Here is a 144,179-nt window from a genome sequence, read left to right as displayed (position 1 = left end):
CACAAGGGTATCTAATGAGTACATTACAGGCTCATACAAGACTACCAGTACCTGCAATGTAACTACATAGTCCGTAGAGTACCAATAGGATTCATAAAGGCTCCTAAGGGAACACCTCACGGGTTCCTGCATCGTATCTACAGGGTACTTACAGGGTACTTTCAGAATACCTGTAGGGTTCCCCCAAGGGTGCCTAATGTGCTACAGGTTCATACAGGGGTCATACAGGGTAATCCTATCGTTTCTACAGGATAAATCATGTAAAATACACCTACAGTACTGTGCAAAGGTTCTAGGAAGGTGTGAAAAAATGCTGTAAACAAAGAATGCTTTCAGAAATGGAAGAGTTAATCATTTCTTTTCATCAATCAGCAAAATGCAGTGAATGAAGAAAAGAGAAATCTAAATCCTATCAATATTTGGTGTGACCACCCTTTGCCTTCAAAGCAGTATCAGTTATTCTAGGTATCCTTGCACACAGTTTTTGAAGGAACTCAGCTGGTAGGTTGTTCCAAACATCTTGGAGAACTAACCACAGATCTTCTGTGGATGGAGGCTTCCTCACATCCTTCTGTCTCTTCATGTCATCCCAGACACACTCCATCATGTTGAGATCAAGGCTCCGTGGGGGCCATACATCACTTCCAGTAATTCTTGTTCTTCTTTACGCTGAAGATTGTTCTTAATGACTTTGGTTGTATGTTTGGGTTTGTTCACTAAGCATTTTGTAAATTGATAAAAATAAACAATCATCATTTATATTTCTGAAAGCATTCTTTGTTTACACCTGCCTAAAACTTTTGCACAGTACATATCAAAAGTGTTAGATGCACAGTTAAACTGTTGTTTTTAAACCAAGTCCAAACAGAAAACGTTCAGCTGAAAGACGTTTTGTGATTATTTCTGAGTCTGATCATCTCAGTTTGATCTATCATCCATCAATGTTTCCGTCTGTCATCTGTCTGCTCTGCTCTGATTCCTTTAACTTAATGAACCCAATTCTCAGTCTGTAACTGAAATAATCTCTTGTCCTAATCACTCTTCAATCCATCTCCTCCTCCTCCTCCTCGCTTCCTCTGTCCTACTTATTAAACACATCTTTGTCCATCATTTTCTTCAGTGTTTAAACTCTCACCCTCCTGTCCATCCATCCCTCAGCATCGTTTTGTCCCGTGATCTTTTCTCTCCACCAGATTTATTTCCACGCTCCATCGCTCTCCTTCCATCCTCATTCTGATCTGCCAATTTCTGTTGCCGGTTTCTTTCCCCGCTTCTCTTTCTTTGCTTCGGCAGACAACTTTTAACCCTCCTCTTCCTCCTCCTCTTCCTCCTCACTCTTGTTTCCTTTCTCCGGATCTGTTACTGAAGTGCTAATGAAAAATGAAATCATATTTGAAAAGAATGTGCAGCTTATTATATGTCAATGATTTGAAAGAACGAGAAACAGCGTCTTTGAAAGAAAAGAAGCCAAAATTATGTTGATTGATTGATTGACTGATTGATTGACTGATTGATTGACTGACTGATTGATTGATTGATTGATTGATTGACTGATTGGTTGACTGACTGATTGATTGATTGATTGATTCATTGATTGATTGACTGATTGACTGATTGATTGATTGATTGATTGATTGACTGATTGATTGATTGATTGACTGATTGGTTGACTGACTGATTGATTGATTGATTGATTGACTGATTGATTCATTGATTGATTGACTGATTGGTTGACTGACTGATTGATTGATTGATTGATTGACTGATTGGTTGATTGACTGATTGATTGATTGATTGACTGATTGGTTGACTGACTGATTGATTGATTGATTGATTGATTGATTGACTGATTGATTGATTGATTGATTGATTGATTGACTGATTGGTTGATTGATTGACTGATTGGTTGATTGACTGATTGATTGATTGATTAATTGATTGACTGATTGATTGATTGATTGATTGATTGATTGACTGATTGATTGATTGATTGATTGATTGACTGATTGGTTGACTGACTGATTGATTGATTGATTGACTGATTGGTTGACTGACTGATTGATTGATTCATTGATTGATTGACTGATTGATTGATTGATTGATTGACTGATTGACTGATTGATTGATTGATTGATTGATTGACTGATTGATTGATTGATTGACTGATTGGTTGACTGACTGATTGATTGATTGATTGATTGACTGATTGATTCATTGATTGATTGACTGATTGGTTGACTGACTGATTGATTGATTGATTGATTGACTGATTGGTTGATTGACTGATTGATTGATTGATTGACTGATTGGTTGACTGACTGATTGATTGATTGATTCATTGATTGATTGACTGATTGATTGATTGATTGATTGATTGACTGATTGGTTGATTGATTGACTGATTGGTTGATTGACTGATTGATTGATTGATTAATTGATTGACTGATTGATTGATTGATTGATTGACTGATTGATTGATTGATTGATTGATTGATTGACTGATTGTGAAAAGAGCATCTTTGTTCCTCCTGATGGAGAGCAGAGATGTTTTTGGCTTTTTGCTTTCTGCAGCCAGTTGTCAGGTTTTACTGCAACCTGCTGAGATATTGCAATTAATTAAGCCTTTGCTGATTGTGTTGATCCGCCTTCCTTCAAGCGCAGAAAAATCTGCTTGTTAAAATGCTTATCTTTTTAACTTTGCTAAAAAATAATTTCCTACAGAATCAAGTTTATTGATCTGAAAGGAAAATAAACACATTTCAAAGGCTTAAAAAGTGTGGATTTTAGTTGCAGATTTACACTGAAAATAATGAGGAAGAAATGTGTTAATTAAAAAAAATGTTTAGGAAAAAGCAAAATGCGTAAACCATGAACAAATCTACATTAATCTTTGCAGAAATGAGCAGGATGAGGAACATCCGACGCTACAGAAGAACATTCCTTCCTGGCAGCATACCAATGTTGGGTCTCTGTGTCTCTGCCAGCGGTGTCAGAAAATGACTAATATGAATAATGTAAGGATTAAACAAACCGATCCAGTCTAACAGAAACTAAGAATGCCTTCATCCAATATCTGTATAGCATGCTTGTAAAAACAGCAGGAAATCTGGTGCAAAAACACAAATAAAAGGCTGAGAGATGATTTTCCTCAGCTTTATGGAATTATGTGAAAACCGGCTAACGTAAAAATATCCAAATGCTTTGCTGCTCTGAACACCAGAGAGATAATCAAAATAGCCTTAAAGGACATGTCAGTAAATCCGATTAAAACTGAATTTATCAGTATGAATAAAAGGCACTGGAGCATATTTCTTCATTTAATTGATTTTCACTAGACTGACTAATTTACAGAGTTTTAACAGCTCCACTAATGCGTTCCTAAAGACTCACCATCACGTTTTACCCCACTGTAACTTCCTCTGTGCTGCTGATCTTCTTCAGTCCAACCCTCTGGAGTCTCTAATTGGGATTCATCATTATCCAGGACTTTTTTCCATTATCCAGTGTGAAATGATGTATGATGGTACATCACAAGACGGAGAAACTCTGGAAGTTAAGTTTTCATAGCGGGAATCAGGATTTAAATTAAGCTCCTGTCAGATTATCTTACTGGGAATCTCGGCAGAAGCTGAATCAGCCCAAAATGCTGGAATTCTAAACCGATTTTCCTATAGTTTCCTAAATTTAAGCCCTGATTCTATTTAAAAGCACAAGATGACTGGCCGTGCTTGGATCTCCTCAACGCTTACTGCTCTTCCTGCGGATCTAAACCTCCTAAATGTTCCAGATGTTTACACCCAAGTGGAGATGCTCCTCAGAGGTTCAGCCTCTGCTGATTTCAACTTGTTTGGGCTTCTCTCATTTGAACCTGGGGTCTTCTTAGAGCCATTTCACTTCCACCAGTCCATCATTCCACTTTGATGTGAGACGCTGAACTTTGATTAGGTCATTCTAACTGATTAAAATGCTTTCATCTAAATTATTATATTTTGCAAAACAGCTCAAGCTCAGACAGATTGGATCGAGATCCTCTCTGAACATCAGTTTTCAAGTCTTGCCACAAATTCTTAGATTTATCTAGGTCTGGACTTTGACTGGGCCATTTTATCAGATGAATAGACTTTGATCTGAACCACCAGTGTCCAAACTTTGTGCTCCTCGGGAATAATTATCGCATGTTTAATAGCATAATGAAAATAAAATTCATGCTGTTTTTGCTCATAACTACAGACAAATTAGCAGCGCCTGTTAACCAAACATGTATGCTTTTGGACTTCTGGAGGCATCACAGTACACAGAGAAAATCAATGCATATTTTTATAATGAACACTTCACTAAAGGAGCTTCTCAGCAGGCTGAAGAAAGTCTGTGTGTTTGGACGTGATGATCAGAATACTAACAGCATGGTTAGTAAACATGATATCACATATCAGCAGGAGGTCCGCCTGGGGCGAAGATACATTCTCCATACTGACTTTCCCGCTTCTCCCTCCGTTTTCCCTCCATCCTATCACTCGCTTTCCTCCTGTCTGCTCGGCCGTCTGACAGCTGGTTGTGCAACGCGAGCCGACAGGAAGGGCAGAGATGACGGAGGCTGGGAGGAGGAAGAGGAGCAGCAGCTGTAACTGCAGGACAGACAGGAAAGAAAGGAGAGGGATTAGCAAACAGACTGAAGCACATGCATGAGACAGAGAGACAGAGAAGTACAAAGAGTCCATGAGATCAAGTGTGAAACAAGCCGACTGAGACACAGACATTTTTCATGTTTGTATGTAACCCAGAGGGGCCGTTAATCCATAGAAGAGAGACAGGAGACATGGGCCGATGCTGGGACAACATTTACTTCAAGGCTGTTTGTGTGTCTATTTGTGTTTAAAGGCTGATCCATTACAAGTGAACATCACAGTTAAAATGTATCTCTGCAGGAGAAACTAGCAGCTAAACCCAGAACCAAGAAATACATCCAGAAGAGATGTGATCTTTTCACCTACAACCTTTCTCCAACTATAACCAGCTCAGTCTGGCCTGATTGATGGGTTTGGAAATCCTGCAATCAATCTCTCATCCAGTCAGAAACAGGTCCAGGAGGGAACCTAGACAAACCTCTCAACAACATCACTTTCCAACTCCTTGTGGGGTATCTAAAGGTTTTCCCAAAGCAGAAGAAACATCTTGTGCTTCCAGAGATTTCTGGATCTGCCATGGGCCAGTGACCTGCTTGGAACATGTCCTAGAAGAAGACGTCATGATCAGATGTTTGTACCATCTCGATGGATGGATGGATGGATGGATGATAGACAGATGGACGGACTGAGGGATGCCAAGGTCAAACAGTTTTTGGTGGAGGTAGTGTGATGGTGTGGGCCGGCATCTCCCTCACTGGCACAGACAAGTCTGCCATCTTTGGAGGCAACACAATGCAGAGAGATATCGAGATGATATCCTGCGACCAGTGGATAAACCATATCTTCACTCTCAGGGACTGAACTCTGTCCTCCAAGAAGTCACTGCTTGCCACTACAGAGCAGGATTTAAAGAGCCCACCTCCAGAAGTTGAGGTTGGAGAAGATTGAAAAGCTTTCTTGCTGTCCTGAACTCAACCCAATAAAACCAGTGGGACCAGCCAAGGTGTACTGTTTCTGCCAGAGTGACCAACATAACCGCAACGGCTGACTTACAACGAAAGCTGGTTGAGGAATGGTTTGCATCCCATGACAGTGTGTGGCCAAGCTGTTGACCAGCATGTGGAGGAGGTACCAGGACTGATGTGGTTCTGTATGGCGCTCTCATATCTGCTCCTCAACCCACAAACGTTTCCTGACAAACGGTGCATCATTTAAAGGAAATAAAAAGGCTTTCCAGCAATAAAGTTCATCAACGCACTTCAGCCAACGCTTGAGTTTACAGGACATTGTATTTGTACTTGAAAGACACACATATATGTAGCTTCCTGTATGTGGGAGACCAGTTATGGTAGACTGGTACAAGTAGTACAAGTAGTTCAGTAGACCATAGCAGCCTGCAGGGTGAAGCACGTCGGACAAAAGAGAAGTAAAGAAGATATTTTTCCAATGCACGCGTTGACATCCACTGTTGGAGTTTGCAACATGTACATCTGTTTGTGAACATCATGCTTTAAAGTTTGAATACTTCAAATTCAGAGAAATTAGTTAGCCTTGTCTCTAAACACAACATTATCAGATCCATCCGTCGTTCTGACTGTCAACTGGAATAAGATTTGTTTTGTCTGTTATTAACTGAGGTCAAGGACACATGGACTGAAGGTCTCACTTCACAGATAAATGACTTCCTGCAAAGCACTACAGATTTGGTCTTCCCATTTCACATATTTCTTTTTTTAAAAAGTATCTTATTTAGGTTCCTACTTTTCCTTGGGTTTAACTCTACATGAGAAACCTTCACACAGCGTTAAGATGGTGCTATAATAGCAAAAATCCACCAGGACATAGATGGCCCATGCAGTGTTCAAGGGGAGGTCTTAAAGGAGCATGTTAAGATCTACACAACCCACAGTTGGAGCAGGTTGGAGTAGGTTGTGTAGATTGTTGCTGGTGTTAATCCTTAAGCCAAACCCTGAACGTGGCCCAGCAGCAGATCCAAGAACAGCACATGAGTAAATGACTGGAGAACAGATTGTTTTTTGCATGTGAAAGGTAGAGTTTCACTTCATTTCTCGTACCCCTACCCCAAAACTTCCCTCTGTTTTGTAAATCCTCCAGAAGTCTTTCTGCTTCTATAGTTTTCCATACATGAGGGCGATAATCCATTGTGCAGCTGGAGGGAAAGGGCAGCTCCCTATCAATTTAAATTAGGCTGTGCAGGACATTGCAACAACAACCCTGCATGCAGATACGCACACCTCATTATTACGGCACATTTAGATAAGGATTGCAGAGCAACGTAGCAACACAATGGGGTAGACATCAGCACGCACTTTTATACGTGTGCAGAGGTAGATAAACAAGGAACACGAGTGATTGGGTTGAAAGTTCATATTAAATGTGGAAACAACACTCATTAGAAACCAGATCATCTGCATGAAAAAGCCTCAGGTTATAATTTAATACGTTAATGGACAGACTTCTGACAGAGTTCAAAAACAATCATTTACACCATAAAACCACGATAAAACGTTCTGTTAAATGTTGCTTTTCTGTCAAAATGTCCCGTTTTACCATTCTGACAACAGCAGAGTTTTGTAAATGAGAACATTTACTTTGTAAAGGTCAACCTGCACAGAAATGTGTTTCATAAACTCATCAGTTATGTACTTCATAGTATTTATGAGAAAAACAGTGCTTACCCATTATAGGCTTACTGCTGACGAAAGTTAAGGGATGTTTCCCTGAAACATAAAAGTTACTTTCCTGGAACTTACAAGATACTTTCTAGGTACTTAGAGGGTACTTTCCCCAAAGGTAGAGGTTGTTTTCCTGACTTACCGGAAACTTTCCTTAGAATGTTATTTTAAAGGATATTAAAGGTTACTTTTTGGGAACTTACTGGGTACTTTCTGAAACATTTGCAGAACTTATAGGAACTTTTTCTGAAATGTACAAGTTTCCAGGAAATGAAACATTACTTTCCTAGAATTTGCTCAGTTTTCTCTTCGAACGTAGAGGTACTTTATCCAATTTGTTTCCAAGAACTTACTATTTACTTTATATAACATGGGTACTTTTTCAGAACCTAAACTCTGCTTTTATATAATCTAAAGGATAAATTGCTGGAACATGCAGCTTTCTTTTTCGGAATAGACAGAAAACATTTTAAAATTTGGTTAGCATTTCTTGATCTAGCAGCATACTTTCTAAAACTTACAGATAACATCAAGCTAACAGGATACTTTCCCTGGAACCGTCCAGATCACTTTCCTAGAATTTACAGGATACCTTCCTAGAGTTCACAGGAACATACTGAGAAACGGTTCCAGGACACATTCTTGTAATTTTATAGAACTTACATGTTTCTTTTTCAGAACCTACAGGTTTTTGTTTGCTTGAATTTATGGGAAAAGTTCTCAGATTCCAGAATTACTTTCTGGAACTATTGTACTTTTCTAGAACATATACTTTAACTTACAGGCTCTTTTAAAGAAGTAGCAGGTTTTTTTTCAATTGACGGGATATTCCTGGAACCTATAGAGTATTTTTATGTATTCTGTTGGAACTTACAGGGTACTTCCAAGGACCAAACAATATGGTCTTAAAAGTAGAATCAAATATCCAGGAATGTAAACCTGTAGGTTTTAGTAAACCAATAGGTCTTTTCCCCAGAGGTACTGTGTAAGATCCCTGAAAGTACCCTGCAACATGCAGCAGTCATGCTGGAGGTATGTTGGTGAATAACATGTTAGGCAGAGTAATTAACCAGCAGCTGTGTGTGGTGCGTGAATGAAGCGCCTGACGAGCAGCGTGATCAGAACTGTGCGTCACAGCTTTAACCTCTGCGGCTCTGTGGCGTTATAAACCCTTCCTCATCACTGATCTCAGACATGGACGCTCACTCAGGGCCCCCAGACAAACAGACTCAGCTCCATTCATGTCCGGCTGACAACCTTCTGACATTTCCAGTCGCTAAGCAGATAACAGACACATCCGTCGTTTCAGAGCCTAATTTAACTGGGCCTTTCACAGCTGAGGAAGATGAGGTTCAGTATTCTGGGCCATGTTTCATATGCAGGAGTGCGTTGTAGACAGCTTTTACCGAAGTATCATCTTTGCATATAGGTGCATCTAAGGAAAGCCTCTAAATTAAAATCCTGCTGCTGCAACATTTTCACTTTCAGAAAAAATGTCAGTTAGTCAATGAGGTCGTTCTGCTGAAGTGAGAATTTAAGTCGGCACATCCTCAGCTTCTTTGTTCGATTGTTTTTGGGGAAATTACTGTCTGTCTGTGTGGGCACTGAGTTGTTTTTCAGACCCTCAAGGAGACAACGCTGTTTGAAACTGAAGGACTTTGGTTCTTTTGATGTCATGATTTGCAATTTCTTTGTTTCTTCTTTCAAAACTTAGGAAAAATATAAAAAGTGATGAAAAGGCAGTGGAAATGTGAAATGTCAGTAAGATATGCAAACTCTCTGTCGTTTATTAAAGAGGCACACAAAGGACAGAAGCAAAAAGAAACAAAAGGCAGTTTAAGGTTTCTCTAAAAGTGGGAGATTATTTTGAAAGGATGAACCTTGGTGTGAAAGTTTTGTAATAATAGACCAAAACAGAGAAAGGTTGTGAACATTTCTGAATAATGGAAGCAGTTTTGTAACATTAGCACATAATTTATTTTTGGATATTTTATGAAAGTAGCTGTTGAGACAGGAACGTTTTCTAAGACTGGAAGTATAGTTTATCCCATCATGCAATACTGTATCAGTTGTAACATTTTTAGAAAAAAAAAATGAAAAAGATGAGAAAATGTTGAAAAAACATCTAAATTGTTTTTTAGTTTGGTAGGTAGAGTGATTAATAGACATAATTCCAGTGATGGGTCTTCACTTAGATCTCATTTAAACACAAATACTTTGAGATTCAGATTCAGATTCATTCCTTATTTTGCCAAGGAGTTCAACTTTTATAACATCATTCATATATTTCAAATAAAAAAAGTACAAATCTGTAAGAAACACAACTAAAGTTTGTAAACTGAATAAGTGTTTCTAAGTGACAGTTAACCAAATATCAGTATGCGTGTATGTGTATATTTGAGCCAGTATGCGTAACCTTGACCCTGCTAATACAATAAAACTTCTGCATCTTGCTTTTTGAAATTATTGAAGATGTATAAGCATTTTATATTGGCTTAAAAAACTAAAAGGCTGAAAACCTTTAAATGAAAACAAGGAGAACACAGCATGTGTTGATGTCAGGTCTGGAGCACATCGGCCATCCAACAAGCTAGTGGAGGTGGCTTCATTGCAATTTTTAATTCATCAGGTGAAGATTTTTATAGCGATTTGTCCAGAGAAGAGACACTAACTTGGAGGCCTGACAGACCGGCACCCTAACCCGAGGTATAAAAGCACTCTGTGAACCCAGCCTGCCTGTAATCCACCACAGTGAAGAATGGCTCCTTTGATAAACACTGTAATTCAACTCATAACCTGGATTTTTACTCTGATGTTTTGCCCATACCATTTCTGCCTTGTCACCAGAATACTTGATATTAGCAAGATGTGCCTTGGTTTGCAGATATAACAATTCTGTGTTGTATATGTTGGGGTTGAACTGCACTACAGTCATGTAGCTTTCAAACGTTTATCCTGCAGGCGCCGTTCTACTGTTGTTTAGCTCTAAAAGGTCACTTCAAGCTATGCTACACATGTGGTGGTTGGAAGACAAGTGAAAAAACTGAAATACAATCAGACGGCGGCTGCAGCTAATTGCTCTCTTCTTCATTTGGCTCAGACACTGAGAAAAGAAAGGTAGCTTATTATCACAGGTTTGTGACTTATTTTAAAAAGTTATCAACAGACATCAGCAGGTCTGTTATGTCAGAGGAGTGAGAAAAGTTTTCCTATGTGAGAAACTTTATGCTCACAAACAATGCCTCTGTCTGTCATCGTCATGGCATGACTTTGTTTTCTTGTTTTTTAGCGTTGGGTTTTTCTTTACCATTAAAACAAGAATCCAACAGGTGGATAAGTAGAAATCTGTCCTCCTCAACTCCTCAGATCTTACCCGCTTTTCCTGCATACAGGATCTCTGGGGAAAGTAAGAGTGCTCACTCCATGTATTTCCCCTTAGAAACAGTTTGTTTTCTGTTTACAACAGAGAGGCGGGACCAATGGTTCAGTTTGGGTCGCGGTTAAAAAACAATCAATGCCGTTTGTGTGGCTCACTCGGGTATCTGCCCAGCTGAAACTCCCACGGACTGTAGTAGCAATAAATAAAGAGAGACACACCCCTCCTTTCTTTATCTGAGGCTGTCTGGCAGCAGGTCAGACACACAAAGGAGGGTAGTTCCACTTTGAGCAGCCAAGGGGGTCAAAACTGACTTAATAAAACATTTTAAGGTACTGCAACGAAAGGGATCTGAAAAAAAAAATTTGTTTAATGCTAAAATGTCTAGAAATTCAGTTTTAGTGTTCCCTTCATAAACTCCACTAATAAATTATATTAATATTGAAATGTTTTATTTTATTTAACCTTTGTTTATCCAGGTAACATCGAGTTAAAATTAAGAAAATATTTTTTAGTTATATGAATATAAAAATGCATAAAAATAGTCAATTAGTGAATCTGAATAAATGGTAAATTATGGGTGGATTTTGGATTGTCTTTACTAAGGTGATGAAGAAATCAGTGTCAGTGAGCAGCACTAGAGCTGCAAGAGCTCCTGCTGTCCTGGAGGTGGTGGACCGCAGCAGTAAGGAGGCAGAGCAGGAACCTTCAGGTACAGTTTGAGCAGAAAACACACCTGCAGGCTATGATCTTACTTTGTTCCTCACTGTTTGTTCATTTAATTTTGCAGAGCTGCCAGCAGTGCTGAGTGAGAGAGAAAGAGGGACAGCAAAAATCAAAAGAAGCCATTTGATTATTTTTCCCGCCCTCATTCCAAGGATGTGGGTTAATTTTCCATCCCCACCTAAATCAGAAGTCAAAGAATCTTTCCAAATCATTTGTTGTATGATACCATGATTGATTGTCATATTAGTGAGTTTAAAAGGTTTATGCGTAGCATGATGTAGGTGAACATAATTTCAGTTCATGTGATGTGAGTACATCGTACTGCACCATAGCAGAAACATTTATTTTGCAGGTATTCAGCCGATGACTTGTGCAGACGTCGTGCATTCAAGGTTTGCTCAATTTAACTCCGTCTCGGGGGTTTGTCTTAATTGGCTGGTGGTGACCTGCTGGGATGGTATCAAATTCCCAGCCTGGATGATTGTCCCAGTCCACTCTTGGTCCAAAGACTCTTTTAGTGGGAAAAATATAGATTATCTGCTTTGATTCACAGTCTGAAGGCCTGTTGTGATTTATTTATCTGTTCGAGAGTTTTTTTATAAGATGATATTTCCTCGTTAAAGGGTCGTGCTCTTCTAAATTAGACATACAGCTTCCTGCATGATGCGGACTTAAGCCTCACTGTAAATGTGTCGGTTGCTGATGTGTTTAAACCTCAGTGTGTGTTTAACCGTCATTATTTTTGTCCCTCTCTGAACCCTGTCTTCCTTAAACCAGCGAGACATCGAAGAGGTTTCCTGTCTCTGCCTGGACCCGGCCCGAACGAACACATCTCTGGGTGTGTGGGTTGTTGTGGGAGGCGGTCGCTGTGCTCTTAGCTGCATGTGTTTGCCTGGCTTATCTGTCCATTTCAGCCGCTAACAGCATTAAACCCTGATAACAGGCAGATGGACGAGAGCTAGACTGAAGGAAAGGAGGAAGAGGAGCCCCAGGTCAGGATGGAAAACAGGAGATAATAGAAGGAGGGAAACTAGTTTCCATTCAAGGATGCTTTTCTCTGTCTATTCATGCATCTGAACACAGCAAAGAAATAATGGAAACAGCTAAAATATTCATTATAAAAACAATCATGGAGCTTTCAAAGTGATTTTCATACTTAGCCTGGAGATAAGGTCGTTATGAACTGAGGGGAACTGCAGAAGACACTTGGGTGTTTAAAAGTTTTGTTCATAATGACATTTGCCTCCTTATGCTGCAGATTTGTTCCTGATAAACTTCCTACAGGCCTGTGGACCCAATTTCACAGGCTGTTTATCTCAATAAAAGCTTGACAAAAACGACCAAAGATAAACTCTGTGAAAAATAAAAAAAATCAAATAACCTTATTGTGATGTAAGTAGCTCCAGTGACAACAGAAAAACATGCATGTATTCCTAAACCAGCATCCAGCTCATAGATTTACTCCTGATTTCTGGTTCTGGGATGAAGGATGAAGCATCGTTACCCACCATCTGAACAGAACATCATTTTAGTATTTCCCAAAATGCATCAGCACTTTTTGTGTACAGTAGCTGAAAAAAATAATTATAAAAAGAAGAGCCTCTAACATTTTGTGAAAGTAGCACAACTAAATAATTTATTTTAGCAGCATGACTTTCTTTCTGTCTTCATATTCAGATAAAAAACTGCTTGTGCGTTTTTATTTTGTCAATTTCACTTTTTTTTTTTATGATTCTATGAAGGTGGCAAAAGCTGGTTTCCATCTTCCTGAATATAAGTTGAAGGACCTCCTGCTGCCAAGCCAGTGTGGTTTATTATTATTGCACACTGAGCTTCATGCTTCACCTGTTCTCAGAACCTGGGAGAGGTCCAGCAGCTGAGCTGTTTGCTGCAGATACGTAAATGTGGGTCAGGAGGCTCCAGAGACCGTGGATATAAGGCCTCTTTCTGAGGACGAATGGCCTATTTAAACTACATCTGTTTGTCTCCAGCAGCCTCCGATCTCTGGACCTCACACACGGTCCGGTGATAAAAACATTTGTCTAATCTCAACATTCTGCTTCTAACTGCTCCAAACGTCTCACTGTTTGGCCTGCATGCTCCAGCTGGTTCTGATACCCACCATGAGCTCAAAACATTTGCACTCCTAATCAGAGCCTTTTCTCTTCGGGCCCTCAGGGGACGCCTGGAGCCGGACCGGGAACCTTCGGTGAACCTAGATGTAGGAAAGAAATCTAGAATAACTTCATGGATGTTTTAGGAAGATCAAACCAACAATAAAACAGCCGATCTGACAATAATTCACCTTTAATTAATGAAGCAGCAGATAATCGACTCTGGTACTACAGAGGCTGCTTTATTCCTTTAAAGTTTGATTCAATAAGCCTTATACTTCTCTGTGCTGCAGTTTATATAAGAAAATACATCAATTCATTGATTTAGTATCTGAGTCCTGTTTTTTCTTTGTGAGGACCAAGGTGCAGAGAGGTGGACTGGGGTCAACAGGATACTTTATTAATGAAAATAAGGAAAACTTACAGGGAAATCACAGGAAGAACGGGTTTCTGATGCCATACACTCTAACTAGATCCTCAGGATAAACCTGCCCATAGCATCACAGATCCTCCACCGTACTTCACAGTGCATATTCGATGTTTTTCCACATATTTATCCTTTGTTTCAGGCCAGACGGACCTGCAGTGTGGCTGTGAAGCTCAGTCCTTAAAGCGCACGGTTTTAGTTAAAGTCCCACTTGTGTTTCACAAACTCTACATGTTTATGTGTGTGTTGGTAGAAGAGGCTAATGCAACCATGTAGCCTGTGGGTAGCATCAGGTGGTTGCTATGGAGATTAGCTCCTGCTCTCTGGCCCTAGTGGCAGAAGTTTAAAACATCTGGGTTCTGATGAGGCTCATTTGTCAGTTTAATGGCACTTTTCTGGAAATAGCAACATTTAATCAGGTATTAAACATACTTTACATTTAGTCCACATTTCTGTATTAAAATGTTTTTTGTGTTGGTCTGATATGATATTCCAATTTTAAATATTGTGTTTTTATTGGCTGGAAAGAGAAAACCCTTATAATTAACCAACATAAAAGCTTAAAACATCCGCCTGTTTGTAGTTAATGTGTTTCACTTGATGAACTGATAATATTCAAATTTATTGAATATGACTGTAAATATTAAACAGAAAATGAGATTAAGTTACTAGAAATGAAAATATGCAGGCTGCACTGAAAGGTCATGGGGTTGTTTGACCTCTGTTTTGACTGACTGTCAGATGCTTCAGCAGCTGCCTGATCACGTGGTCAGCTGACTTGTTATTCCACCAGTTGCGCCCTCTGGTGGCCATTCTAGATGTGCCAGCTCATCACTGGTCTGCATGTGGACTAGATTGCATCCATGTCAGAAATCATTACTTCTGTTTGTAATTAGATTTAGTTTCGATCCAACATCAAGCAGCAGGAATAAGGATAAGTTGTGGTCATTTGTCTCAGGAGCAGGTTAAATGATTTCAGGAATATATTACAGCTACGGTTTAACAAACAGTGACAAAAACACATTTTCTATTAGTTCAGAGGACTGATGGGAGGGCATTTATTTATTGAATTATTCAGCTTTGGATGATGCTGCAGAGAGGCCAGCAGCATTTGGAAGCTGATTCTGTTTATCAGCAGCCTCAGAGGAAATGATAACCTCCGTCAGCTGCTGTCTGGTCTCCGCTACAAACACGCTTTCCTCCGTAAACGTCCACAACCTGATGGATGTTAGCCAGCATATCATTCGCTGTGAAAATCCTTCTCTCCATGCTGAAGACATCAGCATTATCATATTATCATATGTTATTGATAAACAGTGTCCACCTGGGATAACACATATGAGCATGCAGAGGATATAAAAAGTATACACACCCTTCCCTACCTGAGCTATGGATCCATACAGCTCCTCCAGAGTTACCATGGGACACTTGGCTGCTTTTCTGATTAATGTTCTTCTCACCGGCCCGTCCGCCTGTACAGGTCCTTCTCAAACTATTAGCATATTGTGATAAAGTTCATTATTTTCCATAATGTCATGATGAAAATTTAACATTCATATATTTTAGATTCATTGCACACTAACTGAAATATTTCAGGTCTTTTATTGTCTTAATACGGATGATTTTGGCATACAGCTCATGAAAACCCAAAATTCCTATCTCACAAAATCAGCATATCATTAAAAGGGTCTCTAAACGAGCTATGAACCTAATCATCTGAATCAACGAGTTAACTCTAAACACCTGCAAAAGATTCCTGAGGCCTTTAAAACTCCCAGCCTGGTTCATCACTCAAAACCCCAATCATGGGTAAGACTGCCGACCTGACTGCTGTCCAGAAGGCCACTATTGACACCCTCAAGCAAGAGGGTAAGACACAGAAAGACATTTCTGAACGAATAGGCTGTTCCCAGAGTGCTGTATCAAGGCACCTCAGTGGGAAGTCTGTGGGAAGGAAAAAGTGTGGCAGAAAACGCTGCACAACGAGAAGAGGTGACCGGACCCTGAGGAAGATTGTGGAGAAGGGCCGATTCCAGACCTTGGGGGACCTGCGGAAGCAGTGGAGTGAGTCTGGAGTAGAAACATCCAGAGCCACCGTGCACAGGTGTGTGCAGGAAATGGGCTACAGGTGCCGCATTCCCCAGGTCAAGCCACTTTTGAACCAGAAACAGCGGCAGAAGCGCCTGACCTGGGCTACAGAGAAGCAGCACTGGACTGTTGCTCAGTGGTCCAAAGTACTTTTTTCGGATGAAAGCAAATTCTGCATGTCATTCGGAAATCAAGGTGCCAGAGTCTGGAGGAAGACTGGGGAGAAGGAAATGCCAAAATGCCAGAAGTCCAGTGTCAAGTACCCACAGTCAGTGATGGTCTGGGGTGCCGTGTCAGCTGCTGGTGTTGGTCCACTGTGTTTTATCAAGGGCAGGGTCAATGCAGCTAGCTATCAGGAGATTTTGGAGCACTTCATGCTTCCATCTGCTGAAAAGCTTTATGGAGATGAAGATTTCATTTTTCAGCACGACCTGGCACCTGCTCACAGTGCTAAAACCACTGGTAAATGGTTTACTGACCATGGTATCACTGTGCTCAATTGGCCTGCCAACTCTCCTGACCTGAACCCCATAGAGAATCTGTGGGATATTGTGAAGAGAACGTTGAGAAACTCAAGACCCAACACTCTGGATGAGCTAAAGGCTGCTATCGAAGCATCCTGGGCCTCCATAAGACCTCAGCAGTGCCACAGGCTGATTGCCTCCATGCCACGCCGCATTGAAGCAGTCATTTCTGCCAAAGGATTCCCGACCAAGTATTGAGTGCATAACTGTACATGATTATTTGAAGGTTGACGTTTTTTGTATTGAAAACACTTTCCTTTTATTGGTCGGATGAAATATGCTAATTTTGTGAGATAGGAGTTTTGGGTTTTCATGAGCTGTATGCCAAAATCATCCGTATTAAGACATTAAAAGACCTGAAATATTTCAGTTAGTGTGCAATGAATCTAAAATATATGAATGTTAAATTTTCATCATGACATTATGGAAAATAATGAACTTATCACAATATGCTAATATTTTGAGAAGGACCTGTATTTGTTTATTGACAAGGGCACTTCTGAGGCCAACGGGTTGTATTTATTGTATTTGTATTTATTTTAGGGATATTGTATTAAAGAGGGCTTCAGGTGAGAATTTAAGTGCGCGCCACATTTTACATGTTTTTATTTTTTTATTTTTTAAGCAGACACCATGGATCCTTTTCCCTCAGCTCCACTTTTAATCACCACTTTGTGTTGGTCTGTCTGATAAAACCCAATAAAATACGTTTCCACTTTACAGTTTCTGGTTGCAAAGTGGAAATTTATGCTGAGTTGCATTTTTCTCAAGGTTGTCTTTGAGAAATATGTCTTTATTTCACACCACTTCTTTTATTCCTGCTTTTCCTTCCAGTTATTCAGCGCACGCTCTCCCAAGTCACCCTCCAGCTCACTGTCTTATTGCAACATATAAGAAAAACAAGCGACTCATTTAGCATCTTTATTTCTGAAGCTCTCAGCAGCTCTCGTAGTTTTTTTTGGCCAAGCAAATCCTCAACACGTTTTAGAGATGTGCCGCTAATTAAACATTGTTGTTAAACCACTAGTTTTGTTTTCTCCAAACTCTGAAAGGCTTAATTGGAGGTTTTATTTGTTTTTTCTTCTCTCTCTTCTTCTAAAGCCGGTTGTGTAACAGTCGCTGCTGCCAGCAGTTCCAAGTAGGACACACAGCAACACTTTGAAATGTGAACCAAAGCTGTCCAAATACACACATACATACAATGTATAAACCAACAGGAAATATCCAGCTTTAATAATGAGCCGTTGGCTTTACTTAAGCCTGTGATAATCAGGAAGACCTGACTGATGAGGCACTGATTGCAGCAGCTTCTATTGCCAGGAGATGCTGGTGCCTAAAGGTAAAGCAAATGAACATATCACATCATATAGATCTAAGCTCCAGTGTGGTGCAGAACATCTCTGGGGCGCCTCGCTGGTTTATTACTTGTATATTAAGAGCAAACATACAATCACACTGTAAAAGTCATCCAAGGCGAGGGTTTGCCTCACTTCAAGAGTGAAGATGTGGCTTTGCATTATTCTCCTTCCTCTTGTGAGTTATTGTGCTGACATGTTGCTTTCGCATCGACTTCTGTTCTCATTCGTCTTCTAGAACAAGAACAGAATTCATCATGTCCTGCTCCTCTGCAATGTCACTAAATCATCATGACCCCTTGATGACCTGCACACAGCAGGAAAAACAAAGATGGTTTCTTACACAGAAACATTAACAGGGAAACAATAAACATTTCAGAAGAAAGGGTGTCCATCAACAGATGTTAATGTAACGCAACAACCAGAAACTCCAAGATTTCTGCACCATTCTCGAGTTTCTATGGTGATTCCCGCCGTTTTGTTGAGATCAGGTGGAAGGAGAAGCCCACAGCATCACTGTTTTCATCGGACAGGCCAACAGAGACACAGGTATAATTATAGGCTTCAAACAGTCGCTGCATGAAAACTTGTCTATATAAGAAAATCTGTGGGTTGCAGAACCTTCTGGTGGCCACATGTAGACATTTACCTGCCCACAGAGTTTCATGTAGGAGATATGGCCGCTTTAAGAGACCCGTCACCTCCGGGGTTGCAGCAGAGTTTGGACGCATTCGATTTGAGAGGATTGAACAGAAATCTTTAAATCCTGTAGCATAAACCTGGACATGCCGTCATACAGGACTGTGAAAACGTTTTTGCCTTTTTTAGGTTCATGCTAAAGCATCTGATTTGGATTTAAGCCCAGACTTTGACTAGGCCACATCACTTGCTGGTGTGCTTTGGATCATTGGCATAGTCATGAACTGATGGTTCCATCAGTTACAACAAGTCGCCCAGGTGCTGAAGCAACGACGCAGCCCCAGACCATCATACCACCACCACCATGTTTGGCTCCCAGTACACAGTAAAACATCATATAAGCAGTGTATCCGAACTCTATCAGAATCAATCCAACAGTGTAACATGTTAAGTGTTATAACACCATAACCTAGTGTTGGTAAACTGAGTAACAAACTGAGTGACAATAACTACTCGGGGAAGCAGGTAAATGTTGAAATATTTTACCTGTGCTTCAGTCAAAGTAACATACAGAAATAACATTGTGTTTTAAACTGAACGTTTGGGTCAAAAACATGCATTTCAAATAAAATCGTGAGGAGTTGTTAGCTAGCATCAACCATTGTTTTGCATCCAAAACAGTATTTTAGGCAAGATATTGCATTAAATTGGTGAATATGTTTCTAAACATGGATTGGATGCTGTAAAATTGGCCTATGGTGACTCAAGGAACTGGCTTTGTAAGCATGATATGAAAACAATATGTTTTTTTTTTTACATATTTTTCTCATCTGTCTCATGGTATAACAATAATAGTTTTTTTTTATGACTGTTTAACAATCAATCATTTACATATTTTAAAATTCCTGGTTGCAGATGCCATAATGCTTCTTCAAATCTGATGCGATCATCCTGGAACCTGCATCATGCAGCTCAGATAGCCAGAGAACATCCTTGCTGCAGATGTGGGTGAAATTCACTGGGTAACTAAAATGTATGTTTTATAAGCTACTGTAAGACATTAAAATAAAAATATTTTCTTGCTCCTCTCAGGACTTCAGCAGCACATGTGGGCGAGATTTACAGTTTGCTCAAGTCATAACTGAACTGTGTCCCAACATGTTGGATCCAGATTACTAGGATCACGGCTACATAATCTTAACAGGAAGAAGAACTCAGCACTCCAACAGGTCAAAGTTGACCGTTTTAAGTCATATCTGACAGCCTTTTGTCTCATTCTTGGCCAAGTTTGGGATTTGACCCTTGACGTAAACTGATTGATCAGAAAGTTGATGAGGGACTTTATTTTTAGTTGAAATTGGCAGGAATAATCAAATGTTCTTAGATTATTTTCAGGGTTTAAAAAATAGTTGAAAATGTTACTGTAAATATTGGAAATCTCTTATGTTTTTGGTTTCTTTTGTCTATTAACAAACTGAAAATGCTCACTGGGGGAGTTTAACTTGTATTTTATGCATGTGCTAAACTTAATAAAGTAATAAGACATGAAAAAAATGTTTTCTGTACTCTATCGTCTTACTTGTTCAGTTTGTGGATGTCCAAATGAGTCTAAGTAGAAACGATCCTGGCAGCAACGCTAAAAGAGTCAGTTTAAACACTGAGCCAGTCGACGTGTGGCCCTGTTTGACCCATTTATCCTATATATTCTCAGTGAGAATCACGTTTTACTCTGTCACTAAAATCAAGTCTAACAGGAGTAAAACTAACCCTGTACAGCTTTTACCCTGTAAGGAGCAGGACTGTGTGTTCATTGGCTCAGTGTTGAAATTGACTATTTTACTGTTGCATCAACATTTTTCATTTTACTCCGCATGCTGTTTGTTTCTGAAAAGCTGTGATGTAACGGGATTTCACCTTCTGACATGTTGCACTTTTATCTTGTCCTGAAATCTGAATGTCGGTGTTGTTTTTTGGTTCAGCTGCGGTTCTGGCCTTGAATTCTCCCATGGAGGCAGCATTGCCTCCCAGTCTCTTTTTTTAATGTTGAATTATGAACCTTAACTGAGGTGTGAGTCTGGCACAGCTTTAGTTCTTGCTCTGGGTTCTTCTTTAACTTCATGGATGAGATGCTGATCCACTCTTGGAGTAATTTCAGTAGGGCGGAAAAATTCGGAAAGCTCTCCACTGTTCCACGTGTTTTCCATTTATAGATAACGGTTCTCACTGTGGTTCTCTGGAGTCCCAAATACTCAGAAACGGATTTAAAATCTGAGACAGCAGAAAGAAATTGATTCATCCAGGTTTTAACAGTTGAAATTTTTCAAAGAAAATCATAAAACTCAAACTGTGATTTTGTAAAAAGAGAAATAGTTGCAGTTTCTTGGAGTTAAATTTAACATGGTCCATAACACACTATTCCCCATCAATGATACAAGGGTATTTAGATTCTAGGGTAGAGGCAATTTATTCCATATTGTTCAGCAAGCACTCAATCTTCTCAGAAAGTGGCCAGATTTGGAGAGGTGCTCTTGTTTTCTAGCTTCATTGCCAAGAAAAAATGTTGGACGGATGTGAGTGGCATAAACAAAGGAAACGAATCGCCTTGAAGAATCCAGAGGTAGTTTTTCTGTGACTGGGAGGAATCTCTGCGGTGAAACTGCTTTAACCTTTGCTTTGAAAAATTTATTCACATTAACCGGAAACCTTCGTTTTATTCTTAAAATAAATGAAGATGCTGGGAAATAAAAATGCATGAACTCAAGCTACTGCACAAAGCCTCACCACTGTATGTGCTTCTCATGCAATGTCCAAAAATAAGTGCTGAAGGTGAAAAATACATAAAAACATTGCATTTATTCCACTTTAAAAATAAAGTTTAAATTGGTTCTCCTTGAAAGACACATTCAATTAATATCTATTTCAGCATTTCACTAAAGCAATGTAATCAAATTTATTGGAGAAAGAAACAAAGACCTCAAAGAGCGATGAACAAGGATACCATCGCAACCCATGGACCCGGTCTCACACAACCAGAGATCTGACCGAGTACAAAGCTGAACTTAGAAAATAACAAGCCAACATGTGGCAAACAAACCTCTGAGCTTACAAAAAATAAACTAAAATAAATTTACCTGATGCAGTTGATATTTTTCTACTGAGAACAGTACATGGCCTGCAGTATAGCGCTTCATTAAGTCCCCAGAGACCCCAAAGCGCTTAACCCGACAATCAGTCATCCACCCATCCACACGCTGACAGTGGTAGACTACCATGTAGCCACAGCTGCCCTGGGGCAGACTGACAGAAGTGAGGCTGCCATACAATCTGCTCCAACAGAACCTCTGATCACCATCAACAACTAGAAACACTAGTGGGCCGAGAACAGAGCCCTGAGGAACAATGCGGTGCTGGTGGAAATGACCGAAATGCGAAGACTTGTCAAGAGGCAGGGAGATGTAAAAATGTTTAGTTTAATAAAGGTAAAGCTCTTTTAGGCTGCGAGTCCCACATCACATCAAGATTTTAGATTAGAATAGTCGCAAGTAAGCCGACAAATCCCAGCAAAGAAACCTGAAGATCTGAGCCTAATGCCCCTTCTCCATATATAACTGGACTGGCATCGCCTATTAGCCGCTGGAAATGTCGACACGTGCTCCATTGCTATGCATTGGTTCATGTCGACAAAACCACGCTGTTTTGGTGCAGGATGAGCATACATCTGTCACACAAACATAGCACCTTATTTGTTATCTGTTTTTTTTTAAATAAAATATGGCTCAAATTAAGGCTGAGAAAACTGCATGATGTTATGATACATAGAAATATTTCCTTGCCCTAAACAAATCTATAAGCAGGGTGGCAACTGTGCATTATAGTGCTGACAGGTACAGGTCCTTCTCAAAATATTAGCATATTGTGATAAAGTTCATTATTTTCTATAATGTAATGATGAAAATTTAACATTCATATATTTTAGATTCATTGCACACTAACCGAAATATTTCAGGTCTTTTATTGTCTTAATACGGATGATTTTGGCATACAGCTCATGAAAACCCAAAATTCCTATCTCACAAAATTAGCATATTTCATCCGACCAATAAAAGAAAAGTGTTTTTAATACAAAAAACGTCAACCTTCAAATAATCATGTACAGTTATGCACTCAATACTTGGTCAGGAATCCTTTGGCAGAAATGACTGCTTCAATGCGGCGTGGCATGGAGGCAATCAGCCTGTGGCACTGCTGAGGTCTTATGGAGGCCCAGGATGCTTCGATAGCGGCCTTTAGCTCATCCAGAGTGTTGGGTCTTGAGTCTCTCAACGTTCTCTTCACAATATCCCACAGATTCTCTATGGGGTTCAGGTCAGGAGAGTTGGCAGGCCAATTGAGCACAGTGATACCATGGTCAGTAAACCATTTACCAGTGGTTTTGGCACTGTGAGCAGGTGCCAGGTCGTGCTGAAAAATGAAATTTTCATCTCCATAAAGCTTTTCAGCAGATGGAAGCATGAAGTGCTCCAAAATCTCCTGATAGCTAGCTGCATTGACCCTGCCCTTGATAAAACATAGTGGACCAACACCAGCAGCTGACACGGCACCCCAGACCATCACTGACTGTGGGTACTTGACACTGGACTTCTGGCATTTCCTTCTCCCCAGTCTTCCTCCAGACTCTGGCACCTTGATTTCCGAATGACATGCAGAATTTGCTTTCATCCGAAAAAAAGTACTTTGGACCACTGAGCAACAGTCCAGTGCTGCTTCTCTGTAGCCCAGGTCAGGCGCTTCTGCCGCTGTTTCTGGTTCAAAAGTGGCTTGACCTGGGGAATGCGGCACCTGTAGCCCATTTCCTGCACACGCCTGTGCACGGTGGCTCTGGATGTTTCTACTCCAGACTCAGTCCACTGCTTCCGCAGGTCCCCCAAGGTCTGGAATCGGCCCTTCTCCACAATCTTCCTCAGGGTCCGGTCTCCTCTTCTCGTTGTGCAGCGTTTTCTGCCACACTTTTTCCTTCCCACAGACTTCCCACTGAGGTGCCTTGATACAGCACTCTGGGAACAGCCTATTCATTCAGAAATTTCTTTCTGTGTCTTACCCTCTTGCTTGAGGGTGTCAATAGTGGCCTTCTGGACAGCAGTCAGGTCGGCAGTCTTACCCATGATTGGGGTTTTGAGTGATGAACCAGGCTGGGAGTTTTAAAGGCCTCAGGAATCTTTTGCAGGTGTTTAGAGTTAACTGGTTGATTCAGATGATTAGGTTCATAGCTCGTTTAGAGACTCTTTTAGTGATATGCTAATTTTGTGAGATAGGAATTTTGGGTTTTCATGAGCTGTATGCCAAAATCATCCGTATTAAGACAATAAAAGACCTGAAATATTTCAGTTAGTGTGCAATGAATCTAAAATATATGAATGTTAAATTTTCATCATGACATTATGGAAAATAATGAACTTTATCACAATATGCTAATATTTTGAGAAGGACCTGTATATCTACTGTGCTACAAAGATCTCCACGCTGTCAATTGATTTTCAACAGCTCAAGCTGCATAGTTGTGATTATTGTATCACAGTTTGACGGTTTCTGGCCATGATGCTGGAATTTCTAAACTGATCTATTAAAAGCTTCTTCATGCGACTCTTGTCATCTAGTTCAAGGGTCACCAGGACATTTTCTGGTGGCCGAAGGGCAGGACCAAAGCCTCGGTTCAGGTCGCGCCTGATTTTTAAAAATAAACTATCAATGCCGTTCATGCGACTCACTCGGGTATCTGCCTCCCTGAAGCTCCAGATGCCTCCTCCTTTCTTCAACTGAGGCTGTTTCTCACAGCAGCGCAGAGGCAGAGAAGGAAAGAGGAAAGGAGGAGCAGAGAGGCAGATAAAAACTAAGATGGCACCGGCCGCCAATGCAGCAAAGTGCTGTAAATTAATATTTGTTCATAAGGGAGCAGGTAAGACAGAAACATTTTATGATTATTGAAAATCATTGCATTATAATATTTTATTTAGTCATCATTTAATCAGGTAAAATGTTGTGTTTTAGTATTTTACACACTGTGCTACTTTTCATGGCATACCTTTGTACATTGCTTAGTTTTTCTATAATCTTTTGCAATTTACATTTCATGTAAAGTCTATATCACTTATCCTTACAAGTCAAACTATCAAAGCAACATTTCATTCTACTCCCAGAACTTTATTGGCCTTTAAAAAGAACCGGTTTTGTGAACTTCTGATGCTGCAGCAACCCCAACTCAATGCATAACAATGGCAGATGTGTGTCATGCAGTAGCCACGTGATGTCCAGTCCACTGCATCACTGGGTTCTACTTTGGCTGGTTCTGCTCCACTCAGCCACAATGGCCGGTAACCAAAAGCTGTGCAGTGGTTTAAAATCACAGCTGGAGGACACGGTGTGCGGCAGTCAGTGTTTATTTTACTTTGCTCGTTTGAATTTGAAACGTATGACGTGTTTGGTAGGCTCAGGAGGCGGGGCTTCAAGCCAGAACTCCAGGAATCACTGAGTCAATGAAAACACAACAGTTTTCATGCGGAGCAGAGTGGGACCAAGCGGAGAGGAGCTGTGCGGTGCTGGAACCGTAAATAGAGGCATAATTAACCTTTTGTGGGTTTGACCAGAGACCACCACCATGTTTCAGGAACTAAAACCCCTTTGGGAAGATGCTAGGATCACAGGAAGTTACCTTTCTTTGGCTGAAATAATTGGGAACCATCTCTGTGACCGATTTTCTTTTCTATGTACGGCTAAATTTAACAGATCTTTAGCCACTTTCCTCTGACGTTTGACCCACCTACTATCAAAGAGAAAAAATACCTTGTTATGCTAAGCTGCAAACTTATGCGGAAAAACCCAAACAGGAAGAGGCAATCTTCCACAATAAAATTACATTATAGGTGTTCTGTGATTATTTTTCATTTGTATTTCCCAGGTGAATCTAGGAACAACGCTGTAATCCATCATCCAGAGCCATATGCTAACTAAACTGCTTTCCTTCAGCTCATCTGAACTTAAAGCCATCCATGCATTCCGCCTTTCATTCACATTTAATCCATATTTCTGAGCCTTGACACTCACTCCTGCAGACAAATGAGCTAGATCTCTTTCTGCAGGAGCAAATACCATTACAGTGGAACTGAAAAGTCCATCAGGTTTAATAGATTTTTGTGAAGAAGGGTGACCTCGCTGGGGTGACTGTGGCACGCTGCAGAGAAATGAGGCAGGCTGCACAAGCTAAACGATGGCAGGTCTTCATTTTTAGCTTTGCTTTGGCAGCTCAGAGATTCATCACTTGTTCCCATAAGTTTGTTGGCAGATTGATGGACACACGCACAGTAATCTACAGTCTACAGACGCTAACCTACACAGTTATCCATCCACACGATCGTTCTTCTACAGGCACTGGAAGTTTAACTTCCTGTCACACAATATTATAGGTTCAGATCAGGAAAAAGCTTGTTTATGTTGCAAGGAACGCAATCCTTACTCCTGCAGGGAGGGAAGTACATGGGGGTATTGATAAACACTGATCTGCTGCTTGCAGATTTCTACATGTTCCTGGAACTTTAATTCTTCTGATTCATTTAGCTGAAAACCACAAAGATCTTTTGGCAAGCCAACAAGAGAACTTACAAAGTTTTTGGCCTCTGCTAAAAAACAGTTGTTTCAACAGCCATTAAATTAGTTATTATTATAAATGAGGCATTATATTTTTCTGTATCGTCATAAAGTTTTCTGAAGAAGCACAAACAAGCTAAGCCTCTTTCCTCTGGAACACACCCGATGCTGTGAGTTCATGTAAATCCGTGACAATGGAAGGAAATGTTAATACAGGATGAACTTTCCCAGAATTCACTAGTTTCTTCTCCAGAACTTGCTGGTTACTTCTTGTTACTTACTAGAATTTAAAGGTTACTTTCCTGCACTTATAGGACGTGTTTCTCAATTTTAGAAGTTTATTTCCAGGAACACACAGATCATTTTCCCAGCTCTCACTAGTTCCAGATCATACAGCTTTTTTCTGGATATTTTAGGTTACTTTTCCAGAACTTACAGGTTGATTTCTGGAACCTAGGGGTTACTTTTCCAGAACTCATCTTCATCGCTGCCATCATTCAGTCTATCCTGTCTTCATCCATCTCAGTGTGCTTTGGCTCATCTACAAAACTGGACAGGTCCGGACTGCAACGAACAATCAGGTCTGCAGAGAAGAACATCAGGGCTGACCTTCCCTCCATCCAGGACTTGTTCAGGTCTAGGATCAGGAGAAGGGCAGCTAACACCTCTACAGACCACACACACCGAGCACCAAGCTGATTGTGATCCTGACCTTACAGGTTACTTTTCAGAACTTGTTGGCTACATTCTGGAACGGACATATCACTTTTTGTAGCTCACAGGCTACTTTCCTGGATCTCAGAAGTCAGTTTTTGGCAACCTAAAAGTCTCCTTTCCAGATGTTACAGATTACTCCGTGTAACTTACAGGTTACTTTCCCAGGACTATTGGGTTAATTTCTGGAATTTATAGGAAAGCTTTCCAAAACTCACAGGCTACATTTTTAAAACGTTGAAGTTCCTACTGAAACTGAAAGGTTACCATCCTGGTCTTTACAGTTTACTTTCCCAAAACTTTGAGGTTACTTTTTAGAACTTACAGGTTACCATCTGGGGTAAAAGGTTGCTTTTCTGGAACCCAGAGTTTTTTTTTCCAGACTGTACTTTTACTTACTTTCCCAAATCTTACAGGTTACATTTCCAGAACCTATACATTACCTTTATAGAGCTTAGACCTGTGGGCTCTATTATGGAATAACTGGTAAGCTGGTAAATTTTGGACCTTTGGACACTTTCCTAGAGCCAGCAAATTAATTTCCAGAACTTGATCAGTACTTTGAAGGTTAGCAGTTACAGCTTTTGCATAAAGTTTTCAGTGTTGAAATAAACAAAAAGAAAAGTACCTAAAAAGTATGAGGAAAATAACAAGTTAGAAGTGAGATTGTTGTCTAGTCCCGTAAAGTATAAGTTTTTGAAGTTCTAGAGAGTAAACAGGCTGTATCAGGTGTTGGTGGCACGTACCTTAACCTGATTTCAGTTTAAGTTATTGCATCACAGAATGACTCGATTAATGCTGAACTTTATTTAGTTTTTAGATGCTTGTGATGTATACAGATAGCTACAGTACTAGTGTTTCCTGTAGTACTAGTGTTTCCTGTAGTACTAGTGTTTCCTGTAGTACCAGTGTTTCCTGTAGTACTAGTGATTCCTGTAGTACTAGTGATTCCTGTAGTACCAGCGTTTACTGTAGTACTAGTGATTCCTGTAGTACCAGCGTTTACTGTAGTACTAGTGTTTCCTAAAGTACTAGTCTTTCCTTTAGTACTAGTGTTTCCTGTAGTACCAGTGTTTACTGTAGTACTACTGGTTCCTGTAGTACTAGTGTTTACTGTAGTACTACTGGTTCCTGTAGTACCAGCGTTTACTGTAGTACTAGTGTTCCCTAAAATACTAGTGTTTCATGTAGTACTAGTGTTTCTTACAGTACTAGTCTTTCCTTTAGTACTAGTGTTTCCTAAAATACTAGTGTTTCATGTAGTACTAGTGTTTCTTACAGTACTAGTCTTTCCTTTAGTACTAGTGTTTCCTAAAATACTAGTGTTTCATGTAGTACTAGTGTTTCTTACAGTACTAGTCTTTCCTTTAGTACTAGTGTTTCCTAAAATACTAGTGTTTCATGTAGTACTAGTGTTTCTTACAGTACTAGTCTTTCCTTTAGTACTAGTGTTTCCTAAAATACTAGTGTTTTATGTAGTACTAGTGTTTCTTACAGTACTAGTCTTTCCTTTAGTACTAGTGTTTCCTAAAATACTAGTGTTTCATGTAGTACTAGTGTTTCTTAAAGTACTAGTCTTTCCTTTAGTACTAGTGTTTCCTGTAGTACCAGTGTTTACTGTAGTACTACTGGTTCCTGTAGTACTAGTGTTTACTGTAGTACTACTGGTTCCTGTAGTACTAGTGTTTACTGTAGTACTACTGGTTCCTGTAGTACTAGTGTTTACTGTAGTACTACTGGTTCCTGTAGTACCAGCGTTTACTGTAGTACTACTGGTTCCTGTAGTACCAGTGTTTACTGTAGTACTACTGGTTCCTGTAGTACTAGTGTTTACTGTAGTACTACTGGTTCCTGTAGTACCAGCGTTTACTGTAGTACTACTGGTTCCTGTAGTACTAGTGTTTACTGTAGTACTACTGGTTCCTGTAGTACCAGCGTTTACTGTAGTACTACTGGTTCCTGTAGTACCAGCGTTTACTGTAGTACTAGTGTTTCCTAAAATACTAGTGTTTACTGAAGTTTGATAAGCTTTTAATCTAAATAAGCAGCAAAATGAAGACTATTAGTAAGAACTGTTCTCCTATTGGCTGCAAGAGGTTATTTGAAATCAGGCCAAAATAAAAAACAAAGTTTAATGCGAAGATGAATATGCTTGATTATCAGAGAAATATTTATTCTGTATCTCTTTCTTTATACAGGGCTCTGATCTGAATACGTTCTTTGTTTTAGGTTCTTCCATGTTCTTCATCAAGTTTCAGATTATCAGTTCATGTAAAATGTGTCTTCAGTATTTCTTAAACTTTATATACCCGTTCACTTGTTTCTTAGTATTGATTTGTGGAACTTCAAGGGGATTTAATTTTATTCTAAAACATGCTGGAACTCAGGAATAATTGGACTTTTTAAAAGTTTATTATGATTTTGTCTCATTTCATGCAGAGTTCACCTTTTCCCCCTGATTGCATTTCTTGTCACCCCACTACTCACCCCTCCAGGGGTAACACCTCATTATTCTAGCAATTTCAAGGGTGTTGGCTCCATCTGAACATTTGCATTCATCGATAATATAGAGCCTTTTCCCAACTTATTATGCACAACTTAAATACAGTATTCATCACTTCAGGCTCTGCCATTCTTTATTACATGTCTTCTGCAATTATAAAATACAACTGGGAGTCAAGCTGCTCTGACATCATGTTGGAAATTATGCATAGAAAAGATATTACGTTAAGAAGAGTTCATATGTATTCTAATCTGTGCAAACAGAATAATGGAAAAGTTAATGTATTGTGTTTAGCTTAGTAGTAAATGTCTTCCTTCAGGTGTAATGCTTTTCGTATTTCAGGGCATATCCTGTCAAATCTTGTCATATGCCATAGTGTCTAGAGAGATAACCAATGAAATTCCAGGATTGAGGAAAACCCCATCTGCAGCAGATGAAGTTCATAAGAACTACAGCTTTAATGAATTGTGTCTTTGTGACAAACTGCCGGTGTCTGAAGATGGCCTTTTAAATGTGTTTTTGTTAAGTTGTGTGTTATGTGTCGAAGTCGTTGGTTGTGCTTGTGTGCTTTATGGTTTTTATTGATTCAGTGTCGTAAAAAAAACCCCACAAACATTTGGAACTTGGGCTGAAACTTGGAGAACTTTGAAACTTTCAAAAACTCTGAAAGACCTTCAGAAAGACTGAAGAGCTATAGATCAAGAGCACTTTCAAAGATTACCAGAAACTATGGCTGTCTGCATGGAAAGTATATAGACGAGACTTGGTTCAAGACTTTTGCACAATATTGTACATATTAAATAAAACAAGAGAGACAAATAAATTCCAGACAGACATGATTTTCTATTAATACATGTTTACACAGATACTGACAGCGAAGGGAGAGGTCTTACTTCTACATTCTCTACATCTGTAGGCAAACAAGCCTTAAGGGAGCAACAGGCTGACAGTTAACGTAATAACAGAAGAGTAATGGGGGTACAACAAGGATGGATGAGGGGCGGATATGTGGAGAATGACACGACGGATATGTGGAGACAAATCTGCAGCGCTGTCAGATATTGACAGGGATCAAAACAGTGCTGATGGTTCAAAGCGATGAAGAAGAGGAGGAGGAATGATGCCCTGAGGGCCGAAGAGGTGAGTGGCAGGGGGTTGATGGAGCAGCTGTGGATGAGGAAAATTATTGTTACCAGAAGGTATGAAGAGCAGGGATAGAAGGAGGGTGGAGAGCAGAGAAAACATGGAGGTTAAAGAGATTTCTCTGCAATAGAAACTCATCATTCTCCACTTTAATTCAGCACACAGCGGGAGTTCAAAAGGTTTATTGGTCCCAGTGGGAAATTAGTTTCATGGATCTGTCATGTCAAATTTTATGACTCCATACTCAACCAAAACACCTAATTAAAACATGATGTATGTAGTACCCTGACGTCTTGCCTCTTGTCTTCTTTAATTGTCTATTTATATTCCTATTAGTGCAAACAGGAGGGTTCTGTTTTATTGCTGTTGTTGCCATTTAAGCACTAATTAGTCTCTAAAGTTTGTGTTTTAACTGCTTTCTGACTCAAGCTGCCAGCTTGATTAAGCACCCTGACCTTGACCAGTCATAAAGGATATTTAACTTGATGATAGGTAATAAACCACTAAACTGGCAGGAATAATACGTTTGCATAATTGGAGGGTAATGTAGCCACTAGAGGGCGCTTCTCATCTGGCTTTGGTACTCAGAGGAAAATATCAAACAATGCGTCTGGAGGAGGAAATGTTGATATTGTACAGAGAGAGATGGTCTATGTGGCTATTAATTACATGGACGGAAAAATCCCAAATTATTGTCTTCTTCTTTGTTCCTTTTACTGCTGACATGTGAGCTGCACTGTGCCACACTGCCCCCTAGGAATACTGGTGGTTTAGCTCTGTTACATTTAGGTAAATAACTGCAAGTTATCTGAAGACTCACCAAAATACACACCAAGTTAAATCAGAAGATAAACAGAAGACTCCTCTCATCTGTGTTTCTAACCTTTAAACTTAATTAAACTGACACTATTTTTACATACACTGTATGGAAAACACTTTAATTTCCCCTCATCGCATGAAATGAAATCAGTTATAAATCAATATTTTTCACTTGCTGAAGCAAGAATCATGACAGAGAGATTTGTTTCATAATATTTCTTTAGTTTCTTAAAAATCAAAAGTTCATAACCCTTAAGATTGCTATGCATTTAATTACCCAGCAAAAGTCAAGACGACGATGTCATGGCTTTGTAAGCATCTGTCAGTGACATCATGAAAAACTCTAAAAAAAATCAGCCAGTAATATGGCTTCAGGAATAAAAATGCGGAGCTCGAAAAGTCTATTTCATCCTTGGTCACTATTTCGAGATACGAGATGAAGGTGCCACATTCAACCGTTCAAACCATAATATGCAAGAATAGAAATGTCCATTCATCATACTGTCCAAGAAGAAGATGGGTTCTGTGTCCCTGAACAAGAGCCTGGAACAAGAGGAGTCCAGTACCAAAATGGACTGAGAGGCCACTCAGAGAGGAAGAAGCCATCAAACCAAAAACAAAATAAAAATACAGATCGCGCTTTTTGAATTTATCCGAAAATTCATACATTTTTGCATTTTAGTCTGATTTGATGAAAGTGAAAAAAGGTTTAGCATCTTTTTGTTCAGTGAATGTAAACAGCTGGTTTCAACTGTATTTATCTAATTAGCGTTTCAGGATTATAAAACATTACAACCCAAAGCTGATATACTAAATACTGAATCTATCCACCTCCATGGAAAACTACATGCAGATACAAGCGAGAGTCTAATGAAGGCAAATTGCAAAAATGAGTATCCTGACGATAAAGGGTTAAAAGAGAAGATACAAAACCGGAGTGGTTATAAACAAATTACGATGTGTTGTGTAGAGGAAAGAGATGAAGGAATCAGAACAGAGGAGAAGACATGCCCCTAATTAGTTGAAGAAAATCAGTAGAAATCCCAAGAACATTAAAAACCAACGGGTGTTTTAATTCATTTTAAAATATCTCATTTCCTGTAGAAACCATTGCTCTGGTGGCCACTTCCCATTTAAGGCATCAGACAGAGAGTAGCATCCCTGCCCCTCAATCAGTGTTTCCTTGTTAGTCTCTTGTGCTCCATCAGGACCAGCGCTGAGATGCTCAGCAGAGATTTACTCATTGGTGTAAATCCATTTTAAAGCAGACAGAGGCTGAACTGGTCTGAGGTGATTGGTTTCACCACCAATGGTCCAGGGGAACAAGGACAACCCAGTTCCATTACCACTGTCAGTGAACCTGCTTTAACTTTTGATTAAAGATCTGCACTAGCTGAATGAGTCATACCATCAGCAGTTACTGAAACCTTTGTTCCTTCACTAATTAGACACAAAATGTCCCTAGTTTCTTCCTCATATTCAAACTACACGTTCTCAGCAGCTGCTGTGCCGTCTGTCCTTGTCTTTTTTTTTTTCTCCTGATAAGCTGTTTTTGGACATTTTGTTTTTTCAACCCAGCAGTTGGAGTTTGTCATCTTCATTTACTGTCTCATCAAGTGGCGGCTGTGCAGCTGTTTGATGCTGTCATTCTGATGAATGGCTGCATAAATAAAGTTTGACACGTGCAGAGCTGACAAGGACAGAATTCCAAGAACCGGGTTAAAAGGTCTCCCTTTGTTTGTCATCCGAGCAGACCTACAGAGGAATAAGAAGACATTAAAGGCGCATTCACACTGCTGGTCCCGGGATCGGTCCAGGGGTCGATAAAAGTGAGAAAATTCACACCTTCAGTTGGCCCGGGTTGCTCTCACACAGAGATTAGATCGGACCAAACAACGTTGTGCAGTTCTGACGGATTGATTCGGGGGCAGTCCTGCACAGATCAAGAAGACAAAAAACACAAACAAGAAAGTCTGTCTAATGGGGGTTTCTGTTGCTCCTCTGGTGTTCAAATGTAGCTGCACGTCTTCACTACTCCGTGAATCGACACAGGACATTTTCAGACTCTTACATCTCATTGAATGGTACGCTGGCCCGGCTTGCATTCACGCTGCAAGCGACCTGCTCCAGGGACAAACCGTGCCGAGACCAGGTGCTGTAACCAAGCAAGGGTTCGGTTCTCTTGTTCATTTCAGGGTCCGGGATGGGTTCACACCAGCGTTCTGCTCCAGAAACCGGACTCTGGCGCGATAACAAGCGTTTCAAACAGCACTGTTAATCTGGGGCACTGAAAATGATCGAATTAATTGAAGGTTTTGTGTTTAATTATTTGCATCTATTCTAATAAAATATGGTTATTGACTGAAACAATAAATAGACGTTGGTGATGATGATGTACAGCAATTTCCACCTCAGTTTAGTGGAAACTGGGATGTTGTTTCTTTGCTTTCATGCTTTGGTTTATCCAACCACACCGATCCAGATCCAGTGACATTAAAGTGTCAAATAATCTTCTACATCCTACAAGTATATTGAGAAAAAAGGTTCTTCTATATTTTACAGGACATGGTTCCTGTCATTTAGTTCTATATTCAGAAGTGTTCAACCTCCCTCTGTGTCACTTTTTACAGTCACTGCCTTATAGCGGAAATGTGATTTTTAAATCCTCTACATGTCGACCCCAGTCTGAACCAAAAGGCAATAACGTAAAAACAGAAAAACATTCAGGATTAAAAGCATGTTGCCATAGCAACAATGATGCATCTTAAGCTATTTTTTTTCCTCACCTCGTCAGAAATCTCATTCCACCCCAGATTTTCTCTGGCTTTAGATTTTAAATCTTGGGCCTTTGTATAATCAACCACCAGTAAGGTTTCCTGTTATCCAGCACAGTTTGATCACCGGCCTTTAAATGGTGGCTCTCCACCACTGCTGTCTCTCCCTCCACCAGTTTCACCAGTGATGGCTCTCCACCACTGCTGTCTCTCCCTCCACCAGTTTCACCAGTGATGGCTCTCCACCACTGCTGTCTCTCCCTCCACCAGTTTCACCAGTGATGGCTCTCCACCACTGGTAAAACTGGTGGAGGGAGGGACAGCTGGGAGTGTGGCTGGGAGCAACATCCTGATTAGTGCTGCTGAAGCCCTGATCCATATATCCATCTCCTGCTCCATGTTGCCATCACTTGTAAACAAGGCACAAACATACCAACGATATGCTGTTATCCTCCACACTTGGAAAGAACATTGGACTTTCTCATGGCTGAGAAACATGGCTCAGGATTTGGATGAGTGGATTCTTATCAGGTTGGGAATTACTCTACTGACTACCTAAGGAGTGCTTTGTATCCCAAAAACATCAGTTTATCATAAATCTAAGACATAAATGTTAAAATGTCTTTTTGCATTTCTAGAGTCCAAGAGTTGCCTCCGATGAAAAGGGAGAAGCCAAATAAACTATTTTTAGGATGAAAGCAGCAGAAATGTCATTAATTCTGTAAAGCAGGGCTCATTGGACTTCTCCAAAGAAACTAAGAAGAAATGAGAAGAAACCCCAATGAGTCAGGCCAGCAAGGCAGGAGATTATATGGTTTGGGGTAAATGCTGTCAGCTATTCTTCAAAATATATAAATCCCAAATACATCTTACTCTACTTCTTGAGGAGATCAAATCTCCTTGGATCATTTAGGTTTGTGGTCCTCAAGGCTACACTGTTGGATGATGTATCTAAGTGCTTGAATCTCCTGGAGCAAACAGGCTTGAGAATTATCTCCACACCATTAAAATCCATTAAATACCCACAGATTTCATTTTAGTTGGAATACATTTTGTATTTTTAGCTTGTAACTATTCCAAACTTTATCTCCAGGCTTCATAAGAGCAGTTTAGCCAAGAATCAGAGTCATAAAGTGGTGCATCGTGAGACATGGCCTCTCCAAACACCCACCAATGAAGCTACTTTGGATGATCTGGAGTGAAGGAAAAGCAGCCAAGAAGAGGTCAGTGTTGGTTGGTCAGGACTTTCAGAAAAGCAGCTGAAGCTAAAATGTAGAAGATTTGATTTTCTCTTCCTACGTTTTCAGTTTGCAGCAGATTATAACAAAGTAAAGTGTTAGGCTGCATGGAAATGATCTAGTTTTGTTTTTTGTTGGTAAGCCACTTTTATAAATCCTAAAGACATTTTCAGCTGCTGTTGCATCCTGCTGGGAGCTCAATCCGAAAGTGGGAACATCAGACACGTTGTTGCCTGCAAACACACAAAATAACACAATAACCTTGAGAGTCGGCAGAAATCCCTTCTCTGTTTCAGAGCTGTTAGAAGCAGATTCAGTCCTGTTCCTCTGTTTCTCAGCAGGTCAGAGTTGACTTTCACGGTCCAACTCGACTCCCTGCTGCTGGTGGTGGTAATGATGATGACTCTCCTGCTGGGATCTGAAGTAAACTCACCAATGACACCATGCAGCTCCAGAAAACATTATCACTCATAAACCTGAATAAAAGGTGAGTTTTCACAAGCTTTTTCTGGTCTTTTCTCTGTGCTGCTCTGGGTTTGTGAAGAGTGAAGGTCAACAGAAGGCTGTAACATCTCCCAAACACTCAGCAGATACAGCTGATGTGATGCAGTCATGTTAACAATGTAGGACACCTAAAGTCTGTCTGTTAATGTCAGTCTAACATGGTTGAACATTCAGAAAATTCAAATAATAGGTTAGGCCTCAAGAATTTAGTTTAGTTTTGCTCCTGACTATTGAAGTGAGAGGAAACATCATGGTGAAATCTAAAGAGCTCTCTGAGACCTTGAAAAAAAAGATGTAGCATGAGTCTGGTGGGGTTTAAAGAGGTGTCAAACGAACCAGAAATCAACCACTGGAGAATAGTCTATGAGTGGAGAACTTTCCAGCAACATGTCCAGGTCTGGCTCTCCAAGTACGTTCACCCTGAAAGGAGGCCGCAAGATGCTAAAAAAGTTCTTCGAAAAACCTAAAGTGTCATCTTGGGACCTACACCAGAGACTTTTGATATAAAAGTACATGTCTGTCAAATCTGAAAACGATTGAACGCTGGCAGAGACCCACCACACCGACACCAGGAAACATCCAGGCAACTGACACTGAGATAATGGACTCTTATAAGTACCTGGGTGTTCACCAGAACAATAAAATCGACACCGGTCACAACACTGATGCTCTTTACAGGAAGGGTGTAACAGTTACTGCTTTTGTAATGCAGTGTGTCTCCACATGGTGGCTCCACTTGCCTCTTATGATCAATAGGTCAATATATTATCTTCTTCTTTATGTGTACTCTCTGAGTTAGATTCCCTCGTGTGTTCGTGGGCTGGTGTGCTCCCCAGTAACGTGTGGGAAAGTTGACACTTTACGATTGATACTTAAAATAAAGAAGTACTGAGGAAAGTTATAAGTTGTTGCTCATTTGCTATCCATCTGCACACCTGAGGTCATCTCCGCCTCACGTTACAAAGGTCAGAGGAGACTGAGGTCCTTTGAATTGCAGGGGTCACCACTGAAAATCTTTTTGGAGTCTGTAATAGCATCAGCCATCTCCCATGGTGCAGTTTGTTCGAGCAGCAGCTTGTCTACAGCTCAGAGAAAGCGGCTAGATGGGGTCAGCAGGAAGACCAGCTCTGTTCTAGGATGCCCCCTTGACTCAGTACAGGAGACAGAAGAACTCTGGCAAAAATAACATCACTGTTGGACAATGTCTCCCACCCCATGCATGAAGCTGTTTCAGAACTGGAGTGCTTTTCAGTGAAAGACTGCTGCATCCTAGGAGCACAAGGGAGCATTATCACAGGTCCTTCCTCCCAGCAGCTATTTTAGATTTTATAACCATCACTGCTCCCAGTATGTGTTTACATCCCTGCTTGCACAGTTGTTGTTTTTAATGCACAAATATTCATGTTATACATTTTTAATTACCCTACTCAGTTGCACATTCCTTTGAATCTGAATGTGGTATTTTATTTTCTGTACATAATGTTTTTGATATGCTGTAAATTTACCTTTACTGCACAGGCTCCTATTCTTACTTTCTTTTTTTATATATGTTTACCTTTGTGTGAATCTGAATGCTTCAACTTGCCTGCTACTTTGCTGCTGGTACATCAGCATTTCCTCACTGAGGGACAATAAAAGTTATTTCTATTCCATTTTAACAGGTTTAACTTTCATAACATGTTCATGGAGGAAATCTTTGCTCTCCAAGATTTGAATTGGGGTGACCTGAAATGGACTGAACATGCAAGAACACCTTTGACACATCTGACAGCTGAAGGTGAGGAGTGGGGCCAGCTTTCCTCAGACTGATGTCATAGATGGTAGATTATTGCAAGAAGCTGTTCAATAAAGTTATTTTTTAGCTAAAATGGGACTAGCCAGAACAGATATCCTCTGCTTAATGAGTTAAATAATGTTAATTTGTGTTTTCTACCTGCAATTAAATCTTCATCTTTTCCAAAGATCAACAGAAATGAGGTTACACATGAAAATATGAACTTTTCAGAAGAAAGAGCTGAATATTTAATGGTGAGTCCTAATGTTTTCACATGGATGTATTTAGAGGCAGCTTGGCTCTATAGTTTTCTGTGGTCCAACATGAATTCCCTCACAAACGTAACTTTTGTCTGAAGTAATTTAAAACATTAAGAGTTCATCCAAAAACTGATCATGTGATCACAGTTGCTCTGTCATTGCTCACGCTTGGTGTGTAAAACGGTTCATCTTCACATTACTACTTTCTTCACATTTGGTTGAAAAACATTCCGATCTTGGTTTAACTAATCTGTTGGTGGAGATGTTTGCAGTTTCTGGGAATTCGTGGGTTTTTAGGGAATGTAATGCCCAGGTATTCTCTATAATAGCTGGAGCTGCATGCCCTTCTTTGTTCTGAAAATCATCCAGTATCCACATGTTCTTTACTATAATATATTTTTAGATCCATGTGCTGTAAAAGCTGCACATTTGACTTCCAGTAGGGGCTCCTGGGAACACCTGGTACAAACTACATTAGGAAGCTTATCTCCACGATCATCAGTAGTAATACTCCAAGCTGCTTGCTAACGTCATGTATTTGCAGCTTGTGTAATGCTTTGTGTTGTCAGTGAGTGCACGGAAAATGCTTTTATCTCTGGTAGTTGAACCTAAAAGATTAACTTCACTTCTCTTAAGCAGCATAAATAAAGCCTCACATCGCTGCAAGTCAACGTCTGTTTTTGTATCTGCAACTCAGATATTGTCCTGAAACAGTTTAATATTCTAATGATGGAGAAAGTACGGTTATTTATGCACAATGAACTTCAGTGGATTTTACATTAAAGACCAACGCGAAGTAGCGCATAAATATGAAGAAGATGGAAAATGTGGCAAATTGTGTTAAAGATATTTCAACTTGGTTTTGTATCTTTATTCAGCCCCTCCTAAACTCTAAAGGCACTAATTAAAATCCACTGGGACCAAATGCCATCAGAAGTCACCTAATTAGTAAACAGAGACCATCTGGGTGTAAATTAATTTCAGTGTAGATGCAGCTGTTCTGTTTCTGGCCTAAGAGGTTTGTTAGAGAACAAACGGCAACATGAAGACTGCCCCGCCCACCCCCGGTTGGTCTAGAGGACTTAAGCGACTAACGTGAGGCTAGATGGTGAATGATTTTCTGCCATATTTCTGCCTCCAGACTGACACTTCAGGGAGAGCTCAGGTCAACATAACAAGCAAAACAAAGAAAATATCCAAAATGGGGATTTAACAAAGACCAAGGAACCCAACAGACAGGTTCAGAGGGAACGTTCAAAGCAGGGTTAGGTTCCAAAACAATACCCCAGACTTTGGAACATCTGAACATGGAAAGAGGACGGACCAACTGCAGACCAGGACACGGACGTCCACCTGAACTTACAGGCTGGGCAAGGAAAACATTAATCAGAGAAGCAGCTAAGAGAACGTTGGTAACTCTGGAGGAGCTGCAGGGATCCAGAGTTAAAGTAGGAAAATTGGCAAATCCCTGCAAAATAAATGAGTCGTAAAGCTGCAGAGCTAATTGACATGCTGATGAGGGAATTTAATCGTTTATGCAGGTGTCCTGGAGAAAGGATGCAGGGTATAACTCTGACTGGCACCGCTGGCCTAAAATCTGATGGGCAGAAGGGGTTGCTGGGTCGCATCCAGCATTTTTGAACTTTTAGGTCCTGCCAAACAGCTATCAGAACCTTCATGCCAGTACTTATTATCTCTGCCTGGAGTTTAGTTTTTTTCTGAGCTGTTAACACAAAGAAAGTCCCGCTCTGTTGGTTTTGCTCAGCAGTAAACCTCCTCAGCTCTTCTCTCCTCCAGAATCACAGAAAACAAACCAAATCTGAAGGAAAAATAATAAAACTTCCTGTCGGGGCTGTTTTAACGACTCTGAACTGGCACATCTGAGCACATCCCTGATGACCCCCCTGCTGTCCTCTGTGGTTATTATCAACCTTTCTACATTCATTCCTTTCACTACGTCAAACATGACGCTCCCTGGCTGCATTCCTCCACCTCTCCTCCAAGCAGTCAGCCTCGTTCCTGCTGTGACAAATGCAAAGCCGGGAACAAATTACCCTCCTGAGCCGGGAACACAGTTTTTTAACTTCTCATGTAATGAGAAAGACATCAGCCAACGTTTGGAGAGCTACCATGACAAACAGCGTTGCTGCTCTGCATTTATATTGCATCTTGACATTTGCATCCATTTTTCTTTCGCCTTTGTGTCAAAATCTGGTTGGTTATGTGCTCTCCTGTGTCACAGTCTGCCTCGATGAGAGGAAATTAACGGATGATGGATGGAGCTCACGTGAAAACTGTGCTCCAAGGTGTTTCTGAATGTAATAATGGTCCATTTGCTTCCTTGAAAAGAGCAAATATTATTTATGTAAGTGTCAGAAAACATTACAGCAGAGAGGTCAGAAACATCTCAGCATGGAGGAGGTTACCGGTCAACCTTAAGCCTCAGACCTGAGGGCGTTTCTGCACTATTTGAGAGTATTTTGTGAATTTTGACTCTATAGTTATTCCTGGAATACCATTTCCAGAGAGCACCTCTCACAAGGCTGGCCTCAATGTCCTACATCCTTGGTTTGATATTTTAAAAGCTTCTCCTGTTATTCGATTCTGATGTTGATATGGAATAGATTATATCTGCCAACGTTTCCCTGCTAAAGTTCTATTAAGTTCCATTATTCAGATTGTAAGGAAATCTCTTGTCTACTGCCCTCTTCAGGCTTTTCTGTCGGGTTCTAGATTCTCACCTGGTCTTTCCAAAACTTTTCTGCTACTGAAGCCAATCTTTGGTTGCTTGGGTCGGATGCTTAGACTTTGGCATTTTAATTTTAATTAGCAGTAAGGGCGGTTGCCCAGGGCAGCATTGGAAGGTGGACAAACATAAGTTAAAACAACCTAAGCTATCTGACCTGAAGGTGTTTTCTACTGCTTTTATGCATGTTCAGTTAATGAGGAGAAGGGGCCCCCATGTATAGAGGAGGGGACCCTCGCTTATCGCAGGGGTGTCCACAGTACGGCCCCGGGGATATTTACGGCCCTCAAAGTGATTTTGTGCAGCCCTCGTCCGCAATACAATAACGGCACAATTTTGGTTTCCAGCTTGAGGTTAAAAGTCAATGCAGTCAAAAAAATCTTACAGTAATTTTTTTCTTGATGCGGTGCCTTTCATAAAAGATACAGAAAGATGAAAGTCTTCTGACAATGGAAGGTACATCATGAATTACTCTTTTATCAACCTCATTTTTGCTTTCATTCGATTTCACAGCAAATAGGACCTCAAACATCCAGTGACTTTTACTCAACAGCAGACTGTGGTGCACCCATTTAGTAAACTGGACTAAATATGAAGAAAGAGCGACCCATATTCTGTTCTTATTGCTGAAAATAAGCACAAAAATCCAGACAAAGATACCAGAAACAAACTGAGTTGAAACCATTGCTTGCAGGTGTTTTTTTAGTTTTTCTTTTAAAGCAGACAAACCTGTAAGATGTTTTGCTTCAGGTGTATTGGTGGAGACAAGCTCCCTTTTCTACAGAAATCACACTTCTTTGTTTTATTAAAATAATACTAATAATAAAAAAAAGAATACAATTGTTTTGTTGTAGTTGTGCAGTAAACATTTTGCAAAATAAAAACATTTATTTGATTTAAAAAAGTTACTTTCAACTTGGCACCACTGGAATAGGGACACTCAGGTATGTGCTTTTGGTGGGTCTGCACTGTATTTTATCTCATCAAACAATCTCAGATGATTTCCTGCCTTTTAATTGGTTGAGTGCCCTGCTCATGGCACCATTTATTCAAGAACCGCCACTGCTGGAACTCACTGTGAGGCAGAAAAATGAAACCCCTCTTTCTCAGCTCCTTTAACAAACACCTGGAGGTTTAGGGTCCAAACAGCTGTTTAGATCTGTTCACAATTTCATCCACACTCACTAAAACCCCATTTTCACCTGAAGAAAGTAACCCCACATCATGATGCTGCCACCACCATGCTTCTCTCTGGCCCATTTGCTGCTGCTCCTTGGTTGGTCTTTTGATCTATTTTAGAGAACTGTCCACTTCTGGCTGTCCCATATTTTCCATATTATTGATGAATGTCTTCCATGTGCCAAATATACTGTAAAGTTAATTAATTACTAATTTGGTGCCCTTTGCATAATGGGCCCCTCTTTATTATTGGTCACCTCGATGTAAAGCAAGACTTTAGCTAAAAGATGTAAATGTCAGTTAAAGGATTGATTATTTCAGGTGTGAACTCTAAACTGAGTCCTAAAACTGAATCAAAATGCTTTAACAGAATATTAGTGTAAGATCAGTTATTTATTTTTTACCGTTTTTACAGATCTGGTTGTTTTTCCATTAAGTTGCACAAAAAGTCACAGAAAAGGTAGAAATATTTTCCAAAGTTTTACTCCAGTTTTTTTATTTATTCATTTTTATATTTTTATAAGGTTCTGTTTACTCTATAGGTACAGTTTGTACAGGCATTTTGTTTATTTCTGGTGCTTGTTTAATCTCAGAATGTAATACATCATATAATAATAGCACTGCTTTATAACATTTCTTCTGCCGAGGAGTTATTCTTCAACGTTATCTGGAGGTTCCTTGACCTTAAACAGTCTCCTTCCTCATGAAAAGGTGAAAATTCAGTTGTTGGAGGAATGAGATTGAAAAATGATAGACAAACTAAGGCTGGTCTTCATGACATTTCTTAACTGGTTTTATGTTTTAAAGAACTAGTCTGGTTTTCCACGATCAGAGCCACACCATTACATCACTAAAACCGTCTCTTCCAGGAACTGTTTGATCCTCCCTCTGTTGTATCTCTGCAGAGCATCACGGTGCAGAGAGACAGTTTAACTACACGCACCACTGTTTGTCTCCCTGGAGACAGACGCCTTACTGTCACCATCCTAAATAACCAACAAATCACGGCACTTTTCATCAGACTGGTCCTGCTTATGTCCTCTTCCAACAATCTAATTGTGTCCAAATTCATTCAACGTAATGTAATGTATTCCACTGTATTTATGCCACAAATAAGTCCTCAACTGGTCATAATTAGAGCAATTAGTAAGAACTTGTTTCAGGGAACTTGCAGATTACATGGAGTCTTTACTTTGCAGCAGTCCCAAGTCTTGAGCAAACATGTGGCGACATGAGGAGAAACCCCCATTTAGCAGGAAGAACCCTCCAGCAGAACCAGAACCAATGTTAGCAGAACCCTCTGACTTGAACAGGTGAAAGTTAAAAGGATAAAAAAGGAGATAAAACAATAAAGACACAACCTGGATATGAATACTTTATGATCCTCTTACTGTTTCCTGTTGTACTGAAACTGGTTTTAAATTAAATTAACTGTCTTTGCTGTAAAAAAGACATTCAATAAAAGGGTGAAAATGAATGTAATTCAATGGAAAGTTAAGGATCTATTATAGAAAATAAGAAAACCATGACTTCTAAAGAGAATACTAGATCACAAAAATTTATGAAATTAAATCTCTTGTGTCTTAAAGGAAATTTTCCATGACATTCACTAACATCTCATCAATGAAGGGCTCAATGAAGGGCCTGACCGGTGCAAGCATCAAGCGCTATAAAAACAATGATGAGAGCAGAAATGGGGTTGTTTCCTCACAGAAGACCAGCGAACAAGATCGGACGGAGAAAATAAGCTTGGATGGAAAAGGACCAGAGACACAGCCCCACTGATCGACTGCATTAAAAAAGAGGATCAACCCGTGAGCCCAGAAAGGACTGTGCCTCAAAATTAAGAATCTGATTTCATCTAAAGCCTTTTTCTCCAAACAACAGAAGTGAACTTGATCGGTGAACAGCTGATTGCTCTAAGTACCATTTACTCTGATGCCCCGAGATAAACTCAAACCCTTCCAATAGCACCTGATTAGGAAACAGAGTGACCTTTGGAGTAAATTAATCTCAGTACAGATGCAGCTGTTGTTTCTGGTCTCGGAGGTTCTTTAGTGAACATTAGACAACAACCAGCATCATGAAGACCAAGACGAAAACCTGTTAGAGGCTGTAGATGTGAACCTGGGGTGGAGTTTCACCTTCCTGCAGGACAACAACCCTAAACATACAGCCAGAGCTACAGTGGATTGGGTATAGATCAAAGCATGTTCATGTGGTGGACGGACTAGTCAAAGTCCAGAATCTTTGGCCGGACTTGAAATTTGATGTTTTGATGTCTTGCAAAATCTTAGTCTCTAGATGTGCAAAGCTGGTGGATGAGACCATGAAGTATTGAAGTATTGCAGAAGTATTGACTGCAGGTCACCGTCACGACCGTGAGGTGATCATTTCCTTATTATTATGTTTTTATTTCTTTATAAAATATTTTAAAATCTTTTATAAATTCCCAATGAAATACACAGAAGTTGTTTCAGTAACATCTTAAAATATAAAAAGGTTAAAGGAAATGACTTCTTCTGCATGGCACTGAATGTGTGCTCTGTAATCCTGGAGCACAAAATTCTAATATTTGCATGTAGATGAACTCAATATTTAAGTTTCCTGACACATTTCCTGTGAATGTAGGATTTATTTACCTGGGAACAATATAAACCCAGATGTGGACCAGCAGAGATCTTGGAGAACTATTGGTCAAGACAACTTTCAAATGTTACACCAGTGTTTGACTGCTTGAAAGGAAATTAAAGAAAAAGAAGGACCTGCAACACTTTCTTAACTGTCTTTGCTGTCAAAAAGACATTCAATAATGGGTGAAAATGAATGTAATTCAATGGAAAGTTAAGGATCTAATATAGAAAATAAGAAAACCATGACTTCTAAAGAGAATACTAGATCACTAAACGTTCACTAACATCTCATCAATGAAGGCCTCAGGTCGTCTATCAGGCTAACGTGCAACTTTATAACCTCAGCTCTCAGGTGTAACTTATATACATCCAGCAGAGAAAACACATTCTTAGTACAAGTAAAGCTCCAAACTGATCGATTAATAAGCCTTGAACCACATGGAGCTCTGCCTTACCCATACTGATCCCTAATAAATGCATCTGATGTGAAAGTTTTAGGGTTTTATAAGACAAACCAGGCTTCAAACCAGGCCTGTGTGGGAGATCTGACTGGGAAGTCAATCAATAAACATCAAAGTTAATGAGAAACTGGCAGCCAGGAGAAACAAGCCGATCCCTCCTGGCTGAGCTACCATTAACACGTGGAGGGGAGCCGGGAGCAGGCGGGAGTGGTGTTGGCAGTCGGCTGTCAGTCATCGAAACACACACAGAGGAAGACGTCTTCCTGGAGAAGAATCATTAGCTGAAGTCTTCAATGTCATCATCTGTGTGGCGGCTGCGTTCTTTGTTACTGTGTTCAGTGTGTTTTAAGGCATTTTCTGGGTCTTTATTTTGAATCTGGTCACGTTTTTGTGAAACTCTTCTGATGTCAGAAATTAGTCTCATTAGTTCTTTATCATCAGAAGTTCTTCAGCTTTTCTCTTGGTTCCACACACTTTCAGATGCTTGATGCTAGTTCTGCTCCTTTAAAATCAGTCCTGTAAAATCCGCTGGTTCTTCATCTGGTTCTCCAACTGGTTCATCAATTGGTTTTCCATCTGGTCCTTCATCTGGTTCTCCATCTGGTTCATCATTCATTTGGTTCATCATCTGGTTCTCCATCTGGTTCATCATTTGGTTCATCATCTGATTCTCCATCTGGTTCTCCATCTGGTTCATCATCTGATTCTCCATCTGGTTCATCATCTGGTTCTCCATCTGGTTCATCATTTGGTTCATCATCTGGTTCTCCATCTGGTTCATCATCTGGTTCATCATTTGGTTCATCATCTGATTCTCCATCTGGTTCATCATTTGGTTCATCATCTGATTCTCCATCTGGTTCATCATCTGGTTCATCATCTGGTTCTCCATCTGGTTCATCATTTGGTTCATCATCTGATTCTCCATCTGGTTCTCCATCTGGTTCTCCATCTGGTTCATCATCTGATTCTCCATCTGGTCCATCATCTGGTTCTCCATCTGGTTAATCATTTGGTTCATCATCTGATTCTCCATCTGGTTCATCATCTGGTTCATCATCTGGTTCTCCATCTGGTTCATCATTTGGTTCATCATCTGATTCTCCATCTGGTTCTCCATCTGGTTCTCCATCTGGTTCATCATCTGATTCTCCATCTGGTTCATCATCTGGTTCTCCATCTGGTTCATCATCTGGTTCTCCATCTGGTTCATCATTTGGTTCATCATCTGATTCTCCATCTGGTTCATCATTTGGTTCATCATCTGATTCTCCATCTGGTTCATCATCTGGTTCATCATCTGGTTCTCCATCTGGTTCATCATTTGGTTCATCATCTGATTCTCCATCTGGTTCTCCATCTGGTTCTCCATCTGGTTCATCATCTGATTCTCCATCTGGTTCATCATCTGGTTCTCCATCTGGTTAATCATTTGGTTCATCATCTGATTCTCCATCTGGTTCTCCATCTGGTTCATCATCTGATTCTCCATCTGGTTCATCATCTGATTCTCCATCTGGTTCTCCATCTGGTTCTCCATCTGGTTCTCCATCTGGTTTTCCATCTGATTCTCCATCTGGTTCATCATCTGGTTCATCATCTGATTCTCCATCTGGTTCATCATCTGGTTCTCCATCTGGTTCATCATCTGGTTCTCCATCTGGTTCATCATCTGGTCCATCATCTGGTTCTCCATCTGGTTCATCATCTGGTTCTCCATCTGGTTTTCCATCTGGTTCTCTAACTGGTTTCGTGTTTCCTCCCTCCTTCGTGTACCTGGAACCAGGTTATGATGCCAGGACCTGGTCCATCCAGGTCCTCGCTCCCCACCCAGCCTACTTAGGGCCTGATTTAGATGCCTGACCCTGTGAGTAGTGGGTCAATATGAAAGTGAGTTAATAAAGCTTTTTACACTGAAATCTTTTTTTGCATTTATTACCATTTGTTTGAACCGTGACATCGGCTTCATGCACAGAAATCTGTAGAAATTAAGGAAGTTCCCACTTTTTTATGATTTCTGGAGAGAAGAGATATCACATGAAATCTTGAAGTCTGGTGAATGTTCTAGTCCCTTTAGCCTTTATCTTTATGAAAAACCTCAGTTCATGGACATTCTTGTGATAACAGAAATTGCACAGCTTCTTGCTGATGACTATTAAGTGTTTTTTGTGTTTGCAGAAATATTCATAAAGCTTCTGTGTGTTTAATCTTGCTGTGAGGCATTACTAGCAGCTCTGAAATGTAATGACGGTGGATAAAAAGCAAATACTCAAATATCTTATTGCAAAGAATAATTTCTTCCGGGACAGTTCCGAGCCATCCTTCAGAACTCTGTCCTGGGGTTAATTAACCGTAGGAGAAACTATTGGCTCCATCTTGTAAACAAAAATGAGTCTTAACAGAAAGGCTGGGTTTCCTCTCTACTTCAGGTCCACGGGGAAAACGAGTAAAAGGATGGAACTGAAAAGGAGGTTAAGCAGAAAAATAATCACACAAAGTGTTCGACTCTTCTCTGAACCAACGTTAAACTTCTAGAAGTATCTCACTGTGATGTCATCAGTTGGCGATCACAGAGGAGATGCCTCCCCACATTAAATACCCTCATGTATATTTAAATAAACAGGTGATAACCACTGTGTGGTTTGAAGTAAACCAGGAACCAAAGGTCACTTCATCTCAGTCTAATGTCACGATGGAAGCACTTTAAACCGTCGGAGTCAGAGTGGGAAGTGTGTCTATGTGACTGTGTGCTACGGTCTTCACCAGGTGGGCAGAAAACACACAGGCTCACTTTATTCTGACAGTTGAAACCATGATTGAACCCTTTGTAGAGCGACCTTTAGCAGTAATAACTCCAGCTAGTTGGTGTCTGTCTGGAATGATTATCAGTCTCTCACATTGTTCTGGAGGAATTTGGGCTGTTCTTTACAGAACCTTTCTGTGTTCTGTCCATGGCCCAAAAATGCATAAAACGATCACAATGCTTCCATTTAAAAGTGAGAAGCAAGAATTATTCTTACTACTGCTAAAATATTCCGATATATTAATACAGTTGTGTATTCTGGAATATTTCTTTATTGCTATTGTGATATAAACAGTCATTGGACACTTCATTGGGTCCACCTTGCAAGTACCAGGTGGGATCTTCTTTTGCTGTCAGAACTTCTTCAGTTCTTCATGCTATAAATTCAACCAGGTGCTGGATCATACGTTGTCTGCAGGATGTGATTCTCCTCTTCAACCACATCCCAAAGCTACTCTACTGGACTGAGATCTGGTGACTCCCAGGAACATTGGAGAACGTGGAGCATCATCCTGCTGGAGGTAGGCCACAAAGAGATGGAGATGGTCTGCAACAACCCTCAGGTAGGCTGTGGTTTTACTCTACAACCGCCAGTCCGAAGCATCGATAGGAGGCGGGATGGAAGCATGGTTTCATGTTGGTAACTTCAGTTTAAATCAGGACTCATCGGACCAGGCAACGTTCTTTCAAACTGCTTTTAAGTAATGTTGGTGATCAAAAGTTTAGATTTGAGACCTTTTGGATTGTTTCTATTAAAACAACTCAGTCTTTTCTTCCTGAAAATCAGTTTTGAACTTATTACAGGTTTTAACTGATAAAACTGGTGGAAAGCACGTTGATGAAATGCAACATGATGCTGATGGTGAAGAACCCAGCAGTGAGAGCTTTGTGAAGGAGGACCATCAAGCTAATCCTCGGTTCTGTTTGGACATGTCTGCAGCAGGAATGGAAACGCTGAGCTGCTTACAAATACGCTGCTGTTATTTATTGTTGTCGCTCGCGTGAATTTTAGCTCAAAGACACATCAGGACACATTAATCATAAATGAAGCGACACCCAGCTGATGCTGTTTTTATGGGAGCCGTCTTACTGGAAAACAATGTCAACATCTTCGCCTTGTTTTGATGAAACAGATGAGCGAGGATTTGTGAAAGCGTGTCCGCCTGCCGGGGAAGTGAGCTTAAGTCCTTTTATCAGATGTGAGCGAGCATCATCTCAAGACAGGCGGCTCTTCAGCTTCCAGTGATCCTAGGAGGAAATGTTTTCCCTGTAGGCTTGTTGCTGCGGTGAAGCTTTGAAACTAAATGACAGGGGCGGTGAGAAAGGGATGAGATGTTTGTGGGCTCTAGTGGACCACTGGGTATTTATTATACACGTTTTAATGCTTTCTGTTCCAAGAAAGGTGACGAGGGATTTAATTACAACCAGGCTGTTTTATTTAAAGATCTACAATCTAACCACATGTTTAAGTATTTAAATACGAGTTAAAGGAAAAGGTGTATAACTGGAAACGTTATCATTCTGACTACTTGGAAACAGTTTACATTTTTTTTTTTTATGTTTTCTGTTCTGAGAACTTAAGGAACGGTGTGGCGGGTCTGGTTGCCGTTCTGTGTAAGATCAGATTTGATCTACCACAGAGGGACAACAGGATAATCCTGCTGTTGCTGAATGGATTTTGTTTAAATCTGGTTTTAAATCCATCGTGCTGATGTTGAGTGGATTTAAACTTCTGACAGGTGCTGTAGCTTCAGTCCAATGCCGAGGTCTCCAACTCAAGCCCTTGAGAGCTACCATCCTGCAACTTTTAGATGCATCTCTTCTCCAACACACCTAAATCCAGTGCATGGATCGTTACCAGGTCTCTGCAGAGCTAAAAGACTGCTGACGAGGGAATCCAGACGTTTGATTCAGGTTGCTGGAGAAGCATCTGAAAGTTACAGGACAGGTAGCTCTGGAGGACTGGACTTGGCCTCCTCTGGTCTAAAAATAAAACCGTATGATGCATGGGTGATACGTTATCATACATTATTGTTTTTGGGATTTTTTTGCTTTTCATGCTGGTTAAAATGCTGAATAAGCAGCCTCCCCCCCCCCCCTCTACCATCTGCATGGTACCAGATAAGTTTCTCATTATCTCTGATTGCTTTTAATCTGGGCTGCATGAGCCTCAGAAACTTAATCTGAAGTTTATCTCTATGGGGAGGGAAAATGTTCTGTTATATATTAGGAACATACGGCTCTCTGCTTATATTAAGCATTATGGAAATGAAACCCGCCTGAAATGTTTATGGTGCATTAGCTGCTGACAGGCATTGTATTTGTTAGTGCTCTGGTCCTCATCCTCAGTTCCTCCTCTTGTTGCTCTCATGGAGGAAGAAAGAAGAATAACGGGTAACGTGAATGCTGAGCAAAACATCTGCCAGATGAATGAAACTCAAACTACAGCCGGCAGCTCGTGGAATAACATCCATCTGACCTGCCTCCAATAGAGAGCAGGTGGTGCTGAACCAACTGGAACTTTGTTTTTCTTCCATTATGGGAGCCTGCAGAGAAAATATTCACATCACAATCCACAACTATCAGCCTCTAAATCTGCTAATACATATTCACCGAATGGACTCAGAATCTCAGCAAAAAGCGGGAATAAATAAACAAACTCCTTTGCAAGTAAATTATACCTGGGTTGGAAGGACCCATATGCAGGCAGGAAACAGGCAGAATCATGTGGAGATATTTATTAAAATGAACAACAGCTGGAAGGGAGGCATGGGCTGCCGGGGAAACAACAGGACCAGAACCGGAGCATAAGAGAAGAACCCAGCAGGGTTAACCCAGAGTGGTTTAAGTGATCTTGAACACCGAATGCTGCATTATTATTTTTTATTCAATACAATTAAACAATTTTATGGGAAAAAGCTCAACAGATGTTTACCGCATCCAGGTTCAAGGCAATGTGAACAACATGGTTAAAGTTTCTCCTGTTAGATCACATTTAACTGGGGTTTTTTTCCTGGTATTTTTCTGGTCCTTGGAAACCGAATGAGAAGAAAAAAATGCCTTTAAGATCTCTCAGTTTTACTGGTTAAATTAATGCTACCAGTTACATCCAGCACTGAGCTGGTGAAAGCAGAGGTTTACAGGCCTATACGTCTCCATCCACATCACAGCAGTACGTTAGTGATCCACTGATTTGTTGCCCAGAGAGCAAGGAGCCCTCTCACTACATGGCTGTTCATCATCACCATATCTGGAGGCACTTTGGCTGAGATTTTTGGCAAAGGTTGTATTACAGCAAATAGTGTAAAGCCTTTTTAAGCTGTTGTCTCACTGTTTCTCATCTCCACCAAAACGAAGGTGTAAAGAGTGTTTATCAGACTGAACGATGCAAAGCAGACAGTCTGCAACTGCATCAGAACAAATTAGGTTTCTATAAAATGATTTCATAATTACTTTTTACCTTTTCCAAAAGTTGTGACCACTGTTGCCTAGCAGCAAGGAGGCCTTTTGTTTTTGTTAAAGAAATCACATTTTAAACATATTTATCATAAAAATATGAGTGAAAGAAAACACGATTACAAATTCATACTGGTTTTTATTTTTGTTCAATTTCATCAGAGGTCTTTTAATAACATAAGGTGAACTTGTGCAGCAGACAGGTCAGTGGAGCCCGGCTGATACCACAACACAGGAAGGTCAGAATTTTACTGCATATGAGTACAGATACATCCCAAAAAAATTGAACATTGCGTTAAAGTGCAATATCTTTTGCCAGTCGTCTCAGAAAGTGAAAGTCATATATTATATAGAGTGATATATATTCCAAGCCTTTGTTTCTTGTCATTTTGATGATTATGGCTTAAAGGTAAAGAAAACCCCCAATTCAGTCTCAGAAAATCCTGTGAAAAAGTTCCTAATTGGACACTCATGGTATCACATCCTAATCAGGTAATTAACTCATAACACCTGCAACGGTTTCCTGATGCTTTAAATGTTCTCACCCTCCGGGTCATAGGTCACACAATCATGCTGAATAAGCTGGTTGTTCACAGTTCTGTATCCAAGCATAGTATCAGAAAATTAAGGGGAAGGAAGACGTGTGACGGGAAAAGGTGCACCAGCAACACGGAGGACCACAGCCTTGAGAGAATTGTCAAGCAAATTCCATTCAAGAATGTGGGGGAGCTTCACAAGGAGTGAACTGAGGCTGGAGTCGGTGCATCAAGAGCCACCACAACGAGACCAATACTTGACAAGAGCTACAAATGTTGCATTCCTCGTGTCAAGCCAATCCTGAACCAGAGACAACGTCTGAGGCATCTTACCTGGAGTGAGGAGGAAAGAACTGGACTGTTGCTCAATGGTCCAAAGTCCTCTTTACAGATGAAAGTCAATTCTGCGTTTGCTTTAGGAATCAAGGTCCCAGAGTCTGGAGGAAGAATGGAGAGGAACAGAATCCACCTCAGCAGAACCACAGGCTGATCGTCTCTGTGCCACGGCGCATTGATGCAGTAATTTATGCAAGAGGAGGCCCAACCAAGTATTGAGTGCATAGAAATGGGCATACCTTTCAGAAGCCTGACATTTGTGCTTAAAACATCCCTTTTTGATTGGTCTAATGTGATGTTCTAATCTTCTGAGACGCTAAATTTTGGGTTTTCTTTACCTGTAAGCTATAATTGTCACAATTACAGGGAATAAAAGCTTGACATATTTTACTCTGTGTGTAATGATTCGATATATGAGTTTTATTTTGTGAAATGACTGGCAGAAAATATTACATTTTTACTCAATATTCAAATTTTCTGGGATGTACCTGTGTTTAGCAGTATTTAGCAAATGACGCAGGACAACTTCAACAAGAATAAGAATTTCCTGCAAGGAAAGACATGTAAATGACTGCGATCCGCCTTTTTCTACCTCTCTTCCAAAGCCCTCCATCCCTCTAAGTATCTGCCATGCAGAATAACTTTCTTGATGTAATCTGGGACGAAAAAGATTTGATCACATGAACCATGGTCAGACTGAGTGAATACTTATTACATTCGCAGCCTTGCAAGGTGGCTCGGTTCTTGGGAAAGAAGAACATCCAGTTTCTCTTCACTTGCTGCCTGCGACTGGCCTTATTTCATCCTGGAGAAAACTGCTGTCAAGCTACTCCTTCGACTCCTTCTTGGTTTGGGACCAGCTGATCCTCAGTCTCATCCTGTTCTTCAAAATCACAGTCAGATTTCAAATATTGTTTCACAAATATTCATTCACTCTTTCTACATCATCATCATCGCCGCGTTTCTTTCTTTTACAAGAAATTTTATGAATCTCTTAGCAGAGAATTTTGATCATTTTATGTAAAGGTCCAAATATTTATTTACCCTGATACCCATAAATAAAATCTGGTGCAACCAACTATCTTCATACGTTACTTAATTGGTAAGTAGTCTACCTACTTATTCTGCAGTTGTTTCTGGCCTCAGAGGTTTGTTAGACGAGATTAGAGAACAAACAGCATGATGAAGACGAAGGAGGAGAGCAGACAGGTCAGGGAGAAGATGTGGAGACGTTAAAACCACCATCTGAAAATGGAAAGAGGATGGCAGAACTGCCGACCTACCAAGAAATGGACGTCCACCTAAGCTGCCAGGCCAGGCAAGGAGAGCATTGCAGAAGTAGCCAAAAGGCACACAGTAAGTCTGGAGGAGATGCAGAGATCCACAGCTCAGGTGGGAGAATGTATGGACAGGACGCTCCACAAATCATCGAAGAAAGTCATTCCCTAAAGAAAGTCATACGAAGCTCCTTTCAAAGGTTGCCATAAGGCCATGTAGGGGTCACAGCAAACATGTGGAACAAGCTGCTCTGGTTGGGTGAGACTAACACTGCACACCACCCTGAACCTTGTGGTGTAACATGGTGGTGGCAGCATCATGCTGTGGAGATGCTGTTCTTCAGGAAGAACATAGAAGGAGCTGAATCCAGGATAGTCCTGGAAGAAAACTTGGGGTGAAGGTTCAACTCCCAGCCGGACGACCCTAAACTGCAGCCTGAGCTACAACGGGATCATTTAGATCAAAGCATGGTAAGAACGGCTTAGTCAAAGTACAGACCAACATTTATTTAAGGATCTATAACATGAAAAAAAACTGATATTCAGAGATGCTCTCCATCCAATCTGGCTGAACCTAAACTATTCTGCAGAATTGAAGAGTGAAACTTTCAGCCTATAAATGAGAGAAGACAAACTATGAAAGATTCAAAGAACTTCAGCGACAGACAAAGATTAACTATGAAGGGCTGACTGCAGACGCACGCCACTCTGTTCAGATTTGTGTTTGGAAACCTGCATCATTATTATTCCCCTTCATACGTTTATGCTACTTTGTGTTGGTCTGTCACATGGAATACATGGAAATTCATCTTAGAGATTTTGCAGGCAGCTTCACAAACAGATAAGCTCCTTCTGCGAAATGCATTGTTTGCTATTATCTGCTCGTGTTGTGTTGCTGTTCAAGTACTGGAAAACAGTAGGTGTTTTCATTTGAAAATGGCAGCGTAAAGCTGAACCTGACTCATCGCTCTGGGAACTACCAGGACAGAAGCTCCAACTTGTGCTGCAGCATCTCAGAAACACGTTGCTGCCTGGAAGGTAAAAAGCTGCAACTTTAAACGACTCTTTTTGTTCACTTGTACGCTCCTTCCTGCTGTCATCATTATCTTCTCTGTTTTAATCCCACCATCTGTGACTGGCAGACACATTAAAGCCAAGCCATAGATGCTGATGAGGAAACAATCTGCAGTGACGAATATATACTCTGAACGCTTCAACTTCTCACCCACGGATATTTATTTTAATAGCCATGAAAAAAGTAATTCTCTCAGACTGAAGTGTCCCAAAAACGTCTTAGTGTGACGGAAGGCTAGACGGTGCTGGACCTGTGTTATATAACACAGCGTGTTTAGATGAAGCAATAAGTCTGATATTCACACTTGGCTGGTGGTCCTGACAAGTGTAATCTGTCTTGTGACGGCGCGTCGAGCAGCAGAAGGAAGGTGTCCTGGTGGCTCAAGGACCTGCTGAGAACACATATAACTGTCAGGAAGTTCAGAGCAAACCTTAACAACTGTGCTAATCTTATTCCATTAAACTGTGTCCCGTTTCCTGCAAACACAATAAAAACATTAAATGAGCAGTAATAGTTCAAATTAAACTACCATTTTTAAACTTACATGTTTAAAGTCTGTGATGCAAACAGACTACAGGTGGAAATATTAGCATTTCTGCCTCTTTGTTTTTAGATTTTTCTCTTTTTGGTTCTTTTTTCTCATAATTTAATCACTAGGAAATACAGGGGTTGGACAATGAAACTGAAACACCTGTCATTTTAGTGTGGGAGGTTTCATGGCTAAATTGGACCAGCCTGGTAGCCAGTCTTCATTGATTGCACATTGCACCAGTAAGAGCAGAGTGTGAAGGTTCAATTAGCAGGGTAAGAGCACAGTTTTACTCAAAATATTGAAATGCACACAACATTATGGGTGACATACCAGAGTTCAAAAGAGGACAAATTGTTGGTGCACGTCTTGCTGGCGCATCTGTGACCAAGACAGCAAGTCTTTGTGATGTATCAAGAGCCACGGTATCCAGGGTAATGTCAGCATACCACCAAGAAGGACGAACCACATCCAACAGGATTAACTGGACGCAAGAGGAAGCTGTCTGAAAGGGATGTACGGGTGCTAACCCGGATTGTATCCAAAAAACATAAAACCACGGCTGCCCAAATCACGGCAGAATTAAATGTGCACCTCAACTCTCCTGTTTCCATCAGAACTGTCCGTCGGGAGCTCCACAGGGTCAATATACACGGCCGGGCTGCTATAGCCAAACCTTTGGTCACTCATGCCAATGCCAAACGTCAGTTTCAATGGTGCAAGGAGCGCAAATCTTGGGCTGTGGACAATGTGAAACATGTATTGTTCTCTGATGAGTCCACCTTTACTGGTTTCCCCACATCTGGGAGTGTTACGGTGTGGAGAAGCCCCAAAGAAGCGTACCACCCAGACTGTTGCATGCCCAGAGTGAAGCATGGGGGTGGATCAGTGATGGTTTGGGCTGCCATATCATGGCATTCCCTTGGCCCAATACTTGTGCTAGATGGGCGCGTCACTGCCAAGGACTACCGAATCATTCTTGAGGACCATGTGCATCCAATGGTTCAAACATTGTATCCTGAAGGCGGTGCCGTGTATCAGGATGACAATGCACCAATACACACAGCAAGACTGGTGAAAGATTGGTTTGATGAACATGAAAGTGAAGTTGAACATCTACCATGGCCTGCACAGTCACCAGATCTAAATATTATTGAGCCACTTTGGGGTGTTTTGGAGGAGTGAGTCAGGAAACGTTTTCCTCCACCAGTATCAGGTAGTGACCTGGCCACTATCCTGCAAGAAGAATGGCTTAAAATCCCTCTGACCACTGTGCAGGACTTGTATATGTCATTCCCAAGACGAATTGATGCTGTATTGGCCGCAAATGGAGGCCCTACACCATACTAATAAATTATTGTGGTCTAAAACCAGGTGTTTGAGTTTCATTGTCCAACCCCTGTAGATCTCAGTGCGATTAAAAATAGTAATTGATTACATGTAATCAAAATTGACTGACGGTAAATAATATCATCTTTCAGAGACATATACGGGATCTCTGCTTTAATAAATGTGTGATCACATTTTCAATGGATATGTAAAAAAATGTTATTAGATTGATTATGAGACGGTGATTATTTAACTACATTATTGTACATTATCACAGCCATTAATTGCTACAGGATCAACATGTTACAAAAGCATTCACGTTAGTTTAAAACTGAACTGCAAGCTTAGCAGAGTAACATCGTTTAATGTAACCAACATGAAAATGTACCCTGATTAACAACACGGCTTTCTGCCTGAAATCAGATCATAAATCAAAGCTAACATATCCTAATCAGGTCAACCTAAATGATCAGTTGTGGTGGAACCAATATGGACGATGTTCTTCAACTTCCTAATGGGTCAAAGGTCATAAACAACATTATAAATGATTCAAGGTTGATTTAAAACATAAAAACACATTGTTGGGATTTTGATATCTGCGTTTGATGCTGTTATCCAGTTGAGTTTTTAGAACTGATTTACGTTTATATGTAATAATAGTAGGTGCTATAATTCTGAGCATTTTCAATAGTAGGCAGCGATGTCGCTCGCCCTTGTAGGGAAATGGGACAATAAATGATTTGCTGGACGTTCTCTAGGGTCCACAACTCGGCATGCAGCACTCTCAAAAATTGTCAGTCGGTTGCTGCAGGATTATTTTCAGGCTCTGTGTGGTGACTATTAGTTAAATGAAACAAATTAACTAAACTAAGGACCTAACTCAAATAATCACTGATGCGCACCATGGGTTTGTGGTTTAGGCAGAAGGGAAACTGTGGGTCACGGACTACAAAACTTTGCTGTCGCGCCGAAGCTGCTGCCGTATTCCGATCTACCGGAAGTAACAAAAATTATGCTGTGAACGCGATGAATGATAAAAGTGGTAAAAGTGGAGGCGCTAAAATCAAGGCAGTTAAATGTTACATTTGATAACCTTAATATTTATAACATTAAAATGTACTATGTTATCATTTTAATGACCTCCAAATTCACGGATTCTAATTTTCACAGAGGCAAAATTAATCACATGTTAGTTTTTATGGCACTCAATTTTACCATGTTCAGTATTTCACACCTTTAATTAATTTCAAGTTCATTTTTGTTACTTTGACCCCTCATATAATTGTTTATAGGATAAACACAGCCAGCTAATCTGTTACATTTTTACCAGTTCAAAAGAAATGAACAAGGAACTAATTAACATAGTATAAGACATTGTCTGATCAAGGTCATATTATATTACGTAAATAAAATATCTGTTGAATGTTGATGCTGTGCTGTCTGCATCTTTAGAGTTCCTCTTCAAACTAACAGCCACATTTCACTTGAAATTAGCTCCCTGCCTTTACGCAACACACACACACACACACACACACACACACACACACACACACACACACACACACACACACACACAGAGATCTGCAGAGTCATACACACAAACATTCGGTGAGATATGTTTCTGCTTCAGCAAACCAAACCCAGACAGGCAACAAGCCAAATCCTCGTCACAACACCCTCACATTTGGAAGCAACAGATCTGAACCGCGCCACCCAGCGATCCTCATGCATGACTGATTGATATAAACTAAGACCGGCAGCGGATGGTGGTCACCACATTCCCCACATTTCTCAGCTCTCGTAATTTGCTAGTGTGCTTTATTGTGAAAAGGCTGTGCCAGTTACGTTTTACAGTGGCAGTTGGGTGGCAGGGAAGTGTCCCATCAAGTACATTACCTTCCATAAGATAATAAACAATACAATACCATGGTATGTCCTTATGTCCGAAACTCCTCATCAACCCACTTGTCTTTATTTATGTCTATATTTCTGCTTATTCAATACTGAATATGTAACAAGTACATGATTGAACCCCAGTAAGTCTGCAGTTCTTTCTGGGGGACTGCAAGGTGTTTCCACACCAGAAGGGATCATGGTCTCTGCACGGATCTCCTTCTAGAAGGACATACCAGGAAAACCTAGAAAGGGAGGCTTCCTGGAGGCATCCTGACCAGCGACCAGAACCACCTCCACAGACTCCTTGGAATGTAGAGGAGCTCTCCTCCCAGCTAGTCCTGGATGGGAAAGTTGCTTATCCTATTTTTAAGAATGAGCCCAGCCACCCTATGAAGGAAGCTTGTTTCAGCGGCATGTATCCATGATTTCATTCTTTAGATGGACCATTAATTAGGAACTTTACCTTTCGTTTAGGGGCTGCACGGTGGCGCAGTTGGTAGCACTGTTGCCTTGCAGAAGGTCCTGGGTTCGATTCCCGGCCAGGGATCTTTCTGCATGGAGTTTGCATGTTCTCCCCGTGCATGCGTGGGTTTTCACCGGGTACTCCGGCTTCCTCCCACAGTCCAAAGACATGCCTGTTAGGTTAACTGGTCTCTCTAAATTGCTCTTAGGTGTATGAATTAGTGTGTGCTTGGTTGTTTGTGTGTTGCCCTGTGATGGACTGGCAATCTGTCCAGGGTGTACCCCGCCTCTCACCAATAGACTGCTGGAGATAGGCACCAGCTCCCCCGCAATTCACTATGGAATAAGCGGTAGAAAATGACTGACTGACCTTTCGTTTAGCTCATTCTTCACCATAAAACAATGAGCAGAGACCCATCTATCCATCTCCTGCCTATTTTCACTAGCCCTCTAGTATAAGACATCAAGATACCTTCCTCCTACCCTCCTCTACCTAAACAGAGACTCACTCCAGACCATGAGACAACATTTGACCTTTTTTCCTTTGAAAACCATGGCCTCAGACTCAGAGTAGTTGACTCTGATCCAGACTGTTTCAAACTCTTTGAACTGCTTCAGCGTACACTGAAGGACTTGTCCCAAAGATGCTAACAGAAACACATCATCTGCAAAAAGCAAAACCCTGAGGTTCCCCAATCAGATGCCCACCTCTACACCACTAAACCTGTAGATGCTGTTCATGAGAATCGGTCTGTGATAACAAAAAAGGCCTTCAGGAGTCAGTTTCAGTATCCCAAGATTGAGATTAGTGAAACAGGTGCGTGTACAACTGAACTGTCGCTACATGCATGCTCAGTATATGGGGTTGCTGCAAAGTCAATGCCAACGACAGTCCACTGTTGCTTCAGGCCCATCGAGGAGGAGTGAATGCTGCAAGTCACTGACTTGATTCAGTCTGCTGGGTTTCCTTAGATAGAAAACGAATTGAATTGATTTGAATTGAACTGAATTGAATTGAATTGAACTGTCACTAAATATGGAGGAATAGGACCCAATATCAGTAGGAGCCCAAAAACACATGTGGACCAGACATAAAACTTCAGCGAGGGTCGAGATCTGGTCCGCTGTTCCAAGTGCGAATCAAAATCCACACTGCTGCTCCTGAGTGCCGGGTTCGGTAAGTGATCAGACTCTCTTCTTAAACATGAGATTAAACACAATAGTAACAAAAATGGGACTACCACCCTGCTCTGCCACTCTATAGGGTTTTTACCAGTCCTCCATTTGACACTGAACTTTGTCTCCTGATGCCCACAAAAAAAGAAGATTTGAAACACAAGGTACACCAGGTAGGACCAACCATTCCTCAATGTTTGTCTGTAATGCCTGATAGTTTAAAATGTAACAATTGGTCAGACTAAATAAACTTAACTCTCTTCATTGTCCAAACAAGAAATTTCACAGATAAATCAGATAAAACCAGTTGTCCCGTTTTGGCAGTTTTGGAAAAGGGGATCAGAAGATGTTGATATCATGCACGTATTTTCTTGCCCACATCCACTAAAGAGTAAACTTTATTCCCAGACATGAAACAGGAGATTATACATTTTGCAAAACTCATATGAGCGTAAAAAAAAGTTGAAAACCTTGATCTCCTCAGAACGTGTCACCTCAGGCCACCTGTTCATCATCTGTCTGAGTTGCACCCTGAGCAGGAGGATTTTCCTTCTGATTTTGATCTTCTTATAAAGAGTAATGATGCAGGGTGCTTATTTGTGTTCAATTATCTCACTAAGATCACTAAACATGGAGGACAATTGTGAGAATCATCATTATCTGTTAATAAAGCAAAGCTAATTCAAACATGATCTCTGTGCAGGTGTTTCTGAATAAATTCGCAGGTTTCCAGGGTGGATCTAATGAGCTTTAGCAGGTTTATTAAACATAACTGACAGGCTGTGATGTAACCTGATGTGTAGGATTTGCCTTTCAGTAAATGTCTTCAGCTGATGGGAGAGGATTTTCAAAGAATGACTCATTTTTTTCAGTTTGGGTCTTGGTTGGAAAACTGACTGAAATCGCTAAATGAGGTGTTTTGGGATGATTATGTTGAAAAGCTGAATTTAATGTCCAACAGTCCAATCCTGTTCTACAGCTACCTGTACCTCACTGTAGCTCTCATTCTTTGCCCTGACCCTATGTTTTTCATCCCAAACATTTCAGTAAAACATATATTTTTCATGGGCACACATGGAAATATTTTTGGCTCCAGATTCATTTACCCTACATCTATTTCGTATTGGGATTTTATTCTTCCATACCCATAAACAAACCATTCCATAGCCACGTGTCTATTTATGGCACAGTGGTTAACTTCTCTTGCTAGTTAGTGTCAAGATGAGGTTTGGTGATGACCCCAGTGCAGAGACTGACTGTGGCAAAACAGAGTTATTTCATAATGAACCAAAAGGAGAACTTATAGGGGGAATCGCAGGAAACCGACAGCGTTACAAGAGAATCTAGCAAGAACAGTGAAAAACCAAAAGCTTAAACACTGAGGCAGGGGTGGAAATGACAAAAAAAAGCAGATAAGCTCAATCAGAGGAGATATAGAACAGCTGTGGTGGAATGAAAGCAGGGAGGCTGAGGGCCAGAGGCTAATTAACACAGAGGGAGCAGAACTAAGACAAAAATAAACTACTAAAAAAGAGGAAAAGACTGGCACTGAACTGAGAGATAGAAATCCAAATACAAAAAGAATAGACCCATGAATAAACTAAGAAACTAAACACAAAAGAATGAACTAATATGGAAAAACCTTACAAACAATAATGAACACAGAGAAATGAACTGTATATGGCAAGACCTGTACAACATAAATAAACAAGGAAATGATTAAAAAACAGAGGAAAACCAAAAAGATATCATGGAAATAATCATAAAAATGCTCAAATATCTACATTTTTATGTTATTGAATATTAGTTTAGTGGAAATGGAGTTTTGACGAAAATTCCGAATGAAAGACTCACCTTCACCGCCTCCACCTTCCAATGACTCTTCTGTGCGTCTTCCAATCAGCATCCTGTCCGTCTGATTCTCCATCCAATCACCTTCTGACGCCTGGTTTTTAAAGGACCTTCAGCCGTGTTCATCCTCGCTTGTCAGCTGAGCTCATCCCTACTCCACCCCACCTCCACCATCTTCCTTCACATCTACTCCTGGCTTCCTGGCTGCCAATCCACCACCAGTGTCGGATCAGGGGGAAGACATCTCTAAATCTAAATCTTTCAAATGTCCATCTTAGCTCATGTCATTCTCAGCATTCATGTCTTCCTCCCAGGTCCGAGCGCCAAAGAAATAACCATGTAATTTCTCATCATTAAAACTTTTCTAATTGCCATCCCTCTCTTTGTGAGTCTTTTCAGATTGAATTAACTTCTACTAATTGTGGCTCTGATCCCAGTTTGGATCAGAACCTAAATAACTCTAAGCGATCACCAGCTGACAGAAATTACTTTTGGAGGTCATGTAACAATTTTCCCAAAATAGACTGAGCAAAATATACAGAAAGTTGCTTTGAAGCGATAGTTGATAAAGTGTGTTTAAAATGTCTCCAAAGCATTGACCATAAAGTCTTAAAGCATCGGTACAAAACATCCCATAACTCATGACCCATTCTATGCTCAGCCAAACTGAGTATAAGTAGTCCAGAACTGCAAACTGAGCAAAAGGATGAATGGACCAGTTACCAGGGTTGTAAGGGTACATGTATTTGTACCTGGAAATATCCGGTCCAGCCCTGTCAGTTCAGAACAAACATGAACCAGACAAATACAGTGTTGTTTCATACCCAAGGACAGGCAAATGTTTATAAGAGGAACTAAGCGCACGATGCAACGTTCTGTAGTGCAACTTTAAAAAGTGACACCAAAACAAAACAGAGAGGATGCCCAGGTATCATTGAGGTTTCTCATTCAGCTATAGTGACGAAATAAAGGTGGGCCGAACCAAAACTTTGTCAGCATATGCAGTTTTCACCAGCAAAAAGGATCACCATATTACCAAACGTATTGGGTCACACCAACAAATCAGTTAATTCTGATGTTCCAATCACTGCAAGTTTGGTGTTGAGAAACCTGACTGACCTCAACCTTCTTGAAGACCTTTGGGATAAATTAGAGCAGTGGCAGTAATTCTGGTTTTCTCATCTAACACACTTCTAAACCTTGAAGAAGATGTTTCCAGAAGAGTTGCTGTTGTGGGTCCAACAAACTAAACTTTATATATTAAGAATAGCATGTCATCAAAGTTCATGTACATGTAAAAGTAGACAAATACTTTCGGCAATATAGTGTATGTAGCTCATTCTGCACTTCACGGGAGTCACTCACCTGACACAACACCAACCTTAATGCCTGCAGCGTTAATATCCTTACCTCTCCAGCTACAACCAACCCCACCTCTGGGCCATTAATTATGAGGAACAGAAGCTAGAACTATGTTTTTGTTCAAGAAATTACAAAATAGTTTCTGATTTCTATGTCTTCCAATTGGCCTCTAATGAAGTAGCAGGGGACAGGTGTAGGCAATGGCCTAAGAAAGTGGACAAGAACCTGGTTGGTTAATCCCATTAGCTGGTCCCACCACTAGAGGGTAAAACATTACCCTGAAAGGTGGGACACAGTTTCAAGAAACATTTATGTCATTACTAGCTACGTTTCCATTACAAATGTGCACCAAACTTTGTCGATATTCTGCTAAAACACAATTGTGGTGTTTCCATTAAATAAGAAATGCAATTCAAATCACACATGAATAAGTTTGTTCACACGATAACATCATCCTCCTACTACTTCCTGTCAGTAGTAATATCCAGTTGTTGATCATGTGACTTGTGTGACGCGAAAAATGTGTTTCCATTGCAGTTTGGAGAAATACCTCAATTTTGATACAGCCAATAAAACCACCTCATACTAGCTCAAAAACGTTTTATCGAACAACGGGACTCAAAATGGGTGTATTTTCATTACGTTTATTTATTTTAAGAATTACAGTTTGCATTACATCCTATGACCTTTAACTTATATCACAGTTTTAAATATAGGTGGACTGTTGTATTTGCTTTAATAGTTAAAGACCAAAAAATAAATAACTAAATAAAATGAAGGACAGTGTAAAGGTTTGGATAACCAGAGGAACTTCAGCTCTCAGCTAATATATATCGAGGTCTTGGACTCTAATGAGCTCGTTAGGTTGATGGTCTGTTCACAGAACTCATTAGGAAAAGGCCAACTGATGCAAACTTCAAAGCTTTATAAATAATCTGACTCAACAGTCAGCAGGCATGAGCTCCTCTAAGCTCTGAACATTAGAATAACAGATTCTCACAAAGCAGGAGAAAGCTGTGAGGTGACAGAACAACATTTTCATGTAGCTTGGGATTGTTTCTTTGTACAAAAAATAAAAGCTTTTGTAAAATAAAAAGAAACAGGCCCTGAGGTGAAGTAGTTACAGGAGTTATAGTTGAGTTTGTTGTCCATTGTTCTTTGCAATTCATCTCAAAGTCAGGTAGATTGGGTGTAGAACATCCGTGAACATCACTTTTTCAAGTCTTGCCACAGGCTATCAATTGGATTTTGGTCTGGATGATGAGCTAAGCAGTTCTATAATAACAATAAAGGTTTCCTTCTGTAATGGAGGTCAGATTTATAGAGTACAGCACTAATAGTTGCTCATAGACAAGACTAAATTCTGCCTCAGTTTTGTTTCATCGTCTTACATATTTCACTGCAGATATATATCTTACACATTTTTGTAAATATTTTATTATAGTTTTTCATGGGACAACACTGCATACATATGACTGATAGTATTTAATGTACAGCTTGTATAACAGTGTATATTTACTGTCCCCTCAGAATAACTCAGCACACAGTCATCAATGTTCAAACCGCTGGCAACAGAAGGGAATACCCCGCTAAGTAAAAACTGTGCCCAATTGGTCATTTTCATGTGACTCGTCAGTGTTACAAGGTCTCAGGTGTGAATGTGGAGCATTACAATTTGGTGTTATCGCTCTCACATGCTTCCAGACTGGTCAGTGGAAGTTCAACATGGCATCTTAGGGCAAAGAACTCTCTGATGACCTAAAAAAATTATTGTTGCCCTACATAACAATGGTCCAGGCTATAAGAAGATCACCAACACCCTGAAAATGAGCTGCAGCATGGTGGCCAAGACCATAGAGCAGTTTAACAGGACAGGTTCCCCTCAGAACAGTCCTCGCCATGGTTGACCAGAGAAGTTCAGTGTCATTTCCATAGGTTGTCTGCTGAAAATAGATGTATGAATGCTGCCAGCATCGCTGCAGAGGTTGAACGGGGAGGGTCAGCCTGTCAGCTTTCAGACCATAGGAAGCACACTGCATTATACTGGTCTGCATGGCTGTCCTCCCAGAAGGAACCCTGCTGAAGTTTGCTGAAGACCAGCAGACTAAGAAGATGGATTACTGGAACCATGTCCTTGAGCAAGACACTTTACACAGTGCAGGCCATTTACCGTCGTCCTGTAGTCTGATGATACCAAGATTAAACTATTTGGTTCAGATGGTGTCAAACATGTGTTGCGACATCCAGATGAGCAGCACAATGACAAGAGTGTCTTGCCTACAGTCAAGCATGGTGGTGGGAGAGTCGTGGTTTGGGGCTGCATGAGTGCTGCTGGCTGTGGGGAGCTACAGTTCACTGAGGGAACCATGAATGCCAACATTTCTGTGATGTAGCAGAGCATGATCTCCTTCCTTTGGAAACTGGGCCACAGGACAGTATTGCAGCTTGATAACACATCTCCAAGACGACCAATCCCTTAATTGGGCACAATTTGGACATTATCACCTAGGGGTGTACTTCCTTTTGTTGCCAGCAGTTTAGACATTAATAACTGTGTGCTGAGTTATTTTGAGGGGACAGCAAATTATACAAGCTGTACACGGACTACTTTACATTGTATCAAATGCAGTTTTGTCCCATGAAAATATAAATATTCACTTATTTTGGAGTAAGCAGATTTTTCTTTTACCCAAAACAAAATCAGGCTTCACATTTCTTTCTATTCTCTTCTTGTTCATATTCATTCCTCTGTTCATTTAGTAAATATTTCACCACATCCACGTCTCGCTGGCTTTTTCTCCTCTCACTCGTCCCTCCTCCCCCCAACTCTGACGCGCTGTGCGTAAAAGCGCTTCAGTCGCGCCTGTGGGTCCAGAGCCGACAGAGGCGGATCTGCGGCACGCAACGGAGATGGTTTAACCCGAGAACGGCAGCCTGTCTGCGGCTGGTTCCTCTCTGTCCGGCGTCAGACAGCAGCGTGGACATGACGGAGGAAACAAGCAGTGGAACTCAGACAGAAGCGCTTTTTAATGACTTGGACTGAGTGGGAGACTCCGGCAGTGCGTGGATTTGAACTCATCCCAGCAGCGGAGAGTGGCGTGGCTGTCCCCGGAGAGGCGCGGAGGTCAGTGTGTCGCACACACACGCGCATCACACCGCGGGCGTGAAATGTTCACACATGTCACCATGAGGCGCAAAAACCTACACACGTGTCCAAATTAGAGGCGCGTGCACGGCGGGAAAACAACGCGGGCGCGTAATGTAACTGGGTGGGAAATAATCAGTGTCCCATTAAAAACCTGTTCAGCCAGTACACGTCTGATAAAAATATTACAGCATGTTGTACTTTTTTCAGAGTAAACTATAAATTAGATCTTTGTTCCTCTTTTATTTATATTTATATATATATATATATATATATCAATTGTATTTAACGCTTAATATGATTTAATTGCAACCAAGATGACTACATTTTCATGCTTATGGTTTCAATTAAGAAATGATTTTTTAATATATTGATATTTGAAAAAAATTGTCAGTTTTTTATTTTTTTATTTTTAGTTTATTTATAATTTTATTTAAACATGAAGTTTGAATTCAAGGCAAGCAAAACCTCCGTTTCTCAATGTTTCTCGTTCTTCCATTTTACCTAAACGTTGAATTTGGAGAAAACAGAGACAGCTGTATCTCCACATTTTTAACGTGTTTCTTTAAGGCGGTTATTTTGTCACAACAATTAACTAATATAATTAATAGAAACCATTTTCTCATGACTGAATTTACAAAATATTTTCATAATTCTTAGGAATAGAACTTAAATGAATTGCAGCTGAAACAAGACAGTGAGCACAAAACAAAATCAAATCACAAAAAGCAAGAAAATCTGAAACATTGAGCAAAAATGTTTTCAGTCACATTATCAAATCAGTAGTTTTAGTATCAGTGTATTTTAATTTATTTTCTATTTTATTTGATCTTGCAAAATGAACTACAGCCAAGACAAGGAATTGAAGAGTCATTCAGCCATGTAGAAACTCCCAGCTGTAATCATTTAAATGATGAAAATGTTAGTAATTTATCTTCATAGGAGTTCTGTGCATTTATGCTGCAGGGACCTTGCATGTTCTCACATAAAGCTTGTCTAAAAGCTGCAGTCTGCATGCGCTGCTGCCATGAAACTCTGGGTTCTGGGTAAACAATCAGCAGGGCGGGGGATGCAGGGTCCGACCCAGAGCCGATTTGCTGTTAAATGAGAGAGAAACAACAGCCTGTGATTGCCAGAGATGTTTGCTGCTGCTCCTATCTGCTCAGAGATAAGAAGAGGCTGTGGTTTAATTATTAAGCCATCACTTCCAGCTGGAGTGTCCCCTCTGCTGCATGGCTCCGATCATCCTCCCACAGCCACTCAGGATGATGTGGAGATATAAAGGTACAGTATAACGTGTCCGAGAGGCAGCGCTCGAGGTTTGGCCTGCAGCTCCTTATCTCAGAAACAATCACATCCTCACAGGCTTAATGAGGCGCGCCGTTTCTCCCCCAGCTGATAAAGTGACCAGAGTGATCAGAGTTCAAAGTGATCAGTAGTCAGTGGTGCACTTTGTTCTTGGAAGATGGACTCCCAGCTCAGACAGGACGGGTAAATTATCTGCTGGATTATTTCACAGCAGCCCCAGCTCGTTCTGGGTTTGGTTTGTAATCCTGCTGCTTGATCTGATTGATCTTATCTGATTTGGAAATTAATCGAATAATTACGAAGAAGTCCAAGGTAATCCAGATTAGAAAGCAGAGTGAGCACTGCTGTCTCTGAGACAGGTGAGCTGTGCTGCTTTTTGCTCTGGTGATTTTTTATGTAAAAGTTGCAGAAAGCTCAGAGGATGCTTTGAATGAAGCCATTTCTCTTTTTCGCTTTCTGTGCAGCAGCAGCTGTTGGCCTGTTTTGGGGGCTTTGTTTTGTGCAACTGTTGAATCTATTATTCTGCCAAATTTCTTATTACTTCTGTGTAAAACACGTTATTTTGTAGTATAAAGGGTGCAAATGTCTGACTACATTGCTTTTTGCAGTATTTGCTGTTTGCATTATTGAGTTTGCAGTTTCTTCCAGTCGGTTTGCAGTAATTTACATCCCCTGCACTTGAACTTCTAGTCATTTTGTGTCTTCTCATGAAAAATGTCTTTAATCCCAGTTGTATTGACCTCCTGGGGGGCATGAGGGCAGAAAAAAATCTGCATTTATGGCTGCCTCTCTAACAAGCTGTGTTATTTCCCCTGATACCCGCGAGACAAAAAGGCCTCTACTGAAGAAAGCATTTATCAAATCCACATTACCTGCTCAGAGTTTTAAATAACTCTTTAAAGGGATTGAAATGCCAAGGTTTACATTTGGCTGATCACAGTATTTCACATCTTTTAAACAAGCATGTTTACAGGTTTGAATTTCTGAACTTAGATATTTCTCTGATTTAATTATGATGAGAGAGATTTCAGATTGTGGTCTGATAGCTTTTTAGGACAAACCAAACAACGTGAGTTGACATAACCTTCTGATTAACATCTAATTAAAAATGCAGAGAAAAGGAAACTTCCTCTTCCATCCACATTGTGTGTTACTGTGGGTGACGGATGGAAATCTTATTCAGTGCGGAGAAAAGACATCTTGTTGAAAACTTGGAAATCCTTGAAACAAAGACAATCTGTTGATGTGTTAATGTGGTTTAAAGTCGGAAGTCATCTAGAAGAAACATCTGGCCTGTCCATCTGATTCCTGGTAGTGCTGCTGGAGGATGTTCTGGTACGATAGCAGTAGCTTCAGTAGAAGAGGTTTGTAGTGAGCTGTACTGAATTTTAGCTAAACTGGTTTGTGGTTCAGCTAAATGTCTTCCTTTTGTCTGTTAGGATTATCACATCCCATGTCCAGACATGTCCTTTTGAATCTTGGACATGTCCTGAACATAACTACTTGTTGCACCGCTTGCAGCTGCATCTTTAATTGGACGAAGCTTAACCTGTGGCTTCAGCTGGTGCATTTTTAAGTTGCATTTTTCCTGCATTCAGTGGATTATTTTCCATCGGGTAACAACAGATGAGAAATCAAGACAAATGTGGTTGAAGAATCCAAATCCTTGGTTGGAGAAAAATCCTTACCCCACTGCATGAGCTACAATCGACCACTAGAGACGAAACATTGGCTGCGGAAAAGGGTTGACAGCACTGCTGAGATTAGGTGACGGACAGAGCGTCTCAGTCGTCGAAAAGGACATCCTGCAGGACATTTTTCTAAATTCAGTGCGGAAAATATTTCTTATTACGTGTGGAAAAGGCATCTACAGAAACACAGATATAGATGCAGACATGCAGTTGAAAATGAACACTTGAAAAGCCGTCCTGCAAAAGATGCTGCATTTTCAAAGTGGTAAAGAAATCTACAGCAATATTAACACAAATCTAGACTTTCAGCATCTGTGATTTGGTTGAAATTATCTCCAAACTAAGCCCCACTGTCCATGATTTTTACACAGCGTCAGATTTTTTAAAATAACCTGGAGCTTTATCGCCTTTCCTATGGCTGAATTTAACCAGTAACAAAGGGACTAACCAAGTCTGCTTTTCAACATCTTTGATTGGCCGTAAGACGTCTAAAGGTCCCATTTTTAGCATATAAGTCACACAATGATGAAATCAGGATGCTAGTATGTAATGTTGACATAATGAACAGCCTGTGCTGAATGTACCAGAAAATCATGCAGAATTGGACTAGGAGCTTTTCTAACACCGACCAACAGGCAGAATGTTGAACTCATCATCCTGAACTGCAGAAGTCTGACTTTTCCTTCTGCCTTGTGGCTGAATGTTGATCAATTAAACGAACAAGATTAATGAGTCGGGGTATAGAAAGATCTTGGGGCGATAATAAACTCACAAGACGGTTCTAACCCGTTCAGTTTGAGACTCTTATTTTGAGGTAAGTAGGGAAGTTTTCCAGTTATGTTTACAGAGTTGTTAAAAAAGGCTGTTTTTTAAACCATGGCAACATGTTTGGTACCCCATAAAAAACAAGCGGTTACACAGTAAATAAAATACAAAATCATTTGTATGCATAAGCCAGTGGCTAGTGTTAGCCGCTATCAATTTCTGTTTTCTTTTCGTTATGAGCATCTTAGAATTACATTAGCAACAACCGCAATAAATTGACTAGTTCAGCGTGATCTGAGTACAATATTCATTTACAGGTTCTCTGACTAATGGCTGTGTTTAATATTTATTTTCATATAATCTCAACGTCTCCAGGAGATGAGTTACAGTTTAATAAAAAATGCTTAAGAACGTTACGTTACATCTGAGATGAAAATAAGCACCACACACACTCTCTGCTTCAATTTACTTCTTTCACAAACTGTAACTGAAAGATAGTATACTTTAAACATACATTTCTTTTAATTGCTGACCTCTGACCTTTCATGTGGTCTCTCTGAAACTGATGCCTCCTGCAACTGAACTATCCTAAACCAGAAGGGTGCAGTGGTAAAGTAAAATACTTTATGGTTCAGTTTACACAAAAAAATATATTCGTAATTTTTTCATTTGAATTGGATTTTAGCGTTTTACAGTAATACCATTTACAGGTTGCATGGTGGCGCAGTTGGTAGCACTGTTGCCTTGCAGCAAGAAGGTCCTGGATTCAATCCCAGCCAGAGGTCTGTCTGCATGGAGTTTGCATGTTTTTCCTGTGCATGCATGGGTTCTCACCAGGTACTCCGGCTTCCTGCCACAGTCCAAAGACATGCCTGTTAGGTTAATTGGTCACTCTAAATTGGTGAATGAATGAGTGTGTGCATGGTTGTTTGTGTGTTGCCCTGCAATGGACTGGCGACCTGTCCAGGGTGTACCCCGCCTTTCGCCCATAGACTGCTGGAGATAGGCACCAGCTCCCCTGTGACCCACTATAGAATAAGTGGTAGAAAATGACTGACTGACCTTTTACAGGATTTCTCTTGAAAAAGTTGTCAATCTTCTCTTGCCTTTTTCTTTTCTGTATCTTAAAAGTGACAAAAAGACAATTAAAATCTTGACAGAGTCCTGAATCTGAAGGACATGACAGAGAGACTCCTTTTACTGGCTAACATGTGCTAGCACGTCTAGAAAAACAATATGTTAGCAATAAACGACTTCTGTGTCGTTACACACCGGTGTTTCCTCAGCACGAACTGAACGTAAGACAAACACAACACAGGCTGGACATCAGGCGGGACAGCTAATCAGGTGTCAGGTTGCAAAGGGAGGGAGGGGGAGAGGAACGGGATGGAGGGGGAATCCAGCGAGCGAAATATGGAGGAAAGAGACTGGGAGCGCTGTGGGAAAAGTAAGGTGTGAAAACACCCACACCCCCCAAGGTTGCCTTGCCCATGGTTTTTCCCTTTCCTTCTGTAAACAGAACCAGTCTTTGGTCCCTCGCTCTGTTTCCCACCTTCCCAATAAAGGCGGGAATCCCCATGGCAACCAGTGGCTCAGCAGATTCTTCTGTTTTGGTGGAAAAGTTCCATCATTGCTGCTTAGGCGGCTGTATTGACACCCTTAAAATGTTCTGCTGTATTTTGTTTTTCTGTTAAACATTGTGAAATGGACTGGCTAAAGAATCAAGAGATAAGTCCTTAAAGTTTTAACTTTGCCTTTGTCTGCTGTTAGCTAAAATAAACCGAGATAAATTACCTGCAGTTTAGGAAATCCAGGTGTTTACCCACCCAGAGTTCAACATGTGACAGATATGAAAGTGACTGGTGGCTGGCGTCGTCTGGACTTGCAGGACTGTCATCCTTCTGAGCTGACGCCCGAGAGCGACGAGTGCATCTGTTTACATGGTTACATAATCAGGAGACAGCCTGCAGCTCTCCTGCTGCACCGGGGTCTCGCTGCCTGGAATATACCCCAACCCCTCCCATCTGTTACCGCAGGTTGTCAGATACCAACACACACATCTGCATCCAACCAAGCTGAGGCGAAGCTGTACTGTGTTTTATTTACTTATATGCTGCTCTTTCACAATGTAATGAGTGAATCAGGGATACAGATGTCAGGCAGTTAAAGTCACGAGCGGACGTGGGTGTGAGCGGTGTATCAACCCCCCTCGCACACACACACACAAACACCCACCCCAACACACACACATGTACAAACACAGACAGACACAAACAGAGCAAGAGTGATCTGATGACTGCTGTCAGCTGAGCTTCATCGCCACACGTCCCCTCGCGGCAGCTAACATTTTGTTTTAGCCCCGCCCCTCACCACATTTCATTCTCCCATCCATCAGCATGCACTGCCTCCTCTCCTGGGGGGCCCGTAACCCTGCGGACCCCGTCACCACCCCCTCACCACGCACGTGTGCTAAAAAGGCCGCCGGCGAAGTCGCGTCCCCTCGACTATCTCCGAGGGACAGCGGCACATATTGCCATCAAAGTCGGCGTCCAAAAGATTCTCTTCGTTTTTCTCTCTTTTGTTTCTCATCATATGTTGAAGGCCACGGTGTGTTTAGATGTTCTGGATGTTTACCATCTCAGGTTCCTGCTGCACTGCCATCAAGTATGGAACAAAACAAGGGAAGACAAAAACAGGAAAAGATGAGATATTTTCCCTTCTGTTTTCTCTGAGTCCTTCTGTATCTGCCAGCCTATTAACATGGATGATAAAGAGGAGGGAGCAGCTCTGGGCTTATCTTCATCATCCTCTTTCCTCTGGCTTTTTTCTTTTTCTTCCTGTTTCCTGTGTCCTCCAACTGTCAACACCGAGTATTCACGTCACAGAACACAAATCACTAATTCCTTGGAGGAGATGTTGCTTTTTCTCACTCACCCAGTGTCCTCAGGTCTCAGCGAACTGGCCGACACGGTTTGATCAAAATACAACAGGATCCCAGTTAGAGGGTTTTTCGGGGCAGATCTTAGGGTGTAAACGGAGAAGCTGCATACCTCACCACACAAGAACAATAACTTGTAGTGGTTGTCACATCAGGATGCAGATTCAGAGTGATTTAATGAGATCTCATGTGATAGATCAACTCAATGTAGCACATGAGGTGGAAGGAAAATTCAACATGGCTTTAAAATATTTTACAAAAAGAAATCTGTTGACTGCATGCTTGGCTGCAGCATTCCAGCACATGAATATATTGTCTCGATTATTTGTCTTGCATATTTCATCCCTTTTTGCTTTTTTTTGTCACACCTACATGTTTTGGATCATCAAACACATTTTATTTCCAGGCAACAATTACCTGAGGAAATAAGACGGTGGTCAGCAGTAGTTCTGGCCTTGGAACTCTCCCGTGGAGGCCATTTTTCCCCATTCTCTCTGGTCATGAACTCTGACCTTAACCCAGCGGAGCTTTAGATGTTGTTCTGTTCCTCTATAACCTCCTGGATGAGTCATTGATGGAGACATTTTGGTTGCCCGATCACTACTGGGATCGTTTCTCTCTGTTCCATGTTCTCTTCCTTTGTGGACAATGGTTCTCTGTGGTTGTCTGCAGTCCAGAAGACTTAGAAATGGCTTTTTAACCCTTTCCAGTCTGATAGATGTCAGTGACCTATTTCTCATCTGTTTTTTAATTTCTTTAGATCGGTGCATGAAGTGTTCCTTTTTGAGATCTTTTACCCTACTACATGTTGTCACACAGGTTCTATTTATTCTAAGTAATGAGGTATGAGTGTGGCTTTGGAAAATGATGTTTTTACCAAAAATAGCTTTATCCATTCTTCCATAAAGTCTGACCAGCTTCCCTGTGTTGTAATTATGAGTATGAATATATTATTTAATATTTAATATTAATACTTTAATATTTAATTAAATGATATTTCGGTCTGTTAAGGGTTGTCCTGTGAATACCAGCCCAATAAATCGGTGGTATTAGGACAAAATTAAAAGATGTGAGACGAGCTCTGACATTATTGAACAGCATAAACTCTGCACACACATGGAATCAATTCACACAATTTCTTAAAATACAAGAATTTATTAACAAAAATAAGTCAACTCAAAGTCAAACATATTTCAGTCAACAAACTCTTTAATTTGCTAAAACAATCCAACTAAACTACCAAGCAGAATTAAAGAATAAAGACTAATGGGCTATGTACAATATAAACAAGTTGATTAAAGATGGTTGAAAACCATGACCAAAAAGACTACCAAGATTACCATGCAATGTTTATGTTTGAGAACCAAGGATTATCTTGAAGAATCTGGAAATGAAATTAAGTTAGTCTTGGAACCAACTTAAGCAATAATTGGTATACCTTTAAAATGCCACTAATAAAAGGGTTGAAATGCATAAGCACGGACGGCGTGTTACGGCCGATCTTCTGTGTTTAAAATCACCCTTTAAATAAAGTTTGTCTTAACTTAAAAAACAAACACAGAATACACAAACTGAGCACATGTGCGCTGAACAGATAATCTGCTAGCACTAAGATGGCTGAGTTTTCAACACAACAAAACCAAACCTCATAAAACAAAAATTGTTTAGATTATTTCACTCTAAACTACTTCTCTCTGCCCAAAACACAACCTCTTACGTGAACCGTGCTGAGCAAAAGTTGTCCAGGGCAACAAAGTTGAAGAAAACATCCATAGTGAACAAAGGGTTAACTTGCTAACCTCCGTAGCTGTGGGGTGGGTCGACTCGTTCTGTCGGCCGGCCAAACTGCATGTTACAGCTGTAATCACGGTGATGCGGTCCCTTTGTCCTTCCTTCAGACCAGGAAAACTGCTCCACTCAGCGGGTCTCTGCTGGGAACTTTCTGGAGCACAGTTTGCTTCTATAGACCTCAGAGAGAAATGTCAAGTAACGCTTGTACCTTAATTACCCCCGTTCATGAATGATACCAGATACACAAACATCAATTCATTCCTACTTAACTTAGTGCATATGATCACGTGATCGTATGACACTCTTGGATCTAGTTTGAAGAGTTATGTCTGTTTGCCCGCAAAGAGACATTAGCGCGCTGTGTCCCTCTGTCCAGTTCCTTTGGGGACCTGCATGGAAGAGGTCAGTTTGTTGCAAAAGCGGGTTTTTATTCAGACAGTGACGTCACGGGAAGTCCGCTGTTATTCCCTGTTTCTGGCTGTGCTGGGAGTAGGTTAATGCGATTTATTTTGAAAGTTCCAGAAAAGTTCTTACTGGCCTTTCATTTTGTAACCTATGTCTGTGGTCCCAACCCCCTCTCATACCTACAGCGGCCCCACTGCATGATACTGCCACCACCGTGCTTCATTGTGAGGATGATGTGTTCAGGGTGATGTGCAGTTAGTTTTGAGTGACATTTAGTATTTTACACGTTGGCCAAAAAGTTCAGTTTTGGTCTAGCCTCACCAGAGCACATTGTTCTACATGTTTTGTCACATAGATCGTTGGTTCTGAACACCAGTGTGGTCCTTTGGTCTTTTAGAGAGCTGCAAAGAAAAAATGCATTATTTCATCGTCTTTGACAGTACCACTCAGAAAGGTATCTTTAAAAAAAAAAAAAAAAAACGGGGTGTGAAACTCCCTGTCCAGCAGCTTTTACGTGTGTTCCTGGTCGAACACACCTGAATGAAACAGCTGAATAACCTCCCCAGCATGCCATCAAGTTCTGCAGAGCTCTGCTGATGACCTAATTATCTGATTCAGGTGTGCTGAAGCAGAGACATATCTAAAACCTGTGGGATGCTGGCCTTCGAGCATTGGAGTTTGACACCTATGCTCTAAAACAAGTTGGTGCACAATCTGGTGGGTGGAAATTATAAAGGCTTGTAGATGGCACCACTCAGTGATACTAACACAATCACATGGAGGGACCTCACAGCAGGCTGTGACATGCATCTCTGTTGTTTCCACTTCTTGCTGAGGCACTGTGGTTGCAACATGAGGAAATGTCACATATTTCAAGTGCTTTTATGGATTTTGTGCTGCTTTCCTGTCATTTTTTCCTTCTTTTTAATCCTTTTGCCGTTTTCTTCGAGAAAATCCAAACCAATATATAGTGAGGAATTTTACTGCAGTGAAGCTCTGCTAGAAACAGGTCACAGCTTGAAAACAGGATGAGAGCACCATATTAGCGTAATGGAAACCTTGGATTAAATTAGAGGTGCTGTAACGTTTCTGTCTGGTGAGACGTCTGGTTTGTAAACAAGCGTTATTGTTTTAAAGTTATTTTCTACCTGCTGAGATGATTGTGCCTTTTAAAGGTCAAGTAGATACTGTCACTGGAAGTACTTTGTAGTTCTGACATGTACACATCATCTGATGTAAGTATTGATTTCAAAGGTTTTATTCAATTCAATTTAATACAAAAATACTTTATTAATCCCAAAGGGAAATTAAATGTTGTTGTAGCTCATTATGAGGGTTTCTTCAGAGAGCCATTGTAGATGCTGATGGCTGTGGGCAGGAAGGATCTCCTGTAGCGCTCCGTCTTACAGCAGATCTGAAGAAGCCTCTGACTGAAGACACTCTGTTGTTGTAGGACAGTCTCATGAAGAGGATGCTCAGGGTTCTCCATAATGTTCTTTATTTTATGAAGATCATTCTTTGCACAATGATCTCCAGAGGTTCTAGAGGAGTCCCCAGAACAGAGTCAGCCTTCTTTATCAGCTTGTTGAGCTTTTTTAAGTCCCTGGTTCTGATGCTGCTTCCCCAGCAGATGATGGTAGAAGAGATCACACTTTCCACAACAGACTTATAGAAGATATGCAGCATCTTGCTGCAAACACCAAAGGACCTAAGCTTCCTCAAGAAGTACAGTCTGCTCTGTCCCTTCTTGTAGATGGCTTCACAGTTGCATCTCCACTCTAGTCTGTTGTCCAGGTGAACACCGAGGTATTTATACTCCTCCACCACCTCCACTTCTTCTCCCATGATGGAAATAGTTTTTGACTTATTCCTGTTTCTCTTAAAATCTACAATCATCTCCTTTGTTTTAGTCACGTTCCACACCATGCCACAAAGCGGTCCACCACCTTCCTGTACTCAGCTTCTTGTCCATCTCTGATCCACCCCACGACTGCAGAATCATCCGAGTATTTCTGCAGATGACAGGAGTCTGTCTTGTACTGGAAGTCTGAGGTGTACAGAGTAAAAAGGAATGGTGAGAGTACAGTCCCCTGTGGTGCTCCTGTGCTGCTGACTACCTGGTTAGACTCACAACCCTTCAGTCTCACAAACTGTGGTCTGTTTGTCAGGTAGTCTTTGATCCAGGAGATTGTTGAGGCCTCCACCTGAGTCTTCTGGAGTTTCTGACAAAGCAAATCAGGTTGGATTGTATTAAATGCACTGGAGAAATCAAAGAACATGATCCTCACAGTGCTGCTGGCTTTGTCCAGATGACATTGGGTTTGTTGAAGCAGGTGTATGATGGCATCTTCAACTCCAACTCCACAGCGATAAGCAAACTGAAGGGGGTCCTGATGGTTTACTGTTTGCTTACTCAGGTGGGCCAACAGGAGTCTCTCTAGGACCTTCATGATGTGAGATGTCAGGGCAACAGGTCTATAGTCATTGAGGACTGATGGGTGAGTTTTCTTTGGTACCGGAACAAGACAGGAGGTCTTCCACAACACCGGAACCTTCTTCTGGGCCAGGCTAAGGTTGAAGAGGTGCTGCAGAATCCCACAGAGGACTGTAGGGCTGACACCAACCTTATTCCAGTTCAGTCTTTCCAGTTACATCTTCACTTGACTTCTTGAGACACACAGGTGGAAGGGGGAAGCAAAGGAAGCATCAGCATCTTCTGATATGGTTGAAGGCAAACATGTAGAAGCGCAGAAGGATTCATGGCTGAGGTGGAAGATAAAACATGTTATGTTGTGTGTTTGTTATTTAGTTTTTTGTAATGATCTAATTTATTTTTACTCATTTTGTTCTTCTGAGTACCAGAACCTGCACATGATTTTAGATTTTTTCTTTATGATGACATTATTTTAACAACTCTAGAGTTTTTACCAAATACTTATTTAGCCTTGAGTCATATATCTGATAATTACTTTTTCTTCTCATTGAGTAAAACTATATTGAAGTAGTACTACTAAAGATGACCTGGGTTGTCCTAATGAAGGCTCTGTATGTGTAACTCCAAAAATGTTTTATGTTGCATAATCCAGTTTACATGAATCTGTGCTGATGCATGATGTGTTGAGTGGTTGACTCTGCTCTGCATTTCTTTAACTCAGGAGGGACAAAACTCTTTGGGTTCATTGACATCATTTTGATGATCTGTGCTTGTTCTTGCTATGTTCAATGTAGTGTGCTGCCAGTCAGATCGAGGTCAGAGCTGGAAATGAGCCTGAGGTGTTAATTAAGGTCTCATTTAATGTTGTCCATGTCAACTATCACAAAGCACACAATTTCTTTACGCTGTGTTGCCTTAGCTTCAATTCCACCTTCTGCAGAAACCTTCAAATTCAACCTTTTCTCATTAGTTGCTTTCAGTCTCTTTCACCGTCTCTTCAAATATAAAAAAGCAACAAATTATCCCAGTAAACGAGTTTCAGCCACGGAAAGGTCAAATATTTAGTAGAAAACTTGAATGAGCTCAGAGCTGAACATCTCCAATTGATCAAAATTCTCTCCGTTTTTCATTATTGACCCCACCTATTTGTTATCTTGTCCTGACTTCACATTAACTCTGCTGCACCAGTCTCCCCCCTCCTCCGCTATCTATCAGGGGAATTAATTAAAGCCGATTTTGTCATTGAGATTACAGACAATTTGGTCAGAGCATAAAGCCATAAAGTGCCTTGTTTGTCTCCTTATCAGCAGCCTATTACCACCCACATTCACAGAGGTTATGGGTGCTCTATTAGCCAGATGGCCAATAGCTCTGTTCTTTGTGTGCTGTATGGCCTGTTAAATGTAGGTTAAAGATGTTTTCCTTTTTTATTGATGCTATTAGTCCATTTGTTCAGTTTTATTCCACCTTTAAGGTTTTAGGTTTAATGGTTTTCTTCACATGAAGTTGGTATACAGTGCGATATGGTCATATTTTTACACTCTGCCCAATATAATATAATTGAAATAAGAGAGAAAATAACAGTCTGAGATCTTGCATCTTACCCACTACGGCTGATGTGCATGATGTGTATGAAGTTTTGTCAACATTCTGTATTAGATGAAGGTTTTGGGAGATTTTAGCCTTTCAACCCCACTCAGTCCAGACATTTAAAATACTGTACCTTCAGCTTTGTGCAGAAAATCTCCAGCAAGGTCATAAATGATTCAGCTAATATTTGTATACCAAATCGATCATTCTTGATTATCTTGATTTATTATAAACTTTTTAATGATAAAGGTGAAAGTTTGGCATTAAAAATGATTTTTAAACTAAATTAGTTTTGTTCAGATCATCCCAGAAAACACCCAGTTGGTGTCCTGCTTTCAGGTCCGAACCGCTGGTTTGGAAACCATTTTGCTAATCGTTATCACCTCACTATGATGGGAAGCTTTAAGTATTTTCTGATTCAGATGGGCTTTGATATGTAAATCTGGTCATGTTCCCCTTTAAGCGTGTCTGCGCCCCTCTTCATACATGTATAACATCTGAAACCACTGGGCTCATTGTATCACTGTGCTTGTTGATGCACAAGGACATTGATCCATTTGGTCTTTCCTGCTCCTGCCTCAGCAGTGTTCCAAGCCATTTACCTGGTGGGTGGTATTGACATTTAGATTGAGCAGTTTGACTCACCCCTCTCCTTCCTTCAATTAATTTCACTTCAGTCCATCTCAGCTCTGATACAACCCAGTAACACAAACTGTCAGCCAGGTGACCTGCAGGTGGGGCATCTTCAAATGTCCAATAGCAAAGCTTTAATCTCTTCAACCACATCATTTGCTGTCACTTTACATTACCCAGTTCAGACTTGTTACTTTTTCTTTTCACCTGCTCACCTCTGGTATTTTCTCCCATTTTTTCCCTGCCTTTGAAACTCTGCTCTTCATATGTACCCAACACTTCTTTACCAATAAGGACCCTCTTATACACAGACAAGAAAGGAAATTTGGCCTTTAAGACGTACAGTTCTGTGGATTTCTATAGTTTCACATTTGGCCTTGCCTAAACTAAGCTCAACCAAAAAGCCAATACCACTGAAATTCCTCTCAGGCTGCAAAGCTTTATGCCCTGTCCTCAGTAATGGTTGCATCTCTAACTAACATGCAAACTCATTTATTTTGTGACCACTGCTCACTCTTTACTTGTTTAATTAGCTTATGATAGAGACCACAAGGAATGTTTGCAGTTTTGTGTTAGAGTTGATGTCTCGGCATGTTGATAGGTGCGAAATTAACAGAACAGAAGATCCAAAGGTGGATGGTAGCCGCATATGTGCTCGTCTGATCCAAAAAGTGAATCTATGAACAGATCTACATCCCAACCTTCACATACAGTCATCCATTGCAGGCAATAATTAGTAGAATGTTAATACAAGCAGCTAAAATGAGCTTCTTCTGCAGAGATGTTAGACTCACCCTAACAGTTAGACTTTAGAGTGTGACTGTAAGGAAGTCAGAGTCACTGCTTCTCTGCATCAAATGGGGCCAGCAGAGGAGGTTCGGGCGTTTGGTAAAGATGGTTTCTGAGTGTGTTCTTAGGGAGATGTTCTGGTCCAGTGGAAGGAGACTTCAGAGCAGACTGAGGACTCACTGGAGAGATTGCAGCACCTTTTACACAACACTTTGGGACTTGGACACATTCTGTCCTCCTCTGTTGTCTCTGAAAGACTGTTAGTTCCTCTGAGACACCAAGCGAGGTAGTGACAGCCACCTTCCTGGTTGAAGGAGCTCGCATTTCCATGATTTAACCACAGCTCCTCATGCAAACTTACGACTCATAAAACTCCATCAAGTTCTGTTTATGCTGCAGTAAGGCATACTCTTACTACTGACTGCTGAACACTGATAACCTTGTTCCTGCTTTGATGATATGATGAATGCACCCTAGATATGGAGCATTGTTGTAAAATGCAAATACAAGTGGCTAAAATTATTTATTCTCCAGAGTGGTTGGACTTGCCTTCAGGATTCCGAGAACGTTTTGAATATTTGGAAGACTTCAGAGTACAGTTGCTGTTTCTCCACCTCAAAAGGAGCCAGTTGAGGTTGTTTGAGTGTCTGGCATGGATGGCCTCTGGAGGTCTCTCTAGGGAGGTGTTTAGGACATGGGAAGAGACCTCAGACCCAGGAGCAGATAGAATATTTTTCAGGGGCTGAGGGACACCCAGGACGTGAGCTGGAGGACATAGCTGGAAAGGAAAGGCATTAGGAATCTCTTAAGCTGTTCTTTCCACAACCTGATCTTCATAAATAGCTGGATGGATGATGTCCCAAATGGTTTCCCTATTGAGGGATCTGAAATAGACTTCCTGAAAAAAACAGCCAAAAGAAAAAGTCCAAATTAGACATCATTAGGTACACATGCAGTCCACAGTCTGTGAATGTATCATTTTGTGAGGAACGAGCTCATCTAGAACAGTCACCAGAGGGTCTGAGTAAAGTATTTTACGGCCATTTACTGGAGCTCCACTCACACAGAGGAGTGTTCATTAGATGGGTTTACATGACTCCAGGTGGTCCGAATGCAGGTGTCTAGCATGTGGCTACCATGCGTCTGGTACATTGGAGACATGTTGGAATTAATCCAGACATGCTGTACCCACTGCAAATTACTGAAAAGATTATGCCCTGCAAGCCAGCCATTTGCATGGTACAACCACCCAGCCTCATGCCAACCCAAAACGTGAGTCCTGTCAAACTTCATCAAGTTCTGGTAACTGCAGTAAGGCATCGTCTGAGTCTGGTGACCTTCATTCAACGTTTTACTCGACTGCTGACGCTCTTGCAGCTGTCTGATTTGTCACCCATGATGCCACTACCCATGCCCTGTGGTGCCTGTTCTAGAAGTACCAGCTCCTTGCAGATCAAGTCTGTAGCATATAGCCATTGCTGGTGTAGCTGTGTACCGAAGGTTTTCATCCTAATGATCCCTGGATGTGGTGCCTGGTTGTGTTAAATGCCACCCCAGTCTGAGCTCAAAGAGGCTCTGAGACTAAACCACTCCAACATGTGTAATAAAATATTCATCTGTTAGTTTAGGTTGTCAGAGCGGCTATAAATAAATTCCTTTTTGTGAACCATGAACATCCTCTGGTTTCCACATGGAAGTTAGCTCTTTCTTTTCCTACAGCAGCATATCTATGCTCTACACAGCTTTCAGTGGTCTGATTGACCATTTTTGGTCTTAAATCTCCACTGTGCTCCAGCTTATGAAGATAAAATTTGACAAGCCTTATCCGTTTAGTTTACAGTGTCAGAATATATTTATATTCATAAAATTCAACGTGAACTCCACATATATGAGCTTTGACCTCTGCTTTTGATGGAAATATGGCTAAATGTTATTAAACCACAGCTTACAGCTAAGAATTCATCAGTTTTATCAGATTTCCTGTCATCTTGACCTGCGGTCCCTGTCACTGTCCAGCCTTTATGTCTTTGGGTGCTTGTTCAGTAAAAATGGGGAAAGCATGGAGCAGTAAATCTGCTGCTTTCAGTGACAGTAAGTCTGACAGTGGGAGGATTACTCTGCTTTTAACCGTTGCATATTTCAGCTTCTCTTTTCATACCTTATAGCTAAAAAAATCTCTCTGCCAGCTGAGCTGATGAATGTTCAACATGCTACTTTTTTACAGCTTTCCCATGAAACAGATATCCGCCGCCTCTTCCCTCTCTAATGCATTCTCTTTCTGTCTTTACTTAAATCTGCATCTCTGTCCGCTGATTTATTCATCACTCCATTTTCTCACTCTCCTGTAACTTCCAGCACCTCTATTTTTGTCCCGGAGAGTGGAAGGAGGCCGATCTGAGGCGCATGTCGCTGAGCTGAGTGTTTGAAGGCACCGAGCGGGAGGTTTAAGATGTTTCTACCCCTGTCGCAGCTCATCAGTGAAGATCCTTCAAACAAAGTCATTTATTTCTCTGACTGGAGGTGATAACCCTCCTCATTAACTAGCCAAATAATCACGAGTAGAATCACTTACTTGTTCTGTACTCCAACTTTAAAAACATTTTAATCTTTCAACCAATTAAATGAGACAGTTAGTGATTCAACTAAGGGTAAAATGTCTAGGTGGTGCTCACCTTTGAGGGAAATGAATGTTTATTGTTGGCCATCCCTTTGAAGCGATCATCTTAACAACATTACCGAACCTGAAAGCATCAAGAAGAATTTGTAGGATTGCAAGACAAATTTAAGACATCAAAGAAATCACTAAGGCTACATTTGTATAATTTTTATGTCATAGCCCAGAAGAAAGTAGTGAAAATTGTGAAAAAGGTGGAAAGTGATACATGGTTTTCAAATTCTTTACAAATATCTGAAAGGTTTGGTGAATGTTGTCATTGTTTATCAGAATCACCTTTCATCTCCACCAGCTTTTCACATCTACAGACTAAACTCTCACAAAGAATTTCACAACACACCAGTGTGCTCTGGAAGTTTAAGGTTGTTGTCCCGATGGAAGGTGAATCCAACTCACTCTGACCAGGTTTACTTTCCCTGCTGAATAAAAACATCTGAGGTCTAAAACAAACCTATCTGGACCAAAATGGTGAAGCAGAGAGTAACTGAAAGTAGTCCGACAGCACTGAAACGATAACTGTCAAAACTGTTGAGACAGTTTCATCTTTGAAGGTTTCACCTTGTATAAAGTGGGCAAGAAACGCTGATCAGATCATGCAGCCCTGATAAACTTTAAATCCTGGTGAATGAAGATGATCGGAGGAGCTGTTTTACCTGCAGCGGCTCCTCGCCTTCCTGCCACGGTTAATCATTATCATCCGTCTGAGCCCTGCAGTGACTCCCTGTTTACCACCTGTGTGCAGAAAAGCTTAAAAAGCAGAACTCAGCTTTCTCTCCTAAAAATAAATCCTGCTCTTGATGAACTTCTGTTTGACTTAAACCGCTCCCAGGCTTGTTTTACTTTTCTTACTTCTTCTGCAGCAGATTACTACAGAAATTCAGTCCGATGCTCGTCTGAGGCAAAGCAGATCGAAAAGGCTCCAACCTCCCAGACAGCAGCTTCTGTGTCCATCTGTACTCGTCAGGCTGACAGTAATTGTGAGTCTTGAGTGGGAGATTTAACCTTTTTAATAAATTAAAGAGGCTAAGCTGCTGGTTGTCACTTCCTCTATCCAGTTTATTTATAACTGGACAAAAGCAGAGATACTGTTGAAGAGCAACCTCTGAATGTAGAGCCCTTGTACACCCTGTGTCAGTTCTAGGGTTTTAACTAGAACCTGTCTGACAATATGTGCACACAAGTAGCCTAAAAAGATCCCAAATGCAGCACAGCCAGTAACCCACATTAAAGGGAACAGTGGTGCAGCTTCCCAGGAATGAAACTTACTCCAAGAGAACATTGACTCACGCAGGAGGTCCCAAAAAGACTGGACAGACATGGTGACCATCAGAAAGAGTCCCAGCAAAATGACCAATAAAAACAAAAAAAGCACACATCTACCAAAAGCTTCTGTGGACTGATGAGAAGAAAGTTTTTAGTGGTCACATTACATCTGGTGTAAAACTAACATAGCATTTCAGAAAAAGGACATTTTGCCCACAGTAAAACATGGTGGTGATTGTATGATGGTCTACGCAGTCCAGGGCCAGAGGGGATCTAGTTTGGGACCAGTAGACTTTGTCTCTTCTTTTTTTGCAGATGATGTCTTCCTTGCAGATGACGTCATCCTGCTGGCCCCTTCTAGTAACGACCTACTAGTGGCAGACCTACTAGTTCGCAGGAGTGTGAAGTGGCTGGGATAAAGATCAGCTCCTCCAAGTCCGAGGCCATGGTTCTGGACCAGAAAAAGGGTGGCTTGTCATCAGGTTGGAGGGGAGTTTCTGCCTCGTATCTCAGGGTCTTGTTCACGAGTGAGGGAAGAATGGAGCTGGAGATCGACAGATGGATCGGTGCGGCTGCCACAGTAATGGGGGCACTGTGCCGGTCTGTTGTGGTGAAGAGAGAGCTGAGCCGAAAAGCGAAGTTCTCGATATACTGGTCGGTCTACGTTCCTACCCTCACCTATGACCATGAACTTTGGGTCATGACCGAAAGAACGAGATCCCGGATACAACCGACTGAAATGAGCTTCCTCTGCAGGGTGGCCGGGCACTCCCTTAGAGATAGGGTGAGGAGCTCGGCCATCCGGGTGGGGCTCGGAGTAGAGCCGCTGCTCCTCCACATCGAGAGGAGCCAGTTGAGGTGGCTCAGGCATCTAAACCGGATGCCTCCTGGACGCCTTCCTCGGGAGGTGTTCCAGGCATGTCCCACCGGGAGGAGGCCCAGGGGACGACCCAGGACACGCTGGAGGGACTATGTCTCTCGGCTGGCCTGGGAACGCCTTGGGCTCCCCCCGGAGGAGCTGGAGGAGGTGTCTGGGGAGAGGGACGTCTGGGCGTCTCTGCTGAGTCTGCTGTCCCCGCGACCCGGTCCCAGATAAAGCGGAAGAAAACGATGACGATGTAAAACTAACACAGCATTTCAGAAAAAGGACATTGTGGCCACAGTAAAACAGGCAGTAAAACATTGGGTGGTAGTATGATGGACTGGGGCTGCATTGCTGCTTCATTTCCTGAATGACTTGTCATAGTTGATGAATCCATGTAATCCTCGACAGGTTCCTCCTGTCGATGTACACCTGGGCAAAGTACCTTACCCCAGGTTTCCTACCAATCTGTGTATCGGTGTGTGAATGTGTGTGTCTGTGAGAGAAATGTGGCTATAATGTAAAGTGCTTTGAGTGGTGGAAAAAGAAAATTCAGTCCAATATACCAAACCTTTTAATCACTTCTTTGATTCTATTATTTACATTTTCTACCTTTTAAAAAGGTTGTGAACTAGTTTTCTGTTCATAAAAATGGTGAAAAGATAAATGAATAAATCGTTCATCTGTGGGCTCATCCCCACAGAGGACATTAAAGCGTGAGGTGCAGGATTTAAACAGGAGTAGGGCATTAAAGAGACATTTTTAAAGACAAAATGAACATATTTTTGTCAAGAAGTGGTTCTTGGATCAGACCTCAGGATGCAAACAGGCAGGAAGCAGCGCGGTGAGTAAAAACAAAACGTTTTAATAAAAAACTACAGCAGGCAGGATCTAAAGATGCAGGCATGAACATGGAAAGGCTTGGCATGAAAAAAACAGGCATGGCAAGGCAAACAGAATGTCTCTACGAGGAGTGAACAGAACAGCAGAGTATATATGGGGCATGGCACAGGTGAAAACAGGGAGGTTGACAGGCATGAGGCTCAGAAAAGACACAAAACAAGATAGAAAATAGAGAAATGGCAAGAAATAAGGGATGCATCTTACAGGAGTAACAGAACTAAATCCTCCTAAACCAGAACAAGAACAAGAAAGAAACTAAACTTAAAGGAAATGAACTAAAGCCCCACCTGGGAGACATAATCCTGATCAGATGCAGGACCCAAAATAGAACTCAGACACCTTCAAATCAGGACATTTTTGCTATTACAGGAAGAGTTTATATTGAGTTTATAGTGAGTTCTCAGATTCTTTGTTCAGGCTGTTTCTGCTGTTGTCCATGATGATGTTCATCTTTCTGGATATGTGTGTGTTAGGTATTAATTAGTCAACTCAGAAGCAAGAACGATACAGAGTCAGATTTACTTGCGGCAAGGGTAGGTCACACTCTGCAGTGCAAACTACAAAAGTGTTGGCACCCCTCTCTCTTTATTTATACATGCTGGTTCACACACAGTTCAACAAACATTCAGGGTGTGTGTGTGTGTGTGTGTGTGTGTGTGGAGTCAGAAAGGTTAGGGTTCATGTGTCTTGGTTTTAAACAGAGAGAGGGAGTGAGGACTCGGTACCAGTCCCTAGATGTTGCTGATAAAAGCATAACTCACTCCTCTCCCCATTTCCCTTTCTGTGACATGCAAGGAGGGAAAAGCACTTAGAGCAGACATGAGTGATAAACAATACAAAAGTTTTCAAACCCTAACAGTGTTATCCCTTTTTTTAAATGCATATAATTTACTCCATGATTCTTTTTAAAACCAGCCTATTTCATTTTGCTGATCTCTCTTGATTTTAATTCTTTTTTGCAGAAAAGTAGCCAATCACGTAACATTTGAAACTTTAATCTCTGCAAATAAAATTTAAAAGGAAATGTAAGAAAAAATGGGGCTAATTTACTCAGCGACATAAAAATGTCATCGACAATGTGTCTGCCTGAAGCTGTTTTCTGACATTTCGATAAATTTGCCATTTGTGAACACCAATCCTGAGACGGTGAGAGTAATATAACCTGCTCCTTGGGTTGTGACGCCACCGAATGGAAAACCTTTCATAAGCTTTAGCTGTTTGTTTTTAAATGAACCGTCATTTAGCTAAACCAGGATCGATCGCTAACCAGATGACTTCTAACTAAAGCTCGTCCCTCTTGGTTTTTCTGTTGGTTTGACATTTGTTTTCAGTTTCTTCTCGGCTCCATTTCCTCTGAGTTTGTGTTTAGCCATCATCCTGAGGGGAATCAAAGCCAACTCTTCAAAGCTGGAAATATGACCACTTCTATTAACAGAGAGGCCTAGGAACAGTTCCATGGAGGATTTTATGAACAGGAACTTGATGTGTGCTGAAGGGTGGAGGTGTTGTCAATAGCAGGGGGCATTTCCACTCTTCCTGTAGCTTATTTCCCACTATGACCCTTCCAACCCATGTCTGGGTCTCTGGGCTGCCTGGGGCTAAGTTTGGAAGAAACTGTGCTGTTTTGCTGCATTCCTTAATTAAATGAGCTGCTCGCTGCTGTCACAAAGAGAAGCAGGAGCTGCAGAAACGGCTGGTTATTGTGGCTTTTTAAACTGTTTAAAACACCTTGAAGTATGAAGAGTTGAAACCTGTAAAATATTAAATACACTATAAAAAAAGACCTTTGTTCTCACTGTCTTTAAATCAGACAAAACCTAATCAATCAACTTCTATTATTAGAGCACTTTTCATAAATCCAGGTAACAGGGAGTACTTTACAGAGGTTAAAATCCAAAGGACAGACATTAAACATGATCAGACTAAGTAAACAGACAAAATAACTATATTGATAATAAAGATTAGGATTGAAAGAATGACATAAATCTATTATAATCAACAAACAACTGTGGAAAAAAACACAATCATGTAGATTAGCATGGAAAAACTGATAATACTGCTAATCTATATATATTGTATAAATAGAAATGATTCACTTCAACATTACAGTTGCTGAAACTACTAAATAACTAAGACTTAAATAAAATGATGAACCGTAAATATAATAAATAGCTCTAAACTTTAACATAAGCCAAACTGAATGTGTTTTTTATTTTCTTTTTAATGCATCTCTCAGGTCTTCAAGAAGACTGCTCCACAGCTTAGAGACGCCTCATATGTTGGGTCCTGACTCTAGGTACCAACACAGGACCGGATGGGCCTGGAAGTTCTGTATGACTGAAGCAAATCTGATGAACAGGGGGGCCTAAGAGTCCTAAAAACCAATGAGGAATCCTAAATTCAGTTCCAAAATGTACAGGTAGTCAATCAGGTCACTTAAAAATGAATGAGAACTCCTGTTGAACAAGAACTGTTTGGTGAACTGATTTTAGAATCCGTCCCAAAAAATGCTGCTTTAGTCAGTAACTTGTCAGCTTTGATGTGATTGTATTTCCTCTTTCTGGAGCTGCAGGGATTTTAATTGATATTTCACACAAAAATTCAACTCTTCGCACAGGACGTTTTCTTCTTCATTCCGCAGCTACTTGACGTTTGTTCTACCCTACCAGCATCATGTTGTTGTTGCCATGGCAATTTACTTTGTTAGAGACGTTTTTAGATCTTGAAGCAGAATGTTTGTTTTTCCACTCTTAGATTTCTCCAAACGTCTCCTGTGGATTAATAGGAGCTCAAGTTGATCTCTGGCCTCTGGTCAGGCGGCTCCAAATGATGCACAGTGATGTGATTTCATTAAATCCTCTTAATGAGCAGCTCTCGAAGGGGCTTGGTCTCTCCGTTTCACTGCTGCAGCTGTGATTATAACTCCATACCAAACGGGTCTGGCACAAAGCCAACTGAACACAATCATCCATCTTTTTTTTCGTGTTGTCTCGGTGCCCCTTGCCACCTGGCTCCCAATTGGTCCGCTGCGATTTCTCCCAGTTGTGGGGGCAGAGCTGCTGTCGAGTTTCCGCGTCAGATTTAACAGAAGCTGACCTTTGTGACGCGGCACTGGCCTGGATTCTGTGTTCATTCAGCAGTCAATGTAAATGGTGAAACTTCCTGTGTGAGAGCAGCGACGAGCTGCAGGGCGACAGATCTGTTGTCGCCTCCATCTGACTCTTTTCTCCTTGCACCGGCTCCATCATGGCGGGCGCGTTTGACGGCTAGCTGTGATGTCAAAGGACGGAGCTTTGGTGCTTTTATTGTTTCAGGAGACAATAGCAGCTGTATGAAGCAGGTCTGACCTTTCACGTCCTTGTCCATTCGCACGAAAGGCTGAACAACATTATAATGACACACGACAGGGGAATTAGATACTTTATCTCCAAGCAAAACTTGGTGGAGAAACGTTTGTTGGAAAATACATCATTAAGATGTTTCTAGTAATTGGTCAACGGGTGTGCAAACATCTCTCTCTTTAGCCCACTGTTCTCTACAAAGCATCTAAATCATTTAGGTTTGTTGGCAAGTCAAAGATTCAGCTCCCTGATGTTCTGTGTGACTGAGGTCTGGAGACCTGCTCAGTCACCCCTGGTGAGATTATTCTTTAGCCAGTCCTATTTGTCCTTGGTGATGTGTTTTGGATTTATATTACCCAGCATACCCTTCAGTATACTGGAGGAGAGAAGAGGGTTATCATCTCTGCCAATCAGGGGCCCATGGAAAGGTTTTCCCCCCTGTCCTGCAAATACTGAACTTTAGAAACCAACAAACAACTAGCTCAGAAATGCAGGACAAAATAATCAAAATTCCTTAAATTCACACAAACCAAAGGAAGCCAAATAAAAATCCTCTGAAAATACAAAAACTGTCTTAAAACCTGAATACTTAGATATGAAGGAACAGAAGTCATAGTCATGAAAACAAACACAGTGGTCCCTGAGTCAGTTTGCAGAATGGTATCTTGAGATTAGTATATATTTTAATTAAGTTAGAGTTCTCAATGTAAATACCTCTGAGCAGGTTGTTGTGTTGTTGTTAGTTAGCTGATAGGACTGTTGTTCAGTGGCCCGTCTCAAATCATGTTACTGCATCATTACCACTCCACAGGAGGCCCTGTGCGCCATTGGCACGGCTGAAACTTAATTATTCTGATTTAGAAAATCAGTCCGAAACATTTTGTGTTAAATAACATCGAGTGAGAGTTAAAACTGGGTCATCTGGAATTAAGCCTTATCATTGATTTGAATCCAAATGGATCTTTCGGATTAGGCCAATCAAGTTCTGACCAGGACAATTGATTAACTTGATAAGGGGTAGAACCACGTTCATCACCCCGAATGATCTGGATGTAGGTTGGTCCACATGCAGAACAATGACTGGGGTGTAAATTATTTGATTTGCAAGTAGTCTAGAATGTATAAGTGGTGGAATCAAAAGTGTAGCAGTAGTGTGATCAGGCTAAACCAGAGCTGATGCTGCAGTCAGTTGTCACCCGGTTCTATGACACAACAGCAGAGATCTTGCAGGATTTTCTCCAGCCACACAGCCAGTTTGTTACCGTTTCAGTGCCAGTGCATGGCAGGTTCACTTTTACTAAGGACTATTTCTAAGTTCAGTTCAGACAGCTTAAAAGTGAATGAAGTCCTGTTCATATTTTGCCACCTAAAAGTGCATTCTTTTTGTACATATATGTCTAAACTCTGATTGAAAAGGTCGGAGCTTACCGAGCAGCCACATGTATTGCATCGACCATGACTTGTGCCTCACATATACAGTGTAGTTAAAGTAGCAGGTATCTTTTGGTTAACATTTCTACACCAGTGACAAATATAGTGCATCTCTGAACAGGTTGATCTTGTGTTTGAAGGCAAAAAAAAAGGAGAGAAATACATTATCGGCTAGCTTTTTTTAAATCTCATGTAATCTTTAAATCACAAGGTAAAATATTTGAGGACCACTTTAAAAATTTGCCACATATTAGTTAACACCACGCCCTTGCGATGGACTGGCGACCGGTCCTGGGTGTACCCCGCCTCTCGCCCGTAGACTGCTGGAGATAGGCACCAGCTTCCCTGTATGGAAGAAGCTGGTTATGTCAAGTTATGTTGATCTGAGCAGGCGGTTCATATAAATCTAATACAAGCAGACTTATAGCAGATGTTCTATGTGTTTTGGTTCAATATCTGCTTAGAGACGTCACACCAGAAAGAGACTAATATCCTTGTTTTCAGTTAAATATTTGTTTTTTCATTAGACTACAACTACTTGCTTTTCTTCATTTTCCCTCAACATGGAATTTTCCATTCAATGAAATGCATTTGTGTTTAGTTTTAATCAAATCAGCTGATTGTGATTTTGATTTTTTTTTAAAACAACAACATTGTTTTACTTGGCTCTTAGGTGTAAGTGAACATAGACACAATAAATGAATAAAGCTTTTTATAGCAGCTTGAGGCAGGTGCTTTGTAGAAATCTGGTGGATCTGCTTGTTGTAAAAGTAAAAGTTTCATTGTTCTAAAACCTCTAAAATAGAAATACGTTTCCTTAATTCAACCGTAAAATGCATTTCTTTTTATATAGTAAAATGGCTCTTTTCATTGAAGGAGCTGCTGACCCCTGGTTTAATTAGTGACATTTCACATGCAATATTTATATTGGGTCCCCACAATGGTGGATGTGTAGCTTCACAGCCCAGACTGGACCTGTGCACAAACCCACACGCCTGATTCTTGCCTTTTATGGTAAATTTTTTGGTGTAAACAAAGTATGCCTGCCTTAAAAGTTGTGCATTTGGACCGAATCACTTTGAAATCAATCCCCTTCCTTTTTGTCCTCTAGCTGTTTTAATCAGTGAAGATGGAATATTGGAGTATTAGTTAACGAGGTCTTTTCTGCCCTTCTTTAATTGGCCTATTAAAAGTGTCTCCATACCTCACTCAGCTGTAATTATGGTTATGATCTCTGCCGGTGTTATTTTCAAGAGCTTAAAAAGTTTGTTCATGTTTTTGGCTCGTTGATTTTTCCCAAATTACCAACGTTTGGAGCCGTGGCCGCAGCGCAGGGAGGTAACTGGTTTGTAGGTTTTACTGTTTCTCTGTCAGTTTTATTTGTTTGTGTATTCATGGATTTTTGTGTCCCTTAGAAATGTTTCTAAGTGAACAGATCTTGGAATAAATCAGCTGCAGCCATGAAGAGCTGCTTGAATTTATTGAGGAGAGCGAATCTATTATCTCCTTTAGTGCAGGACACACTGGACCATCCATTATGGAAGAATATTTTATCTCACATTTCTGTTCAGCAGCATCAGTGGGACAAGGGTGGCTTGTCCTCTTCAGGTTGGAGGGGAGTTTCTGCCTCAAGTGGAGGAGTTTAAGTATCTTGGGGTCTTGTTCACGAGTGAGGGGAGAATGGAGCGGGAGATCGACAGACGGATAGGTGCAGCTGCCACAGTAATGGGGACCCTGTGCCGGTCCGTTGTGGTGAAGAGAGAGCTGAGCCGAAAAGTGAAGCTCTCAATTTACCGGTTGGTCTACGTTCCTACCCTCACCTATGACCATGAACTTATGGTCATGACCGAAAGAACGAGATCCCGGATACAACCGACTGAAATGAGCTTCCTCCGCAGGGTGGCCGGGCACTCCCTTAGAGATAGGGTGAGGAGCTTGGCCATCCGGGTGGGGCTCGGAGTAGAGCCGCTGCTCCTCCACATCGAGAGGAGCCAGTTGAGGTGGCTCAGGCATCTATACCGGATGCCTCCTGGACGCCTTCCTCGGGAGGTGTTCCAGGCACGTCCCACCGGGAGGAGGCCCAGGGGACGACCCAGGACACGCTGGAGGGACTATGTCTCTCGGCTGGCCTGGGAACGCCTTGGGCTCCCCCCGGAGGAGCTGGAGGAGGTGTCTGGGGAGAGGGACGTCTGGGCGTCTCTGCTGAGTCTGCTGTCCCCGCGACCCGGTTCCAGATAAAGCGGAAGACGACGAGTACGAGTATGAGCATCAGTTAAACAGATGGTGGTCTGAGTTTCAGGATTTACGTTTTTAATTATCAGTCTTCATATTAAAACCCTCTGAGATTTAAATCAGATAAGAGTTGATTCTTCAAACTATGCCAGGGTTTTAGTAATTACCGTCTGTTGTTTTACTGCAGCCATTTTTACTGTCCAACATATTTTCTTAACTTCATGGAGTCTTAAAATAGGGAACAGTGTGTATTGAACAGTTGGGTCAGAAGTTTACATCCAGGAATGTCTTTCTGATTCTGAGGTTCTTGTGATTTATTTAAACTGTCCCTTTACATTGTGCAAATCCAGTAGTCCGAGGAATGTTCACTTCACACTGTCAAGCATGTAGGTGGCAGCATCATGATGTGGGTCTGTTTTCCAACATAAAACAGTGAGCTGATAAGATCCAAGGACATAAATGTGTTAAACTAATGAATATGAAAGGATCCCATTCATTACCATATGATACTATAGTATAGAGTGTGAAAGGAAACAACTGTGACTCAGTGCTGAGTAACAGCTTAAATGTGAATGAGGTGTTACCAGCGTAACAGTAATTAGAGACATGTTGTAAAACGTATTCAGCCTTTGAAAATATAATAACAAAATAATTAGTGTCTTTAACTTAAAGTTTTCCTATTATTTATGGGAAAATTTGGATGTTTTGTCTTGAGATGGATGTAAACTGAAGCCTGATGGAGTAAAACCTGAGTGTATTGACTGCTGATCGCTGCAGCCACTTTGTTCCATGCAGATCCTGGATGAGTACATCTGAAGAACCAGACGCAGCATGTTTGTTGGCTCTATATCAGCTATATCATCCATGTCATGATGAGCCAGAGTTAGTTTGTCTCTTGGGTTTGACCAAGTAAAGCTCTCATGAAGCATCGTCCACAGCAAAGTCTGACAAGATTCAACCATCTGCTGATTGTTAGGGAGGCCACTCGAGGAAAAATAATCAAATCGACTTCATATTTTACTCCACCATCAGTTTGCTTTGTGAGAATTAGCAAAGCGTGCATATTGGTTTCAGGAGATCATTTCTAATGGGAAATTTGAGTCAGAGTCAACAAGTGTGCAAGGTGTGAGGAGAGGATTAGGAGGAGAGACCTATTAAGAGGATTTGTTCTGTTGATGTTGGAGTCGACTGGAGAAAACTTTAAGGTGAGAAGAGACACACATTAGTTTATATGAAAGACACTCATCCAGTGGAAACATTAACATTCTTGTATGAGGGATTAAATACAGCCTGTAGCTCCAGGTCTGACTTTCAAAAAGAAGCTTAAAACTCACCGGGCCTTTGTTCAGGAAATGAAATCCTCTGAAGTTAGAAACTCGTTCCTCTTTTTCTGCAGACTTCACGACGATCCTACAGTAGAATGGGTAAAATGTCATTTTCTGTTATCACTGTAGACTCAGGAACTCAGGATGACAATGAATAATTTTAAGCAGTGGGATTTGTGGCTTCACTTTAAACCCGATATTTTTTATTCTCTCCAGGTAGTTAATTTAGAAACGTGGTTCAAAGGCCAAAACATCCTTCCTTATTCAGATTAAATGCACATAAATTCTGCTTTTTGCAAAACAAAAACAATGAATTTGTCTTGAAAACACTGCTCAGCAGAAGCTAATGAAACAATAAATGAAGAATTAATTTTTATCTACCTCCGTCTTCAAGGTTGTACCTCTACAGACATTTATTTAGCAATAAATATATGAAAATGAGTGTTTTTCACATGATTTAAGTCCCAAAGATTGACAGAAAAGGGAAAACCATTTTGTTCTAGTCTGAGCATAAAACTTCAACTGTTTACTGTTTTTCTGATTATAGACTCAATTACGAAACATAATACAATGCCTGACTAGCTGTTAGATTTCTCCATTTCTCTACAAACATCTGTTTACAACAGGTTATAGAACTATTGCTGACAATAGCAGAACCTCGCTTCAGAGAACCCAAACTATCACTTTAATTACCTTGGAAATTATGCCCCACTGTGGACATAACTAGGTTAACATGCAGACCAGTGATGGTGATGTTCTGATTAGTCTAAAATTAGTCAGAGAGTGTGTTTTATTTTTCATTTTAAGATGACCAGTTGTGTTAACAGGCAGCTACCAGAGCTTCTGATGGTCCGAACAGAGAGCGAATGTTCTGACCATGAAACTGTGGATGCCTCGCAGACACACTAGATAGCATCAGCCAGGCTTGATGGAGTTTGATGAGGGTCACTTTGTGGATTTGCATGAGGAGTTTAAACTGGTCTGTGCTGGACCTACTTTTTAACCGCAACCGTGTTAAAAATGGGCTGCACAATGCAGCAGCAAGATGTTTAAAAGGCCAGCTAGGGGTCTTTCAGCTTGGAGTTTGCATATTCTCCATGTGCATGTATGGGTTCTCTCCAGGTACTCCATCTTCCTCCCACGGTCTTTAAAGATGCATGTTGGGTTAATTTGCCTCTTCAATTTGCCCTTTAATGTGAGTGTCCAGTGCAAGGTTGTTTGTTCTGTGTCTCTGTTTTGGCCTGTGATGAGCTGAAGACCTGTCCAGGTTCTACCCCACTTCAACCGCCTGGATGGAGTCACCAACAAATTGTATGGAAATGGATATGTTGAAGGTTACGGTGAACATCTGCTATAAGTGCCCTGGATCGGTGCCCTATGTAACCTATTGTTAGTGTACAGCCTGAAGACCTCATTAAAAAATAAATACATATAAAAAAAACTTGTTTTCACCTCCCAGTAGACCTACAATGTAAATGTTATTGCTAGTAAACATGTTTTTGAATGAAAAGACAACTAAATGACCTACAACATGTCCTTAGATATCTAAACTAGGAAGTAGACATCTACATTTAGCTAAGCTAGCATCTCAGCTAATCTGAGCTAAGTTAAAGTTAGGCTTACCACAAGAAAAAAGGTTTAAGGAGTAATTTTATTGAGAAAATATGAATTTGTGGCAGTTTTGCATTTCTAAATCAAACACTGTTCTTTATGACATCCCTGAGTTACCTTCTACTCAGCAAACAGCCTATTTGGCTTGTTTTCTATGACATCAGTCAGTACTATCAGCCTTCTCCATTTCAACATTTTTAACCAGAGCTTATTACTAGTTCTGCATCCTTTGGAAATCAGATCTGTGGTATCAGTTCAGGGGTCGGTGCTCCACGGTGCAGAACCAGAACTTTTTTTGAACCAGTTTATAATGAGAAACATTGGGGCTTCTGATAAAGCCAAACAAGGCTGAAGTCCTGTAACCTTTTCTGTCTCCATTTTCTTCAGCAAGACATGAGCAATCTGTGCTAAAAGTAACTTGGACAAAATGCCCAGTGGTCCCACCAGTGTGTGTTCCCCCTTAGTATTGATGCTCCTGAGTAGAACAGGTTTAAAAAGGCCTGTTCTGCACCACTGCCAACCACACTGTAATAGGGGCAAACATTTTGATTAAAGATAAATTGCCCTTTACATGGGTCTGTTTTTTGTCAGTAATTAAAAAAGTTCCATTTTAGAAGCAAAAAAGCATAAACAAATAAATTCAGTCCAAATTTAGTCTACATCAGTAAGGTAAAAAAACTAAGGTTATGACTCTGGAACCGTTCTGGTGCTGCACTGCCTCCCTCCATGCCCCCAACCCCCACCATGCTGTCTCAGTCTTTGAACCAATCCGATAGAGAGACAGAACACATGTCAGACCCAGATGAACTATTGTTTTCTTCAACAGCTGTAAGACAAGCTCAGATCGTGTTCCTCTTTGGTTTGGGAACTAGCTGCACACACAGGGCTTGTATAAATGTAAAAAAGAAGTTCATCGTGGAGCTGAAATAGCAGTCTTTGTGAAGCTGTTCCCTGATGTCGATGCAACTTTAATGTCGACAGCAAGAAAGACAAGAAGAAAAAAAGCCTCGATGATGTTTGAACTGAAAAACGAGGCTCAGGAGGCCAAACTGCCACCAAATCGAACTGAAGCATTCCTCCCTCTCTGTTTAGGTCAAACTGAGAGTACTGTGGGGTTTCTGTCTGTGCTGGTGGAAATGGAAGCTGGTTGTCTTAGAAAGCCGCTGATGGGGTGTATTTTTAGACATGAGTGAGGTGAAGGTCTCACACGGTTTGAACATTCACAGAGAAAAGCAGAAGGTCCAACAGCTGTTTGACATCTGCTCTTCAAAACTCAGTCTTTCTGCTAATCTTAGATTTCTTCTCACTCCTGGGGGTTTACGCCTGAATACCTTATTTACATTTTTACACCTGGCCTTTATGTTAAACATCATCGTTTGTGCACATAATCGCGGCCAATAAAGCTGATTCTGATTCTACCAACACTATCCCTGAAAACATCAAGCTTTTCACTTCCTGAAAGCTTCTATGGGTTGTTGATATTTGTGGGAAATGATGAAAAATTAAAGTACATAGTTTTCCAAGCCACTTTTATACTCACTTACCCCATGAAAATCTGCTAAAACCTGCATTTATTTAATTTAAAAACAAGAGTTGGTTCTTTTTCATTTTTAAAAACACCCACAAATCATTACAGGTATATTCAGATTTTTGAAGAAATTGAATTTTCATAATTACTAAAATGAACAGAAGAACATGCTTGTAATATGTCTATAAGGAGTGAATCTGCATTAGATCCACTTTTTGATATTTTAATTTATTGAAATGCACCGAACCCAGTAGTTCCAAATTCTGGTCTTAAAAATGCAACAGAGCTGCAATGACCCAAAACCACCAAAAAGGCATAAAAAGCTGGGAAGTCAACAACATGAAGATGAAGACAGCTGCAGGAGGTTTGTTCTCCTCTCTTGTTTGTGTTTCTGTTTAAAACACATACCTGGGTGTAGAACTGTGAGACCTTTCATGAGGTGAACTTGTAAAAGTCTCGTTGCCTGCTTTTTGTGGCGATTTGGGTGCCATCAGTGATCCCGTCAGCCAAGCGCGAGCTGATCGCCCTTGGACAACATGCTCAGTGAATCAGCTCGCTGGAGTGTGCACCAATGTGTGTCTTTGGGAGGGTTTAATCCCACGTGGGTTTGTCTGAGAGCGGAGTAGCATTCATTTTAATGATGGTGGGTGCGTTACCGTGTTCACTGCATACGTGTGTGTATGTGTGTGTGTTGGGAGAAGCTTTTTTAATGACCTACATTGCAGCGCGGCGAATGGGAGAGAACACATCTGTACGTGCAGACGATTGTTAAAAGCTATCACACAACGGGTGTGACATCCTCCCACCTGTGAACTGAGGATTGATTTAGAGTCTCTGCATTTGAAGCGACAAACTGTGTCTAAACAGGGTGGGTTAGTTCTGCAACAGCAGATATCAGCATCTTCTTTGCTTCTAAACATGTAAAAATGTTTAATTTTTCTGCTGTTATTTAACCAACAATGACTTATCAGGAGATACATATAAAACCATATAATTACATACATTCCATAAACATATAGCCTTATTTATTTGCTAAATGCCAGAATAATAGGAAATAAATACATTTGAATTTTATTTAGATCCATTAGTTTACAGTTTACAGCAAAAAATTCTTTACATCCAGGTAGGGGGTCCTGACCACTGCAAAATGTTAGTTTTACTTCCTGTCATGGGACAAATTTTAAACTTAATGTAAAATTAAAAGATAACTCCAAACCTAAATCTGCCAGGGGTGTGAAAACGTTGGGATTATGTCCTTAATATCTAATAGAATCACAATTTGAACTTTATTTTTTTGGGTAAATGTTTTGGGTGTCTCTCCACAAGCTTCTAACTATAGTTTGCTGGGATTTTAGCCCATTCTTCCTGAACTGCTGGAACCAAATAATTTCATCCACCTTGTTCACATGCACTCTTTAGCTCCGCCCACAAATGTTATTTTGGACTGAGATCAGGACTGTTGTGATGGGCACTCTGAAACAATGACTTTATTGTTAAGCTACTTTGTACCATTTGGGTTGTATGCTTAGACTCATTGTCCATTCTCAGATTGATGCACGACAGCAGTTGCCTGTCGAGGGTCATTGCTAATGTCTTTCCTGCTTGGCATTGTTTTAACACCGACCCGCATGCTGTATGCAGAGAGGGAAACTGCCTAAACCTCTGCTTTTGTAGAGGTGGTCACATCAGCAGCACTTGGCTGCTACCTTCCCTCTTGGATCCAATGGATCCATCAGTGTTCTGGCTGTAAGGTGTAATGGTGACATGTACACAGGGGCTTGTGTCTTCTTTAATTCCATGATTTATTGAAAGTTGAACTTTAGCTGCAGTTCACCTTTGTAACAGCCTCTGCATTTACAGGTTAAATAAGCCAGATCTTGGGGGTATCTTTTCACTCTGCCCACAGGCTCTTAGACAGTAAAAGATCATTTAACGCCTTGTTTGTATTGTCTGTTTGTATATTAACAGCCTGAGGGTGGCGGACCACAGGAAACTTCCCAGTATGGCCACCATCTGCTGCTGCTTTGCCTCAAAGATCCACTGAGATGCCTCAGGGCGACATTAAGTGGAGAGTTTAGTAGAAAAAGTAGAACTTTATACTCACTGGGTACCAGGACGTTCTCGGTAGTAATAGAGTAATGGTCCGTGGACTGAATAAATAAACCCGTATTGACTTTGTTTTTATATATAAACCAAACAAATTATGGACAGTAATCGTTTCAAAGCAGGAAAATCAGGCTATGAGAAGATGGTTTATTGTAAAACTCCAGTTAAACGAACATGCAGCTCCACTCTGCAGTAACCGTCAGTGTTATAAACGAGAACACATTAAGGACTGGATGTTAAACACAAGCATAAAATGTCAAAGCAGTTTTATGCTGGTTCTTAAAGTGCATTTGCTGCTACAAAACCCACTGTTGTCTTTTTTATTTCCTACACAGATGTGAACATAAAAAAATAATCAGGTCAAGTCTACCTGTTTTGTTCTTAATCCGTTGACCTGGAAAACAACATGGAATATGACCAAGATCAGATTATAGCTCGCGCTACATCATCAAATAATCTGGGAACAGTAAGTGTAGATGAGATTGGAAACCATGTTCTGGTCAGCTAACATTCACTGTAATTTAAGCTTTAACCTCGTTCTCCTTAGTGAAATGAAATGTACTTCTCTGCTGAGAAAGACGCATCAGTGGAAAAATGAACAACCTGCACATAATCTGACCAGATTAGTCACAAATAATCCTTAATCATAGGACTAATTTGTATATTAGATGGATGGATGGATGGATGGATGGATGGATGGATGGATGGATGGATGGATGGATGGATGGATGGATGGATGGATAGATAGATAGATAGATAGATAGAGAGAGAAATAGATAGATAGATAGATAGATAGATAGATAGATAGATAGATAGATAGATAGATAGATAGATAGATAGATAGATAGATAGATAGATAGATAGATAGATAGATAGATAGATAGATAGATAGATTCACTATATTCTGAAAACAGAATAAAATGAAAAAGTTCTAAAAGTGAAACTCATATATAGATTTATGACACATAGAGTGAAATATTTCAAGCCAGTGTTTCTGGTAACTTTGATGATTATGGCTTACAGATATTGAAAACCAAAAGTTCAATGTCTCAGAAAATTAAAATATTACATAAGATCAATAAAAAATGATATTTCAAACTGAAATCTTATGCTTCTGAAATGTCACACAGCCCCAAATTCTTCCCCCAAACAAAGTCTAGAAATGTTTTACTCCAAGTGTAATAAATCTATACAATATTGTGTATTTCTGAAATGAGTCACAAAAATATCAAGCTTTTTGATGATATTCTAATTATTTTAGCTATTCTTGTATGCCTGTTTTAACATATTCCACACATACTAAGGACCGTATTGGAAGCACTCTGCTGCCATCAGGCAGTTATTCCCAATTATGCCACATTTTGCTGTTTTGAAAACTAAATACTTAGATTTACAGTATATCTATCGTTAGTGTTATATTCAACATTACAATCTCTTCTGAAATTATAATTTGCCTGACAGCAACAAACAGTCATACGGTCGTAAATGAATTCAGGCAGTGAGAGGCTGTAGGTTAGAGTTACAGTTGGGTTTAGGAAACAGGGCTGTGCAGTGAAATAATTTAAGAGGAAACTGCTTAAAATGATCCTAATTATTCATATAAGGGAGTCTAAGCTGATTTTAAAGAAGAGTAAATTGAAGAAAGAAACATATTCTTGTGTTTGTTGGTTTAAAGGAATGAAGAGGAATTGACGATTTAGTCCAAAGCTTTCTGCTCTTCACTAAACTGGCTGCATGTTGTACTTATTTTAACATATTCAGATCAGAGTTAATTTGCTCATGTTGTTATGTAAGCTGTTGTTTGGGGACTCATGCTGGCCACTCATGCCTTTTATTAACAATGCTATCGCTTAGGCCAGAATAAGTGCTCCTGTTTTTGGTCCTTTTGTCACCTGATTGAGCTGTCAGTGATTATGATCCTGGTGTGTGATCCACTTCAAACTAATCCACGAGTGTTGTGTGGTTTGCCTCCTTAGATGAAATGAGCAACATCAGATTTTTTTTCGTAGCATTTCAATGGCCAGAAATAGAAATTTATCCAAGTGCCTCTTGAAAACTGAGAAAGTGTCCTTCACACATACATACCGTGATCAGAGACACTGTTGTAAATAAAACATGTTACCCGTCATTTACCGTTTTCTTCTTTATCCAGCAGGCAGTGCGAGCTGGAATGAAATGGAGCTGCTGGCTGGACACGTATGACCGGACATGGAGGCCTTCGGTGAAGTCAACGCCACGCAGGAGGAGCTCCGGTTCCTCCCCCCGCCTGACAGTGACCCCAACAACCTTGGCTACCATGATTACTCTCCGAATATCGGCATCCCTCCCCCGGTTCTGCCCACAGGATTCGAGGGAGTGAATTTTCCAGAAGACCCCATCCGACTGCTGAGTGTTCAGGTAGAGGTCACATTTCTGTTTACAGTATTCCTAGATTATCCTCCATCTTTAACCGAAGATTCAAATTTACATTTCACTTCACATCAACGTGAATACATCTGACAGCTGTTTGCTTTTGTTTGTTTGAAGGTGGTGTTGATTTTGGCCTACAGCACCATCATCGTGCTGGGGGTTCTGGGTAACTCTCTGGTCATCTATGTCATTTATCGCTTCAAGACACTGCGAACCGTCACCAACTTCTTCATCGCTAATTTGGCCGTTGGTATGTTAAGACACACACACAAACTGCTCATTGCTAAAGTTGGTTCTTGTCAGTCATTGTTGCATTCAAATCCTTTCTGTGCTATATGTGTTAAATTTACTGTAAGGACCTAAATGTGAAAGAAATTGATCTGCAGACTTGCTAAGAATTGCTAAGAAGAGCCCAATCAGAACACCAATCAGAGCAGAGTGGTCATTTTAGGAGTGGGACATCTCTTTAATGTCTGTTTTCAATGGGTTTGACGTAATACATCGAGACATGGAGCACTTTGCTGGCCAAGCTAACAGAAACTTTGTTAGGGAATAAGTTGGAATGAATTCACACAATTTCTTAAAATACAAGAATTTATTAACAAAAATAAGTCAATTTAAAGTCAAACATATTTCAATCAACAAACTTTACAATGCTAAAACAATCCAGGAAGAGGCAGGATGTAGCAAGAGCGGTGCTTTTATTTGGACAGTGGCGTCACAGGAAGTCCATAGTTACCCCGTTTCCTGGCTGTGCCGGAAGTAGGTTAGTCCAATTTATTTTGAAAGTTCCAGGAAAGTTTGTACTGGCCTTTCACGTTGTAACCATGGCTGTGGGTCCCAACACCAGTAACTTACCAGTGGTGGAAAGCAGTCAGATTGATCCCAGATTGGAGAATCAAGAAGGAATGAGGGAGTCAAGCTAGTGGCTAATCAGAGCAACGTTGTACCATGTAAAACTACCTAAATGTAAAAATGTTTTCTTCTTTTTTATTTCTTAGGTTGACTCTAACTAGCGGTAATCTTGTCCTTAAATAGTTATTGGTGTGACCCTGAGTTACTATTCCCCTAAATTTGATCTACTCAACTCTTAGTAGCTGATAATTGGATCTCAGTAGCTGTATGCTTGATCCTTGGTAACCATTGAGAAGCTTTTGCTGTTTATCTCCTCACTAGTTGATTTTTGACTACCTGTAAGCTTCTGTAGCTGTTAGTTAAGATTTTCTCTTGGATTCTCCAAACAGAGATTACTCTAACTAATTTTCTCTGCAGGTAAATAGTGACTGCTCAGAACTAATCCACAGAATCCCACCAAATTAGGATGTTAGGATAAAATCTTCATTAAAATCCAAACAATCCCATCTTTAAGAGGTTAGGGTCATGCAGGATTACGTTTATGCTCTTTTGTACGTACAGATAAGCTTATATCAATTTTGTTCAAGTTTTGTGAACATTTACTAAACCAAAACATTTGGTTTATGATTTTTTTTTTTTTTTTGACATTTGTGGGTTCTCTCCCCCTAAAACATTTCAGTTTGTGGAGTGAGATTGTGGAACAGCTTAAACATGGAGCTCAGGTCATGTCCAAGCATGATCCAGTTAAAGATGTTGTATAAAAGTGTGATTTTTAAGAACAAAGAAGAAGGGTAGTGTATTCGAGGTGTTATAACAGATTACTTTTATTGTTTGTGGGTGTGGATGTATGTGTTGGATATAGAACTGTGCAGTGGGGAAAGGGGCAGGATTAATAAGCCGATGCTTCTTCCTGCTCCTTTTCAGACATATTAAGTTTGTACTTGTTATCCATTTGTTCGTTTGTTTCATTGTTACTTATTGGTATAAATGTTTTCATTTGCTAGAACTGTGAGTTATTGTACATGTTCGAAATAAAAATCATTCATTCATAACACAGTTGAATAAAAAGGGGGGGGAGGGTCGATATTACTTGCTGGGGGTTCGTGATTATATTTTCTCTTTGTGGAGACTTTTATTCTCTGTTTGGGACAAAAAGACCCCAGGTTCATTAAAAATATATATAGTGAGATGACTTGGTTTAAAGGAAACTGATGTAAGTCTGTGTAATGTGCTCTGGGCTAATTTAACTGTGTTGGACTACATAAGGTTGCGGTTTGGTGACAGAAATGTAGTCAGATATGGAAATACTTTGTATATTTCTTATTTTTCCTCCATTTAAAATAATATTCTTTAGTTTTTGAAAGAATGAAACCATTCAGCTGTTTGAACGGTGCTGATTTTAAATAAAATGTATCCTTGTGTTTAAATTTTGCCAGCAATGATGAATCAGATTTCAGTTTCTTGTTGTGTGTTGGTTCTGTTTTCTACCCTGGCTGTTGGTGATAATAGGATTAAAACCAATTCAGATATTCTTCATTTTGTACTGAAACAGGTTTATAGCAAGTAACTAGAATCATTCTCCTAAGTAAAGCTGAATGATGACATAACTTAATTTATTCTGCTAACTGAAGACAGAAAACACAAATGAGAGGCGACTTTCAGAATTTCAGACGTCTTTAAACTCCGCTTTTCTATTTTTGTTTGTTCAAAGACAAACATGATTCCTTGTTTTTTTATGAGCCACTTTCGTTTTTTAATCTAGGAGAAGAAAAAATATGGAAGACAAAGATAAAAAGTGACTCACCATGCTCTTTAAAATAATGATCATGAATAAGATGCATTTTATGAGGAAAAAAAGTCATAGAATTCAGCGTTATTTCATGAATTATCATTTTAAAGCTCAGAATAGCTGCCTTTATACATCAGAACACATATTTTCATTTGTTGTTTCTAAAGCTTTTAACTTAAACATTTATGCAAGAATGTCAGTTGGGATTTCTTTAATACGATTACAGGGAAAGGGATGCTGTTTGTCTGCCGACTCCAAAGACTACTGCTGGCAGGAGAAGACAATAGTGGCAATAACCACAAAAACACAGTCTTTGTATTGATTATAATAGCAGTATGTTTCTCACTCTGAACTTCAAAGTCTGATCATAATGGCATCAGATCAAATGTGATCAAAAACTGCCAAACAAAGTGAAGCAGGAGCTTAGAAGTGGGGACAAAATGGTAAGATAGACACATTTTCTGTTGAGAAACAGAAATGTCTGGTAAAACATTAATTGTCTGCAGCGCCTGGACTCTGAAAGGCTAAACCAAAAGAAAATACTGTTCTCCCTGTAAATTTAAATAAAAAACAACTCCATTAGGGAGGTCACAGTACACTGGAGTGTGTGTTAGGTGTGTACCTGGGGTCATGGTTGGATTCAAATGCAAAACAGGAGCATGTAAACTAATTTGACCTGAACTTTAAGCAAGTAAGAAGCATCTTACCTGGACCAAGGTGAAAAGAGACTGGACTGGACGTTTCCTCACTCGTTAAGGATCTGGGGTGCCATGTGACCTGCTGATGTTAGTCCACTGTGTCAACGCAGCCATCTAGCAGGACATTTTAGAGCAAGAGGAAGATGAGAGACACCAGAACCAACGATGCAGACGACCTGAAGCCTGCTTTTATAGCAATTCATTACAACTCAGCAGAAGCACAGGCTGATCACCTCCATGCCACACCAGACTGATGCAATAATACATGCAAAAGGAGCTCGTCTTTGACTTTACAACGGCACAGAGTTTCCCTTTAAAACTGTACCCGGAAAAACTGGTGCATGCTTTTCAAAATCCTTCCAAAATGATGCTGCCAGAATCCTGACCAACGGCAGGTAGATGGACCATTTCTCCCTAGCCCTTAACACCAGCTCTGGTTGGTTGGAGGATAGGATTAAATCTGGTTGATGGTTCTAAGGCACTGATTGGTCTTCAGCCTAAATACGTTTCAGAGTTGATGGTTAGGTCTAAACCCTGAGGTTCCCTTGGGTAGCGATAAAAATTCTAATCACGTTATTTTGGTCAAGATTGAAATCGTGACTTTTTAAACAACTATTTACTAAGTTTAATAAAACCAAGACATTTATTGCACTAACAGAACAGTGAATTGAAACCAAGAAGGAATCAACGAACATTATCTTTAAAAAATGCAAAAATACTAGAAAAAGTATTTATTTACCTGCAGGATATTATATATAAAACAAGCCCAAAATAAAACAAAAATCTTAGAGTTCTAACTGTTTAGAAATAAAGTTATTCTGGAAATAAACAAAGAAAACATTGAAATATAAAAAACACAAAATTACTAAATAAGTGATGTTGGAATTATGAATCTGAGAATATTATTTAATATTAATATTTTAATATTTTATTAAATAATATATGGGTCTGTTAAGGATTGTCCTGTGAATACCAGCCCAGTAAGGTGATGGTATTAGGACAAAATAGAAAGGTGTGAGACGAGCTCTGACATTATTGAACAGCATAAACTCTGCACATATATGGAATAAATTCACACAATTTCTTAAAATACAAGAATTTATTAACAAAAATAAGTCAACTCAAAGTCAAATATATTTCCATCAACAAACTCTTTACTTTGCTAAAACAATCCAACTAAACTACCAAGCAGAATTAAAGAATAACGAAGACTAATGGGCTATGTACAATATAAACAAGTTGATTAAAGATGATTGGAAATCATGACCAAAAAGAGTGATGCAACATTACCATGCAATGTTTATGTTTGAGAACCAAGGATTATCTTGAAGAATCTGGAAATGAAGTTAAGTTAGTCTTGGAACTAATTTAGGCAATAATCAGCAAACGTTTAGACAACCATTCACAATGCAAGATCAGATAAAATATTATTTTAATAAAATAATGTTTTAAATAATGATCTGCTAAATAAAACCAACCTTCTGGATGACTGATTCTCAACGGTGTCTCATTAGCTGCCTTTATTTATTGAAATAATATTTGAAGAAATATTATTAAGGGAATATTTTGGAAAAGAGACAAATCTTTCTGGAGAAATGTTTCATTAGCTGTTAGTAGTTAAAGCTAACAAAATAAGCTAATAGCTTAGCACCAGAATAAACACACCTTTAAAATACCGTTAATAAAAGGGTTAAAATGCATAAGAGCGGACGGCGCGTTATGATCAATCTTCTGTTTAAAATCACCCTTCAAGTAAAATTTGTCTTAACTTTAAAACACACAAAGAACACAACCTGAACACGAGTGCTGCAGATATCCTGCTAGCACCAAGATAGCTGAGTTCAACACAAACAAAACTTCATAAAATTAAAAACGTTTAGATCATTTCATTCTAAATCTGTCTCTGCCCAAAACACCTAACCTCATGAACCATGGTGAGGAAACGTTGTCCAAGAGTGAAGTTTGAAGAAGGTATCCACAATCAACAAGCGGTTAGCTCAGTAGCTTCGCAGGAGGGTTGAAGGTGCGTTCGCTCCGAACAAAAGGGTTAGCTCCAGAGCTGTAGCTGGGCGGCCCGTCCTGTCCGCTCCTACAGGGCTCGGAGAGAAAGTCAAGCAATGCTTGTACCTTAATTATCCCCGTTCATGAATGATACACAGACAGTATTTCATTCGTACTTATTTTTGCATATGATCGATGATTATATGACACTCTTGGATCCTGTTTGAAGAGTTTATGTCTGTTTGCCAGCAAAGAGACATCAGCGCGCTGGGCCTCCCCTGACCGGTCCCACTAGAGGCCATGTGGAAAGAGGGCGGATGTAGCAACAGCTGTGCTTTTATTTGGATAGTGGCATCACAGGAAGTCCGCAGTTATCCCGTTTCCTGGCTGTGCCGGAAGAAGGTTAATGCACTTTATTTTCAAAAGTTCCAGAAGAGTTCGTACCGGAGTTTAATGTTGAGATCCATGGCTGTGGGTCCCAACAGTGAAATATAAATAAATAAAGCAAGAAAATGAAAAATTGTCACAACTGACAAGAAATAAATTTGCTCGTATTTTATTACTGCTACAAAAGAATAATATTGCAGGTGTCTAGGTGCAAGTCTAGGTGTTTTCCATGGGTTCCAGTGCCTTTCTGCATTAGTTACAAACTGATGACTCAGTTCAATTTCAGGCTGAACAGGTTTGTTTTGTTGTCGATCCGTGCAGAACCCTTCCAAACAACATCTGTGTCTTTAAATCGTGCTCTACAGAAATCACCTGACTCCAGCCTTGTAGGCTAAACGCTGCTGCTGTTGCTCCAGATAAAGGTCATCACGCCTCTTTGCTGTTTCATATATTTCCTAAACGGTGCCTCTACTGAGGGACCCGATCATGACTCAGTTCATGCCTGCCAGGGTGGCACTGCTACTGCTCTTCTCCTCTGTCTGCCATCTTGCACTGAGTGATGCTGTGATTCGCTGACAGGTTTAAATATCGGTAGTTAGATCCTTAAACAACCAGTAAATGGCACCAGTAGCTCAGACCAGCCAACACTTTCCCAGTCATCTGCTTCAACACACGCAAGAGGATCTCACCTCCACTTTAATTATCTCAGATTGAACAAGTCTGACATGGTAGGATTCACACATCCCACACCTTTAGATCTGCTGCTCATCTGTGAAAACCTGATTTGAAGTCTCTGGAGAAACGGGACAGAAACAGTTGGCCAACAGAAAGATAGTCTGGTTTTCCCCGAATTGTTATATTTTCTAAACAATAAATATGTTCAGAAGATTAAATTTTAGAGGTGAAACAAATTGATTAAAACCTGCTAAATTAAACCCAAACACCCTGTAATTATCGCCCAAACAATAAAAACTGGAAACAGAGAATAAATAAACCCACAGGACCTCATTATTGTACCACAACTAAAGAGATGTAATGAGGTGCAAAGCAATGCTTTGGTGCATCAGCTTTTCAATAAATGAAATCATTAGAAATGAGTAAAGGTGCAGGAAATAAGGCACTGAAACAGGCTCTGGTGGAGTAAGAAGGAACAAGATCCCTGTCAGGTTTCTGATGCAACTATGTGTGCAACAGCAACATTAATCAAAATCTTTTTAGCAGCAGTTGAGCAACCAGCTGTCCAAGCAGAAGTCAGCATGATCTTTTTAACAAACTTCAGGAAAGTAAAGAGAAAGAAAGCGAGCGGATTGCTGCGGCTCCCCGGCCGGCCATCTCCATCTGTCACACGGAGCTAATGAGTCCGCAGAAGCAGATAATTAAATGGAGTTGTACTTGTTTTCCCTTGTGAGAGTTTAGCTGTTCAACCGTGTGTGTGTGTGTGTGTGAGATGAACGCCGATGTATTTTTGTGGCCTCAAGTGCCTCTTGTTCAGAGACATGTTCAGAAAATTGGATGCAAAGCAAACCTTACTGCTAGCGATAATTAATGAAAACACGGACTATTACTGTTTGTGTTCTGAAAAACATGAACTTCTAGCTGCATGAAGTTGCGTTTTTTACAAACTTTAGTGTGGTTAGATGTTTTTAATGTTGGTTTATATGCCGTATTAAAAGATTTTCTAGGTTTTGAAGGTTTTTATTGGATAATACATCAGGTTTATGTAAACAGGTTCTCCGAGTTTCCTCATCATGGATCCATAATTTCAATATTTGGACCACTGAGCCATTTCATTATCACTTTAGCCTCATTATATGGTGATAAATGGTGCTCCTAAAACACTGGGCAAATCTTCTTCTGGGTGATGATTTGATGCCCTCATTTATTCACGGCAATGTTTTCATTGGCTGCTCTTCTTGACATCAGGCCATCATCCTCACTCTGCATGCAGAAACCTTTACTCCTACCAGCCGCCCTAGTCAACGCTAGGAGACGGTCCTGGAACCTCTCTGGCAGCCTGAAGCCTTCTTCACAGTGGTGGAACCTTTCTACTTTGTGCTCTTGATGATTCAGTAAATGGTTGGTCTGGATGCCATCTTACTCGCAGCAGCATTCTTGCCTTTTTGATGCAGAGTGGAAATGACTGCATGTGTTTCCTTGAAGGAAACCATGGTTGACAGTAGAAGCAGCTGTTCTGTGTGTTATCAGCTGCAGGTTAATACTGATCTAAAGATAAGATAATTGAATTGTTTTTTAAGTTAGTTGTCATTGATTTTTATTGGTCTTGGAATTGCCTTTTATCCGATCCCATGCCAGAAGAGATGAATACTAGGTTTTCCCTGGGTTCTCCGCCCAGTGGGATATACCTGGAAAACCCTAAAAGAAAGATAATCTGGAGGGATCCTGAGTTTGAACCACCTCAGCTAGGGAGGGGAAGGTTATTTCACCTGCATATATCTAGGGCGTTGTTGTTTCATTCATGATCCAAATCTCATGACCACAGGTGAGGGTTGGGATCTCCAGCAGTCTATGGGCGAGAGGCGGGGTACACCCTGGACAGGTTGCCAGTCCTTCGCAGGGTAGGGTTGGGACGTATCCCAGTAAATGAAAAAGCTTTGCTTTTTGGCTTTGCTCCCTTTTCACTATGACAGACCTCATCTGCTCCTTCATTACCACAGTTCAGGCTCTGATTTGTCCATCTTGCTATCAATCGTTAACAAGACATCAGGGTAGGTAAACTCCTCGGACTCCCATCTGGAGGGAGGCGTCCATCTACATTTGAGATCCATGGGCTTCAGAGAATGTTTGAGTCTGGCTATGATCCTGGGGGCTAAGTTGTCCAGGGCACTGTCCACAGGTAGGAATTGCAATGGCATTAGCCTCAGATGAGGGGTTAGACTGGAATTTGGCAGGGATGTCCTGTTCTGGTAGCACTCCGTAGCTTAATCCAGCATTGTGTTACCACACATGAAGAGTCTGGGTTGTCTTGATGCAGGCGCCGCTAGCCGAATACCCCTTGGCAACCGGAGTGACCCGGTGGTGACAAAAGTTTTAGATTTTGTAGTTTTATAATAACATTCTTCCAACAGATTTACTTAAACCTTTGACTTTAAATAACTTTAAGTGAGAATTTTGTTGGGGATACTTTTAATGTGACAGATAAAAAACAACCAAAAGGATGACATAGGAACGGGAAGCTGCCAACTGGTTGTCAGCCATTCCTTTGTCTCAGTTCCCTTTGTTACCAGCAGTCAATATAAAAAAAACAAGTTTACAGACAGAAATGACACTTTTAACACCGACAAGGTCAATCCCAAACAGCTATGAGCTGGAAATGTGGCAGATCTTTGCACAGAATTGAATTTTGTTTTCTGAAAGCACATAATGGAACTCAACATTAGCACTTCATGACCACAGACAAGTATGTATTACTAAGGATAAAACACAAAAAAGTCAAGAGCTTAGTTCCACTTTTCACTGTCATTTGTTTCTAAGAATTAGAGGACAGATGACATGTGTTATTTGCTCATCTCTTAGATTCAGGAGGTTCATAGGTCAGAGTAAGGTCACTTAACAAAGAAAACAGGTAAATCTCTGTAAATCCTCGGAGGCTGTGAAAAATGTCTTCACAGTATATCTAATGCGTTTGTCATCATCATCCCTCCTGAACTTCTTCCTCTTGTATCGACATTGTACTGAAGACTCTCCTGCAGCAAACACCTCAGTGGATTTTGCACATTTGGGAGCTTCCGCCTGAAGGACTAGGTTATTTTTATCACTTTGTCATGTATCCTCCTGGATTTTGTCTTATCCATGTGGCATTTCTTCACAAGTATTTAATGAAGCACTGATCCCCAAGCAGCAGGTGTTTACAGAGCCGTTTAGGGCAGTTCATCCCAGGGTTGAAGCCTGAACTGAGGATTATTACATGTGTCAAACCTGCTAATTAACAAAACTGTTTTTGTCTATTATGTGTTTTTTGGTCAGGTGGACATGTTACTTATGACATTTTATTCAAAATATGCAGATCAATTTTATGCACAAACTACTCTGAAATGCTATGATCCATTTACATGCTGAAGTCTGTTTCTGCACAGACTGCATGAAAGCTGCAAGGAAGAATTCACTAAAGGGAGACTGGATCCATGTCCTGCTGACATCTCAGAATATTTGGTAGGATTTGGGATTTTACAGAACTATTTATAGATTACTTCTGTTTTTGATGGGGTTTTCGGCTCACAGTCAGATGTTTCAGACCATTAAATCAATGTTAAAATCAGACAAAGATAACCTGAGTAAATTCGATTTTTGGGGAGAAAAATAAGAAAAATCTATCTGACTCAACCTGGCCCAGCACCATAATATAAAGTCCCGCCTCATTAAATCATTAATTATCTCTGATTATCACTTTGGTTCAGTTTCACTCAAAATACTCAAGCCTAACTTCTCTCAGACCTGTAGACTCAAACAGATCACTTCATTAGAACCTGTCTGACAACATGAAGTAGGCTAAAGGATCTCAATGCAATACACCATGTCCTCATCTATAGAAACTCAGTCTAAAGTCACTGACCTGTCGGTCTGGAAAGGCTAGCAAACCATTTCTGAAGGTGTTGCGACTCCAGTGAACCATTATCCACAAATGGAGAAAACATGGACCAGTTCTGATCCTTCCCAGGAGTGGCCGGCCTGCCAAAATGACCCAGAACTAAATCTAAAGCACTGCTGGCCTCGCTTGTCTTGGTTAAGGTTAGAGTTCATGATTTCATGATGATAGTAGAGTTTCAAGGCCAAAGCCACTCCTGACCCGAAAGAACACAAAGGCTCTTCTCATATTTGCCCAAACTCCTGATAATGGTCCAAAGACTTCTGGGAAGCTGGGAAGCTAGACTGACCGGCTGAGCTAAACTAAACTGAATTTATTCGGTAATGGTCCAGATGAGAGCAACATTAACTTACAAGCAAGTATCATTAATGAGGATAAAAGCCAAAGTGCTTATCTCAATTGTGGTCTTTCAGGGACTAAAGTTGAAGTCTTTGGAAGGTGTGTGTCCCATTACACCACCTATCTCCAGTGGTAGGTGGGGTTCATCCTAGGCAGGTCACCATCACAGAACACACAGGGCAAACGACATGCTAGCACACACTCACTTCCAAAGGGCAATTTAGAGAAACCAAATAACATAACTTTCATATTTTTACACTGTAGAAGGAACCTGGAGTACCTGGAGAGAACCCATAAATCCATGGGGAGAACTACAATCTCCTGGCCTTGATTCATCATCATCCATGATCTGAAACCGGCCGGACCAAACTAACTGGTGGTGGCATGCATGTGTTGCCTGGTTTTAGTGCAGGCTCTCAAACTGTCCCCAGGGGGCGCTGTACTGCAGCTTTTAGATCTGACCCACAGAACTTTCATGGGCTGACGGTGTACCAGATGAGATCTTAGTGGGAAGGTCCTGCAGATATATAGAAACGAGGGGTGAGGGCGCAGGGGAGCGCCTCAGGGATGCAGAAAATAACCAATTGTCAAACATGTCATGTCAAACAGCTAAACAGGTAATTATGTTGGTTTTAAATCCACCCAGTGTGAATGTGCCCTACGTCTATGGGTAGATTAACCCACCTTCCTCAGTACAGAAAACTCTAATGTGACTTCTTTAAACCTGGCTGCTTCCAGCTCCTTTAATCCAAGACATGAGCCGAATGGGTCGTCATGTTTAGTTTGTGTCTCCGCGACCCCGGCCTCCCTGCAGTGCATGGCATGAGCACAGCGTTTGTGCCTTTGTCACGTCTTCACCGAGCGTACGCGTCTGCCCCCTCTCCCCCGGTCAGAGTCGTCTGAGGAAACCAGACTGTCATCTTTTCTGGCTCAATGAACAAACTGTAATGGAGAAGAAGTGACAGACGTCCATTTTGTATTTTTTCAGCGCATCTTGCATAATGAGAAAAGGCAACAGAGCTGCTGAGAGGTACGTAATGTGAGTGAGGATGCTGATGGGAACCTTTTGTGCCAGACCATGCCGAGTGTCAGTGAACTACAATTTGGGGAAGTGAGGCCAAAATGAGCAACCGCAGGGTGTGTGGTGCCTTTTTGTATTCTTCTGAGGACTAGAGAACAAAATAGAAGGGAGGAGAAAGGGGAGAAGGAGAGGTGGGTGAAGCAGCAGCAGAGGGAACATCTAAATGAATGAAAGAGACAGAAAAATACGAAATATGACCCACAGTAAAAGTTACAAAAAGTGTTTAATTATTGGTTCATGTGTGAAACTTGCATTCTGCACCCAGATAAAGAAGGTAGATACATCATAACGGTTTATGGATTTGATGATTCCCTAAATTCAGAGACAAGACATCCCTTCAGGAAAACAGGGATCACATCTGGAGCACATCTGTCTAGACCAGGAATGAACAATTATTGCAGTTTTAGAAATACTGGATATTAAACAGGATTTATTTGGGTTTAGTTTTTCAGGTAGGTATGATATTAAAGAGAAAAGTAAAGCTGCTTGTGTCCTCTGTTGGGAATCTGATTGGAGCTCGGCTCGTATTTCTGACTTCTTTTATTTTATTTTGGTGGCAGGTTGGTTCCTCTTTGAAATGCTGTCCTTTGATGTTGTTGATTCTAAAACTTTCCCTTTTTTCTGTTTGTTTTGGAGATTTCAGCTCTGCTGAAGCTCACGCTGTCCCAAATATTCATCTGATTTGTTTGTCTGTTTGCAGCTTCAAGAGAATGGCATGACAAGAATCCCTCCTATTGTCCTCTATCAAGTAAACATGCTTGTCTCAGTCTTCTGCAGACACACATCTTGATTTGTCATTGCTGAAAGTTTCTGGATGTTCGGGATGAAGATTAAGGAACAACAAACTCTTTCTAATCTTCTTCCAATTGAGAGATGCTCGGTTTTTCTTTTCTGCTGAAGGTTTTTAACAAGGAACATGTAGCAGAAAAAGAGAGAGGTTCATGCATTGAAACATTAGAAGTTCAGGAATATTTATTTTATGTCTGACTGAGGACGTCTGGGAAGCAGAGGGGAGCTAAGAGGGATCAAAGGCTGGAGGAAGAACAGAAAACTGACACATATTATGAACTATATATGTTATAAAATGTATTAAAATCTATATATTCTCTGGCCTGCAGGACTGGAATGCAATAAGTAGGATTAAATACGATTAAATAAATGGGTCACTATAAAATCGTTGGATATGGCGGTGTGACTACTTTTTCAGCTGCAAACCAAAGTGAGCTTGAACTTAAGGTCAGGAACTCATAGGTTGACATCTCCTTCAGGATGTACTGCTAGAGAGCACATTTCATGGTCATCCAGGTCCTGAACCTGAGGCCCAGATCATGACTCTACCCCCACCATGTTTGACTGTTGGTATGAGGTTCTTCTTAAGAAATGCTCTGTTAGTTTAACACCTTCTAAAAAGTTATACATTTGTCTCGTCAGCCCACAGAATATTTTCTGAGAAGTCTTGAGGATCATCAAGATGATTCTGGTACAAGATGATTCTGGTAAATGTGAGCCAGGCCTCCGTGTTCTTTTGGGTCAGTAGTGGTTTTGGAAATGTCCCATGGAGCAGGTCTGGGTTGGATTTGGCTCATGAAATTTAACCAAAGATTGTGGGGGAACTGGTTGCCGATATATTTTATGTTAGTGGGAGAAATACTTTTTTAAACATGGGTTCTGTTTTAACAGCAAATTTTTTATCTTTTCTCAAACAGAATACACCCAGTTGCTTCAGATTAACCTAAAATTCATTATTTGTTTAATATATTATGTTATTAGGCTGATTCAGTTCTCTCTTCATCTCGTATGTCTTATCTAATTTCTTCCATTTCTCTTTCTCCTGCTGTTTCTGTTGGTTTTTGCCCATAGGCGCCACATTAAAAACAAAAGAAACCAAACTACAGCAGACCCGGTTGGAAAGCTGTGGTTCTGGGCTAATCTGCCCTGACAGATGGCGCGTATTGAGAGTTTAGTCATCTGAGATCCTTGTAGTGTGCAGGGTTACAGGCTGACCCTGACCCGCCTTGTGGAGAAATGGTTTCAGTGGACCTCCTGTCCTGGAGAATCAGATCTAATTGTACATCAGATAAAAGGTTCGCTTGCAACAGCTGCTAACGCTCAATTCAACTGATTCGGTCTGAACACAGAGTCCTGACGAGTCTTTAGAAAGGTTAGCATGTCTGTTTTTGTCTGTTTATGCCTTTAAATGGTCCTTTAACTCAACACTGAAGACTCGGCTGTTGCACACAGGTGATTGGATGGCAGGTTTTGAAGTTTAACTAAATATTTACTTCAATAAATAAAAAATAAAAAAAGATGTTCCTCAAGTTCTGCTGAATAAAACAGGGTTTAAAGCTCTGATCCATTATTCTTCAGTCCCGTCCTCTGCAGTTGACACCAGAGGTTTGCTCACACTGTATAAAAAGAACCTTTTTTTTCATTGTGTGACTGAAACATATCCTGCTTTAGGTCAGATTTATTGAAATGATTTCTCTTTGCTTCATGCAGGTACAGTTGTTGACTTTCTTCACATCCAGGACTTTCCATGCATTCCTTATTTGTTTAAACTGTATGATTAAGTTTAAATGTTTTGGAGTATCCTACAACATCTCACAATAGTTTGCTGAGAATTTGACCCGTTCCTCCTGACAGAACCGGTAGAACTGGGTCAGGTTTTTAGGCCACATATTTTCTGTAGAAGTTAGATCAGGTCTTTGTAATGGCCGATCCAAACTTGGAGTTTGTTGTCTTCAACTTGTTTGGCAGAATGCTTTGGCTTCCTGAAGAGCCATTTCCACCCGGGCCTGAACCTCCAGGCTGATGATTGAAATGTTTTTTTCTCATGATGAAATCTATTTTGTGAAATGCACCAGTCCCTCCTGCAGCAAAACAGCCCTCTACATGACCCTGCTATCTCCATATTTCACAGCGAGGTTGGTGTTCTTAGCTTTGGAAGCTTCTATCTTGTTCCTCCAGATGTAACCCAGGTCCTTGTGGTCAAACACTTCATTTGTCATTTCATGAGGCTCCAGGAGGCTCCACGAATTGTCTTTTTCCCTGAACCCATTTACAGTCTGGCTTTTCAGAGTGCTTTTGAGGTAATGGCTTCTTCCTAACAGCACTCTTTTAGCAACTTCCGCAGCATCTTGACAAGGTCTTTTGCTCTGTTCTGGGTTTGATTCACGAACTTCTCACCTAAACCGTTTATCTGTGGGACACAGAACCAGTCTCTTTCCTAAACGCCATGATGACTCGATGTCCCCGTGCTGTTTATACTTCCATATGAATGTTTGAATAGATAAATGTGGCATCTTCAGGCATCTGGAAAATTGACCCAATGAAGAACAAGACGTTTGGAGGTCCACAGCTCTATTTTTGATGTCCTTGCTGTTTTCTTTAGATTTTTCCATGATGCCACACAAGGAAGTGGTGTGTCTGAGATGTTCCTCTAGTTAGGTCTAAAATTAAAGTCATTTTATAGAGAGTCCCATAAATATCCAGTTTCTGCTGTGATTTTAGCTGATGTTTCTGCCATTTCTTTACTTGTGGAACAAATTCTGTTCATTTCAGCTTTTATGGCTTCAGTTTAGTTTAGTTATATAGCAAAACACACAATAACTGTCACCTTAGAAGAAGAAATAGCTCTAGTTCACTTCCAGTTATATCCAGTCCAGTCCATTCCAGCTATTGGGAAGGACTCAGTTTCCTCAGGGGGGCTGAATACACATGCATGGCAACCTTTCAGCAAACTAAATTAAAACCGTGCATATTTCTCCTTCCAAAGCACCACCTTGTGATGGTCTATCCCACAAAATAAATAGAAGTGTGTATGGACACATGATTATGTTATAAAATGTTATAAAATGCAGGAGCAATCGCAACTGACAATAATGGACCTGCTGATGCATTTAGGGTTTACTTGGCCAGAGCTATAACTTTTACAGCGGGGTATCCAGAGTCTGACAGCCGTTACATTTTGAGGCCTTTATGTTTTTGATGTGCTGTCTGAGTCCAGGTTAGCTCAAAGAAGGATCACTGACGAGTTGTTTGTCCGAATGATGGGGAGCTTTAATTTAATTCCCATTCAGACGGTGTCACATGGAGGAGATGGACTGAACCAACTCAGAGAAGATGGCTGGGTTTCTTAGTTCAAAAACACAAATTCATGATGCATTTGTCAGACTACAGATACAATTTGTTTTTGTTTTTGAGTCTGAAAATTAGGGAGTAAGAAGATGAGTTTGCTCCTCCACTTTGAAAACGAGGAGCAGCTGCTCCACTTCCTCCGTTGGTTGGACACCGCTGCAAGTTTGGGATTCTAATGGGAAAAAACCAGCAAAGGTTCAACAGTTCTACTGGAACCACCATCCAGTAGAACCAGACCCAACCAGCCAGACCCGTCTCTGTCTCAGATGTTTTACTCACAAACAGCCAGACCTAAACAAGGTTTTTTTGTCTTGTCTCTCATCTTGTAGCTAATCTTTTTGCTTCCCAGAATTAGGATTATTTTTTTAAACATGTCCAAGAGGATTACTTTAATGCATGGCTGTTCTAGAAAAATAAAAAAAATAACAAAAGTAGCATATAGATCGGGATTAAAGATAGATTTTATTGATTTATTGTTGGAGGACTGGATTATCACGAGAAAACTGGAGTGAGGTTAAATTTTAATTTGATGAATTTATATCATTTTGATTAATTCATGATCTGAATTTCCTGCTAGTCCTTTGTTTAGGCTGGAGATGATATTTGGCTTCATGATGGTGGCTCTAGAGGTCATGTGACCTTTCTGTCTGTGGGCACATCTCTGGACAGATGGTGTCATGGTTCCCCAACATGAGCTCGGGCCGACTCCGACTCTCTCCGCTGGTTCTGCCTCTGTGTGTGTCCTCATCTGACACAACAACTAATCTCTGGATCGTGACGTAGGAGCAGGCCTGAAGGAGCGCCATGATAAATAAAGATCAGGGGAAAATAATTTTGGATTTAAAGCACAGCAGACAAATTAAACCTGATAGGGAATAAAACCATATAAGGTTAAAGGATTAAGCTGCTGTTTTAACTTTGGATGCTTGAAAAATAACATGAAGCTGCTTTAATGGTGTGTTTCTGGCGCTGAATTGGGTCAGTCTCAGCATCACAGCTGAGGTCCTACCCTGGGTGGGTCAGCACTAGATTCCAGTGGAAAACCAGCATTTAAAGTCATGCTGAAACATATGTTGAGTTTTTGGCATTGGGATGAAGAACGTTGCATCATCTGACACACAGCAGTCTATCTGTAGCTTCTTTTTCTTCCTGGAGGCTCATAAATCTATAATAAGCATTTCTATTTATCTAAATAAACTATTTTAGATCTGGAATAAAAACACTTGACAAATAATTAGTTTGGCTCGTTAAAATCTCTTGGCCTCCTGCTTCGTCTCCTTGGCTTGTGCTTGTTACCAGGATGTTCGGAGAAATCATTCCAGGCCAGCTGAAACGATCACAGAGTGATTAATCACCCGCAATGAAGGGAAAGATGCAAATATTGTTGCCTGTTGAAGGATTGGTGCTGGACTCCTGCTGCAGATCCAGAAATGATTAACTGGAGAAGGAGGAGAGATGTTTCCAATGACATCCAGCAGTTCAAAGCTCATTTTTCTTAATGAAAAAGTTAGAAAAGTAGATTATCATTTGATCTATCCCAGATCTGACAGATTTGGACTAATAGTAGGTTGTTAGTGTGGATGTCAGCCGATCTCAAGCTTTACTTGTTCTTTTAGAGTTCAGAAGGTAAGCAGCAGCCAGGGTGGAGCACCTCCATTGAAGCAGGAGTTCTTGGAGTTTGTTCCTCTGGAGCATTCAAGTGTTTGTTCACACAACTCCAAGTTGGAAAGATATCAGCAGTGACCTTAGAGAAGCAACTGTTGCTGCCCATAAATCTGGGAAGGGTAATTAATCTATTTTAAAGCCCAGCACCCTACGGTGAAAACAGATTATTTCCTAGTGGAAAACAGTTCTGACACTTTCTGAGGTCAAGAGAGATGGCATCATGAGAGGAATGAATCAGAGGAGCTGCATCTACCCTGGAGCTCCATCACAGACTCTGCAGCCCCCTGGTCAGCATCTCAACGTTGATGACAGGACAAATAGAAAAACACGGAACCGTAGTTGCTTGTGTGGAAGGGTTAAAGGAGAACGTCTCATCTGAATAAAGCTGAATATTTCAGGAATGAAGGCAAAGTAAAGAAGTTTGGTAACAAAAAACTGTTATTAGAGGAAACCAACCCGAGCATATCAGCACAAATACCTCATAGCTGCTGTCCAGCACGGTAGTGGACGGGTGATAATTTGGGTCTGTTTTGTAGCGACAGGACCTTCTGCCATGAATTGTTCAGCATTAGTCCACTGATCCAGGAGCTGAACCTTGACTCAAACTGGGTCATCACCAGGACTATAGTCCTGAAAACACTGTAGATCTTCAACAAAAAAATCAAGAGGCTGCAATGACCTAGTCAAAGTCCAGACCTTAACCTGACAGAAATGCTGTGTGTGGGTCTGAGCGAACTGAGGCAACATTGGTGTTGATCAGATTTTTCTCACCACGTTGACCCGTTGTGCTCTCAGCTCAGCAGTCGCTTCATTTAATAGCTGTGATTACTCGTTGTTTTTGTTGTTCTGAATTAAACGAAAGCAAACCTGTCTTCTTGGCCTGCAGCCGACCTGCTGGTCAACACGCTGTGCCTCCCCTTCACCTTGGTCTACACGCTGCAGGGAGAGTGGGAGTTCGGCAGCACCCTCTGCTTCCTGCTGCCGTACGCCCAGGTCCTCGCCGTGCACGTCTCCACGGTGACGCTCAATGTCATCGCCTTGGACCGCCACAGGTGGGTGGAGCTTAAAGCAAATGTAAGACATCGTATTCTGCTTTGGTGTTTACCTGCTTCTTCTACAGCTTTGTAGAAGAAAGTGGCTTCCTCAGACTTGTTATAAACCACACTTGTTTCATAATGCGTGTTTGGATCAGCTCCAACTTCACATTCTTTCCCTGTTCTCCTCTACGTTTCATCTGTCCATTTAGAACATAAAAGAAAGAAAGGACAGAACAAGATCTTCTTAAACTAGACTCCCTGTTTTTCACATTGGCTGATGAATGAAATCATTTAGTGTTGAATTATTTCCCAGCAGATCTTTATCTGCATAAGAAACCTGCATCAGTCATGTAATGGGGCATATGTGGGCTTTTACATTATTAGTGCTTCAGAACCGGATCCTAAAATGCACAGCAAATCTATTTAATTATAACACTGATGCTAGAATAACATCAAAATATTTCTAAATTTTATATTGATAATATGTTAAGACTCCCTGATCAGATCAGACCTCCAGGTTTCAACAAGCTTCGACCTGCAGACAGAAATTTTAGCAGATTCTGAATTCTCCTTCAGAACTGCAGGAAATTGTAAGAAACAGCGTTCAAAATGTCCGGTTTGTCTTCACTTCATGTGAGAGCAGTCAGAATAAAAGGTATTCATATTTTAAATCAGAACAGCATTATTGCAGAGTTATAGTCCTGACGGTTAAAATGATGTGCTGGGTATACAGCCTTCCTGTTATCTGCCTAAAGTCTTGTTCTCTCTCGCTAACTCACAGCTTCATGGTACTGCAGACATGTTTCAACATGTTGTAAAAAATAGGCTTCATTTTTTAAAGGTGTCAAACATCTCTTTGCTTCCTCAGATCTTTGTTTCAAACATCTCACTGATACTAACTTTAAGTCTTCTTCACAAGGTAACAACATCCACACCAAAAAGTGTTGCCAGCACAATGAAGTACTGCTTATGTATGGTGCTTTCACTGATGAGAAAAAGATCGGATTTTTGATTTTCCAGGCAACCGGTCAGAGCCGATTTCTAAATGCATCCTTTTTATGTGCCTTAAAAAGAAATGATGTGTGCTCAGATAACTCAATCACAATGATGTTTGGAGGAAAAATAATATTCATGGTTTAGGATGCACTCTAGAACCCATTACAGAAAGAAACATTTTTACTGGAGAACATTTGTTCTCATTATTGTCTCCTGCATCCAGGGTTTAAGATCATAGTCATTTACAGATAGATTTATATTTGATTGCAATGATTTAATAAGGATCGTCTGTGGTTTTAGGAACACAAAGCAAGTGTACTAAAAAAAAAAGGTTTATCCTTACAGTAAAACAGCCTGAGCTTGCAGTTTTTCTCTGGTTCTCTGTTTTCTTTACTGCAATACTCCAAGAGTCAAAAATAGCCAACTGTGATTAACGTGTCGCTCAATAATGGCATATGTTAGTTGTAATTTTCTGCTGGAATTAAAACCAGGAGGTCTGGATGAGCTCATTGTCATTTCGATCCGTGTCACCTTATGAAGGATTTCAACGGACCTGCCGGAACCACAGGCAGTAAGACCGGCGTCCAGAATAAAATGTTATTACTTCAAAGAGCATTAAAGTTTAAACATGTTATATTACATGTAGTCCATTGAGATGCTGCTGAGGCTCTCAGCAGTGGCATGATGAGTTTTCTTCTGATCTAAAAAAAAAGCCAACCAAATATATCTATATATCCGGTTGGCTTCTTTTTGCATAATTCGTTGTTATTGACTATTCTGACCTTCATTTCTTCACTAGGGTTAATCTGTCATGTTTCCCTGCTGTAATTCTAGGTCAGTATGCAAGGTGCCCGTGTGTTTTGAAGGTAACTACAAATACAAAGTTTCACTTATAAACCTGCACATGTTCAGTGAGAAAAATGAAAATCTATAAAAAATAGGCAGAGATTTAAACCAGCAAATAAAAAGCATGCTAGATGAAACCTGGACATTTACTTACAAGCATCATATTTTCCTGTATTAATGCTCCTAAAGCCCTTATTTTTCACCAGTTTCTTTGTTTCTTGCAGTTCTTAGTTTGATGTTCTGCTCAGTGAAAATGGTGTTCCTCCAAGGTTCAGTCATACACTCACTGCATAAAAAGACACATAACTTCATACTTTAAACCAGACTTAACTTTTCTAGCTTTAGGTCAGTTAGTTAACAACATTATTTCTTTCTATCCAAGTAATGAGAGATATTTTTGTTTTAGGTGTTTTTACTCTCATTAGTCAGATGTTAACCTACAAGTCATTGATGTTTGGTAAATGAACAGGATTGCTACAAACACACCAAAAGGTTAGATTCCTTCTGCCGTCCCAGGACAGCAGCCTATAACCTGGACCTACAAAAATAAAAGCTGTTACTTTAGCTGAGCATTTGCTGCTGAGGTGCAACACCGGTTCAAACGAGTCCGAATCGTTCTGTTGAGCTTTAAACATTTTACAGCGAGAAAACTTTTAATCTCACCTTTGCACGGGTTAAATTCTGGCCACTGCTCAGGTGTTCTCACAGGTTTGTGCTTCAGCTTTATCTCCAAAGGGAGCTTCGCCAGCTCTTAGTCCACAACAAACAGACGGCTGCCAAAAGACCACAGAGGTACACTTGGCCAACAAATGATGCATACACAAAAAAAAAAAAAAACAAGTAACAAACGTTGTGTGGAGACATTTTCAGCTCCGAGTGTTAATCTTTACGTCTCACTGGAGGCAACAACTAAAATCAGTGTTTGTCTTTGCTTCACCTCTAAATAAGTAGCAGCTTGTTGTTGCTCTTTAGATCCAGTCCTACCGTTTAATAAATCATTTTACAAGGAAGACTCGGTCACCTTAAATCCACTGTTCTACTAATGAGAACCTAAAGTGTTTGGATTGATCCAATTAGTTGTTAATTAGGCGGATTAAATGAGCGTTTAATCAGGGCGTCAGTCAGGCGGTTAATTGGCCATCAGAGTCAGGAGCTGTCATGTTTGTTTGTAGTCTACCTGCGACTTCACAGATTAAGTTACTTCAACCTGGGGTGACAGTAACAGGAAGTTTGTTAATGGATTTCAGCTCGTTGATGTTTCCCTCATTATCAACACAGACAGCTCAAACTGGGACGCAGAAACTGTGGCTTTTAGACGGTTTGGAATAATGTTCTGCAGCAGCTGAATGTGGTTTAATATGTGTTTGACACACCTGACAAAGATTTCTAGTTGACATCAAACCTCATTGGTTGGTTTTGGTATTTATTGTGACAGACCAGCTCAAAGTAGTGAATTATGTCTTTAAAGGTTTGTTTCTTCCTGCTCTGAACTTCGACAGCTCCATAAAGACCTGTTTTCTCTTTCTGGATTTCATCAGTTTTTACTTTTTGTTTCACTTAAATATTCCGGATCATCAAACAAATTTAAAAATGAATAAATACAAGATTCAGCTCCTTTTTCATTTACTAAAGATAAGATATCCAAAACCAACTAGGGCCTATGAAAAGTCTTTGCCCCCTAAACCTTAAAACTGGTTCTGACAAATTTCAAAATCTCTTCAGAATGAAGCAGAATGTGATTTTTTTTTTAGCCTACTTCATGTTGTCTAACCGGTTCTATTGAAGGATTTTTTGATTGGCCTAGCTGTGTTTTGTGAAATTGAACTTTATGATTTAAATAAAAAGTAGGGAGGTTCTTTCTTTTCACATAGAATCAGGCTGGATCAGGTTGCTTTTGTCCCTTAATTAATGAATGTATATACACACAGAAATGTGATTTTCCCCCTTATTTTATATTTAGGGTCATTGTCCAGCAGAAAGAAGGACCTCCGACCCAGCCCCTTGTCTCTTGCAGCCTCTAACAGGTTTGCCTTCCAGGCCTATCCTGGGTTTAGCTCTTATCGGCTAATAAAAATCCCAAATGATAACCATAACAATGAATACATTTACAAGGCACTTTGTTCTGGGGCAGCTTTGATGAAGATGTGTTTCAAACCTCTGAAGTTCAAGGAAAAGCAGCCTCAGCGATGGACCATCATTATAAGAGAAAGTTAGAGAAAGTAAGACTCTACCACACCATCGGTCCCTGGATCTGCATTATTCTCTACATATTCCTCCAACAACTTCTCAGTGACCTTCTCACATTTTCAAACAAGGTAAATGAAGTGCTTGTAAAAAATGCCAGGAGCTATTTGAGGTTTTTTCCCCTGTGCCTCTGCCAGGTCATGTTCATGTCACCGCCGTGTCATACCAGTTTGCTCCAGTTCAGCCCATAATTGGATTTTCTGTTGGTTCTCTGGAGTCTCGATTCCAGCTCTTCTAAGTGAAGTTGAGCTACATTCTCTTTTATGACCACCAGATATTTCTGCCACTCATGATTTTAACTTTTTACTCAGACTGTTTGAGGCTCGAACATTGAAACGGTGGGAATCTCCATCGCAACCAGTGACTCAGCAGCTGTAGTGTCTGGTTCTTACAGAACCCGAAGAAGGCGGATGTTTGTTGAACTGTGATTCTGTATTTGATCTGAAATCCTCTGGTCTTCCTTGTGCTTTAAATAAAACCACATCAGATCACACCAGCAGCTGTTTCCCTGACTGTAACGTTCCTCAGCTCTGCCAGGGATTAGAAATACACAATAACTAAGCTGCTCCCAGGCGAGAGGCATCAGCCTAAATAATCCATACGGATTCTGTTCCAGTTCTCCCAGTGCGGGCTGGAGGTTAAGTGGGAACATTACAAGGTCGGAGCACTTTTCAGCTGCTTGTTCCAACCTTCCATGAAATTCTTATCAGCTCCAGCATCCATTATTGATGTGAGGCGGTTATCAGTATCTGTTTGACAAGCTGGACTCGGCCCTGTGTTGGTGTGTTTCAGGTGCATCGTGTACCACCTGGAGACCAGGATGAGGAAGGACGTGTGCTTCGGGGTGATAGCTCTGACCTGGGCGCTGAGCGCTGTGCTCGCCAGCCCCATGGCCATCTTCAGGGAGTACGGCTCATTCACGCTGGAGCCTGGGCACACCATACAGGTATCGATATTTTCACACACACACACACACACACACACACACACACACACACACACACACACACACGCACACATGCTTAAGAAGCAAACATTTCCCCTCAAACCTTCTGCTTTGATCCTGCTGTTCCTTTCTGCTCTTCATCCCTCCGTCTCTCCTTTATCACTCTTCTCCTCCCAGAGTCTTCCTCTCTCCCAGCTGCTGCCTCTGCAACCCTTCACTCTCTCTTTTATCTTTCTTACCGCTGATTTCTGCACTTAGCATCATTTCTACACCTGGATGCTGCCAGAGGTTCAGTTTTTCACATGTTTTTTTCTTTCATCTTCCTAATAGAGAAACGCTGAGTGTCGCTCTCCACATTAAAGTGGAATATATTAATTGATCAGCAGATATGTCAATATAACTGGACATTAGGAATAAGAATTAACTTGTTTTGTAATATTTATCCAGCTCTCATTTCTTCATATTTCCCTGCCAAACAAACAGTCATTCATTCAGTATTTTCATGTGGTCTCCATCAACAGTTCCCCATGCTTTTTGAAGGTTTATAATGGTTTTTTTTTTACTCAGTTATTATTTCCTATAAATACTGTGAAATCTGGACTCAACAGATATCATGAAAAGACGACATTGCTCTTCAACCAAGCAATGTAAAAGTTCAGTCAAAGTGAAGGTTAAAGAGGCATATATCCATCTAAGGTTGTTGGAGTTTTTGAGCTGAATGTGGACACCATGTATGGGCTAAACATTTAAATGTTCTGCTTATTGTTCAAGGCTAAAAAAAGAAAACGACTGGCCAATCTTAAATAACATCAAAGATGATGTCCATTGACCTTCAGTGTTCATTAAGTTTATGTAACAGTACCACCCCTCTGCAAATGCAGGATAAAAAGTGCCTTAGAATTCAGCAGACCCCCCTGACCGTGCTGACTTTGAATCGACACAAGGACAATAATGACCTCAGTCAGAGGGTGGCGTCAAACACAGCAAAGAAAATGAGGGGTCGGGTCAGCAGAAGAAGAGACAACAAGAAAAAAACGAACTTTGTAGAGAAACTCAGTGAGAAGAGATCTGCTGCTTTCATTTTATATGAGCAGACACTGAACAACAAGGGTATTATCGCCCCCTAGAGGACTGGAGTGAGTAAATCCCTGAGTGTAACCTAGCTGTTAAGCTGGACTAAAACAATATGACTAAAATCGTGTGTCCGTCCACTAGATCCAATGACTCGAATATCAAACCCTTATGCATCCGAGCCCTTGTTTCACTTTTCAGCACATTTCTTTATATTATTGTTTCTTCTCAGTATTGATAGAGAAACGCTACATCAACTAATCGCTGCTGTCAAACACCAGCACTTTTTGGAGCTCCCCAACTCGATTATTTCAGCCATGCCTCTCATAGTTGGGCCTTCTCTACATAACTGAAACCCAATAACCCACCACCACCACCAACAGAGACACCAGCACAACCAAACAGTTTGGAGCCTCAGATGCTGCCTTTTAGCTCTAACTGAAGCAGGAGTTTTAACCTTACTCATTTAACTGCTGGGTTTGCAGGAGATCTGTTATAAACTGACAGCTCCACTGCTGTCAGATGGAGCTCTCATTTTACCACCGATCTATAAGCTTTAGATGAGAAGCGCGGTTCTCTGCAATAGATTTCTGCACCATTGATGCTCAGTTAAACCTCAATCCATTCTGTCCATTTGGTTAAAGCTGCCAATAATCCATCCCTATCGTCCTAAAAATGTCATTTTGGCCGCTAGTTTAAGACAACCTTCTGTGTTTTAGTTTTGATTCAGCTTTACTTAAAGAGCCAAGAGTCTCAAAGCCTTTCTGGTCCAAACAGCCACCTCGGTCCACTTATTTCTTCCAGTTTCGAACTGTACCCAAGGGTACAGCAAAAAGAGCTGGTGGAGGCTTCCCCTTCTTCATCACACCAAAGAGGCTGGAGCTACCAGACCAACCAAGGTTTTTCTTAGTCAAGGGTTCCTAACCTGACCTAATCCAAACCTTCCTACAGGTTACTACAGTGACGTTTTTATGTTTACATGAAGGCTAATCAGTAATGTAAACCAACTAAACCGGACCTGTGGTTCTGCTCCCTGTTACAGTTCTGCAGGGAGAAGTGGCCCGGTAAAAGCACAGATGGTACCCTCTACAGCATCTCCATGCTGATCCTGCAGTACTTCCTGCCCCTGTCCATCATCTCCTTCGCCTACGCCCACATCTGGTCCAAACTCCGTGGCCACGTCAGCCCGGCGGAGAGCGGCGTCAACAGCAGCGCCAGCTCCGAGCGACACCGCCGGCGCCGCAAAACCACCAAGATGCTGGTGACCATGGTGGTGGTGTTCGCCGTTTGCTGGCTGCCCATCCATGCCTTCCAGCTGGCCACCGACATCGACAGCTCTGTGCTGGACATGCGCGACTACCGCCTGCTCTACACCATCTTCCATGTCATCGCCATGTGCTCCACCTTCGCCAACCCTCTGCTGTATGGCTGGATGAACCGCAACTACCGCGCTGCCTTCCTCGCCGTCTTCAAGTGTCGCCGAGATAGGGGCCGGAGCGGCCGCCTTGACAGCATTCATCCAGTCGGAGGCGCCGACGGAGGAAGGGCCAAGAAGAAAGTCCTGGAGACGCAAGATCCGGTTTCTGCACACCTGAACGCCACCGACGTGTGATGTTCTGTCACTCCTTGGAGGTAGACGGAGAAAAATGGAAGGAGGAAAATATAGATGTTGGAAGGTTGTAGAGAAGGGAAGAAATTCCATATGGAGTTAGAAACAAAGCGGAGATAAAGGCGGGAGAGAAAATAGCAACAAGGGATGGGAAGAAAGGCGGTGGGGGGGATTAAAAAGATTTTCTGGAACCCGAAATAGAGGAGAACACAGAGATGATGAAGGATTAGAGGAAGAATGACAGAAGAACAGCAGATGAATGAATGACTCAAAGCATTTATGGAACAACTGAGGCGGCGTCTCTTTGAAGACGTGACCTCGACATGATGGAGAACTCCCAAACGAGGAGGAGGAGGAGGTGTTCTCTAGGGCATTGGTTCACGTCAAATTCATCTCCATCAGACAAGTTCATGAGTGAAACCGTTCATCACAAGAAGGAAGGACTGGAAAGTTTTTATTGTGCCAGAAACAGGGCGTTACTCATTTAACCTAGAGTGGCTTATAGACGTCCCACAGCAGTCAGAGGCTGCCTCCACACGAGGAAGGCAGAACACGTTCCTGTGCCATGAAGATGTGGGTTTGGACAGAGCCGAAGGAGACGGATGATGCAAACTCTGTGTTTTGTTACATGAATGACAAAAGTGGTCAAATGTAAACGGCTTATGTAGAAAGAGGAAGGTTTTTAGATGAAGGAGAAGATGCCAAGAAGGAGAAACAAAAGGTCTGAGGAAGAGCGAGATGAGAGAGTCATAAGCTGTGGGATAATGAGGCAGCAGAAGAAAAACAATGATGTGTTTTAAATAAACTGGTTCTGATTATAGCTGAAAAAGATCCTTGCTTCTAAGCAACACATGAATGTTCAAAAAGAAAAAGCTCAATTGACTGATTCAGTTGCAACTTTATTATTTTTGATAAAATGTTTGTTAATTTCTGCTGTAAATGTGTGACTTCAGTCTGGCTTTTTAAAGAAATATGAGTACCAGAGTGTTTCCCTTTTCTTTTCTGGTAATATTCACGTTTTCAGTGGAGAGCAGATTCATATGCATGACTGGCTGAGCTTATTCTACTGAACAAGGCGCAGTTAGGTTAGAGAAATAAAATGTGAACATCCAGCTGCTCTTAAATCTTTCTGGATCATTTCTGGTATTTCCCTTTGTGCATATCTGGCCTCCATTTTGGTTCCAGTATCAATTGAAGGCATTTTGCTGTGGTAGAGGGACTGTTTTCAGGATCTTCCCCCACACACCCAGATGGGTCCAGAATGAGTCTGATCCTCCTCTTGCAAATTCTGCAGCTTATTGAGGATGTTTCCCCTTTCATAGATCAACTACTTCTAATTTCTAACATTTCCCACAAATTATCACCTTTCTGTCTATTAAAGCGGTACAGTCAGTGTCTCTGAGCTCACTTTGCATTGAGACTGACATACACAGAGAAAACGGTAAGACCAGGATGAATTCTCCATTTTGGACGTCATGTGGCAGACCAGCGATGGGGGTGTACCAAGCCCCCCCCCACTGATTGGCTTCCCTTAGTCAGGATGCATTGAGGCATTTGTTTAGAAGAGAAATACAGGTCCTTCTCAAAATATTAGCATATTATGATAAAGTTCATTATTTTCCATAATGTCATGATGAAAATTTAACATTCATATATTTTAGATTCATTGCACACTAACTGAAATATTTCAGGTCTTTTATTGTCTTAATACGGATGATTTTGGCATACAGCTCATGAAAACCCAAAATTCCTATCTCACAAAATTAGCATATCATTAAAAGGGTCTCTAAACGAGCTATGAACCTAATCATCTGAATCAACGAGTTAACTCTAAACACCTGCAAAAGATTCCTGAGGCCTTTAAAACTCTCAGCCTGGTTCATCACTCAAAACCCCAATCATGGGTAAGACTGCCGACCTGACTGCTGTCCAGAAGGCCACTATTGACACCCTCAAGCAAGAGGGTAAGACACAGAAAGAAATTTCTGAACAAATAGGCTGTTCCCAGAGTGCTGTATCAAGGCACCTCAGTGGGAAGTCTGTGGGAAGGAAAAAGTGTGGCAGAAAACGCTGCACAACGAGAAGAGGTGACCGGACCCTGAGGAAGATTGTGGAGAAGGGCCGATTCCAGACCTTGGGGGACCTGCGGAAGCAGTGGACTGAGTCTGGAGTAGAAACATCCAGAGCCACCGTGCACAGGCATGTGCAGGAAATGGGCTACAGGTGCTGCATTTCCCAGGTCAAGCCACTTTTGAACCAGAAACAGCGGCAGAAGCGCCTGACCTGGGCTACAGAGAAGCAGCACTGGACTGTTGCTCAGTGGTCCAAAGTACTTTTTTCGGATGAAAGCAAATTCTGCATGTCATTCGGAAATCAAGGTGCCAGAGTCTGGAGGAAGACTGGGGAGAAGGAAATGCCAAAATGCCAGAAGTCCAGTGTCAAGTACCCACAGTCAGTGATGGTCTGGGGTGCCGTGTCAGTTGCTGGTGTTGGTCCACTGTGTTTTATCAAGGGCAGGGTCAATGCAGCTAGCTATCAGGAGATTTTGGAGCCCTTCATGCTTCCATCTGCTGAAAAGCTTTATGGAGATGAAGATTTCATTTTTCAGCACGACCTGGCACCTGCTCACAGTGCCAAAACCACTGGTAAATGGTTTACTGACCATGGTATCACTGTGCTCAATTGGCCTGCCAACTCTCCTGACCTGAACCCCATAGAGAATCTGTGGGATATTGTGAAGAGAACGTTGAGAGACTCAAGACCCAACACTCTGGATGAGCTAAAGGCCGCTATCGAATCATCCTGGGCCTCCATAAGACCTCAGCAGTGCCACAGGCTGATTGCCTCCATGCCACGCCGCATTGAAGCAGTCATTTCTGCAAAAGGATTCCCAACCAAGTATTGAGTGCATAACTGTACATGATTATTTGAAGATTGACGTTTTTTGTATTAAAAACAATTTTCTTTTATTGGTCGGATGAAATATGCTAATTTTGTGAGATAGGAATTTTGGGTTTTCATGAGCTGTATGCCAAAATCATCCGTATTAAGACAATAAAAGACCTGAAATATTTCTGTTAGTGTGCAATGAATCTAAAATATATGAATGTTAAATTTTCATAATTACATTATGGAAAATAATGAACTTTATCACAATATGCTAATATTTTGAGAAGGACCTGTAGTCCCACAGCATTACACATCCTCCGCTCTACTAAGCAGTTCCTTGACTTTCATTCTGTGTTTCACACCAAACCCATCCTGAGTGTTTGTCGCTGCTATTTAGCAAGTGAAGGTTTCTAATTAATAGATGGTCTATAAAACACATGATCTGGTGAAGTGGCGGTCTCCATGCCAACAAAAACATCAGTTAAAATAAACTAAACGACTTATCTGACAAAGTTATAATATAAATCTGTCAATCAAATCACGTAAAATTTTAATTTGTTACCCGTTTTACATTTTTAAAAATATATTGGCGTTTTCGTCTTTTTAAAAGAATGAAAAACACTTTTCTATTAACAGTTTTTTTTATTATCCAGATTGTTCCTTAATTATATTTAGCAGAACAAATTAAATTTGATTTATTGCAAAACAGGTTGGACACATTCTGAGAAACACCTAAATATTAAATGTGACACTCAAGTGACCTTCAATTATTGGTGTAAACCAGACTCTGAGGTGGGTGCCCCCTGTGATGATGAAGTAAAAAAAGCCTCCTGCCATGTTTTCCTGGATTATCTCCATCATTGCTTTACAGCCGCTGGGTTTTAATTCCCTCAAAGGGAGCTAGGTCCTTCGTTCACAATGTTATTACCATAATGGATTTAATTAGAACTTGAAACTTTCATTGCTCAATTAATCCCAGATGGATTTATTCAAGTCAGGATCTTAACTTTTGGAATAAAAACAAGAACATGAAAGTTAGTGTTTCAGAAGATAAAATAATCAGAAATAGAAGATAACTGGTAAATGATGTAACGGTTTAAGCAGCCAGCACAAATAAATCCTTAATTTCTTTACAACATAGCTGCCAATGTCCTGAAATCATCTGCTTCTTTTGTTTCTACCTTCGTTTCCACTCTTTTGTTGTCCTCTGTCTTTTATTAATGAGTCTTATAACGCTCTCATTTTAAAAGAGCTGAAATAATTATAATAATTATATTTTACCATGAAGTGCAATATTTAAAAACTGACTGGCTTTTGAAAAAATAAAATGAATATTTTTTCTGTGCAGCATTAAAAGCAGACAGCAGTGAGTCAGACTTTCTTTAATCATTGCTCAACTTTAGTTCCTAAAGCTTTCATTGATGATGGTGGATCCATCATTTTTATCAATATATTCTTCTTTTTGGACCCTTTAAAACACAATTTTCCAAAAAAAAAACCCTGCTGGGTAAATGAATACTGTGAAAGATTATCTCTGTTTTTCCAGAAGACAGTCTGCCAAAGCAGTTATTATAACTGTATGTAATGCTGAGATGTATTTTATTAGTGCAGAAAAACAATATTTTACCCAGATTTAGACTTAGTGAAATGTACTAGTGAGTGAAATGTAAAATCTGGACATCCTTCCGTACTGACAGCAGCAGGCTGGTTATCTCTCTGTCACTTAAACACTTTATGGAAAGAATTATAGTATATAATTATCTCTGTGATTCATATTAAGTCATTTAGCTCCTCCTCAACAGAACTCCGTTTTCTCTATATGACGTCTTTGTTCAAACTGGAACACAGATTTAAAAACACTAGTTGATGATGAACGTCCACATTAACGTTACATAAAAAAATATAAAGTGGAACTGAACCCGATGTAAAAGCATAACTCCGCCCCCAGGCTTATTTTGAAAGATGCCACCAAAGTGGGCGGTGCCAAGAGACACTGAGGGGCGTGGTCAAGTGTGGGGATGAGTGGAGGGCGTGATCAGGAGGACGAGGGAAAGTGACAGCTAGCTTAATTTGACATATTGAAACATGCAGAGTGTGCAGAACAGCGCTGGTAGTTTCGCCACGGATCGGTCTTTTCAGGTGGAGAATTTTTTACCCCCCTTGTCACCAAAGGTTAAAGGCCAGAACATAGTCGGGCGTACTGTAAGCCAATTTCCTATATTTCTGGTGACAAATTTCTACGTTTTCCACACTTTATGTCATGGCCTCATTGGAAGGGGAGGCCGAACTAATTTGCGAAAAGAAGGTCCTGTTAAAGACCATGAAACCAGACTAGGGATGAAGAAGAGGAATACACCAGTCACTTTTTCCTGCCGAGCAGTTTATTGTGTGGTACCGCGTACACGGTCGTAAAAGTTGAGCTTTGCACGGACATCCGCGAATTCAAGTACACGCGACTATGTTTTGCCCTTAAGAAAGGCTTTATGGAGCCCAGTGGGCCTGTGCCTGACTCAGCGATGCCCAAAGCCGGCGCTGCCGAGGCAGTGGAGGACAGAATGGGTCCAGTTTCTGAGTGGTAAAGGGATGTTAGTAGCCTCATTGCTGACATGGGTTAATGTTCAAAACAATAACAAGCTTTGAGAAAGTTTCCAATTACATGTGGATTTATATTATCTCCAGTAAAGAACATGAACAAAGGCATAGAGCATAAAATGCTATGATCAATGCTTGCAGGACTCCAAGAGGGAAGCACTGAGACGGTTTTACGACAAATATTGCAGAATTAAACAAGTTTACATAAAAATGTAAAAAGTTGCACAGTAACGTAAGGATACCACCCTTAAGGCCAAATTTATACAGTTTATCTGCAAAAAAGTTGATTTAGGGTTTAGTTCCTCTTTAAGTAAAACCTGATTTGACAGAAATCTGAAATCTCTGAAGAATGATGCTGGTTTGAAGGTTTGAACTTTAAAACATTGATGTTTAAATCTGGCCTCAAGTGTCTCTGCTGTGGCTGTAGGCTACAGTATTTGGTCAGAACTTTCTCCTGTTTATTCATATTTACGTCCTTCGGGTCGTCGTTTGCTGGAGTTGAGATGAGAGTTAATTTTTTCCTTTTAAAGATGAAAGTTTCTTTTAGAGCGAAGTTAACATGAAGCTTAATGGGTTAACACTAACCAGTTTAACACACTGATTTTTTTCATGCTTTCTGTTTAATTGATGCTGCACTTACAGTAATTACATTTGCTTTGATGTTACTCTGATGAAATATTTTAAAATGTCTTTTTGTTCATAAAAACTTGTTTCTAAACCTTGTCTTGGATCAGCTTGAAGGACTGAAAGCAAACTGTACAACGTTTATACTTTTAATGCTCCTAACTTCATTTTTATTGCTACTATTGTTCTTTTTAAGGTATTTAAACAGCTGCATCTTGTCACTGCTGATGTGAGATATTCTGATGAGGTTAGTGACAGGATGACCACAGATGCTGCTTGACCTTTGACCTTGACATGAATGTAAACCGCTTTGTAACATGGCTGTAACGTTGTCTAGTTCGTTATTGTGTAATTCTGTGTAAATATGAACTGTGTAACCAAGCACAAACTGTTGGCCTTTACTTGTGTCTAACAACAGATGTACTATCGCCAAGCACAGCAACGTCTCTGGGCTCCTTCTTACTGGTTTCGGGTCTCATAATGGCATTTTCTGTGACAGGTCCAGTCATCCTGACCAGTGCCTGATCCAATAAACTGACACCGTGTTATTGTGACAAAGTTCACTTCCTATTTACTTATTTATACATCAGTTATTTACAAGTTGCCTCAAACCACACACACTCACTGGCCACTTTATTAGGTACACATTGCTGATGCCAGATTGGATCCCCTTTTCTCTTCAGAACTGTCTGAATTCTTTGTGGCAGAGATTCAGGAACAAGTCAGTCCTCAGAGACTTGGGTCCATGTTGACCTGAAGGTCAACACATGCTGCAGATTTCTCAGCTGCCCATCCATAATGTTCCATGGTGGTTTGTTGAACTGAGACCTAATGACTCTTGAGCCCATTGGGGTACACACCTGTGGGGCGAAAATAACCACAGGTGTACCCAGAAAATATCCCCCATGTCATTACACCCACAACAACAACCTGAAATGAGCTACCATCAAAATATTTTAGATCCGTCATTGAAAATAATTAAGAGCTCTCCAAGCCAGAAAAAACATTTTAGGTTGCACTCTGGAATAAACCAGAAGCCAGTGTACTTACACTGTAGCCTCAGTTTCCCTTGTAGCCCATGAGCTTCAAGGTCCAACGTATACTGGGCTCAGAAAGGATGGGATTAAAGTTGCAGAGACCCCCTAGAACAGAGTGATTGCATTTGAATGGGTGTACCTAATAAAGTGGCCAGTGAGCATATACATGCGTTCGGTTCAACACAGTTACAGACACAGACAACACACTTCAATTCATCATGAAATGCTGGGTAAGACTTAATCTAAAGGAACCAACAGATTCCACCAGTCAGGATAAACATGGCTCAATGCTGTCACAGGTACTTCTCCAAAAATTTGAGTATTGTGGAAAAGTTCAATATTTGTGGTCACTTATTTCAGAAAATGAAACTCAGATGTTATTAGAAATCAGAAAAGCTTTATTGCCAAGTACGTTTTTGGACATACAAGGAATTTGTTTTGGCGTAGATTATGTAGATTGATTACATATCGAGTGAAATATATCAAGCTTTTATTTCTGGTCATTCTGATGATTGTGGCTTACAGAAAAAGAAAATCCAGAATTCCTTGTCCCACAAAATAAAAATATTGTAAAAAAAAAATAAAGTTCAATATTTGAGACTCATGGCATCACACCGTAATCAGCTAATTAACTCAAAACAGCTACAAAGGTTTCTTGTGCCTTTAAACTGTTTCTCACTCTGGGTCATAGGTCACACAAACATGGGGAAGACTGCTGACTGGACACATGTCCAGAAGACAGTCATCGACACCCTTCACAAGGAGGGTAAGCCACAAAGGTTCATTGCTGAAGAAGCTGGTTGTTCACATAGTGCTGGGATATTCATAGAAAGTTGAGTTGAAGGAAAAAGTTTGGTAGGAAAAGGTGCAACAGGGAGAACCGCAACCTGGAGAGGATTGTCAAGCATAATCTATTCAAGAATTTGGGAGAGCTTCACGAGGAGTGAACTGAGGCTGGAGTTGGTGCATCAAGATCCGCTACAGACAGATGAACCCTACATATCAACTACTAGCGTCTGACCGGGCTGATGACAAAAGCAACTGGACTTTTGCTCAATGGTCCAAAGTCCTGTTTTCAGATGAAAGTAAATTCTGCATTTCATTTGGAAATCAAGGTCCAAGAATCTGGAGGAAGAGGCCCAGTATCCGCTTTGCTAGAAGTCCAGTGTGGAGTTTCCACAGTCAGTGACGGTTTGGGGTGCCATGTCATCTGCTGCTTCTGGTCCACTGGGTTTGCTGAGGTGGAAAGTCAACACAGCCATCTACCAGGACGTTCTAGAGCACTTCATGCTTCCCGCTGCTGGAGATGCTAATTTCATGTTCCAGCAGGGCTTGGTACCGACCCAAGCTGCCAAATGTACCAGAAGCTGTTTCCATGACCATAGTGTTACTAGATGACCTGAAGGCTGCTATCAAAGCAACCTGTGCTTCCTGAACACGTCAGCAGAACCACAGGCTCATGGTCTCCATGCTACGCCGCATTCATGCAGCAATTTATTCGAAATGAGCCTCAGCCAAGTATTGAGTGTGTGGCAACACTAAGATACGAGTCTGATACTCTGCCCCTCAAAGCAGAGTAACCAGCGGATGTCAACAACGCCACCTTGGGAATTGTGCCCAAGGAAATAAATCGCCAATAAGGCACTTAAGGTTCATAGCCAAGGAGAGCAGGACTTTATTTTACAAAAATAGTTAAATTTTATTGTTCCATGTGTTAAAAGACAATATTCCAAGAACCACAATAGGAAGGGAAGTACACAAGACTGGGGTCTACCAGCAGGGGGAGGGCAATCTACGTATCTACTGGTTCCTAAAACAAATAAATCCAAATAAATCACCCCAGGCACTTGTGAACAAACACTCGATGGTGAACAAATCCCAACACTGGTCCAGTTCCCCTGGATGCCCCCCTACCGCATTCAGCTCTCAGCCTGGAGACAAAAGAATGTAATTAAACAAAGCAAACACTAACAGAAAAGAACGACCCTACAATTTAGACATTAAATGCTAAAATGAGGTTACCCCTGACCTCTGACATATCCAAGCATTAAAAAGCCATATTTTAATTATGTAATCTAAAAAGCCCAGGCTGCTACCCGCACTACGACAGCAGCTGTTAGTCTGCACTACTTTCCTGAAGTGAAGGGGATCAGAGCTGCCTGGATCAGAGCTGGAAAAGTGAGGAGGGACAGATGGGCTGGTCCCAGCAAGCACAGCCAGTTGTGATCGGAGGACTTCTCTGCAAACTGCTTCGAACAAGAAAGCTCTGAATTCAAAACGGATCAAGGCTCAGCAGGTAAGAACACTTCGTTGTTGGAAAAGTACATTTAGATATCAGTAATTATGTTAATAATTAAAAATCTCAAATTATTATTATTATTAATAATCCAAAATTATTATTATTAAAATAAAATAAATTACACGCGCATACGATATATTTAAGTAAATGTTTCTCTAAAGATTCTAATATAAAGTTTAAAAAAATGACTCACCTTTTTAGTGAAATTTATGACCATATATCTCAACCACTGTTCATTTCAACATGCCGTTGAAATGAACGTACTTATTGTAATATTTTTATAATGTTTTTTTTCCATAAATTAAATTGGATTTTTCTTGAAAATTTGATGTCAGAGGCACAGAACCAGACAAGAAGCTTTGGGGTCTCCATGATGGAAGACCATTAGCACAGGTTACTTTCTCTCTACTGCAGACCTTTGAACAGCCGTACGAACCTCCATGCTTTTACTGCTTGGCCTTTTAGACTCATCAAGTCTTTATAATAACCACACTTTCACACTTGGAACCAAATCACTTCACTTTTTTCTTCACCTTCTAACAGAAGCCGAAGGTCCCGCTGAGTTGGTAGAGCAGTAACTGATCCTTGAGGTAAAATACTGATAGATTGATCTGCACCGGAACGAGGCTTCAGGCGGGATTTAATTCCCTGAAGAGGTCGCTGAAACGCTGAATGATTATGGTCATTAATCATAAAGTCCCTGCACTGGATTAAAATCATTTAATGTGGTGGAAAATATCAAATTTATTCTGATTAACTTTAAAGATTAAAGAACATGGCAGCAGCTTTCTGATTTAAAACACTCATTTGCTTAACTGCAGCTAGTAACTATACGGGCACCCATAATGCACTGCTTCTTTAAGGATGACTTGGTGACCTCAGAGTTAAAAAAGAGAAAAACATGCATATTTTGGTGACCATCTGTTTGTTTATGGGTTTAATCTTGTTTTTCAAGGTATTTTCTCAGTTCTGTAAGTTTCATTCAGTGTCTCTCGGTTTCTCAGCCCTGTTCTCTTCGCAGTTAAAATAAATCTGGTTCGTTTACTCACATTAATGAAAAAGAACTGAGGACAAATTTAGCCGCTCCCCTGTTGGGTTTCCCAAGTGCTGCTGTTTCCCAAGCAGTCAGCAGGATGCTAAAAGAGGTCTCCAAAAACCCCAGAACGTCACCAAGAGCAGGGTCTTGGTACTGATGACATGAAAGTGCATGAGTGTACAATTAAAAAGAGGACACAAGTCTAACTTGGACCAGAACCTCTGGAATAATGTTCTTGGGACAGATGAGTATAAAACTGAGTTATTTGGACAACAGAACAGAAGACATGTTGGCATCTTTAATATCCCTCTAAGGCTCGATGTACTGGAGTTAAAATAAAAGGCATTTTACCAAAATAAATATGTGATTTATCATTTATTAGTAATTAGCTACGAACCAGCATGCCTGCAGTTCAGAAATCAAAATGGATAAAACCGGACTGGATCGTGGTTCAGTGGGGAATCACGGCGTGTGGGTTTGGTGTTTTCTGGTTGCATGCAGCCATGGCTCAGAGTGATTTTCGAAATGAGGAACTTGCTTCAGAACAAGAAGATCCAGGGTTCCAATCCCGGAGGGCTGCTTTGTGTGAAGCGTTTGCATGTTCTCCCTGTGCAGGCGTAGGTTTACTCCAGGTACTCTGGTACCAAGCATGCATGTTAGGGGAAATGAAGACTGTACTACTGCTCTTCAGTGCGAGAGGGATGTCTCTGAGTTTGCCCTGAGGTGGGCTGTCAGCTTTCTATAGGGCGCCTGATCTGGAATAGGAAACGGATGGACTCAACATTAAATTGGGTAAATTAGAATCTTTTGAAGTTCTGAAAATGTAAACCTCAGTGTGTTTGTGCGAGAAGTATATTGCTTACTTGTTTCATTAGATGTTGTTTTTCAAATCTGAAGCCTTAATTCTCTGCAGATCTTAATTAGAACAGATAAGTATGCAGGCCTGGAGAACTTACTCTCTCCAGACACCTTTCATGCAAATAGTCTTTGAGATCAAGTTTGTTTTTTTTTTACACCTCAAACACGTGACGAATGCAGATTCATAGCCTGTTTACATTTAAAACCCAGTAGAACCAAACACTTGATGCACAACGCTTCATTATATTCTCATTAGTTAATCGCCTCAGACCAAACGCTGGTAGGGTTTATTGGGACTGATTTCCTGCGCTCTCACACACTAACATTTATTATTATTGTTGTTATTGAAGGTCATGAACTCACAACACTGACTTGTTGAGTGTGGTGGTGTGAATAATATCTCTGTTTGCTCAGGAGACAGTTAAAACCAGATGTTTGCATACACTGAATAAAAAGACACATCCCGTTTTTTCTCACTCTTATGACGATAAATCAGGCTAAATGTCTCCTGCTTTACCAAATTTATTTCTCTTTGTTAAATGCCAGAATAATGACAGAGAGATTTTCCTGAACATTTCTTTAATGTTCTGACAGCCAGAAGTTTGCAGAACTGGTGGAGATGAGTTCACTTCATGATCTAAAAGCCAATTTGTCACTAATTTGGTCCAATTTCTAACCACCTGGCTGATGTCTTCAGATCTTGTTTCCATACGTCTGATGAGACCATCTATTGTGTGAAGTGCACCAGTCCCTTCTGCAGCAGAACACTCACGCACCGTGATGCTGCCACCCCCTTACTTCACTTTTCCCTCCATATGGAACAATAGTCATTATAACCAAACAATGAAATCTTTGCACCATTAGACCTCAGGACATGTCTTCATAAAGTCTTTGTCCCTGGGTAAATTTCCAAACTGAAATCTAATGTTTTTATGTTGCTTTTGGACTAAATGGCTTCTTCTTCTCTGAGCAACCTTTCAGCCCATGTTCTTACGGGATTCTGAGGTTGACCCGTTCATCTCTGGGACACAGAAGACATCTCTGTTCTAAACAGCGTGATGCTGGAGTATTTCATACTGTTTACTTGCACATAATTGTTTGTACAGAAGAACGTGGCACCTTCAAGTCCTGGAAATGGTACAAAACGATAAACCAGACTTTTATTGGTCCACAAGTCTGGTGTTGTTGTACACTAACCTATTAAAAGCTCACAAACAATGATGTCGTCATCTGGGCTTTCCACCATTATTAAAATGTAAAGTAATCTCAGTTAATGGAAACTTCTGAATTTCTGAACAAAGTAATAAAAATACAAGAAATTGCTCATTATTTTGACATTTAGCAAATGATTTATATCGATTCTAACTATCCTACACAGGAAACCTTTCTCTTGATTTAGAGTGAGAAAGTGATAAAAAAAAACTAATGTTTTGTCATTTTATGCAGAGGATGATCATGTATTGTTTCATCTGTAGCAGATTAACTCACTATGAGTAGGAAACCTATTTCTCTACAGGGAAATGGTGTATTTCCCAGTCTTTGCCCTATATGTGGACTTATTTAACCTCAACAGTTCAGTCAAAATTATCGTCATCCGTCAGAATAAGTTTCACAGTAAAAACTGTGGAGTTAGATGGTTTTATTATCCACTCTAATTATGATTTGAGGTAATTTTAGATAACAGCCTCAGTTTGAACATTTGTGAGGTTTATCTCTGGGCTCTTATAACCATAAGGAGGCTGTTGAGTTAAGTGGGAACACTGGGAAAAACACTTTCCCCTATACCTGGGACACGTGATATTTGAAGTGATTATGGAGAATTACATACTTGATGTTACTAAAGAAACATTTAACTTTGGAAACACAAGAACAGACTGGAAAATGTAAAAAACCTTCACGTTTAAATTTCAAAATATATCATAACTATTTGGTTCTGGATTTAAATGTAAATGTAGCTCTGAATGTAGCCATGTTGGGGAATAAGAATATTCGCTGATCACCAGTTTAACCAGTTTGTGACTACAGGGTTGGGTTAAATACGATGTTCCCTGCAGTGGTTACTGTTTATACGAGCGACTCCTCCTGGAATATATTCAACACAGTCTTATGAACAATAAACCTTTACGGCTCCTTTTCTCCATATGGAAATGTTCCTTGGATCTAACGCTTAAATCTGACAGCTTTCAGAACCATAAGTAATGAATTGGACAAGTAACCTATCTGCAGAAAGTTTTTGGAAGAAACTGCTTAGTCAATCACTTAACCTGGATGGCATTAAATTGACCTCCGGTAATAAAGTAAAAAACCTTGGTGTTATTTTTGACCAGGACATGTCATTTAAATCCCATATTAAACAGGTTTCTAGGATTTCCTTCTTTCACCTCCGGAACATTGCCAAAATTAGAAATATCGGGACTCTGCTGAGTCTGCTGCCCCCGTGACCAGGTCCCGGATAAAGCGGAAGACGAGGAGTACGAGTATGAGTACGAGTAAATATTATTTTAATAAATAAAGGCAGCTAATGAGACACCGTTGAGAATTAGTCATGCAGAAGGTTGGTTTTATTCAGCAGATCATTCTTTAAAACATTATTTTATTAAAATAATATTTTACCTGATCTTGCATTGGTTGTCTAAACGTTTGCTGATTATTGTCTAAGTTGGTTCCAAGACTAACTTAACTTAATTTCCAGATTCTTCAAGATAATCCTTGGTTCTCAAACATAAACATTGCATGATAATGTTGCATCACTCTTTTGGTCATGGTTTTCAATCATCTTTAATCAACTTGTTTATATTGTACATAGTCCATTAGTCTTCATTATTCTTTAATTCTGCTTGGTAGTTTAGTTGGATTGTTTTAACAAAGTAAAGAGTTTGTTGATTGAAATATGTTTGACTTTGAGTTGACTTATTTTTGTTAATAAATTCTTGTATTTTAAGAAATTGTGTGAATTCATTCCACATATGTGCAGAGTTTATGCTGTTCAATAATGTCAGAGCTCGTCTCACACCTTTCTATTTTGTCCTAATACCATCGCCTTAATGGGCTGGTATTCACAGGACAACCCTTAACAGACCGAAATATTATTTGATAAAAAATTAAAATATTAATATTAAATAATATTCTCAGATTCATAATCACAACATTAGTCTCTTTCATCTGTGGACAATCCCACTCCAGAGTGTCCTATTATCATTTCAATCTGAATCTGTGTGTCTACTGGCTTCCCTGAGAGAAAATAAATATGATGGATCTCAACAGGTGCGAAGAAGCAGCGAGGTATCAATTAAAAACGGCTGGAGGTAAAGAGGAGGAGAACCATGGTATCTGAGAAGAACTGAGAAAATAGGCTGGAGGAGGTGACACAAGTTAAACTGAGCGTGATGGCTTATTTTAGCCCATATACCCCCAGTTGTTTTGAGCTGATGAGATAATGGAGGAACAGAGACCTGTGTCGATCTGCTTGACTAAACAGCAAAATCCAATTTCATTCTCAACCATATTGACTGAAGCTGGTGGGAGTCAATTACAAGCTGCAGAGCTGGATCTGCTGGTGGTAAGGTTTATTATATGATAGCGCAAAGCTCATTTTCATGGGTCCTTGTTAAACTGTTAAACAAGTAGAGGCCAACCAAGAAACTGCTTGTTTAATCTGCAGCAAAGAACTGAGCTTTGTCTAGGACATTCATATAATGCCAATCTGGGAAACTACGAGGTTTTTCAGTAAAACATCTTTGGATATTTGAACCGAGTTTGGGTTTTTAAAACTAGGCTAGAACTCATGCTTTTTATGGCTTATTAATAAAGCATGAATTATATTAATTAATACCTGTAACAAGCTAGCAGATGAAAACAGATGTTTTATAAAGACAGATAGATGTCTTGCAACAGTAGTTTTACCTCCTGAGCTCATCCAAAGTTTGCAACACTGAAAGAAAATGAATTTTTGGTGATTTGGTGATGCAATAGATCAACAGGTTCTTCTGAAATTGACTTTGGAGGAGCTCACTCTCAACCGAGCTGCTTCAGTTCAGGCACAAAGCTTGAAGGGAGCAACAGAACCACATCATCTGAAATATAAAAGATGGGACCCAGCGATGAAAAACTCAACATCACTACGCCTTGATGTTCCACCCATGAACCCAACAGTTTCACTGATAGTTTGGAGTTCTATCTGCTCCATAAGTGAGCTTAACTTTGTGCCACAAAGAAAATGTTTAAGAATGACGGCTCATGACATTTCTTCTCCAGAATTAGAAATAATCCTCTTAGACTGGATAAACTCCGAATGACCCGCCATAGCAACTCCCCAAGGGTAA

The 144,179-nt window shown here is 40.6% G+C and overlaps 1 protein-coding gene and 1 long non-coding RNA gene across 6 annotated transcripts in view; one reads left to right on the top strand and one right to left on the bottom strand.

Moving 5' to 3' along the window:
- The first annotated feature begins 65,862 nt into the window (after window positions 1–65,862).
- npy2rl (neuropeptide Y receptor Y2, like) lies at window positions 65,863–129,504 on the top strand. 5 transcript variants are annotated; one of them, XM_047385177.1, is made up of 6 exons: window positions 65,863–66,168; window positions 101,965–102,206; window positions 102,336–102,468; window positions 120,660–120,825; window positions 125,689–125,842; window positions 127,956–129,504. In XM_047385177.1, exons 2-6 carry the CDS (start codon window positions 102,018–102,020, stop codon window positions 128,523–128,525), a joined length of 1,212 nt encoding a protein of 403 aa, XP_047241133.1. In that variant the 5' UTR covers window positions 65,863–66,168; window positions 101,965–102,017; the 3' UTR covers window positions 128,526–129,504. The 5 variants fall into 5 exon arrangements, with proteins under 5 accessions (XP_047241133.1, XP_047241132.1, XP_047241137.1 ...); XM_047385176.1 differs by having other exon boundaries at window positions 101,962–102,206; XM_047385181.1 differs by lacking the exon at window positions 65,863–66,168 and adding an exon at window positions 67,263–67,473.
- Window positions 129,505–139,361: 9,857 nt separating this feature from the next.
- LOC124880157 overlaps window positions 139,362–144,179 on the bottom strand; it is a 5,074-nt gene continuing 256 nt past the window's right edge. The window contains exon 2 of the long non-coding RNA XR_007041247.1: window positions 139,362–139,754. This is a non-coding gene — a long non-coding RNA (uncharacterized LOC124880157). The remainder of the gene's footprint in view (window positions 139,755–144,179) is intronic.

The sequence above is a fragment of the Girardinichthys multiradiatus genome, chromosome 14, assembly GCF_021462225.1.
Source record: "Girardinichthys multiradiatus isolate DD_20200921_A chromosome 14, DD_fGirMul_XY1, whole genome shotgun sequence".
NCBI classification, from domain to species: domain Eukaryota; kingdom Metazoa; phylum Chordata; class Actinopteri; order Cyprinodontiformes; family Goodeidae; genus Girardinichthys; species Girardinichthys multiradiatus.
The sequence above is the reverse complement of the archived record's forward strand: the minus strand, read 5'-3'. Positions and strand labels throughout refer to the sequence as shown.

Coding starts and splice junctions, on each gene's coding strand:
- npy2rl (XM_047385177.1), top strand. CDS start 102,018: ATGGAGGCCTTCGGTGAAGTCAACGCCACGCAGGAGGAGCTCCGGTTC. Junction 120,826..125,688: donor ATCGCCTTGGACCGCCACAG/GTGGGTGGAGCT, acceptor GGTGTGTTTCAG/GTGCATCGTGTACCACCTGG. Junction 125,843..127,955: donor AGCCTGGGCACACCATACAG/GTATCGATATTT, acceptor TCCCTGTTACAG/TTCTGCAGGGAGAAGTGGCC.